This window comes from Argentina silus, assembly GCF_951799395.1.
Source record: "Argentina silus genome assembly, chromosome: 6".
In the NCBI taxonomy this organism is placed as follows: domain Eukaryota; kingdom Metazoa; phylum Chordata; class Actinopteri; order Argentiniformes; family Argentinidae; genus Argentina; species Argentina silus.
In genome coordinates this window covers 24369917-24514095 of record NC_139660.1, presented here as the reverse complement: position 1 = coordinate 24514095, position 144179 = coordinate 24369917, and the positions used below count along the sequence as shown (strand labels likewise).

At 41.4% G+C, this 144179-nt stretch overlaps 3 protein-coding genes across 3 annotated transcripts in view; all 3 read left to right on the top strand.

Annotated features, from left to right (window-relative positions):
* The window catches only part of LOC310805875 (calcium/calmodulin-dependent protein kinase type IV), a 39608-nt gene extending 4394 nt beyond the window's left edge, over positions 1 to 35214 (top strand). Inside the window, exons 2-11 of the mRNA XM_083671729.1 lie at positions 1987 to 2065; positions 2157 to 2219; positions 2591 to 2673; positions 7018 to 7090; positions 25708 to 25798; positions 28469 to 28543; positions 28744 to 28819; positions 29552 to 29678; positions 30952 to 31104; positions 33255 to 35214. Of these exons, the coding sequence (XP_083527855.1) occupies positions 1987 to 2065; positions 2157 to 2219; positions 2591 to 2673; positions 7018 to 7090; positions 25708 to 25798; positions 28469 to 28543; positions 28744 to 28819; positions 29552 to 29678; positions 30952 to 31104; positions 33255 to 33770 (1336 nt within the window). The 3' untranslated portion in view covers positions 33771 to 35214. The remainder of the gene's footprint in view (positions 1 to 1986; positions 2066 to 2156; positions 2220 to 2590; positions 2674 to 7017; positions 7091 to 25707; positions 25799 to 28468; positions 28544 to 28743; positions 28820 to 29551; positions 29679 to 30951; positions 31105 to 33254) is intronic.
* A 19406-nt stretch (positions 35215 to 54620) lies between these two features.
* On the top strand, positions 54621 to 58997 carry LOC310806492 (uncharacterized protein). Its single transcript, XM_083672601.1, has 5 exons — positions 54621 to 55056; positions 55768 to 55864; positions 57328 to 57481; positions 57596 to 57711; positions 57933 to 58997. Coding segments are annotated over exons 1-5 (693 nt in total). The 5' UTR covers positions 54621 to 54732; the 3' UTR covers positions 57935 to 58997.
* Positions 58998 to 66307: 7310 nt separating this feature from the next.
* wdr18 (WD repeat domain 18) lies at positions 66308 to 141566 on the top strand (the record flags this gene model as incomplete). Its single annotated transcript, XM_083672274.1, has 10 exons — positions 66308 to 66517; positions 67432 to 67542; positions 74886 to 75019; positions 88134 to 88275; positions 97349 to 97492; positions 101896 to 101960; positions 103157 to 103281; positions 123662 to 123828; positions 128859 to 128927; positions 140750 to 141566. The coding sequence occupies 10 exons, from the start codon at positions 66308 to 66310 to the stop codon at positions 140876 to 140878; spliced, it is 1296 nt and encodes a 431-aa protein (XP_083528400.1). The 3' UTR covers positions 140879 to 141566.
* Between the last annotated feature and the right edge of the window lie 2613 nt (positions 141567 to 144179).

Below are 144179 nucleotides of genomic sequence, written 5' to 3'. Positions count from 1 at the left end.
TAAAATCCAAATGCTTCTTCTTTCCAATACTTATGGAGGGTACTGTAGATTGTTTTTTATTTATACAGGTGAGATCTTAGTGAGACCCGAGCCTCATTTACCGAAGAGCCCTGTAAGATCAAGGTACATGGAGATAAAAGTAACATACAGACAGACAAAATCACACAATATTCCAAGGAAATAAAAGCAGAAATCTACAAAGGAATGAATGGGAAACAACAAGAATGATATAAACCCTTAATACATAAACACAACCTAGTTTAAAAAAAAATGTGGATAACAGAAAATAGCAATAGATGCTAGTTCATAGATGCTAGATTTTCAGTTAATAAATCTGCTGACAATCTCTTGAAATGGCCGAAAGTGACCAATGACTGAAGGCCATTCCAAGAAGATGGGACATGAACGCTAAAAGCCGTTCTCCCAGAAACTGTGGAAGCATAGGGTACAGTGGTAGTTTCTGAAGAAGTGCTTTATAAACAGAAGTAAGCCAGTGGTTGTGATATTTGTTTAGCCAGGGAAACCCAACCCACATTCTGGTATAGAGTACAATGATGAGTGGTATATCTGTCGCTAATTACAAACTGGAGTGCGCTGTGATATATAGCATCCAAGGATTTTAATGTGCTAGTGGGAGCATGCATGTATAGAATATCACCATAGTCCCCTGGCCTCCACCATTTCACAGCGTGCACAGTCGTTAAGGGTTTACTTTTCGAGGAGAGATGTCCTGGTTGCCAAGGAGATGTACGGCTATGAGAGTGGAGGCGAGAGGGCTGGGAGATGGATAGATTGTATTAGTAGGACAGCTGAAGATACAGCGAGAGACTCATTTCCCAAAGCAGGGCAGGGCCAATGCATCCACAGGGATACTACTGAGGGGTCAAAGTAGTCCCAGAGTAGGTGGCTGACATACTGTAGCTCCTTCATTACAGTGTGTGCTTTCACAGTGAACTACAAGTTTTATAATGAGCAGTTGACTAGGCCATTATATGCCATACACTTACAATGTACTATGGTCTATTATACCAGTTGTGACGGTGGCATTTAATATTAATTATGATGGGTTGTGAAGAGGAAGAGAATATTGATTATGGTGGATTGTACAGTACACATACATGGCACAGTTGATATATATATAAAATATTGATCATCCACAATAGGACTACTTCTGCAAAGGCTGTTTAGAGCAGGCATTTGAAAACACTTATATAAAAAAAAAAGGAAAAAAAAGCACAGCATTAGAGGCTAGCATTAGCATTAGAGGTGTGCATGCTTGTGTGTGTGTGTGTGTGTGTGTCTGTAAAACAGAGGTTCTCCTCTTCTACCAGTAGGCCTCCAGTAAATGACATTGAGCAAATAGAGAGCCATAATGTACAGAGGGAATGAGATCATAGCCTCAGCCATGAGCACTATGACCAACAACTTCTCCCAGGCAACCAGCAGCTCTGCTGCTGCTGCTTTATCTGCAGTAGTTCAACATAATTAAGATATATGTTTGGCCTGGGCATTATCTGTAGATTTAAAAGTAGATTTAAAAGCAGAGACTACACGAGACGGCCTAGTCACGTATCAGCAGATTAGTCATGGTTTCAGCACATACTTAGTGAATCCTCTGCCCTCGCGTAATGGTGTCAATTCTCCGAATACTGTATCTGACGGTTCACAATAGAAACTCGTCTTTCATTCGTTCAAGTGCGGACACCTTATTTTTACAAATTCTGCTTATAAATGGTTTATAGACGTGATTACACAGTTGTTCAACCATTAGATGAAGTACATGTCCTCTTAATACATGGTTCATATATGTATATGACTAATGTTAAATACATAAACACATATATAATGATTTACAAACTGTTCACTGACTAGTTAATACTATAAAAAATAAGCTTTTCATTAATGGTAGGAAAGTGTTACATATCAGGCTGTCAGTGTCACCACACAGAGAACCATGATCACATTAATTGAATTTGATTTATCCAGGGGGGCCACATCTGTGGTGTTTCGCTGTGAGGAGAAACAGACCCAGAAGCCGTATGCTGCTAAGGTCCTGAAGAAGACTGTGAGTAGTTCTGCCATTATGAAGTCCTGAGATACACTAACACCATCTTAGCATGTTGATGTGGTGCTAATGTTTGTTCTTTCCATCGCAGATCGACAAGAAAATAGTGCGAACTGAAATTGGAGTTCTGCTGCGCCTTTCCCACCCGCATATCGTAAGAGTTGACATTTTGGCAAACAAAGACATCTCTTTTATGGTTTTGGAAACACATACAATTTACATATAATGCACATAATTGCTTTGAAATGTTTGAATCCCTATAATGCTTATAAATGTTTATAAATGCTTGAATATTCATTTATTGATAGTATGTTTACCATCAAACACATTTTCACCTCAGAGGAGATTGTCCTTCCTAATGCACCTCTTAGGGCAATTTTATATAAAATCAACAAAACAACAACAGAAACAGAACAGAACCCATCTCCAAAATTATGACTTGTAGGATGCTAGTGCATTTGATATGTTTTTGACATTGGGAATGCTGGATCATAACCTTCCCTCCTACCTGTGGTTGGGTCTCAGATCCGATTGAAAGAGATCTTTGAGACAGAGACGGACATCGCCCTCATCTTGGAGCTGGTGACCGGAGGCGAACTCTTTGACAGGTCCTTACACCCCAAAATACACACCCACCAACACGACCTCACCACAACTGAACAGGTTTCACTCCAGCCGGGCAAAGGTGGAATCAATTCCTTCCTACAGTTCCCTGCTATCTTTTCCTTGCTTCATCATTAGCAACAATTTATGACACAGGTGTTATTGAGATGCAGAACTTAAAGGGAATAGAACAAAATAATTTGTAATGACCCCCTGCCCCGTTGCTAGGAGACAGATAAAAAGATAAAAGCACAGGCTTCACTTTATCTGTAGAACTTGTAAATATAGCTCAGTATTGCACTTAGTCTCTGGTGCTTCTCTGGATATCCGTTGTGGTTTACTATAGCACAGAATTACCGTCATTCTACAGTGGCGATAGAAAGTCTACACCCCCTTTCAAAATGTTCACCTTTTGTTGCCCCAGAGCCTGGAATCCAAACACATTAAATTAGGATTTGTAGTGACAACCTGATTAACAAAGTGTGTAATTGATTCATTTTCAAATGAGGGACCCTGTAAAGACAAGACACACAAAACATTTTTTTAAAGACCCCTCCAGAGGGGTGCTATTCTGAACTTTTCAGGTAAATCGACACTCGAATGAATATTCAAGACAGTGGGCGTAAGTGACCCCCCATCCGTGGTCAGTGGAACAATGGCCAACAGCGACAGAGCAGCTCCAACAGCGTCCTCCGTTATCCTGCCTGTTATTTCTTTTTTAATATACATTTCAGTATTGTGAGAATTTCGTAATTACAAATAGACTGCCATCTTACCGCCAAGTAACTAGAACGTTGATTTACCCCAAGCGCAAATCTTTTTCTCCTCACTGATGCTAAATCCATTGAAACTGCAGTCAGAACCATGGAAAAAAAAACATTGTGCCAAACAAGGCAGAAACAGGAAGGTTTGTTTTATGTGGGCCCAGCCCTGAAGTGTCTCACTAATAGGCTGCTATTTAGGAGGACATAGGAATATAAGGGCACGGGTACCCTTCTCCCAACTTTGTCATAAACATACTCTAACGCTCGCACAATACTCAACCCAAAACTGACGTGGCCAGTAGCACTATCAATTCTCAGAAATTCTAACCCAACCATAACTCAAACATTGTTGTTAAGTATTGGATCAGAAGGACGAGGAGGAGGATACGCATGGATGATAAACACAGAAGCCATTGTGTAAAGGCGCATAGCCTGAGGGTACAGTAGTGTCCAATGCTATCGACAAATAACTTATCTGGTACGCATCTATTCCTTGTCATTATTGCTTGACATTATTGTGTGCTTGTTTGCACTTGTTATCAAGCGTTATTGGCACTTCATTCCTAGTGTCCTAGTCAGGTGAATTTGTGGGCTGAGGACTTCGACCAATAACTGATAGCGACAACTACAGTGACAGCAAAATGAATGCTTAGGATGATTTGCACAATGTAAAGAGCTGTGTAGAAAGGATGGCCACATATTGTTCTCCTCTTCCCCCTGCTCTGCACACAGAGCGACAGACATGGGACAGATTAGTTTCATCATTGCTAAAATGTATTTTCTCTCACACAATGTTGTAGCAACATTACAGTGCCCATCCATAGGTATTGGAAAGAGGAAGCATTTTGTCTTCGTTTAGCTCTATACTCCAACAGTTTGGATTTAAAATCAACCAATTTCTATGAGGGTAAAGTAGATCCTCAGCTTTCACCATTTAGAAATTACAACCCTTTTTATACATAGTCCCCTTATTTCAGGGCACCACAAGTATTTGAAAGTTGGCTTGACAGGTGTTAATGGTTAGTCAGGTTAGTGCTGGCATAAGAGAGCTGACAATGTCTAGTATTGATTCTAGGCTTGGCATTTGCCTTTGGAGTGCTATTGGTGTCCGTCAACATGAGGACCAAAGAGACGTCAATGAAAGTCATGGGAGCCATTATGAGGCTGAAATATCAGAAAAAACTATCTGAAATATAGCCTTAGACTTACCAAAATCAACAGTTTGGAACATCATTCAAAAAGAAAGAAAGTACTGGTGAACTCAGTAATCGCAAACGGGCTGGTCATCTACTGCTCATCTACAGGATGACCGAAGAATGCTCGCCAAAATTAAGAAAAACCCCAAAACAACTGTCCCACAGATCAGGAACACTCCAGGAGGTATGTGGGAATGTGTCAGAGACTACCATCTGCAGAATACGTCACCAGCCTAACTACAGAGGTTTCACTACAAGGTGTAAACCATTAGTTATTCTGAAAAAGGATGGTCAGGTTACAATTCACTAAAAAGTACCTAAAAAGTGTGAAGACGTCTTGTTGACAGATAACACAAATATGATCATGTACCAGAGTGATTGCAAGAGGAAAGTTTGGGGAAAAAAGGATCTGCCCAAGTTTTACAGAATACCACATCATCTGTGAAACATGGTGGAGGGTTTGCTATGGTTTGGGAATGTATAGCTGCCACAAGAACTGGCTAACTTGTCCTAATTCATGATGACAGCAGCAGCAGAATGTATTCTGAAGTGTACAGAAACATCTTGTCTGCTTGTGTACAAGCAAATGCCTCCAAATTCATTGGATGGCGCTTTATCATACAATAAGATAATGACCCCAATTATACTGCCATAGCAACTAGCGAGTTTTTCTGGGCCAAAAAGTGAAAAGTTCTTGACAGGCCAAGTCAACCTTCAGTTTTAAATCCAATTTAACTTGCATTTAATTTCATATTCTTTCTTGATGATAAGATTTTAGGCAAAAATACCTCAAAACAAACAACAACTGAAGATGGCTGCAGAACAAATTTGGCAGAACATCACCAGAGAACCTACCCAGCGTCTATTGGGGTCAATGGATTGCAGACTTTAGGCAGTTATTGCATGCAAAGGATTATCAACCAAATACTAAACATGACTACTTTATTTGGACATTATATGATTTTTTCCAATACTTTTGGACCCTGAAATAGTCCTGTGTATAAAAAGATGTTCTCATTTCTAAATGGTGGAAACAATCTTAAAAAAGAAAGTATTGTATTAACACTGAAAATCTCTACTTTAACCATGTTGTAATTTTGGATTTCAAATCCAAACTGCTGGAGGATAGAGCTAGCCGAAGACAAATGCTTCCTCTTCTCAATTACTTATGGAGGGCACTGTATATCAATGTTTTCCTAATCAATATATTTCCTGTTACCCAATTGAAAATGCATTTTGACCACGTGAACATATAGTTCCTTTCACAAAATTTACTGTGCTGGAATTTACTGTGCTGTAACAAAATCACCTTAGCTAATTGTTAAAATATGGAACAGGCTATCTTACAGGCTAGCAACACACTGCAAACTTCTACTATTACAGCCTATTGCCTATAGAAGAGACAGAATCGAGGGAACAGGAGGAAACATCTACTGTACAGTACACTCAAGTTTTGAATGTGAGAAATAAAAGGAGGTAATTCTCTGCTACTATTGTAGAACTTTATTGCATGTTCTCTGATGTTTCACATTCCTGGAACTGTGACAACATTTTTAGGTTTATACTGTACCCTAAACATGAATATTATACATATTATAATTAGTCTGTATATACATATTAGGATTGCTCAACGATGCCTCCTGATGGTTGTTTTGCCGAGGTGAATTCATTTAAATGAAACGTGAAATAGTCAAGCTGACTCACTAGTGCCGTCGTGGTATGCCTGCAACATCGTCACACTGGCAGCCACATTTTAAACTCGGTCCTACTATAGGTATCGTGGATAAAAACAAATCATGCTGAGAGTATAACCTAGAAGATTGTTTGTGATATTTTGCTAGTTTGACAAGTTACCAGTAATTCAATTAATTTCTACTGAAACCCTGCATCACAATCAACTAACCCGAGTCCCTGTCGGCCCCCATTCCCAACAAACTCAACCTGGGAATTACCCAGTGTTGTAGTAGGTCCGGAGGGGGTAAAAAATTGTGGTTGGACCCATTCACACTGAACTTGACCCAGTTGTTACCTGGGATTTATCCAGGTCGGTGCTCCAGTGTGATTGGGATTTTTTTTAACTTTTCTCTGTATGAACTATCATGATTTATCATTCCATCATCAGATCGGTCAAGCAAACAGTTTTAGAGTAACAGCAGCCCACAACTTTTCTCATACCTTGCCCTTTAGATTTCAACCCTAGTTGACCCTCTGGGGACCCAAAGGGATGCACCTTTATGTTCCTGCCCAGTACTAACACACCTTATTCAACTTGCTTGATGATGGGCTGGAACAAAAACTTTTGGATTAAAGAACATCTTGTTTGTTATGTGTAGGTTGCTTGAACTCCATGTAGAATTTTGACTGTGTCTGCTTGTCCCTGCTCTGACAGGATCGTGGAGAGAGGCTACTACAGTGAGAGGGATGCGGCCCATGTCATCAAGCAGATTCTAGAGGCAGTGGCGGTAAGACATGATTGAATGGGCACTGATCAACTAATGAATAGACAGGTGCCTTTAGCAAAATGCCTTGGGAACTGGTATGAATTCTGAGATACAATATGTGTACAGCTTATCAAGCCTAGATGCCGAGATGTAATGCTTTTGTTTCCTGGATATTTTCTGGCTGATGCAAGTGAATTGCCTCTCACCCTCATGTTCAATGTGTTAGGAGGCAAGATGGCGCCGAGGAAGGCTGCCGTGTCTCAAGCTCCTCCTCACCTTTTTATTGTTTTATCTTATCTTGCTAGTTTATTTTTATATTTACGCCTAACTCTCGGTAACAGGCAAACGGCCAAAGCGAGCCCTATCATACGATATGATAGAGAAAAACTTCTGCGCATTAAATCGTCGGTGGAAAACACTTTTTCACCACCACCCGCAAACAATGGCAATCTACCCTGGCTACCTGCTGCTTCACCTGGACAATGGAGGAGACGGAGGAAGCGAGGCTCGCGGGCTGGAGTGCTGGTCAGGCTGAGGAAACGTGAGAACCGGCCTCCTCTCCCCAGTATTCTTCTGGCGAACGTCCAGTCACTGGACAACAAGCTGGATGAACTCCGGAGCAGGATGGCGTTTCAACGGGACATTAAGAACTGTAACGTTATGGTTTTCACGGAGACTTGGCTCGACCCTTCGGCCCCAGATTGCGCCATTGTTCCACACGGATTCTCCATTCACCGCCAGGACAGGACAATGACATCGGGGAAGAGCAAGGGGGGAGGTGTCTGCTTCATGGTGAATAACAAGTGGTGCTCAGACGTGGAGATACTTTCATCGGACTGTTCTCCCAATTTAGAGCACCTCATGATCGGATGTCGACCTTATTATTCGCCCAGGGAGTTTACATCGGTTGTGCTTACAGCTGTCTATATACCACCAGACGCTGATACCAACCAAGCGCTGCACGAGCTGTATGGAGTTATCGACAGGACGGAGACCTCACGGCCCGAGGCTGCTTTCATTGTGGCTGGGGATTTTAATAAAGCCAACTTGAGGAAAGTCCTGCCGAGATACCGCCAGCACATCAGCTTTCCTACGCGAGGCGCAAACACGCTCGACCATGTTTACTCTCCCTTCCGCGACGGATATAAGGCCCTCCTACGACCCCCATTCGGCAAATCAGACCACAGCTCAGTACTGCTTCTGCCTTCCTACAGGCAGATACTCAAACGTGACAGGCCGGTGACGCGGACCATTCAACGTTGGTCTGACCAATCAGACTCTGCATTACGGGACTGTTTCAGCACTACGGAGTGGGATGTGTTTAAGGACGACAATTTAAACACACACACGGACTCGGTGATTTGCTACATTGGCAAATGCATTGATGACGTCGTGCCGCGGATTACTGTACGGACATTTCCCAATCAGAAGCCCTGGGTTAATGGAGAAGTCCGAGCCAAACTTAAGGCACGGACTGCCGCCTACAACTCAGGTGATTTGGAGGAGTACAGCAATTCCAGGTATGCACTCAGGAAAGCTATTAACATTGCTAAGAGACAATACAAGGACAGAATGGAGTCCAACTTTGAGGGCTCCAACTCAAGGCACATGTGGACCGGACTCAGAACAATTACAGACTTTAAAGGGACTACGAGTGTGACTGAGGAAGTGTCTCCATCTCTTCCAGATGACCTTAACATCTACTTCGCACGTTTTGAGAGCTACTCTCCGGCTGAGGAAGTACAGATGGACCAGGACCCCTGCACACTAGCAATAACAAGGGCAGATGTGTGCAAATCCTTCAAAAGGATTAATCCACACAAGGCCCCTGGACCGGATGGCATACCTGGCCGGGCTCTCAGGGTGTGTGCAGATCAGCTGGCAGGTGTGTTTACAGACATTTTCAACCTGTCACTGCTCCAGTCGGTGGTCCCCACATGTCTCAAAAAGTCCACCATCATCCCCATCCCAAAGAAGTCAAAAACATCCTGCCTCAACGACTACCGACCAGTAGCACTCACTTCCATCGTCATGAAGTGCTTTGAGCGGTTAGTCAAATCATTCATCACCTCCTCCCTCCCTGACTCACTGGACCCCATGCAATTTGCATACAGGGCAAACAGGTCCACAGACGACGCCATCGCCCTCGCCCTCCACACTGCCCTCTCCCACCTGGACCAGAAGAACACATATGTGAGAATGCTGTTCATTGACTACAGTTCAGCATTCAATACCATTGTGCCCTCCAAGCTCGCTGTGAAGCTCAGGGACCTCGGGCTCAACACCACGCTTTGTGACTGGATCCTGAGCTTCCTGACGGGCAGACCCCAGGCAGTGCGGATAGGAGGCGCCACATCATCCACCCTGACTCTCAACACCGGCGCACCCCAGGGCTGCGTGCTCAGCCCTCTCCTCTACTCCCTGTTCACACATGACTGCGTGGCCACACACAGCTCCAACACCATCATCAAGTTTGCTGACGACACGACCGTCATCGGCCTGATCACCGACGGCGACGAGACGGCGTACAGAGAGGAGGTGAGAGCCCTGACATCTTGGTGCCAGGACAACAACCTCCAGCTCAACCTCAGCAAAACTAAGGAGCTGATTGTGGACTACAGGAAGCGGCAGGGAGCCGGGCACGCCCCTATCACCATCAACGGGACGGCAGTAGAGAGAGTCAGCAGCTTCAAGTTCCTCGGGGTCCACATCTGCGAGGACCTGACCTGGACTCACCACACCGACGCCATCACAAGGACGGCAAGACAGCGGCTCTTCTTCCTCCGCAGGCTGCGGAGGTTCAACATGGACTCCAGGATACTCTGCAACTTCTACAGGTGCACCATAGAGAGTATCCTGACTGGCTGCATCACCGCCTGGTACGGCAGTTGCTCCGCCCTCAACCGTAAGACATTACAGAGGGTGGTGAAAGCTGCCCAGCACATTACCAGGACGGAGCTGCCATCCATGGAGGACCTCTACACTCAGCGCTGCAGGAAGAAGACTAACCGGATTATTAAAGACCCTCATCACCCCAGCAACAAACTGTTTCAGCTGCTCCCGTCTGGCAGACGCTACCGCAGCATCCGGTCTCACACCACCAGACTCAGGGACAGTTTCATCCCACAGGCAATAAGACTGTTGAACTCCTGAGCTACTTAGCTCACCACAATGACACTTTTTAACTATGCCACTTTATAAAATGCCACTTTATACCAGTCGACATCTGGATAAAAACGTCTGTTTACATTTCACTTTTTACATTTTACATTTACATTTACATTTATTTAGTTTTGTATTTAGGTAACTATTGTTATTGTTGTTGTTTATTTTTATTTTTATTATTTACACTTCTTATTGCACTGTTGGAGGAGCCCAAGACTTAAGAATTTCATTGCCAGCGACTGCTCTGTAATTGTTGTGCATATGACAATAAAACCATCTTGAATCTTGTTTTCATTGCCAGGACAATGTCAGAAATGGCACTGGCCAAAAAATAGTAAAACATTTCAACTGTAGCTATAGTCTTCTTATGCACTGAGTAAAAGCATAAAAAACATAAGGAGAATTTGGACACGATATCCATGCACGGACAGTCTATTCTTACAAAATAATTGGAATTGCAATGATCATGACTATTTTCGCAAGAAAATGTAGGCTTCGGCCCTTCCATAGCTCTACAAGCTCCACAACTTTTTCGTAAATTTCATTGTTTCAAACCGAGAATTTGAATGTATTATGTACCTGTTCTTTATTTAGTATTCTATAGTTTGGTCCCAAATGCAATTTGGGAATTGCCATTGTTTACAACATCCTGGATTCTCATTGGTTATGGCTCATATATAGCCTCGGAGCACCTCTCAAACTGAAGTAGAGAGGAGCTGGGACCAAGAAATTCAGAATTTAAGGCATGTCAGAATTCAAATCGGATGTGATTATGTGTTCTCTTCATGTTGTTGACCAACTCACATGCAAGTCAAAACGTCAAGTTCACCACAGATGACCCACGTTTACAGTTGATATGTAAATTAGTGAGAACTCGGCTTGTGGCAAATTTATGGCTGAAATTGTGTAGCGTCTGCCTGGCTTTAAGGTGCAATATGTAACACTGAAGCTTTCTAAAAGCTTTCTAATGGTTGTAATACATATTATGAGACACTATAGAACTTTTTGGCTGCCGTCTCTAAACTTATTTTCAGACTCTGGGTCCTAGTGCTGGCTGGTTTCAAGTCTGTGATCAGGCTCTGGTTTGCTGCATATACCGTCCGTTTTTAGTATCAATGAAAGGAGACTCCTGTTTAGAGTCAAAGGAACCTTTTGTGTGTGAAGGATGTAACCGTCATCGAAGAGGCAGACATCTTCCACCTCACGGACGAGGTGAAAGTGAGTGTATTATTGCTCTCCAGGACCAGCTGAGACAGCATACCTCCTACAAATCAGCCCTTGCTGTAGGGGAGCTTTTCAGCCTGGGTGCCTTTACCATTACTAGACTAGTCCCCAAACTGGTGGTTGCAGGTAACCATTTCCCATTAACAAACAAAAGCATGACAATCTGTCTAACTACTTCCCTTCCCTTGGAAAGGCAAGATAGTTTGGATATTGGACGATAGTTATCTAGGTCGGAGGGGTCACCACCTTTATGGAAAGGGAGCACATGGGCTGCCTTCCAGACCTTGGGGATAACATCTGAGATAATAATAAGATAAAAAATATCTGTCAGTGATTCCGCAATCATGGGGACAGAGAGCTATAATAGGTCTGGGTCAAGCAGATCAGCCCCAGTGGATTTTTTAACATCAATCTCTGATTGAGCCAACTGGATCAGCCAACCACCAAACCAACATCTCTCAAACAAAAAGCCTGCAGAGATAAAATGCTGATTAAAAGCATCACTTATCTATTTTTTTTCAGTGATGAGGCCTGAGTTAGACAAAACTTGCTTAGGAACAGGGGAAGAGGAATTTCCATGCTAAAGAGCATTAATTGTTTTCCAAAATTGTGTAGGGTTACCAGCAGTATCTGAGATAGCACTTAGAAAGTAGCTTGATTTAGCTTTCTTAATTGAGAAAGTGCAGCTATTTCGTAGTTGTCTGAAAATCTGCCAATCAAGCTAGTGAGTCAGTTTTTCTGGCCTTGGCCCAGGCTTGGTTTCTCAACAAAAGATCAGAAAGTTCTGCCGAAAACCACATCACATGAATTGGTTGAAATTAATCAACATTTGCAATACGATATTACTTGCTACTACTCTGTTCAAGCATTGTATCCAGCACCTCAAACCTAATATCATAGTTTGTTACCCATAAACAGAGCAGGTAGTTACTATGATATAAAGTGGTATCAGAGCAGGAAAAAGCTATATTACCTGTTTCCATTTTCTTCTAGTCTTGTATCGTGTCTTAACCTCACAACTAAGACCCTGGTTACTCAGTCATTGGTAATACGTACCTAGTATCAGTATGCATGTATCCGCTGCATCCACTGCTACCGAATGTGTCTGATTACATGGAGCTTTTATGGATGATTTAATTTAATGATGTATTAATGTAATAACACATTAAGCTAATGACATTTCTTAGGCAATGGAAAATGCGACTAAACTAAATTTTGGGGGGTTTATGCCACACCAATGTATGTCACACCATGAATGTCAACCTGAAGATTAGTGTGAGCCTTTACTTGGACATACAAATGTATTGTAATCCCAGGTTACAGGCATACAGGCATACAGGCACACACACACACACACACACACACACACACACACAGACACACATACTCTGCACTGTATGTTTCTCTCAGAGTTAGAAATATGGGTCAAATGTTGTCAGTCTGAGTTAGAGGAAAGGCGGATGTGAGAGTGTGCGTGTGTAGTGTGCGTATCTGCGTATGTGCGTTTGGTGAGCTGCAAGTGTGAAATAATCCTCTCAGAGAGCCAGCAAAAATGTTTCCCTCCCGGTTTTAATCTTCTGACGAAGTGAGGCAGCAGCAGGGATGTGGGCTGGCTGTTACGTAACAATTCTGGCAAGTGCGTGCCTGTGACAATGAACGCTGGGGTGCAGGGCAATATGCACGCTTTGGTTTCTAAAGCATGCTTAAAACTGGCTGTGTGGGATACATTTATTCCACGTTTGCTCTTAAGATTTTAATCTAGACTGAGTGTTTGTGCATGTATTTATGTGCTGGGGGCGGGGGTGGTTGAGAGAAGGAGTTGAATTTTGTGTGTGTGTGTGTGGGTGGATGAGCAAGTTAGTTCACTCACATTATCGCTCTGATTCTTATCACTCATTGCCCCATCCCATAGCTCACCAAGACCTCCAAGCTGACATCTCTGACTGCTCAGTAGGCCATACACACTCCATAGGGATATAGTGCAGAGACAAGGTGAGACCAAAAGTCTCTGATTCATAATTTGGTTGAAAGGCAGAAAAGTCTACACCAGGGGTCCGTAGAGTGCCAGTTGCTTCTTTTTTAAACACTTCTCTCCGCATGCCAACAGCATTTGTACAAGACCATAATTCGCAATATAGCCTTAATTATAACACACTCAGACCAGTCAACTGAGGAGCAGCATAATGCCCGCTAGAAGACAGCAATATAAGCAGTTTTAAGAATCAAAAAATTTGAATTCAGTGACTTTGCTGTTGTCTGCGGACAAGGCTGCGGGACATTACAGACCTGCATAGGGTTTTCATAACGGCAAACGAACGGCACAGCTGCAAGGTTAGTCATGTGCCACACAGAACCACCTAGCATGACAATCTTGGGTTGCCAACGCCTGGTCTACACGGAAACCATGACATTTTCCTTAAGTCTTTTAATGTGTATCCTGAAAGCTTTGCGTGTGATTCATACTGCAGATCTGCAAAAGAAATCATCAAGATCAAGGTGAAAACCATTTTTCTGTACTGTATCACAGAGGCCTGATGCATGTTTTTTTTTGGTCATCTAGTTAAAAACAACATCTGTCCAAAGAGCCTTAGCACACAAACTTAATTAACACACAGCTCAACAAGGCTATAAGTCATAGCAGGCATACTTTGGGCTCCCCCGGTCAGTGCACCAGCAAAGCAGTGCCTAATGGAGGAAGATTCTCTGATGTATGAGCTCAAACACAGGGCCCTGGTGCATCTAAGGAGAGAGAGGTTCAAAATGTTTTTGATAGCGGCCAAGCAGGCGGTGAATATTTTTCAATTAGAACTAATAGCAGTCAAGACTGATGCATAGCACGGGAGGCTATAGCTAATGGGAGACTAACAAAATGCTTTTGGCATATAGTGGCTTCTGTAGCCTATCAAAAGTTGCTGGCTAGTTCCACAGGGGCTATACCCTACACAGTAAATCCATGAACACTTTATTGGAAAGCTGACCACCAACTATCTACAATGATATTTCCATATCTAGTCAATGACAAATGAAGCTAAATCAGCTGGACGTTTATGCAGTGGATTTGTCAGGAAATGTATACAGTCGCCATACGTTTACAACAAGTCAATCTCTGCTAGTTGAGAGAGTCATCCATTCGAGCTCGCATGTTTCTTTCCATGTCATGTTGGTAGGTAGGCTATGATAGAACGCTAGTTACAGATACTGATAAACTTTACATTATGTTTACTGCAAACCCTTACTATTAGCTGGTTTAGGCAGCTAGCGGTGGTATATCTCTCTGCTGTTTGACAGACGACGAGTCAATAGTGGATTTTGTGATCACTAGCTGGTACACTTTTATTTGATATTCCGAAATATTAAATCATGTTGCGGCAGGAGTCAGGCTGGGGTAAGTAAACTGAAGCTACGATCTGGCAGTGTGGCAAAGTCTGGACTGGGTCTTGATGATGGGAAGATGACAGACAACTGGTAACCTGACTCCCGCACACCTGAATCCACTTCTGACCATCAGGGAGAGAGCGACAGAGCAAGAGCAGGAGAGGAGGGGTACTGCAGACTAGATGGAAGTGGAGGGCGTGACAGCTACTTTTCTATCAAGTCTCATTCCCACTGAAACCCAAAATCCTGACTCCTGTCTTGCATGAAAATTCCTAACTTTATTCTGTAATCAATAGGTTGCATTATCAAAGTCGACTAGCACTTATTCATGCCAGATTGCGCTAAAAACATTTTCCCTGCTTCTCCGCACTGTGAGAGAATGCGTGATGGCGGTATGAGAGTAGATGGTATATTTGAAAAACAGGAGTTGGTCCCATTGCTTGGTCCTCGTTAAGATATTTAATAATAATGCTATAATAAACTTGATTTTGCCAATCTATCTGATAAGGCAAACCATTCTGTTTTAAAACATCCTTCACAGCTCTTGTCACCACCTTGTGGTAGCTTTTGGCAGCACTTCATACTTCACAACTCGTGTCTGTCGCAGCAGCAGTATTGAGGTAGACCACCAGTGCGATGACAGTATGAATCTTTTAAACACTGGCCTACTGTATGTTTTACAGAAATCCTGAATGTAACATTGAGGCAGCAAGCTATTAGCTCTATTTGAGTGTTTTGTGATCAATTAACAAGGATATTAGTGGACTGGTGCAAGTTAGATTGGAGTTGTGTGATCAGTTCAGTGTGTGTAGATCTCACTACTCTGCCCTGTGGCTCCATGATGATTGGATTACCCAGAATGGCCAAATACTGTAAGTGAAATTGAAACCCCCAGCCTTACTAGTTAGCTCAAGCAACTCTCGAGTGACTGGAAGAGGAACAGTGGAAGTGAGAGCCTGTGAGCTGCAGAAATAGGCCCATCTGTTGTCAAGTCTATTTTGAATCTGGGGCTGCTCATTTACAGTTGGAATTAATCCTGCCAAGCGATGCCGTGATTGAGTGGAATCCCTCAGGCCCCGCATGTAGTGATTCACTCTCTTTTAGCTACTTCACGCCCTCCATTTTACTTTCTCTGTTCTTCAAGATGTCAACACCTGTACAGTGTGTCATCCAGTTTAGACTAAAGCACACATGATGCAAAACCCTTCCGTACTTAGAGGTTGAATTGATTTGTTTATAGTTATATTACCCCATGGGCATTTTAGAAAAACTGACATTGTCTGTTGGTTGTAGCCATAGAAATAGAATGAGCAGAATGGACATAGTCCCTCAGACCATGGCAATTTGACTAGTACACCAAAGATGGCTGACATGGTTGTTATCATTAAGCGTCACAATAGCCTGTGTGATTATTTTTTTTTGATAGATGGATAGATAGATATAGAAACACATTGAAAAATGTGTAGATATAGATAGTTATAGAAACACATTGAAAACAATGTGGTTATTTTGTGGTTTATATCAAATGAAACAACTATTATCTCATGTAATGTGGTCAAGGGCAGTCAGCATAGATTTCCCACATCCACAAAGACTATTGGCCTCTCTACACATAAATTCAACCATATCTAATCAATGACACATGAGGATAAATCTGTTGGAAGTTTATGCAGTGGATCTGTCGAGGTATAGTCACCATATGTTTGCAACAATTTTAGCCAAATCTCTGCTTCGATAATTGAGATATATCAAACCACTTGGCCAGCTAGCATAATTTTTCCATGTCATGTTGGTAGGTACAGTAGATAGCTAGTTACAGTTACATGCCCTCCTTTCTCAGCCTGGAAAACACCTATTTACAGTTGAATGAGCATGCCTGCTGGACGTCCTGAGGATATCGCGCCTCGCCTGTTGTCAATTCCTTTGCTATTGTAATGTATATAGTATAGGCCAACAGACCTCTCCCATCAATGTCTCTGAAGGACAAGAACAGCAATATTTTCTTTAGGTTAGGCCTATGTGTACCAGTCTTCTATGTTGTCCTTGACACACATAGCGTGAGACGTATGGTTAAACTTCCATTAGTTTACTACAGTTTGTTTATTTTGTATGTTTCTTTGAAACTATTACATTGGTTAATTTGTTGATACTCTATCCACATTCTTCCAAAATGCATTAATGTGATGTTGTGCGTTAAATAAAGGTTCTGTTAAAACAGCACAACATCATCATGACCAGGTTATCACATAGCTCACCATTGATGTTTCATGTTCACAGGCATAGTTAACAACACGTACACTCGAGTCATCGGCATCAAGTATTGCACTATGCGTAAACTCCTCATGATTTTTAGTAGATGCATATTGGGTATTCTTAATGGACTTTAGGATCTGATATGATCGAGTGTCTGTCACACAGGGATGAGCAAATCATTATCAATCATTATTAATCATAAAATATGTTTTGGAGTCAGATACAACATAATGTTAACTTGTATTAGTTGAGACCGCTTTACCATGCCCATAACCTTGCTAAGTTTACTAAATAAATAAATGTATGTTCTTTATTCTAATTCCGTCCAGACCTTCTCTCTCTTTTTTAAGAATCCTTTGGTGTTTTACCACTTCTTCACATCTCTCTGCTGTTTGATAGACGACAAGTCTATGAAAAAATGTGTAGTTATCGCTGGTTGGTACAATTTTATTTAATATCACCCCAATATCAAATCATGTTGCCAATCATGATAGATAGCAGTTTGATTGAGCAGGGTTTTACATGTGTGGATGGCTGTCGTTCTCTCGTTTGCACCATAATATGACTCTAATATTTGAATGATAACGTAATAGGCTTTTTGCAGTTAGTGACGTCACAAAAAGGCTATCTCTGCACATTTGATTCTGGTCAAGATTATTTTGCAATGCACAGTGTTTTTTTTATTTAACCTTTATTTTAGCAGGGAGTCCCATTGAGACCAAGGTCGCTTTTACAAGGAAGCCCTGCATACATATATTATACAATTATATATCATACAAAATCATGCTATAATATACAAAATAAATCTGTAGATTGTTCCAGCAGTGAGGTGCACCAAAACTAAAAGTGGATTTACCCAACCTCAGGAGTTAACCAACCCTGAGAGCGGGTTTTGTAAGTTTTGTATAAAACTGTGATAAAGCGAAGGGCGCTATGATAAATGGCTTCCAAGTTTAAGAGTGGTGGCTGCTGCATTTTGGTAGATTATATCACCATAATCTAGCACTGGCATTAAGGTTGATTGTACAATCCACTTTCTGCTGTTCAGGGAAAGGCAAGAAGTCCACCTTAAATCTTAGCTTTTTAACAAGCTCCTCTGTATTTTTTCTAACCGTCAACTCTTTGTCTAACTAAATGCCCAGGTATTTATAAGCGTGGATACGTTCAATGTGGCCACCACCCAATGTACATATGCATAAATCATCAGATGATACATTTTTTCGTGATTTGGAAAATAACATATACAGTGGAGGAAATAATTATTTGATCCCCTGCTGATTTTGTTAGTTTGCCCGATTACAAAGACATGAGCGGTCTATAATTTTTATGGTACTTTTATTTTAACAAATAGAGACAGAATATCAACAAAGAAGTCCAGAAAAAACACATTATATAAAGTTATAAATTCATTTGCATTTGATCGAAGGAAATATGTAATTGATCCCCTACAAACCAGCAAGAATTCTGGCTCATACAGACTGGTTATATGCCCATGAGGCACACAGATTACTCCTGTCACTTTAAGAAAGTACTCCTAATCTCTGCTTGTTATGGGTATAAAAGACACCTGTCAATAGAATCAATCTCTTCCATTCCAACCTCTCCACCACCATGGGCAAGACCAAAGAACATTCAAAGGACATCAGGGTAAGAGTTGTAGACCTGCACAAGGCTGGAATGGGCTACAAGACCATCAGCAAGAAGCTTGGTGAGAAGGAGACAACTGTTGGTGCAATTATTAGAAAATGGAAGAAATACAAAATAACCATCAATCGCCCTCTGCCTGGAGCTCCATGCAAGATCTTGCCTCGTGGGGTAAGGATGATCATGAGAAGGGTGAGGGATCAGCCCAGAACTACACGGGAGGAGCTTGGTAATGATCTCAAGGCAGCTGGGACCACAGTCACCAAGAAAACCATTGGTAACACACTACACCGTAACGGATTGAAAACCTGCAGTGCCCGCAAGGTCCCCCTGCTCAACAAGGCACATGTACAGGCCCATCTGACGTTTGCCAATGAACACCTAAATGATTCAGAGAAGGCTTGGGAGGAGGTGATGTGGTCAGATGAGACCAAAATTGAACTCTTTGGCATAAATTCGACTCTTCGTGTTTGGAGGGAGAGAAATGCTGAATGCTACAATCCCAAGAACACCATCCCCACCGTCAAACACGGAGGTGGAAACATTATGCTTTGGGGTTGTTTCTCTGCTAAGGGTACAGGACAACTTCACTGCATTGAGGGGCCAATGGACGGGGCCATGTACCGTAAGATCTTGGACGAGAACCTCCTTCCCTCAGCCAGAGCACTGAGGATGGGTCGTGGATGGGTCTTCCAGCATGACAATGACCCAAAACATACGGCCAAGGCAACAAAGGAGTGGCTCAAGAAGAAGGACACTAAGGTCATGGAGTGGCCTAGCTAGTCTCTAGACCTTAATCCTATAGAACATTTGTGGAGGGAGCTGAAGCTTCGAGTTGCCAAGCAAAAGCCTTGAAACCTTCAGGATTTGGAGAGGATCTGTAAAGAGGAGTGGACCAAAATCCCTCCTGAGATGTGTGCAAACCTGGTGACCAAATACAAGAAACGTCTGACTTCTGTGCTTGCCAACAAGGGTTTCTCCACCAAGTACTAAGTCATGTTTTGCTTGGGGATCAAATACTTATTTCCTTCGATCAAATGCAAATTAATTTATAACTTTATATAATATGTTTTTCTGGACTTTTTTTGTTTATATTCTGTGTCTATTTGTTAAAATAAAAGTACCATAAAAATTATAGACCGCTCATTTCTTTGTAATCGGGCAAACTAACAAAATCAGCAGGGGATCAAATAATTATTTCCCCCACTGTACTTGGTTTTTCCAGCGTTAAATACCTATTATAGTTCAACAAATGCTTTCTGTAGGACAGTAAATGCAGACTGTAGCTCAGAAAGTGCCTGGTCATTCGTGGGGGCAAAAGCCTAGTTTGGGTTAGTCAATAGGCAGAATCTGAATCAGAATCAGAATTCTTTTATTTGGCCAAGTATATTTGCACATACAGGAAATTGACTTGGTGAGGTTGGTGCGTGGACATAAAAAAACAAATAGCAAATATTGACAAAATTTACAAAATAGCAAAGTATGAACAAAAATAACAAATTTACAAAAAAGAGCAGCAGAACAATACATCTTGTAGGCACAAGAGGCTGTGAAATGGCTGTGGGGCATGTACACTATAAATTAAATATTATAAATTACACTGTCAGTGCGTTGTTTGTGTGACAGGGTGGGGGGGGGTCAGAGAGAGGCAGGGCTTGGTTGTGAGCCCCACTGCCATGGGGAAGAAACTGTTCATGTGGCGCGATGTTTTAGTCTTGATTGACCGGAACCTTTTGCCGGATGGAAGTCTCTGGAAGAGGTGATGACCAGGATGGGAAGGATCAGCGATGATCTTTCTTGCTCTCTTACTGGTCCTGTAGTGGAACAGGTCCAGGAGAGGTGGCAGGTTGCAGCCGATGACCTTCTCGGCTGACCGAATGATCCGCTGCAATCTGCCTTTGTCCTTCGTAGTAGAGGCAGCAAACCAGACAGTGATTGATGAGCTGAGGATGGACTCAATGATGGCTGTGTAGAACTCAACCATCACTTTCGGCGGCATGTTGAATTTCTTCAGCTGCCGTAGGAAGAACATCCTCTGCTGGGCCTTCTTGATGGTGGAGGTGAGGTTCTCCACCCACCTGAGGTCCTTTGAAATTATTGTCCCCAGGAATCTGAATGACTCCACAATGTTAACTGGGGAGTCACACATGATGAGGGGGGCGGTTGGGGCTGGGCTTCTCCTGAAGTCTACTACCATCTCTACAGTTTTTAGGGCGTTCAGCTCCAAGTAGTTCTGGCTGCACCAGGAAGCCAGGCTGTCAACTTCCTCCCTGTAGGCAGCCTCATCACCGATTAATCCAATGAGGGTAGTGTCATCTGCGAACTTTAGGAGTTTGACAGAAGGGTGGCTAGAGGTGCAGCTGTTGGTGTAGAGGGAGAAGAGTAGAGGAGAGAGCACACAGCCTTGTGGGGCTCCGGTGCTGATGGTCTGGGGCTCCGAGACAAGCTTGCCCAGCCGTACCTGCTGCTTCCTGTCTGTCAGAAAGTCAGTGATCCACCTGCAGGGGGGCTCAGGCACGCTCAGCTGTGATAGCTTGTCCTGGAGGAGAGCTGAGGCGATAGTGTTAAATGCAGAGCTGAAGTCCACAAACAGGATCCTGGCATAGGTGCCGGGGGAGTCTAGGTGCTGTAGGATGAAGTGAAGTCCCATGTTGACTGCGTCGTCTACAGACCTGTTGGCTCTATAGGCAAACTGCAGTGGGTCAAGGAGGGGGTTGGTGATGGCCTTGAGGTGGGTGAGCACGAGGCGCTCAAAGGTCTTCATTACCACAGAGGTCAGGGCGACTGGTCTGTAGTCATTAAGGCCTGTGATCCTCTGCTTTTTGGGAACTGGGATGATGGTGGATGTTTTGAAGCAGGCAGGTACCATGCATTCAGCCAGTGAGGTGCTAAAGATGTCTGTAAACACTGGAGACAGCTGGTCTGCACAGTGCTTCAGTGTAGAGGGGGAGACAGCATCTGGTCCAGCTGCCTTGCAGGGGTTCTGTTTCTTTAACAGTTTGTTAACGTCTCTCTCCCGGATGGAGAAAGGTGTGACGGGGGGGAGGGGGCTGTAGAGGTTAGTGTGTCTGTCCAGGCTGGGAAGGAGAGGTGGGATAGCTGTGGGGGAGGGTTGGTTTTGTGGGTCAGAGTCAGGGCTGCTCCATTGTCTGTCGAATCTACAGTAGAAGTCGTTCAGGTCATTTGCATTGAGGTCTTCCATAGAGTGGGGGGATTTGGTTTTGCAGTCTGTGATCACTCGAAGGCCTTTCCAGACTGACGAGGAGTCGTTGGCTGCAAACTGTTGTTCTAGCTTCTTTGAGTACTGTCGTCTGGCCTCCTTAATCTCCTTGCCAAACTTGTACTTAGTTAGTCTGAACCTTTCCTTGTCTCCACTCCTGAGAGTCCTCTCCTTCTCCAAACGAAGCTGTTTGACTCTTGCTGTGAACCAGGGCTTGTCATTGTTGTAACTCACCCTGGTGCGTGTTGGAATACTGTCCTCACAGAAGCTGATGTATGACGTCACAGACTGTGTGTATTCGTCCAGGCTGTTAGAAGCAGTCCTAAAAATGTCCCAGTCTGTGGTGTCAAGGCAGTCACGCAGATGCTCCACTGCTTCTCTGCTACTCCAATTCTTTGATGTCCGCACAGCAGGTTTAGAAAGTTTTAGTTTCTGCCTGTATGCCGGGATCAGATGAATAAGAGCGTGGTCAGATAGTCCCAGAGCCGTGCGGGGAACTGCGTGATAAGCTCTGCTGATGGTGCTGTAACAGTGATCCAGAATCTTCTCCTCCCTGGTCGGGCATTTGATTAACTGTTTATATTTAGGGAGTTTGTGAGTCCCCAAGGACAATAACTGGGGAATACGTGTTTGCTCTCCTTCTCTTCACTCCTAATATTTGGTCGGCGAGTTGACGTTGAGCCACTTTCACATCAGCTTGCGGGGGGATGTAAACTCCAGCCAATATAAAAGAAGTGAATTCACGTGGAGAGTAAAACGGTCTGCAGGTGATGAAAAATGATTCTAGGTCAGGAGAAGTTTGCAAAATCACTTTCAGGTCGTTGCACCAGCATTGATTTATATAGAAACAGATCCCACCTCCTTTTGCCTTGCGAGTAGAAATCGGGTCGCGATCTGCCCGTAACAGCCGAAAGCCGGGCACATGCACATCAGAGTCCGGTGTCGATTCCATCAGCCACGATTCTGTGAAACACAAAACAGAAGAGAGGGAAAAGTCTCTATTTGTCCTGATAAGAAGACGCAATTCGTCCATTTTGTTGCACAGTGCGCGGACATTTGAGAGGAGTATCCCCGGTAGAGGCAAGCGTGATCCTCTCTCCCTGAAGCGCACTAAAAACCCTGCGCGTTTGCCACGGCACCGGCGCCTTCGTCACACTGCTTGGCCAAGGGCCAGAGCACCTTTGACCAGAATGTCCAGTAAATCCACGGATGAGGTGAGAAAGTTGGGACATAAATCAAATGGTGTTGAGTCCCTGATGTTAAGCATCTCGTCCCTTGTGAATGTAAACTTAGTGGAATCACAATTAACGGAATTAAAGACTAGAAACAAACAAAGAAGTGCGCACCAACACACCGTGGCAGCCGTATGAGGCGCCGTCTGGTTGAGTAAGTAGACCACATTCATAATTAAGTATCTCCTCTGTCATTATGGAGAAAACCTCTGACCATTTATTAATGAGTTACCAACAAGTAGTAAGTTGAAGTAAGTTGCTAGTGCTATGTGATTTACATCTTTCTTCCTTGTTTTGGTGGCCAGACCTTACCAACTGTTTGTACATGTTATACGGTACTTTGCATAAGTAATGGCACAGTGAAGCATGTTTTTCTTCTTTTGGCTCTATACTCCAAAAGTTTGGATTTTATACAATTACTATGAGGTTAAAGTATAGATTGTAAGCTTTTATTTTGGTATGTTGGTTTCACCATTCAGAAATGACAACACTTTGTATACATAGTCCCCCCTATTTCAGAGCACCACAGTAATGGGACAGATACATATAATGGCCAAATTAAGCACTCATGTTTAGTATTTGTGTCGACAGTCCTTTGCATGCAATAACTGCCTGAAGCCTGAAAACCTATTGACCCCACCAGACACTGGGTATCTTCTCTGGTGATGCTCTGCCAGGACATCTTGAATTGTTGTTTGTTTTGAGGTATTTTTGTCTCAGGAAATAAAACACAATGCATTTGCAAAGATGAATAAAGATGAATTAAATAATAATTCTAATAGTTTGGAGAAGAATAATAGTTCAAGGAGGAAGAAAGCAATTGTTGTCAATATTTACGGAATTTATCAGATTTTCAAGGCTTGAGTCCAACACACCCTCTTCAACAACGGCTCCTTCAAACTTCTTCCACCATACTCCAACCTTAAGTTCAAACCATGGTTAAAGTGTCAAGTGTCTTTAAGACTGGTGTTAAAGTTGAGCCAAAGCTCTTTATGCCTTTCTCCTGCCAGCAGGAGCATGGCCGTGTTTGAAATGCGCGCTGGTCCCAGCCGCAATCGTGGTTGGGTGAGTGGAAGTATCACCTCTCCTTCAGGATTGGCGGCAGTGAAATGCAGATAGTCCAGAAATAAAGATATCAAGCCTAAAATGTTCTCATGGGCATATGCACTTATGAAATTATACCAAAGTCTTTATTTTGTATTTTAGGAGGGAATTATATAAAACAATAAGTGATTACAATCTAAAGCATTATTGCAAGACTTGTAATAACACATTCAGGATAAAGATAAGTAAATTGAAATGACTACACTCAAAATACATTCACAGGTAATACATTGGCATTTCTAATGTGTTAAGAAATGATCAGTCAATCATGTGCACAGATGTGCATTTTGTCTGTGTTCTGTGTGTGTATGAGTGCCTTCTCTGAAAGTTCTTCTCTCACACCTTCTTTAGGATGTGGGGGTTGTGTGGCCATTTTTGCTCCTTCTGATGCAAAGCCAGGACTACATTGTTTAGGGTCTGTTAATGAGTCTGCTGATTGACCTGGATAAGAACAATTCAGAGATAGATGAAGATAAAACATGAAGATAAAAACAAAACTGGATATATTTCTTACCCTCGCCTCGTTGTGGATGATGCCACAAAAAAATGAAATGGGGGGGGGGGGCAGAAAACAGAATACTTCTGTTTATTTTACATTACCTTTACATTTTTGACATTTAGCAGACACTTTTATCCAAAGCGACTTACAACAAGTACATTTGTCTTAAGTAAGTGAATCATCTATACATCAGTCATCATTATTTGTATATATTAACAGTAGAGTTCTACAGGAGTGCGCTGTTTGCCGCACAGGACAAGTGGTTGTCAAGGATCACCCCAAGATTCTTGGCTATCTGGGAGGAGGTCACAGTGGAGTCCTCGACTGGGATGGAGAAGTCTTGGAGAGGGCAGGCTTTCCCAGGGAGGAAGAGCAGCTAAGTCTTGTTATGGTTGAGCTTGAGGTGGTGGGCTGACATCCAAGCAGAAATGTCTGCAAGACCTGAGTAAATTACAGGTCGGGACGATAAGACAGAGGAAGAGAGAGAGGTGAGGGAGAGGGTTTGCAGGTTGCCACGAGTGAATACAGTATGGGTAGAGTCTGACTGAGAGGGGATGGATTTGAGGGGAAGGGATACAAAATGTTGGTCAAAAACTGGAAGACGGGTAACAGTTAGGTTGGAGGTATGGGAGAATCTGGTGAAGACAAGGTTGAGCTGATTGCCTGCCTTATGAGTCGGAGGAGAGTGGGAAAGAATGTTAAAATAAAAACATGTCATATATATGTAGTTTATTTTGTTTTCCAAACTCAAATTGCCCATTTGAAGGGATATATTCAAGTTTGACACAAAAGCACCAATTGTTTTGTTATGTCAAAATGTTACCCTCTGTGTGTTTTTAGGGTAGACCAGTGGCATTTGTTAGATTAATGTGGCCTTGCATTAACATTTGTGTTCTATGTTTGTTCTATGTTTGTGTTACAGTACTTACATGAGAACGGGGTGGTACACCGTGACCTCAAACCTGAGAACCTCCTCTACGCTGATCTGTCATTGGATGCTCCCCTCAAGATAGGTAAATAAGTAAGGGATAATCTACAACAACTTGTGTTATTATAGGAAAATAATTAACAATGTGGTAAAAATGGCCCGAGGTATGAGTAGTAGCTATGTACAGTAATCTAGATAGCATGTAAGCTCTGCTTCAATGTTGAGTGCATTAGTTTGGAATGTGTGGGGTTATAGAAAAATGATTAACACCCTCTTGACCAATAAAAATTGAGTATTGAGATGATATAATACATAAATTATACACATACATAGACAAAGTCATGGTATAACTACACATGCACAATGGACACCTCTCTAGTGTATAACTACACATACACAACTGACACCTCTCTAGTGTATAACTACACATACACAACTGACACCTCTCTAGTGTATACCTACACATACAGTACACACCTGACACCTCTCTTGTGTCTAACTACACATACGATACACAACTGACACCTCTCTAGTGTATAACTACACATACGATACACAACTGACACCTCTCTAGTGTATAACTACACATACACAATGGACACCTCTCTAGTGTATAACTACACATACAATACACAACTGACACCTCTCTAGTGTATAACTACACATACAATACACAACTGACACATCTCTAGCCATATAAGTGGCTGCTGGCACTTTTGGCACTTCCTTATTAAGGTCATTGTTTGGTGTTGAGGTCAGTTCCATTTAAATTAAGTAAATTCTGGGGATCTTAGAAAAATAATGGCCAATTTTCAATCCATAAATTCAATTTCAGTTCATCCTCTTTACTAGGCTTATGGCAGTATCAGAATTTTCAATCTATGTGTATGCACAGAATGGCCATGAGCTGTATTGTGAGTATCAAGTTTTTGCACATTTTATTATTTTCACAAGCATGTTGACATATTTGCATTGTTTCCCCCCTCTGTAATACCTTATAGGTATATATAACCCCAAATCATGCACTGACCGCAGATTCTGGCAAAGATAGAAATGTAGTATAATACTCGTAACCAAGGCAAAGTTAAAAGCAATGTGATAGTGTAGTTTGCTGACTACATTACTACACTGTTCTCAGCTCACTGTCTCTCTTAGCCCGAGCAGACCTCACAACTGTACGCATGTGGGGTCCGAGGCTCCCCTATGTTGCCTGCCAAGGGGCCGACGTAATGACAACCTGATTCACACAGTGTGTAGTTGATTCCTATGCAAATCAGAGACCCTATAAAAGTAAAGATATTCATTCATTCCAAAATCATGAACGATCATGAACTATTATCCTTGCACTCAGATTGACTCAATTCAACTTATTGAGTGACTTGTTGAAGAAATGTTTGCATTTGAGTTCATTTTAGGTGTGTCATAGCAAAGTGGGTGAATGCTTGATCTTTTAATTTTTTATTAATTAGTAAAAATGTCAAAAATGAATAAATCATTTTGACATTATGGGGTATTTTGTAGATCAGTCACAAAAAACATAAATTAAACCGATTTTAAAGTCAGCTTGTAACACAACAAAATGTAGAAAAAGTCCTAGGGGGTGAATACTTACTGAAGGCACTAGCTAGCTAACAAGCCAGTTCAGTGGTTAGCTTTTGTTACCATGCCAATCAAATTTGGCCATGCACTTCTGAACTAGTAACAAACCTGCGTCCCTAGATTTAGGAACTGTTTCTAGGCGGAGGGTAGAAACCAATACAACCTGTCATGAAAAGAAGCTCCAGGACCAATGATTATTGTCATAATTCTTCCTGTCGGCTGTGCCTTGTGCCTTTGACCACAGCCATGCTCAAACCATGATAAAGCACATTTCTAATGAAAATTAGATGAGTGCCCCATTGACAATAATAGATTTGCTCCGCCTGTGCTCTTGTAAAGGGAGTTTCACTTGATCAGAGGCATGCATTGTACTCCATGCTACGTCCCCTTTTGAGGTTTAATGTTGATACGGGTCACAATCAAGAGGCAGCAGTACTTTGTCTAAAGTACCAACATTAGACCTATAGCATTAAGAAAATGGCTAACACTTTATGGTTCATTTAGATGATTTTTATTTTTTTATTATATAAAATATGTACAGTACATGTACTGTAAGAGGAGGGGAATTGGGGTCGTTTGTTGTTAGAGTAGCATCAGGTGTGAAAGCCTCATCCCAGTAGGTTAGTTGCATAGATTATGGTTAGTTTAAAGTATTATGATTAGTTGTACAGTAGGTCAGAGTTCACACTTGTGCGATGATGTCGCCATGGTACCGCAATGGCAATAGGGAGTCAGCTCGACTATTTTCCATGTTTTATTTCAGGTCATTCATCTTGGCAAAACAACCACTAGGAGGCATCATAGAGCAATTCTAATGGATGCTTACAATGTGTTATTGTGTGTTTACAAACATTGACGCATGATGAATTACCTGAAGAGCTTATGAATTGTTGTTTAAATTTACAGGGCTAGTTACATTTTGATCCACGTTGCCAAATATTACTACTCATTTATCTCAAGGACCACCATAGTTTTTCTACCACTCTCTCATTCACTGTCAATACAAGTTCTGATTTAACAGTAGCAGTCTAAAGTATGCCTAGTATGTATACAATAAGTAAAAAGAAAGTAGTTCTGTTTCGTAAGAGATGAGGCCAACTTATCAGGCCTCATCAACTCAAATGAGTGATGTTAAAACGTTCTCTGATTTTCCCAGCTGACTTTGGCCTCTCCAAGATAATTGATGAGCAAGTGACCATGAAGACGGTCTGTGGCACCCCTGGATACTGCGGTGAGTTATAACATTGAGAGAGAGTTGTTGTAGTAGGAGTAGCAGCAGCAATAGTGGTGGTAGTAGTCATCCATAAAAACAACTGATATTTCACAAGAGGAAGTTCACAAGAGAGTTTACTTCTTTGTTAAATTGCAAAGTGTGATTTATGTGTGTCAAATGTCTTAGAACTATCAGCCTGCTCCCATCTCTCCTTTCAGCTCCAGAAATTCTCCGTGGCAACGCCTATGGCCCTGAAGTGGACATGTGGTCTGTGGGAGTCATCCTTTATATCTTGTGAGTATCCTGTGAGACAAAACACACAGGAACCTGTCCCAAGGTCTGTACAATACTTACTCAGAGTGTGTAGCTTTGTCTATGATGTTCTTTCCTCACAGTATTCTGATTAATTTAATCTTATCTTAGATATCTCCTTTCCCCTTGTTGTATGGATTTCATTAAAACAAATGATAGGTAGATTGATGCATAGATTGATTGATTTTATTTTATTTAACCTTTATTTTGGCAGGGAGTCCCATTGAGACTAATTTACAACCATACATCATACAAAATTACAACATTATAAAACACAATCAGGAAAAACAATCAAATTTTTCAACAAAGAGGTCCTCGATCAAAATGTAAAATTCCCCGAGCAGCACCTAAACAACCAACCGTAATGTAATTGTTCCAGCAGTGAGGTGCACCAAAACTAAAAGTGGATGTACCCAATTCAGTAGATACCCGAGGAACCTCAAGAGTTATGAGTGATTGTTCACGGTGGTCAGGGGGGTGGATTGTTCAATGTGGTGATGGCGAAGGGCACAAAGCTTTTTCTATATTACACCTTCTTGCACCGGAGGGACCTCTATGCAGACAGATGGGAGTAGGATAAAATGTTGGTTGAGTGAGTGATCAGTCTTGTGCAATAGTGGTTGCCTTCACATGACTGCTCTAGTGTTGAGGTGTGCACTCAATGATGAGAGTGACAAACAAATAAACAGACAGAAATGTTGCCTCTCTCCTTAGGCTCTGTGGATTCGAACCATTCTTCGATCCAAGGGGGGACCAGTACATGTACAGCCGCATCCTCAACTGTGACTATGAGTTTGTGTCTCCCTGGTGGGATGAGGTCTCCCTCAATGCCAAGGATTTGGTGAGCTCTGTCTCTGCACATCAAACAAAGGATTTGATCATGGGGACAGTTTAATTTAAAGCTACTGTCAACAATATTTTCTGAATTTTCCAATAATGAAATATACCTCTTGTTACCCCTTGAATATGACTTAATACTTCATTGAGAGTAGAATAACTGTCTTACCTTATACTAACCATAACAACAAGGACCTATTAGTTCTTTATTTCTTAGTTGTTTAACAGATTTCAATTTCAGAAAAGGGAGCAAGCACAATAAAACAATTTGTTTTAAGTTTTAAAGTGTATCGAGTGTACAAATATGCAGCTTAGATGGATAGACATGAAAAGTATTAGAAATATTATTCTACATTTCAGTCTGATTATTAAATACATTAACATTAATGGATATAGGTTCCATAGGCAAGATCTTGGCTTAAGTCATTGGTGTTTTGGTTATGGAAAGGTGAGACAGTTAGGGTTTTATTTTTTATTTTTTATTATTATTTATTTTTTTATATACCTCAATGATATTTCTAAGTCATATTTGGTCATATTACAGTGAAAGTGACAGATTGTGGCTTTAATGAAAGTGCTGCTATTTAAACATGTTTGACCTGAAACCTATAAAGCACATTCAATTGAAGCCTAATGATGAAATAACTTGCACTTCTGTCTTTCCTAAAATTACAACCCTGCCACTATAAGACCTCAGTCAGACCTCAGCCAGCCAATGATTCTATCTTGCGTTGAACAGCATTAAACACAGTTGTAAACTAGTTGAGCTACAAAATATAAGCCTGTAGTTTTTCATTTTGTTAATCAGGTCTTATGTACAGTTTCCTAACTTTGCATTTAAATCAAGTTGTACTGAAATGATGATTATATGAAATTAACATATGAAAAACTTGCCAAGGACACAGCAATCACAATTATGCAGACTTAATTCTGTGTGTGAATTCTGTGCAAACCTCAGGTTTAGATGGAAAAACTATGCTAAGCTAGCTGACAGAAATAGCCCCACTAGTTTAACATAAGTTCTCATAAAAAAATAAATTAAAACCAATTTAAAAGCTAATTTATTTAATGAATAAAACAAATTTAAATTCAAACTAACTTAAACAGTTCACTTTTAGCATTTTACCATGTTTACCATCTCTTATATAGCTTGAAACCCCTGATGGAATCCACAATACAACACAATGTTTACACTGTGATGTAACAGGAGCTGTTCACCTCTGGCTTAGAGGATGTTCCATAAACAAATACTGCCATCCTCCCCTCCATCCCTCCAGGTCAGTAAGCTAATAGTGCAGGATCCTCACAAACGGCTGAGTGTGCAGGAGGCTCTGCAGCACCCCTGGGTGCTGGGCAAGGCCGCCCGCTTCTCACACATGGACACCACCCAGAGGAAGCTGCAGGAGTTCAACGCACGGCGCAAACTCAAGGTGAGGGAGGAGCCATGTGCTAAAGCCACTATGCCAGTGTAGAATACTGACAGAAGGTGTGTCACAAATGTTCTGTTCACACCGGAAGTTCTTGCATAACCCAGGGACTGTTAGCTGAAACTGTATGGCTGTGATTACACTAGGTATAACCATGCACCTTTTGTGATCCGAACATGATGATCAGATCACCATTTGATCGTGGTGTATTAGAAATCCAACAGTATGCCTCTTATCCGTCACATGTTCCCAAATTGTTTCCATTTTTTAATCTTCTCCCCTGCTTTATTTGATGGACTGTATGAGCTTTCAGTAGCCGATTGTATCTACACTAGAGATGTTCATAATTAACCATTAATCGCCAACTAGAACTTAAACCGGTTATGCTTATTGGTAGATTTTTTTGTGTAATTATATTGTCTGATTTGTAATTTCGTGGTTAGAGAAAACGTCGGTTTGATAAAAGATTTGACCTTGTGTAAGTGGATTTTACTCAATTCTAATTTCTACATAGTTTAAAACATTTTTAAGAACAGTTTACTCCCTGCCTACCTCTTTTTGACTTGCTACTTGCTTGCACATAATCCTCTCTGTCCTCTTTTGTCTATTATAATGTACATCCAACTCTCACTCCTCTTGCGTGTAAATCTGCCGGTCAGCCTTTTTATGAGACATTTGCAGACATAACTTCTTAAAATACATGAACACTTCTGTCCTAGCTAAGCCTCCTGGATTGGCAAAATGTTAAAATGTGTGTCGATATGTTTCTTTCCCCTTGAGAGGAATGAATGACTAGCCCAGTCATGCAGAAAAGTAATGTAGACAGTAATGTAGAGTGATGTAGACAAGCTTTGGATGCAGCTAAATATTAAGAGAGAGACTGTATGTACAAGATTCCACCTCAGCTTTAGCACTGAGTAGCACACAACAGTGTCATTGTGCATTTTGGAACTTTTTGTTGCATATTGTGTTACCAGGTAATGTGGGTTGGTTAGTCGAAAGCAAAAATAAACTGAATTTGAATCCCTACATCGACCAGAAGTCCATATGTGTCCAAGACTACCTACGGAGGTCAGTTCCAAGCATGTCTTTTGATTTGTCTACAAATATAAAAAAAAATATGGGCACAATCAGAATGTGGGCACATTCTGGATACAAACTGCATGTTAATACCCAGAATAACCATGGTCTATAGCCATGCGCGAAGCTAGGGGTTCAGTCTAGGGGGATGACAAACATTAAAAGTGTTTGTTTACAAACAATGGAGTAAAACAAGGGTTCAGTCAGGACACTCAGTTTAATCATGTTTAATGAAAATGGTAATAAATGTAAGTTTGGCTTAATTAAATGGCTCTGCTCTGTATAGCTCCCTGCCTGCAGTTTAGACAACATAAAATACAAAATAGCATAAGCAGAGAGCCCATAACTATCAAAACCCCCTGTGGGTAGGGCAATACAGAGTGACCGCGCGGGTGGAGGTTTGGGCGGTGGGTGGGACGACCAACAAGGGAACACTCATGGCCAGTGGTATTACATTGTTTAACCATGGTGGAGTGTTGCATACTCGGCTCTTTTAAGCCTGAGACATGTGATGATATTTTGCATACACGTGAATCAGCTGTCCGTCAGCTGCGCCATTCGACTTTAAGTGTCCCATCTGAAGTTATGTAAACTTGGCGTATTGGCTAATACTCAAATAAAATAGTTCCTTCACGCAAACTTGAGAGAACTTTATACTTTTTGACCCTGAAAAACTGTCGTTACTATGGCAGTGTGTTTTGGGTCATTTTCTTACTGTATGATGAAGCACCATCCAATGAATTTGGAGGCATTTGATTGTACTCGAGCAGACAATATGTTTCTGTACACTTCCGAACACATTCTGCTCATGCCGTCAGCAGTTATATCATCAATTTAGACAAATTAGCCAGTTATAGTGGCAGCAATACATGCCCAAAACACAACACCCCCTCCATGTTTCACAGATGAGGTGATTTGCTGTAAGTCTTGGGCAGATCTGGTAATGTCACAGAGAGCCTTGTGCCACGTGTGCTTGCTGACAGCAGTGTGTGTGTGTGTGTGTGTGTGTGTGTGTGCGTGCGCGTGTGTGTGTGCGCGCATGCGTTTCTTTGTATGTGTGTTTGACTCCCAAGGCTGCCATGAAAACTGTAGTGGCCACCAGCCGCATGCGCGAGGGCTCCAGGCGTCGCACAGACAGCTGTGAGATGCCTGGCTCCGACAAGACCTCCAGACAGAGCAGCATGCAGCAGGACCCCCTTCAGGATACCCCGGGCCAAGCTGACCAGGCCACAGGGACAGCCAAGGCCCAGGACCGGGAAGAGAAAGGGGCCCAGAGTATGTCCCACTGCCCACTGTCCCTGCTACCTCGCAGCCCCAAACTCTCCTCCACCACCCTTCCTCCACTCACAGGGTCTCCCATGCCCACCAGGCCCCCACTCAAGGCTGAGGGGCTGAGGCAGACCTCAGTCATCCCCAAGACAGCCGTGGTGCGGCCCAGGGTGCCCCAGAAGAGCTGCTCCTCGGTGGACCCCACTGCCAAGTGTGAAACCCCATCCCCAGTGCTGACCACACCCCCCGACCCAAAAAGCCTCAGTAATGGCTTCGCCATGGGGGGGGAGTCTGGTAGCAAGACTGCACAGTGTCAGTGAGTGGCAGGTACCAAAGATGAACGTTACTGTATACTCAAGCTCCTACTGTTCAAGATGGCTATTATAATGTTGTAGTGTGAGACAAAAATGGAAGAGGAAGACTCTCTTTGTTCAGATCTCTCCTCGTGTTGCTTTGATCTTGGGTGTTTTACACCCCTCGATATGTCTTGTTTCTCTTTGTGCAATATGAGACTCAAAACAAATCACAGAATGAGCTTTTACCTTTGGTCTCAACTTTGTTGCCAACTTGATATGCTACAACTTCTCTACTTTCCATTGCTTTTCAAGACAAGGCCTTTCCGAAAGGGATTTCTTTTCTTTATAAGGCAACTTGAAAAGACAACTTGGTTTCCTACTTTGTATTCTCTGCACCTTTCTACTATTAAATGTTGGAATCTAATGACTTCATATGCAACTTTATCAATACATATATATAATCCTCCCCTTCTTGGATAGCATTCATTTAGTAAAGGTATTGTATTTGTGAGCTTATATATATTAATGGAGTACTGAACGTTTATTTTGCAATAATTGTAATGGAGACCTAATGTTTGCACTGTATATATCATTTTATTCTACATAGATGACAAAAAGCATTCACTCTATGAACTGTTATAGTAAGTCAAATGCACTTTCCCTCTCTTGTATTTGTTTGGCCAGAGAAGCTTTCTGGAGGCCCATACCAATGTTCCCTTATTCACCTCTTATAAAACACCATATTCCTGGTAGTCACCATCTACATCCTCGCATCTGCTAGAACTACTGTCACCTTATTACCACACTTTCTACCTCTTTTTGTACAGGGGCTTCCAATCAGTTATAGCAAATTATGTAAGAAAATATTGATCAGGTAGAGCTGAGCCTTTGCTCAACCCATAATATTATTAGTGTTTGTAGATCGGTTTATTAAATAATCTACACATTTGCAGCCAAAAGGCTGAATTGCAGTAAACAAACAATACAATCAATATACAAATGCCAGGCTAAAAGCATAACCTTCATTTTCACTGGCAAAGGGCTTTTCTCAACGGAACTCAAGTAAGTGATTAAAGTATTCTATTTTGTGGGCATACATTCATCTACTATCACGCATAATCACTCTAACTCTATCATTGCCAAATAGTAACTCTTGTACATATTGCTGACGTGCTAACAAATGTATAAATCATTTATTTAAAATGATTATGATGTATAAAATATGAATATTTTGCTTTTTACTGCTTACTAATTATTTGGGGGAACACCCCTAATGTAATTGAGAGAAGTGTTTGCTTTGTAGTTCAAGTGTTTTCCAATTGTACCCTTTGCTTTTTTGGAAGATTACATATTTTAGACATATATTGAGAGATTTAACATTAGTTAAAGAGGGGGACTTTGTACAGTTGGAGGGTGTACAGTTTTTTTTTGATGTTTGATCATATCACAATAATCAAAATAAACCGAATTTGATTGTCTCTCATTCTACATTAATATTGAACACAGCATCTGTTACCGCTGTTAGGAATTATTGTGTTCAGGTGCGATGTGTGTGAAGTAAAAAGCTTCCATTTATTTAATACAATGTGTGCACAAGGGAGAGGTACAGCATACAGCAAAGTAGGGAGGATCTCTGAGGAGCAGAAGGCTGGCTTTTTAGCTAAACTACAAGCAGTTTTAAGCTAAACTACAAGCAGTGGAAAAGTACCAGAGACAGCACATCGAATGACCTCGCTCAGCCCCCCTCTTGCTCTCTGTCTTATCATATGGGCAGCATCCTGAGGTCAACATGTTTACCGTGCTGAGTATGGGAATGGCACCAGCAGCTTGGCCTAAGACGAAACAAATCCTTCTGCAGACTATAACTGATCTGACAACCGCAATACTAATGCATCATGTGACTCATTAATCAATCAATGACTATTCCCATAATTCCCTCATTTTCTATTGTGATTAAAATACCATTTTACGTCACATCAGGTAAGATTGTTTAACACTAGAAGCCCTTGGGTCCTCATTACTAATCAAATTACCCAGAGTGAGATCCGGACACATTCATTTGTTGACGTTAGTGTAACAGTGTAATCATTGAATTAGATCAATACCATGCAAAAATGCAATGGTTGTGTTTAGTCAGGACATATTGACGGACATAATTGGCACTACTGTACTGTCTCCCGGTGAATAAAAATAGCCTGTACAGGGTACCAGACTAGCCCTCCTACTAACGGGTTAAATCCTCTGCCTAAAGGGTCTAACCCTACTAGGATTCAAGAAGATAATCATAGGCTAGTGTCGAATAGACTCACTCTGCTGTTAACCGTCTACTTCCCACAGTTTTCCCACAGTTTCCCCGCTTAATACCAAGCCCTGTAAGTGACCTACAAATCAGAACTCAGCATATGAAAGCCCCAATGGTTAACAACAGCTCTATTCTTATATGAGTGCCAGTTGGTGTGGTTGCAGGAATCAGATTCATAGATGAGGACAATTCATCCAAAGGGGATATTTCAATAAAGAGGCTAGAATAACCATTCAGATCCTTTGGTGGAATATGCACAATGTAATCTATCTTTTTATGTTTAGCAAGGAGGATAACACACAATTTCAGGTGCTAAGTACTATACTAAGTATAAATCTAGGGTTGACAGCAGGATAATACAATATATCAATAAAGTGATTTAATGGAAAAAGAATAAAAATACAAAAGAAGATGAAAAGTAGTTACTGTAAAACTGAATACCAAGGGTTACAATTTCTCCCGTTCTCTCACCTCTCAACCACCCCCTCACCGCCACCCTCAGGGACTCCGATGGTTCCCGATCTCCAAGTAAAAGGAAAGAACAGATATAGAAAAAGTGCTTCTGGTCTATCACCACACCCTCAGCCAAGCGACTCCCGATCTAACTTTTACTTCCGAGTAAAAATAAATATTTAAGGAAAAAATTATTAAAATAGAAGATGCAAAGTAATTAAAGTAAACCCACGTGGTAAAAATAAATCAATAAAATTATCTAAATGAACTAAAATAAAATAAATAAAATATTTTCAAAGTAATCATAGTAATTAGAGTAAAATAAAGTATGCATATGAGTATTGTAATGCTACAGTAACAGAGTAAAATAGTTTAACAAAATATAACAAAAGTGTAATACTAAAGTGAGTAAAGTAAAATAAAAAGAAATCAAAGAAATTAAAGTGAAAGTAAATAGATTGGAGTAAAAGGAATTACCAAAGAGATAAAGGAAATAAAACCAAATACTGATAGACATTATAGTTCTTGAAGTAAAATAAGTCTCCCTCTGGCTGTCCCTAGTCTGTCTAACTTATAATAACTTTAGAGAGGCTCCGTACAGTATTGACAGTGGCCACTGCCGAAATACTTTTGAATCCTCTACCAGCCCGGCTGATTTCTCTGAAGCAGCACTGTACCCTCAGCCGAGGATCTACAATGGCCCACCTCCTAGTACAAGTGAAGTGGTCACTCAACCCCTAGCAATCCCCTCCACTGAATATAGGCAGCCAAAAGAGTGGTCGTGGAAACCCCAATTGGGCAAGACCTCTTGGTCTCTATAGGGATCCATCCTCCTCAGAGATCTGTGGAAAATTCCCATTAAAATACGCCTAACAACCAGTTTTGTATAATCCTGCCCCTTCATGAGCTCCTCTGAGCATAACTGTTTCACGTGAGCAAAGCTTCTAGGTTCCCTTGACATTTACAGTTCCTCCTTACCCCCCTCTGTGGCAGCAATGGTGACCAACGATTACACTATTATACAAACCTTTCATTTTCAGAGGGTATCTTTTGTGATAATATCACAATATTTGGCATGGAGGTAGATTTATAGACCTTGACAGGATTTACATATGGAGCCAACACAGATTTGTATGGAAGCTAGCCCGAGTTTTTTGTTGATACTGACTTTTGTGTCTCCTCTAACGTCCGACCGGAGCTAATGTTCAGCCTCGTACTGCAGGCCGGTGTTTAATACGAGTACACCAACATCGTAGTGGGGTATACGTCAATGCCGCTGCTGCAGCAGACACATGTTGTGAAGTGCTGCCGAAAACCACCACAATGGTTTGCCTTATCAGCTTGGCTTATCAGATAGATTGGCAAAATCAAGTTTCTTATAGCAGCTCATGAATTGCTGAGATGAAGAATGGAAATGGGTTTATATATCAGGTTAGGACCAAGCAATGGGACAACTCCTTTCTACTCTCATACCATCATCACACATTCTCTCACAGTGCAGAGAAACGGGGAATTTGTTAAATGAAGAACTTTCTAGGGGAGGAGTGGGATTGGATTGTGCTCATCATTTGAATTGTATCTCTCTAGTGGCTATATAAATTGTTACACTTTTGTTTGTTAATGGGAAATGATCATCATGAATGTCACACATATCAACAACTGTACAAGGCGACAGCGATTAGATGATACCTATATGAAAGTCCTTAATTTGTAGCCAACTATGATACATGATACTGTATGATGGACAGGGGAGAAAAATAACAATCAAATACAGACAGTAGGAAACTACAAATGACTCGTTTGATATGGGCATTAAACAGTGAAAATATAATTTGTTTTATTCTCATCATTGGACATGGCACATGTAAACATTTTTGATTGATTCATGAAAGCTCTCATTTCAATCATGTGAAATACGTTCAACGTGAACTCGCAGTGCCAGAGCAGAAAATTATTGACATGAACTGAACATTATATCGCTATGAGTTAATAATATACTATTTCATACATACCCTTTCACATGTCTGATATCATTTTATGAAGTGTCCATGAAGATATTTGTTCTAAATGAAGGTTTATCCAAGGACTTTCTCTGACCAGACAATAATTTGTCCTTTTCCAAATTGAAACAACAACTCATAAGCTACTCTTCACATAAGTCATCAGGCGGCAATGTTTGTAAACACACTACAACACACTTTAAGCATATCCATGATGCTCTTCAATGCCTCCTGGTGTTTGAATGACCTGAAATAAAATTCACTTGTGCCATCGCAGTTCTCCTGCGACATCATTACACTGGCAGCCAACTTGTAAACTCCGGCCTACTGTACATACATTCTCACTTCAAGTTAGCAGGCTCCTTAAACATGCTCCATTCAGGCAGTTGGGTTCCTCCTTACTACCTATCAAAGTTGGAAATGTTTGTGGAAATGGCCACTGTAAAACATAATTATGAAAGTGGGTCATGCTTCTTCCATGTTACTTCCATAAGTGTTAGACCAGCCCATTAGGTTACCCCCCAAAAAGTATAACTGTTATAGACGTTCAAAATCAAAGTGAACAAGGAGCCAACAGTTCAAACAATTTCTTTAAGTTTAAGTTTAAAAGGTTCATGGTTGAGAGACGGAAGCGTGACAGTACCGTCCCAGCAGTTGTGAGTCAACTTGATTTTTCCACACGTTTTATTTGAGGTATTTTACCTCTGCAAAACAACCACCAAGGGGCATCGCTGGGCAAATCTAATGAATGGCTTATTGTGAAACAGTAGCTCATATCTGCGCCTCCACTTGCCCTATTTGTGAACTGATATTAATTGTATATTTGAATTTAATTTGTATTATTGTAATTGTAATTCATTTTGGATGAATTATGTGAGGAGTAGCCTATGAGGTGTTGTTTCAATTTGGAAAAGGACAAATGATTGTCTGGTTGGGGAAATTTAAAATTAAGTCTTTGGATAAACCTTCAACCAAAAATCATGTCTTCATGGACACTTAATAAAATGATGTCAGACAGAATTTACATATGTGCAGGACTGTTGATTAGAAATGCTGAAAACTATGTAGAATTGTATGAAATGTGTAAGGGTTTGGTGTTGTAAGCAGACCCAGGTGCGGTGCAGAGAAAGGGAGGCAGACGAGTAGTTAGCGGTGCCAAACAAAAGGATCTTTACTTTGAAAGAGTAGACAAAACAGGAAACAAAAACACAGACTCAAGGCTCGAAACACAAGAGGAGATCAGTTTCAAAAATAGTACAGTGCCCCCCCCCCCCCCCCCGACGAACGGTGGTGCCTTGGGGTGGTGGCGACGGAAGTCAGTGATGAGGCCAGGGTCCAAGATGTTGGGCCGAGGCACCTAGGTCCTCTATTCCAGACCATAACCCTCCCAGTCCACTAGGAATTGGAGACCCGACCGACCCGGCCGCAGGCCAGGCCAGGATCTGGTGGACTGTGTAGGCGGGGTGACCTCTGGCGGGGTGACCTCTGACGAGGTGCGGCGGGGGAAGGGGTTGGGGAGGGGGGGAAAAGGACGATGATGGCAGGGAGGATGGGATGATGATAGCGGGGAGGATTGCCGGGAAAGGGCGTCGGGCTTCACGTTCGTTGTCCCCGGGCGTGAACTCAAAACGTGTGAAGAAGAGTGCCCACCTGGCCCACATCGTGGTCAGTGCACACGATGAATGGGTGAATGGCGCCCTCCAGCCAGTGTCTCCACTCCTCCAACGTGATGCCAGCAGCTCGTGGTACCCCAAGTCGTATTCCAATTTATTGCATTCCGCCGATGTGAGCCGTCGCAAGAAGAATGGACAGGGATGGGTCTTTTTATCCATGGGGAACCGCTGGGACAACACTGGCCCCACCGCAATGTCCGAGGCGTCAACCTCCACCAGAAAGGGCTGAAAGGAGTCAGGGTGCACCAGGACAGGTGCCGAGATGAAGCGCTTGAGGTTGGCGAAAGCGCTTTCCACCTCCGGGGACAAGGAGAAGGGAAAAGACCCCTTCCGGGTGAGGGTTGTCAGGGGACAGCAAGGGTACTAAAATTGAGAATAAAACATCTGTAAAAGGTAGCAAACCCCAGGAAGCGTTCCACCAGTTTGACTAAGGAGGGTTGGGGCCAGTCCAGCACAGTGCGGACCTTGGCGAGGTCCATTTGCAGATGTCCCTGGGAAACAATGAAGCCCAGGAAGGTGACAGTGCCCACGTGAAACTTGCATTTCTCCGCCTTTACGAAAAGCCGGTGTTCCAGGAGACGCTGGAGAACTAGTCGTACGTGTTGCTCATAATTGTGCATGATTTCATATTAGGGTTAGTTTGTAAAGCATTTATAAAGCATTAATAACTGGCTCCTTATTGCAAGCTGTCTGTTTGGCAAGCACCAAGTGAACATCTAAACTAATGAGCTATAACTGTTTGTAAATGGTTTATAATTGAATAGTAAACTGGTTATAAGTGATTTACTAACTAATTATTAACCATTTATGAACCCTTTACAAATGTGACCTTAATGTAAAGTGTTACCGATAAATAATTTACTGACTAACATGTGTGGGCTATTATCGAATGCTACTGACAACAAGATGTTTTTTGTGTATTTTTCAATACAGTAGATATAGCTGGAAGTCAAAATAAAAAAAAAGGCCTAATGAACTTACTGTTGCCATTCTGTCCTGCTCCTTGCACACACGCTTAACAAACTTAATATTAGCAGTAGGTTACTAGGCTAGGTGAGGCTATATAGCTACTTGCTTATTAATCTCGTTCCTAGACACTTCCGTCAAATAGTGCTCGCACACCCCATGCTTCTGATTCGGAGCCATGCCACACAGTTGTTCACATTCACTCCCAGTAAAGGTCTCCTCCCACTAATGCCTATAACTATAAAGATAACTATAACCATCAACCATAAATCGTTGGCAAGCATTCATGTAAGAATGTGCTATTGACACCTCACAATCAGCTCTCAATCTTTCTGTCATTCTGAGCATTATATTTTGGTAATTGCATGCTTTCCAAAGGTGATTACGTAGACTCTTAAGTATGTTTTTTCAATTATGTGTTTGTAGTCTGACTATAATTGCTAATAAAAAGCCAATTCATATAGCAATTTCATGGAAAAATAAAACCAAAACTCTTAAGAAATGCATCAATAGCCTAATCTATTGAATATAACTGTGAAGCAGATAAAGTGGACTGAAAATATACCCTTCACTACAATAAATAAACTATATACATTTTTAAATATTCAATTTAGCTATGCTGTGAAGGGATTTCAAGTGTCACCATAAATGTGTCTGTGCATCTACAGTCTCCCGGGCATAATGTCCAAACAAAGATCCTCGATTAATAAACCTTCAATAAGTGTTGGCTATTCTTATTCACACAGGTGTGCAAAAACTTTTAATTAAGAATATAGCCTAAATGCCAAGACTCTCTCTAGCTGTCATAGCCTAACTGAATTAGACCTGCATGTTCAGAAAGCAATACATGCCACATGAACCTGAGCGATTTGGTATAGACTTTCATAGTATATCAAATTCTAAATACTATTTTAACTCCATTCAAAATATATAATAATATACAGAAAATACCTTCCAGTCTAGCACTAGTCTACATTAGCTAGGTAAATAGGCCAGTGCACAGCTCCAAAGAAACATGAACGTACATGAATATTGCCATATGGACAATCAGCTATGTCACATCCGAAGTAATCTTGAATGAGGTGTGCATTGTAAATTTTGAAGGTAACTTTAAGAGCAAGAATTGCCTAGAACCAAACTAGGATTTAAAATAATAGCACTGATGCAAAAAGGAAATGCTGTGTGAAGTTGTCTGGGTAGGATGTACTGTTTTCCCAAAGGTACATATTGCCTCTCTCTTTCAAAACAAGTTCATCAGTTATTCAGTCAATAGGAAAATATTGTTAAAAAACAGGAAAGAACAGTTGGCACTAGTGTTATGGCTGTAACAGATGTTCACTCGCAGAAGACAAGTCCGACCTTTGTTGAATGCTGCACAAATACTGTACATTTGTGTGGCAGTAAGAACAATTTGGCAATCAACTAAAGAAGATAAACTAAACCATTAAGTAAATGAGGCTGGTAGTGTTTGCATTTGCAACATAGAATTTAGCATCAAATCAAGAGATGAAAGGGGAACAAATAATGCTGCTATATTTCTCCATTATACTAAGTGGTAAGTACATCTTCAATGACAACCTTAGTAGTATAATTCATTATTCATTTTACCCATATGAATATGTATCTCTTGTGAAACCCTGTGCAACTCATTTTATAAATTGTATAACACAACATGTATGGTTGAGAACTATAAAGGTACAATCCTTATTACATGTTTCAGTAAAATGGCCAGCCACTTGTTTTGGTATATGTTTTGTTATAAAGAGAGGTGGGGCTGGGGAAATGTGACCACACTAACATTTATAGACATAGCTCTGGATGCAAGGAGCACAAATATGTATGTGTTATTTATTTACAAACAATTAAGTAAAACATCCTTATATTTTGGGTTATGACAAGGTTAGACAGTACCGCAAGTTTTATTTTTCAAGAATCAATGGGTATATCAAGAACTGAAATTACCATTGAACTGCAGACCAAATCCCAGATTGTGCCTTTAAATTGTTTGAAAGATGCAGTCCACCTGAAAAGGATTGTTAGAGATTAGAATATGCATGCTCTAGTCATCTCTTTTGCATGACATAGCAAAAAAGTTATAAATCGTTGATGTAATGTACAGTAAATGCATTGAAAAATGCATTGAAACAGTAATTTTCTCCATGGAATATTCTTGATGTTGGACTATTGCAGGTCTGTGGTGGGGAGAGTTCAGATGCACATCAGTGAAGAGTTTATCATTGAAAGTGGGGGAAAATGCCACTCTGGACTGCTCTCTACTCACTTCTTCCAGGGTGGGCACTGTGAGCTGGTACAAGCTGAGTCCAGGACAGAGGCCTGAGCTGGTCCTGAGCTACCCCCTGACTAACACCTCCAATGTGGTATACAGCCAAGGCTTCCATCCTGGCAAGTTCTCTGTCCAGACCAGCCATTACTGTCCACCACACCAGCAGTTGCTAATCCATGGATCCCAAAAGAATGACACAGCCTTGTATTACTGTGGACATGCTGGACCTCGATGATGGATGGACCTTTACAAACAACTACTGACTTGGGAAGGTGCAGACTAGCGATCAGGTTTCTCTTTTTCAAACAGCATATTCATTTTTACACTCCTTTTTGTCTATCCGAAGCAAACATCCTACTATTAATCGTATTATATCCTATTATTGTTTTTGAACTATATGCATATGTATCTTACTATATGTATTGTAAGTTTTGATTGCCAATTAATAATAATATTACCATTACCACAAATAGACAAAATAATGTACTGTATTTGTGTAGGACTAAATAAAATTGTATGAAATAAAAAGAAATAAAGAAAGAAATAATAATAAAAATTCAGGCATCTGTTTCAGGCATAGTATTTTTTGTCAACAGTTTTTTCCTGTTTTTCTATCTTCCTGTTACTGTAACTGACCTATTTGTTTTAAGGCTGAGTGAGAAAGCATGCACATGGGGGCAACAAACGTGTGCCTTGGGAAAACACTTGTGTTCCCCCCAAATAATGGTGGGATTTAATCTAATATTTGTTTTAGAACATTGTTGCCAACTGGGATATCTTTTTAATCATATAAACAAATGGGATTTCTCATATGAATCATTGTGTGCTCACTGATGTCTTGATTTATTTCTCCTTTACCCCCCTTGGGTGCAATACAAACAAATAAAAGATAATCAAGTTTTAAGACTTCTGTAAGACAAAGTAACTTCATTTGAGAACTATCTGAGAAACTTGATAAACCACACTGTGAAACACAAACATTGGTGGCAACCAATTCCTTCAAAACCTTTCTTTTGCAGACCCTACATAAAGTACTGTAACACATTTTTATGATGGTTTTGAGACATGTTTTAGGATGTAGGAACACTCATCACGAGATTTTTTGAAACATGAAATGATATGTTGTTACGCCAATAAATAAAGAGTTTAGAAGCGCCTCTAAGAGATTCAAAACTTGAATCTAGAGGTCTTTGAGCACCTATACCATGGTGTTTCAAATCACTTAATGTGCAGAATTTAAACACCTATTTTTTGTGAGCTCTAAGACACTTTCCTCTGAGGTTTCCATGTATGAGGAGTCCCTGCTCTACAAGGGTGTTTTGATACACTCCAATCTCTAATAGGGTGAGATGATAAACTCCACATCAGGAGTACAAAGGCTGGGCAGAAATGTATAAGAAGTTTATAAACTGTGGGAACAATCATGTTTTTCACTGAGTTACATTTCATTGCCAGCACTTTTCTATGCCAACAGGAAGCATTGAAAGGTATGGACACACCTCACACCCATATATATACAGTGGCCTCCGTAAGTATTGGGAAGAAGAGTCTTCTTTTAGTTCTATACTCCAAAGTCTAGAATCAATACTAGACATTGACAGCTCTTTTATGCCTGCACAAATGATGTGACCGAAAACACCTGATTAATCAGAAACACCTGTTATGCCAATTTTCCAATACTTTTAGTGCCCTGAAATAGAGGGACTATGTATAAAAAGGGTTTACATTTCTAAATGGTGAGCCCATACTGAAAAAAACCCAATTTAATTAAAGCTGAGAATCTCTAGTTTGACAGATATTACCAGAGTGATTGCAAGTGGAAAGAGAGAAAAGGATCTGCCAAAGATTTACAGCATACCACATCATCTGTGAAACATGGTGGAGGAGGTGTTAATGTTAGGGCATTTATTGTTGCTACTAGAACTGGCTAACTTGTCTTAATTAATTATATAACTGCTGCCACAGCGGCATAATGTATTATGAAGTGTACAGAAACATCTTGTCTGCTCAATTTCCTGATGATAAGATTTTAGGCAGAAATACCTAAAAACAAATAACAAATGAAGATGGCTGCAATGCAGGCCCTGGGGAAGAGAGGTGTGTGTAGTGTAGCAGGAAGCATCAATGTCTTCTTGTACCCAGGATGTTCAAGCCAAATGTTTACACACTGTATGTAGGTATGATGTGCCTAGTTATTTAACTTAACAATCCTAAACTTTAACAATCCTAAAACAGCTCTCATTTTCTAATAACTGCCTTGTAAATAATAAGTAGTGGGACATGTGTGTTGTAGCTTTTCATTACATTTCCACAGTTGCAAAATGTTTGGTAACCACTGGCTTAGAGAAAATAGTAGTCATTCTCTGTTTCACTTTAAGAACACAGTTTTACTAAATTGCTTTCAGTTCTAACATTAGTATAACTTTGAATTACATGTTTGGATATTTGACAGATATATCTGAAGATACATTTTATTTTAAGTTTTGAGGAGTAGTACCAGCTGGCACCGACGCCTCTACGTGGATGCAGCAGCCGCACTACTCGGTCACGGCTTTTCACTGTCCTGGCGCCCCGCTGGTGGAACGTGCTTCCCACTGCTGTCATGACTGCAGAGTCACTACCAATCTTCCGTCATAGATTGAAGACCCACCTCTTCAGGCTACATCTTAACGGTCCCTCCTAAAGACCTCTTCATCCCCACTTTTTCCTTCTTCTAGCATTGTGACTGCCAATGGCCCCTGATCCGAGCATTGATTACTTTTTCTTATGATGACTGATGGATAGATGATTCACTTATTCAATTATTCTTATTCAATTATTGTTGCTTGAATGCAAAACCAGCCAGGTGTGATAAATAGCCTATGACAAGAACTAGGCCTATATCAAAATGTAAGGAGTGGGACATAGAGCACAAGTTAACCCCACTGGGCACAGACAATGCACACAACACGATTGCTGCACCAAGAGCACTGCTCTTTGTATCTTTGCCATCTTTGAGCATCTGCCCTGGACCGTGACAGTGATCAAAAGTTTAATTATCACAATATATCTCTGATTGTTCCAATTTGTTTTATGTTGGACTAAAACTGTGAATTTCAAACTTTTCCGAGAGATTTTCAATGTACTATATTCTTATTTTTTCATACATTTGACTCCTATTCGTTACTCTGTATTTTGTATATTTCATACAATTGCAGGATTTTTGTCTTTGCTAATAAATTATTTAATGTACAATTGGACTTGGAATGGCTTCTCTTCAATGCACATAATGTGTTAAAAGTACTCTGATACTATAAGCTATAGTTTACTCAAGAACAAGATTATTTAAGACAGAGAATGTCCTAAAACAGAGAATGTCCTAATCGGGTTCTGATATGGTCCTGATAAGGTCCCTATAGTGACATCCTAGGGACATTACATTAAGGTCCCTATAGTGGTTTAGGACATTGGCAAAAGGACATCCCTATGACATCCCTAGGACGCAGTTTGTAGAGTTGTAGACCCACCTCAGGATCACTTGGGACAACATTGGGACGTCCTCAGGACCAAATTTAACAACCCCAAGACATTATAGGGACTTTATCAGTATCATACTGGAACCATATCAGGACAGCTTGGTAAATTGCTATAACTTGTCAATTAAGTGCACACATTTTGATAAAGTGTGACATGTACAACATTGATTTAAATTGATTCAATTATTATTATTACTATTGATTAAATAACCCAGCCTATGTAGAAATACACTACAAATAAAAAATATCAAATAGGGATGAAATTGGGCAGGTGTCATTTGTAAGTACTTATTCACAACAAATAAAATATTTTCTTGGTTAGTTTTTGATCTTGAACGGATCTCCGGATGACAACTGTCACGCCTGAGGTTGCTGTCTGGTGACTCTGGCTATTCGGGTCAGTGCCTCCCAATCTACCCTGAATCGTCACACCTGTGTGTTCTGTCCCCTGTTTGTATATCTAGCCTGTGTGTTCCCCATGCCTTTGTCCGAGATTCTCCCTGTCTGTAGTAAGTACCCTTTCTGTCTGTACCGTAAGTCCCAGTGATTCCCGTTCTACGTATTATTCCACTTGTTAAAGTGTGTACCTTATTTAACGGAGCTTGTTTTCTCCACCCTTGTTTTGCCGTTTGGTCCCAGTGTTTGTTTGTACCCCACTCCCCACTTTTGTATATTAAAACCCCTGTTTTAGAAGACTTTACGCTGTTGTCTGAGTATCTCTCCACACTTGGGTCCACCATGATGGTCCGAGATTCTGTTAGGGTGGGTGGTAGTGCGGTGGACCCAAGTGTGACAGACAACTAGACGGATGCCAGTTTGTACTCACCTGATTGGTCATCGCGCCAAGAAGTTTGCACTCATTTAAATTATATTCAGCCAGATTCAACATTTTCCTCACGCCGCCCAACCTACTTTGCTTGTGCACAATCCCGCCATGCACTGCACCTCGGCTCGCATGCCTCCCATAGAAAATGAATAAAGGCAATATACACTCACTGGCCACTTTATTAGGTACACCTGTTCAACTGCTCGTTAACGCAAATATCTAATCAGTCAATCACATGGCAGCAACTCGATGCATTTAGGCATGTAGACATGCTGAAGTTCAAACTGAGCATCAGAATGGGGAAGAAAGGTGATTTAAGTGACTTGGTTGTTCAGTGGGGGATATTTTCTTGGCACACTTTGGACCTCTTAGTAACAATTGAGCATCATTTAAACGCCACAGTCTACCTGGGTATTGTTGCTGACCATGTCCATCCCTTTATGACCACAGTGTACCCATCTTCTGATGGCTACTTTGAGCAGGATAACGCGCCATGTCACAAAGCTCAAATCATCTCAAACTGGTTTCTTGAACATGACAATGAGTTCACTGTACTCCAATGGCCTCCACAGTCACCAGATCTCAATCCAATAGAGCACCTTTGGGATGTGGTGGAATGGGAAATTCGCATCATGGATGTGCAGCTGACAAATCTGCAGCAACTGCGTGATGCTGTCATGTCAATATGGACCAAAATCTCAGAGGAATGTTTCCAGCACCTTGTTGAATCTAACCACAAAGAATTAAGGCAGTTCTGAAGGCAAAAGGGGGTCCAACCCGGTACTAACAAGGTGTACCTAATAAAGTGGCCAGTGAGTGTATATCACCATGCGAAACCGGATCAGGTGGATTTGTCCCATTACAGTTACAGCAGACGTTTTAGCAGCTATATATCAAGTTAGAGAGAGATCAATATGATGTATTATACATCTGTATCAGGCTATAACCTCAATGTTGAGCTGAAAATGGAGGTTAAAAATGACTTATGTAGCTTGTCAAATCTCCTTAAGCTCAATCAATGTGGCTAGCTTGTCAGCTGAAATGATAATTTACAAATGTTTGACTTAACTTTATTCAGTATAATAACATTAGTCCACAGTGAACTACTCATAGGTAACAGCTTATCAGACAGGAACATGTCTAAACCTACATTTTGAATGTGATAAAGTAAAAGCAATTTTAGAACTAACTGCAACTTTTCCAACTGGTGCGTCACAGTCACGTAACCATGTCATTCAACAATGACAGGGTTGAGCAAAGATTTTAGAGTTGAATGGAGATAGTCAACTGAGATTCATTTGGGAATCATTTCTCCATGAAGACACGTTAGTCCCTAAATTCTGTAAACAAATTAAAACAAATCCACAGACGTTAGATCCGCAAATGCAAATTTGAAACTAACGTGTTGTATTGAAATGATTGGATACCTACAAAGCATGCTTTTATTTATAACTTTGATGTTGACAAACATGACAAAAATGTTTGTCACTGCTTTAGATTTTTATTCACACATGTAAGAACATTTATTCACAAATCGAATGGCTTTGTGCCTGAATTTGCTTTTCCAAAATGTTCTGGACATTTCTGGGCCTCTACCACTTGCTGTGGGTGTGTAATCTGTAACTTCTGTGTGTGTGGCTCATTAGCTACAGGTCTACTGCCTGGGAGCCGCAAGCATTTCTCGACCTAAGAAACAGAAGCCTTCATGTGCAAATACGTTTGTAACATGTATTCAGATTTACCTAGTAAATTTCAGACCTCGTAAACATCCTGTTTGACATTACAGCCTTATTTTGGGAATGATTTGTTTGAAACTTCGGGTTTAGCAAATGCGAATGTCTGCTGCCTGGCTTATTTCCATGTTCATGTTTCCACGAACATTTCCAAACTAAATAACCACTGCATTTTAACCAGACAGGTCCTTTGCTAGTTTCAAGTTCATGTTTGTTGCTGGACAAAAGATGAACATGATTGACAGATTCATTATTTCAGTTAAAAGTAGTTTGCATTGGAGGAGGAAGACACTATTTCTGAATTGTCATTGCAATTCCCATTGTAGTGAAAAGAGGGTGCAATCCTGCATATGACTTTTACACGTTAATTACTGCCATTAAAATAAATGCCATAATGCTTTTAAAATGAATGCCATGATGCACATTTTACCCAGTTTGACCCTTGCAATGTACATTTGTTTTATTTTCGCTGAGCGTAGGCATGTATGTTATTGACAACATGCAACATTTAATGGAGAAGGACACGCCAACAGATGCTGATTAGTGCCCAATTCTGCACTTAGCCAAGAGGTTTTCAAAGAGGATCAGCTGCAGCAAGGCACTTTGCTGATATTGATCAACAATCAAAACTGAGGTTATTTTTTGCAGCAGATGATTTGTAGATCAGTGATTCTGTACAGCGCCTTTTTCATACCAACCCTCAAACATGCAGGCTGTCTCGCAGGGATCTGTGTTCTCTGAGCTCCTATAGTATAACTCTGGCCACCTAATTCCAGTGATTGTAAATGTATTTCTTCAAAATAAGGTTAAACTTAATTTAGCATTTAAACATGGTAAAAAGTGATCAAGAAACCACAAACAATATGCTAATTGCAAAGAAGGGTTTGTAATTGTTCTAATATCCTAATTACCCTGATGAATTAGTATTGCCCTTGTCTCCCGGCAAGTGGCCCTGTACAGGAGCCCCAGACTAGCCCTCCATCTAACGGGTTTGATCTTCAGCCTAAAGCGTCTTACCTTAATAGGATCTCTGAAAATACCTTAGGCTAGTGAATAGATTCACCCTGCTGTTAACTGTCTACATCCTATAGTTTCCCCTGCTTCCTTTTTCAGCTATCATCCATAAGTGACCGACAATGAAACATAGCTTAAAAGCCCCTATAGTTAACAACAGCTCTATTCTAATATGAGTGCCAGTTGGTGTGGTCACAGAACTTTAGGGCAATTTATCCAAAGGAGATAAAAAAAAGGGGGCTAGACTAACCATTTAATCAAACTTTTTACCATTAACAAGGACGATAATTCAACTTTAGGTGACAGTTTAATTCCTAACTATCCTTCTAATAAGAACTACAATATTTATTTTTCTTTATGCATGTTCGGACTTTATTTAAGCTTAAAGCATTACAGCATGGCAATTCAATAAAAAAATAAAATAATGAATAAATAAAACTTTACCCCTATCCCTACTTTAACTGACTTAATATAAATTTAGAGAGGCCCCATCCAGCATCGACATTGGCCACTGCCGAATACTCTTGGTTCCTCTATCAGCTCAGCTCGATGACTCCAGAGTAGCACCATGACTTCGACGACTCTCACTTCCCCTTCCAAGTGAAGCGATCACTTAACCTCCAGCAAACCTCTTGCCACAATCCCGACTACTAACAGCTGTGGGCGATGCCAAGTGCAGATAGAGCCAGGGCTAAGTCTTAAGGTAGCTAAAAGGGAGCCTACTCCGATGCTAGCAGCCTCCAGGCTGGGGGATTCCATTCCGAATTTTCTACAGAGAGAACCCCGACTGGGCTAGACCTCCTGGTCCTTGGGTTCATATGCACATCCTCTTTGGGGTCTAATGGAATGCCCACTGAGATGCCCTTGTCATCCCATTTTATACCTATCCCCGGCCTGACCTCCTCCTGGAGTCCCTTTAACCTATCAGACTTCTTTCTCCTTCCTCACACCATAATTGGGCACACACCCTTATTCTGGAAAGTACCTTAGGAGGATGTACACATAAAATGTGCATGTACTTTCCAGCTAAACATGCTTTCCAACTGCTTTCCATCTGCTTCCGGCCTTGTCAGGTTCCTCTTTCTCTCTCTCCCTTTCAAACTTGATTATATTTCAACATCAATCATTAAACATGTTAAACACCTTTCAACATTAATCAACCTTGAATCATTATGTTAGTTACACCTGATGTCATTTCATTAGTTACATTTGTATAGTTATATTTGATGTTATATCCAGCTGCGGTAGATCCAGCTCATTGAAAATGAACGATAACCCCCTCATCCCACAGACCTTCCATCTTAGAGGGCCCCTGGTCATCAGTGGACACCTCAGTAGGCTCATCCCGTTCCCTATTACGAGGCAAATGCAATGAAAAAAGCGTGTGGAAACAGCCGTTTAATGATAGATTTGAGAAACACATTTCTTCAATGGTGGCCGCATGGCATTCCTGTGCAGGTGACAATGGTCATTTTTCAAAACGACAAAGATATTTAAACACCTGATTATTTGTTTGGTGTGCTCTATGGCCTCGGCTACAGACCTCATCGAAATGACACTTCGATCTTAGGGTGCAGATATCACGTCTTCCCAAATGGTCTAGCGGATAGGAATCTCGTCCTGGTATCTATACCAGATAGCTAAGGACCATTCTTCCCCCGTGCATCTCCTTCCCTTGTCTCCTCTCTATGTCTCTTGATTTTACTAGCTATGGGATCAAGAATGAGACCTTCTGGGATCAAGAATGAGACCCTCTCCTTGCCCTGGTGTTGCTTCGGTTTTGTGCAAAGGTGTTTTCTCCATACCGGAGTAACTAGCCCCGGTGGCGGTGTCATCCTATCCACCCTATACTGCCGCGATCATTCCTATGTCGTATCCCACCTCTGGGCCGCAATGAGATCCACCCAGGTGGCGTTGCAGGTCGGGGGAGGGCCATATTTTCAACACCCTAGAATAATGGAGAGTACAACTATGTCCCAACTATTTTTCAATCATTTGAATTCATCACTTCTAGAACGCAGATCAGGTGAGTTTGAGTCAAAAGCGATTGTAACAAGTCCGTGACACAGAGGCGGAGTCAAGGTAATGTTTTCTGGGAGTATCCCGTTTATTTTCATAAAATGTTCGTAATAATTCCACTGTTCGTAATAATTCCACTGTTCGTAATAATTTCAATGTTCGTAACCACGCCACTCGGCGACTTTCCAGTCGCCCTCCTTCTCTCTCGAACGCCGAGGCACACACATCTTAAACCATCTAGTCAACGAGGCTTCATTTGCAACAGGTGTGCAACGGAGCCTCGCCGACGTCACCCTGGCTACGGTCCTGTAGCTCCCTCTACAGGCCGAACGCTGCATGTCCCCCCACAGCGATATCTTCGCAAATGTTGATGGCTCATTACTGGTGCCATACAGCTCAAAGTGCACTATCTGAACTGCATTGGACACATACAGTATAATGGACTGTACAGACATATGTTTCAATAATTTCAATGCATCTCTGGTACCACTCTTAGAATGCACACAATGTCTTAGCAAATGTTGATGGCTCTTTACTGGTGCCATATAGGTCAAAGTACCTTATCTGCACTGTATAATACACATATAATGGACTGTACAGAAACATTATATCAGTTAATCTCTGGTACCACTCTACTGGCCACCACTTTTAGAATATGGATCAGGTGAGTTTGAATCTAAAGTGATGTCTTAGCAAATGTTGATGGCTCTTTACAGCTCAAATTGCCCTATCTGTACTGCATAGAACACATAATGGCTTAGAAATAATGGCTTGTGCTTTTATGTTGCGAAAATTGCGAAAAGTGAAATCGGTAGTATTAATGGAGCCTGATGGAGCTTTTTGAAGCTCAGAGAACAGATCTCGAAGGGACACAGTCACAGACCTTTACACGCTGTGCGTGGTGCAGGGCAGATGTTCAAAGGGTAGTAGTCTGCTGCAGCAGTCATGTGGTCATTTGTCTTCTCGGCCTAGGTCTTGTCATAGCTTGTCAAGAGATTTGACAGTTAGTTTCTATAGTACAGTAATTCAATAGATATATGGGGGACTTATTATTCCCATTAAAATGTTGTTATTGTTGTTGTTGTACTGTATGTAGCACTCAGATGAGAAGATCCATGCATCCCATCCCCATTGTGTACAGTAGCTTGTCATGTTTAATAACAATGGATATAGGGGAGTAGGTACAAGTGAAAACATTTTGTGTTCATTTATTTCATTTAACTTTATTACACCAGGTCCAGAGCTACAGAGACTTTTATAACACCTGGCAGAATTGTTATTGGCTGAGAAGATGCTAATAAAAAGATCTGATGCAGATTATTTTGTGTTTCCTCCCCTTTATATGACACCTACAACCCAATTTAGAGCTTTAATTAGGGCTAAATTTGACTCTTTGAATCTTCAATTAATTTGTGATTAATCACAGCAAACCATACGATTAACTTGATACATTTTTGTCATGGTTTGACAGCTCTACTTTTTACACTGTGTATAAAGCTTTTGCTGTTTGGGGGAGTTGAGACAGTCTGTGCCATGGCTTCTCTTTTGGGCCCTGGCATCAGGTCAGGAAACACTGAGTCACTGCAGTACTCACTCTTGTGAAAGTGTTTAAAGTAAGAAATAGCTACAGAACCAAACAGACTACATGAACTCTCCCTGCATAGCTCTGCCGTCAAGGCCAGCTGTATGTGAAGTTGGGAGGACTGCCAGGTTGCTCTCCTGGACTGAGAAATGGAAACAGAAACACAAACAGACACACACACCCTTTCAGGGAAAACCCAGCATCATACTTAAGCACTTTGGAATTTTGACTTTCGTTTTTCCTCAAAGTTTCTTGTGTGAGGAAAACACGAGGTGGGTGTGTTGAAACGGCTTCCATTGTTCTTCATTTCGTATCTGATGTTGTGATTTCCTCTTATTATCCTGCCCTGAGGGGGGAAAGTGATTAAGGGAGGGAGGGGTGGAGTGTGTGTGTTACCCTCCTTGCTTTACCACAGGACAAGGCCACACCCTTTCCCGCCCAGCCCAGGCAGAATTTTAGGGGAAGTCCATCCTTCAAAACTGGCTCAGTAGTGCACACTCTGTGAGGAACTCACACAGGATAACAGGATACTCCGGATACTAACAGCATAATCACCTACCCAAAAACGGATTTAACATTTTATGAACATCACCACCTCTACTGTCTATTACCTTTTGCAATGGCCAGCTCGAAGTCTTCCCAGACCACCCGCAACATCGTCATTGCCTGCCTGGCCCTGTGGTCTGTCATTTCCCTCATCATCATTGTGGTGTGGGCCACCTCCCCAGACATGAAGAGTGCAAGCCAGTGCCGGACGGAGCTGCAGTCCCAGACAGAGAAACTCAAAGCAGACAAGGTGGTGTGGGACAAGAACAAGGTGGCCTTGGAGAAGATAGTGAATGAGGGCAGGGAGAACCAGACCCAGCAGCGCAGGGAGATAGATGCGCTGCTCAAGCACCTGGGCCAGATAAATGTGACCCGGGATGAGTGTCGTCAGGAAAATGTGAGTGTTTTGCTTCACCTCCACTGCCTTCCCTCGCTCTTGCAGCCCTGAGGTTAGCTGATTCCCTCCATCCCTCAGGCAGCCACAGCTATCCCCCTCTCCCTCTCATCCTCCTGCTTATCATTTTCCTTAGACCTAACATCAGATTTGTTTCTTCACAATTGAGTTCAAAATGAGAACCCTAATCTAAGTTATACCTATAACTTTATGAAGCCATGCATGTGATATTTTTTGAGAATCATGATTATAAGGGAAAGGTGATTGTGAAGTAAATTCATTCAAAGATATGTGTGCTGGATATCTTACCTTTACATAATATCAATGAACATTATCCATTTAACATGGATTACGCAAATGCTTTGCAAATGGAGTGATCAAAAATATTCAAAGTAGTCCTGCTTGGAGTGGGTGGGAGGTCAAGTTGAAGCCTTCCTGGAAACAGAGGCACTGATAGGGCACACTATGTTCTTTAAGCACAAAGGTTATTCTCTGGTGAGGTTATTACTTGAACCCATGTTTCTTTTTTGATAGCAGAGTAGATGCATTCTTCTGTGCAGTTTCGCCAGATGAAAGGAATGTTTTTATAAGCATTCTCATAGTCGAGTCTATGGCTGGCACATGGCCTGTTTTCACTCACAATTTCAAATATGTGATAGAAGGACTCCTTGGCATGACTGTACCGCTTACAATTATCTCATTGTCTTTGTACAGGTTATTCTGGGTGGAAACATTACAGTCCTGGAAAAAGAGATTGAGATGCATAAAGAAATTGACGCAAACCTCACTTCAGAAATTAAGCTACAGCAAGGTAGGAAAATTGATGTCACGGTGGCCGGGTATGGGATTTTGACTCTGCTACTGCTTACCATGAAAGGAGCACTCTCTCAGCCAAGATATTCTTAGCAGCATTTTCCCCAGTAACCATAGAAACCTCTGAGTCAGAGTAAATAAATACATATGATGGTTGGTTATTGCTCTTTAAAATGAGTTTACATCTGAGGCTGTTGGGTGACTAATTATGATTTAAGTGAAAGTTCTATCACAGTGAATTGCTTTATTTTTCATCTATCACAAACTTCTAATAGTGTGGCTCTGGCTGTTTTCAAAACGTTTGTTTAAGCATCGCAACATGCTCCTAAAATACATAGCCACACATACAGGCATAGGCTACACGTTACCAAGAGACTAATGCATAAGTAACATTTATACTCTTGCAGACATATACAGCATGTATATTTCTTTTCAATCTTTACTGTACAGTATAAGGTCCTTGTTACAATAATGATGACTCAATCAGTGAGCAGCTGAATAGAGGGAAAGGTCATTATTTTTAACTGACAAGATTTCCTGACTTGGAACAACCAAATGAAATGATAAGTTCTTGAGCAAAGGCCATATGAAAATGAATGTGTAAAGGGGGAGGAGTCTGTTTGGATAAACATCAGGCACTTAATAAATGTATCACTTTAGTTGACTGGGAGAGCCCTGTCAAAAACAGGATAGCTAGCAACTTCTGCTGCATGGTAAATATGACCAACATTTGGAAAAACAGTGCTAATGTGAGTGAAAATGCTCAGCTGCCAGCCAATTCCCAAAATAGTTTAAAGAGACGTCATGGAGTAAAGTCCTGTACACATGCTGATAAGCCATCCAAGGGCAAGACCTTACCTTATAAGCTAATGGCAAAATATGGAAAAAAAAGATTTTATCCTCCTTCATTGAATTAACTCAAAATAATGATTATGACCACAGTAACAGCGACAAAGTAGGTCTACAACACATCTCAACCAAATGAAAAAGTTGTTCCTCTTTGCAGTTGTGCAGCTACATCTCTTTTCCCCTAGGGGTGTAGTGCTATTTTTTGGGGGGGAGACGAACCATTAACTGTTTGACTGTGCATTATACTGTAGACTGTCATTTAAAAACTATTAATTAGAATTGTTCACAGAAATATTTACACAAGCTCTGCTCATTGTGCATAAAATAAGTGCTACAGGCTTGCCTTTCCTTTCCTCTCCTTGGGTCCTTTCCTTTCCTTTCCTTTCACACACTCCCCTCCCCTGTGCCCAATATTCATCAAACGATCCCTAGCCACGCATGATACGCCTCATCCAGTGCTACTGACTTTGCGCTTGGACCTGGAGGCCTATGAGTGTGGTTTACAATAATAAAAAATGTGTTGCATTGATAATGCTATTTAGTCCGGAGCTAAGCTTAGTTTATGTCCGGGAAACTGCCCCTGAATGTTTTTTTGTCTGAATATGATTTCAGAGCACATTGATTCCCTGCAGGGGAACCTGACACAGGCCAATCATCAGTGGGAGTCCTGCGTGGCTTTGCAGTCGGTTGCTAAGAGCCAGCAGCTAGCAGCAGAGAACCAGACCAAGACCTGCGAGTCCAGCAAGCTGTATCTACAGAAACAGCTGTGAGTACCACTAGGTGACACTGAGCTGATACTGACTGACTATTGGTATTAATCAGCTAAACAAGCCTGATTGGTTTATGTCTTTGTTTCTTGCATCACGGTCATGGTTTACAGGCAGCAGTGCAAAAAGGACCAACCTGCCTATGAGGCGGCTCCTGTTGGATCTGCTGGGCCCCGGAGTAGTATGCTGGCCCTGGCTGTGGTCTGCACTAGCCTGCATATGATAACATGTGAGTAATAGCATAGGGAACTAGTACTAGAGTCATTATTCAATGCACTGAAAGTGTATGTAAACAGCTGTATGTGAGAGAGTTAATGTAGTAGGAGGAGTAGATCATAACAATAGACATTCAGTATTATGTTGCTTAGTTTATTTGATTCAATATTGTACCAATTTGTATTTCATGCAAGACTCAGTGTCATTTATATTAACATTCCACACGTTTTTCAGGAACATAATGCAGACAGTGGGGTCAACGGATACAAACTCAAGTGGAACACTGTTCTCCAGGACAAAACGCTAATGCAGTCAAGGCCTGGACTAGAAGAACACCATTTCGTATGGAGGATATCACTGCTGTAAAATACTACACATTATGGAAACAGTCAAGGATGCTAGTTTCTTTAAAAAAAATAGTTGTACAATATACATTTTTATGAATTATGAAATCAAAGGGTGTTTGAACATGGACAAGTGTTATCAGTTGTTTGTTATTGCTTTCCTAATTGTTTTCAGTTTCATTAAATGTTACCACTCATTTGCAATATAGTAATATCATTATAATTATTGGGTTTAATTTTCAAAATGTTTGAATATTTCAAGAAGACACACCTTCATTGTCTGGGTTGAATATTTCCTGTATTTATTTTTGTGAGAGTTTGAATGTACAGCCTATGGACAACTCTTATTACCGCAAAGCTCTAAAACTTTTACACTTTTTTTTATTTTTATTTTTACGAATTCTAAGTTTTAACAGCGCATCCAAGAAAAACCTTTACACGCTCTATGCAAAAGATTCACAAAGCAATGTTTGTTAGAAACAATACAATAAAGTGCGTCCAATTCTTTGTCTGATGTATTCTACTCTATTTTACCAAGTTGATTGAGAAGACATTCATACAAGTTTTTCTACCAGGGGAATGTTCCAGTGGAGAGGAGAGGGGCTCATGGGTTAGCCACGATAGTACGAAAAGTCAGTTATGTATTTCAGTGAATACCCTGGGCGCACATTGCAGTTGCCTGACCTGACACCTAGATATGTGTTTAAAGGGATAGTGTAAGAAATGCTGGACGTTAATTCAAACAAGCAACTTATCACAGTGAGAATGATGTCCTCACCTTTGAAAGGATGTCATTCACACCTTCCCGCTAATGTTATGAGAGGAGCGGGAAGGATTAACGTTATCGCTGTTTGAAAGGCAAATCTGACATCTATGTTGTATGAATAGCTGATATTTTGCTGTCAAAACCAAACTTGCATAGCCTATTGTAAGAAAATAAAGTACAGTGACAACTTCTGTGTTTAAGGAATCTTTTATTTGGTGTAATCAGGCAGGAGAGCAAGTCCATACTCTGGGTCCAGCTATGTGGTCTGAACTAAGAACTGAGTTTTTCCCCCAGCCCTTGTAGTGTTTTAACCCTTTGATCTATCCACCAGTCTGCAGCAGTATAGAATCTAGATCATACATCTAGATATTTATGTTATACTAACCTGTATGTTAATTGATTGATAGTTCTTGTCACACCTAACTTGATCACTCACCACCACTGGGTGTGGTTTAACCCAGTTCCAAATGGTCTGATAAGCTTGTTTCCCAACTGTCTAAATCTTACACTACTTTGCGCACCATTGGCATTTTCCTCCTGGGTTTGATCAGATAATTACTCAATTGGAAGCAACAAGCATGGGCTCCCTGTCAAGTCCGTATAAAGAACTTGTTGAAGACGTGAATTACTGTCTGTAGGTGAATTATGGCGAGAGTGGCCAGCTTTACAGCCTACAAGGCTACCCATAATTAGTGAATTATTTATTTCAAGAAGGCCCTTGTGGATTTTGCACCTTTACAGTTATTTATTTTCAGTCTTTGAGGAATTGACGACACCATTCTTAAAAACTGTTATCTACCTAATGCTATTTTCATGGTTTGCAAACACGTAATATAACATACAGTTAAGTGTTATTATGAAATACAAGCCTATTCAATTAATTAAAACACAAATCACATGAATCAAAATCCAATCATGAAACACATGAGAAATATATTGAGACTTGGTAAGACTGCAACAAGAATACCACACACCATGCAGACATAGTGAGGCATAAACACATGTGAACACTGTGAATATGTGGTGGAGAAGGAACATCTCCCAGCAAGGATGGTTCTTCAGAAACTACACAGTAGTAAAGAACCCTCGCTGATGTACCAACAACCATAAATAGTTATTTGTGTGGCAACCCATGAGAAAGAACCCTTTTTCTTTAAGAGTGTAGGTGTCAGTCAGATAGAGACATGCCCTCAAGTGTGCCACTGTCTGTGTCAAGTAGAGGTGCTCTGTTCCCTCTGGGCTGGAAGATCAGAGACAGCAGTCTCTATTTCTTCACACCTCCCTGATTATGCTGGTGGCAGATTTCTAAAAAAGCGCCTTGCTGATTCCTCTGCTAAAATATGGAGAAGCTGTGAGGACAACTTCCTGGATGCAACACATTGCTTCTATGCCCATTGCAGTCTTGACAGAATTGAATCTGATGCACTCCTACCTGCTGCCCATGTTAGGAGATGTGGAGTGCTGCGGCTGTGAGGTGACTAACCTTCTCTGCATATTCACTGTTGAAGACGTGGAGGATCCCAATGGAGACCAGACTCTCTACCTTCGTAGCAACAGAGAGCAGTCCATTAGCCTGTATTAGCTTAACACATCTCATCATCTTCACAGCTATTGCCCCTGCAGTTTGTCTAATTTTGTCAACCCGTGTACCTGAGAGCGCGTCTTCACAAGTGAGTCCTGAATAATTGTATGCAGAATCAGAATCAGGCATCCAGAATCACGCATCTCAAATCAGGATAGGAGTGCCAGGTAAGGTAAACTCCCATTCTGACCATCTGGCCTTTAAGGAGGACCTTGAGTGGGAGGAGTGGGGCGAGGGCTCTTGGCACTGTGTCGATATCCCCCATACCAGGGCCATCTTCCACACCAGCTGTAATACTGAGATAGAGAGGTAGAAAGATGACCACAGGTCATTCAAACAATGCTACTCACAACTCATGACGAGAACCACATGACAGGACAAAGAAAAAAAGCAAGCTATTCTCCGACCTCTGCTTTTATATCATTTTACAACCATAGTATTTAAATTAAGAGCTGTTGTCAAGGACACCCAACCACCATTCATCTTATCACTCCTATACTGATGGCATCACAGCTCTGACACTCCTGAAGACATTTCACAGAGCTCACAGCCATTTGGTCTTCTCAGGGGATGGGGCTCTCAATGTAGGGGACAGAATAGCTCCCCCTTCACTGCTCTGTTGGCTGGATGATCTGTTCTGGTGAATGGATCTCTGCTATGTGAGAAACCCCTTCATCTTACTCTGCACACTGTGGTCCTCTTCTCTGACACTTGAGCTCCAGTTTCACCAATCATGTTGGATGATGAGAATTGTGTTGGATGACTGAGCTCCTGGAAGTCTGTCACTATGCTTTCTACAACATCAGTGATAGTATTAGTAGGCAAGGAGCCTTCTCCAGCATGCTAGAGGCTGAATTACATATCAGTAAAAATCTTACAGAGTCAAAGTTGCCATCACGGATTGTGATCCATTGCCTGAAAACAATATTGTAAGATTTGTAAGTGATTGTTCATCTTTGTGTACTGTCAATCAATCTAGTTTCAAATATGATCCTATTGCCTAGAGGGATTGATGGTACCAAAGAAGAGAGAGCATACTTCACAGTTAGATTCTGCAGGAAGTTAATAATCAGTGAATGATGGGACTTCTGATCTCCATCACTGCTGGAACTCTGATTTTCAGTTCCCATCGTGTTGCTGATATTCCTCTTAATTAAATACTGTCGCCGATACGGTCCTTCCCCGACCTGAACACCATGCCAAAGGGTACCGTACCAGGCCAAGTAAAGGCAGACAGGGGGAAAAGAGGTCCAAAGACCAGGAGATGGCGGCAAAAGCTACAAGCGAATCAAAGCCTGTTAACAAGCGTAAGACAAGACCACCGCAACAGCTCAAGGAGATGACTCGACCAGGAGGCCTTATCCTGGAACCAAAGCCTGAGTCTACTTACTATCGACCAGAACCCATACTTAAGAGGCGTAGTAGCGTGGCCCCTCAAGCTACTCAAACCACCACCAGTAAAAAGAAGGTGAGGATCAATGTCCCACGGAGACCCGAAGGAGGCAGAGGTGCTTCTACAAAAAGGATGAGATCACCACCGCCGGAAGAGGCCTCAACCGACGACACTCCACACATAGTGTAATTGTCTCACCTGTTGTGAGCCTCCAGAGCTACCACCCGGTTGGAAAGTGGTGGACCAAGCGACCGACGCACAAACCGAAGGATCCATACCTGAGCCAATATACCAAGCTATGGCTGCATTTGACCAGTTATTTCCAAACCCTCTGGGACTCTCCATGGCTGCAGAGGTCCCAGGTTCCAGGTCTATCCACAACCTATTCCCTGCAGAACCAAGAGGTGAGCAACAGGATGAGCAACAGGATGTTCCAATGCCAACCCTTGATCCAGAAACAGGGGATATGCTACTAAGCATCCTACCTTAATCCGTAGACATGGCCGATGAGGTCGACATCCTTGACCTCTAAGACGAGATGACCCAACCGCAACTGGAGATGCCAGAACTGGACGAGGAGGTGATGGAGCTGATTGCTAAGTCGCTACCCCTTGACCCATGATTGATAAGTTGATTCAGATACATATAACCAGCATGATATAACCAATAACCAATGCAAAATATGAGTGTATAAGCCCCATGTAATGATAACACATGTAATCAATGAAATGTACCAAGTATAAATGAATATTGATGATTGATTTATGTAAACTTACTCAGGGATGATTACTGATGTATGTAATTCATGATATTAAGTTTTATTAATGCCTAAAGAGGAAATGGTGTGCGGATCATATGGAGTGAAGTACGTAAAGCATACACAAAAAAAGATTTACTAATATATCTTTAATCAGTAATAGGATGATAAGAATGATTAAGTGCAAAGATATGAAGTATTGATTTACTGTTTTGATGTATTGTTATATTTTTAATTGTTTTACTGTTTTTATTTGATTGTTTTAATATTGTGAGTTGAGGGACAGAGCACTTCCTTAAAAGCACTTCCTTAAAAGCGACTTAGCTTAGCAACTTAGCTGAGCCACGTAGTTTAGCAACTCACTTTCCTGTGGAGTCCTGCAGAGAGTCCTGCAGAGAGTTCTGCAGAGATAACTGGTGCAGAGCACGGTGTCCTTAATCAAGTTCAGACAGGAAGTTCAATCAAGTTCAGGAAAACCCTGCATGGAAAATACCACATGGAAAGTACCAAGGGTTCTAGTACACAATTGTCATCATGACTGCAGTACAATGCAGAGCTGCGAAAAAACCCACTCACTTGGAAGGGAAAGCGAGAGTCACGCCTCTCGGCCGAGAGCCACGATTGCCAATCCCTTGACACTGCCAGGGCTGACAGAGGAGCTGGTGCCGTTTGACGGGACGCCATTGGGTCCTCTCCAAACTCAATAATTCCAGTAAGAACAGACAGAGTAGGGAAAGTGGTAGGATTTCTATTCTTTTCTACGTTTTACAATCTTTTAATTACTGTCTGTAACCTTTTAGATATTTTTGCTATGATGTAACGCTTTAAGTCTAAATAAAGATCTAACCTGCAATTAAAGCAACAGCTTTATTACATTTTATTTAGAATATTTTGGTCACTTAAGATATTATACCCTCCTTGCTACGTAATATTTTAAACTTACAGCGCATTATAGGATCTGAATGGTTATTCTAGCCTCTGAGATGTCTATCATTCAGGTAGACATCTAAATATCTCCTTTGGGTAAAAGTATAATTGCCGGGAGACAATACCGGTCACAGAGTTTGAATACATAAGCTGCACACAGGCTACAAGCTACAGTATATTGTTCTAGAAATACCACATAGCAATCCACATCATTATATTTAATGATCACACAAATGGGATGAGATGAATAATACCAAGCCATGACAAACTAACCATCTCATTTACAGCTTAAGAGGGCAGGGGGTCTTCCATAAGACAGGAAGGTCTGGAGACTCGGACCGGCTGCTATGATCATAAACAGAGGAGAGTGATAGATAAATCAAAGCAACCAGAGTAGTAGGATCTGACCCTACTCACTGTCTCATTCTAGGGGCTCCAATTTGGATGTGCAAACTCTGGTTGAATAATCACAGTTTTCTCAAACACATTGTTAAAGACCAGATACAATAACAAAATTATGCTGCAGAGTATTCTGATTTGTATTTTTTGCTCTGCTCAACTGAAGCTTGTGTTGGCAGAGTGGAGACACTGGCTGGAGGGTGCCATGCACCCGTTCATTTTGTGGAATGACCACAAAAACCTGGCATACATTCAGGGGGCCAAGCGGCTCAACTCACGCCAGGCGGGCACTCTTCTTCACACGTTTCGAGTTCACCATCTCCTACCGCTTGACATTGAAGAATGTCAAGCCAGACGCCCTTTCCTGGCAATTCGACCGCGTCGGCGTGGAGAAACGTCCAGAGCCCATCCTTCCCAGCGCCCTAATTGCGGCCCCGGACTCTTGGGGAATCGACGCTGTGGTGAGAGCATCCCTGCGGCGCGAACCCAACCCCGGCAGGGGATAGGCAGTATGTGCCCAAGGCAACAAGACCACAGCAGCTCCAGTGGGGCATGCATCGACCCTCACCAGCCACCCCGGCGCCACTAGGACCTTGGAGTCTCTCAGGAGGAGGTTCTGATGGCCCACAGCAGAAAAGGACACATGAGCTTTTGTTGCCACCTGAACGGTGTGCGCGCGGAACAAAAGCTCCCGCCAACCCCCTGCTGGGCTCCTCCGGCCCCTACTCATTCCCAAGCGTCCCTGGTCCCACATCTCCACGCCCCCGGTTGGTTCACGGTCCATGTACCTTGGGACAATTCCATATCTAATAATAATATTAATAATACATTTATTTTGTATAACACATTTCTCAGTACTCAAAGACACTACATTCCATAGAGAGAAGAATAGATAAATAAAAAGTTACAAATTGCTAAAGATTAAAAGCAAGTTTAAACATATTTTTTAAATAAATGTTTTCGTCTGTATTTATGGATTGTAAATTAGGTGTAATTTAGCTAATATTAATTTGTATCGAGCTAGCTTTATGTAATGTCAGGGCCTAGCACAGACATTTTGGGGGGCAGGGGCTCAAGCAAAAAAAAGGGCAGTCACCCCACCGACATGCACTATTCCCACCCGATGTTGCCGCACCGCCGCCATCCATAATCACACACTATGTTCATAACACATTATTCCATGAAGAAACCACAGATTTGATGTAGTAATGCAAGTCAGTCAGTGTAAGTAATGCAGTCAGTCAGTTGTTTAGACCAATTCAGTCACATCAGATCAGTGGTTTCTTTGAGAAAAAGTTAGGAAGGATGCAATTTAATGGCATTCAAACAGATCATACCTTTCCAGTATGTACACTTTCCTAAGTGTGGAATGGTTCATGCTCTACAGATTGTATCACCCTGTCTACAACAGAAACTCACACAGACATCACAGACCTTAGTCTTTAATCTTTATTCCAGGAACAGGAATAACAAAACATAAAACACATGCAATAAATAATTTAAATGAATAATTAAAATAAATAAAAAGGAATAAATAGGCCTATATAAAGAAAACATCTCTATAAGGTAATACATGTAAACCTAGCCATACAGCTAAAACACCTGTTTAAACAACATAACAAACATTAAAATGAATAAACATTACAAAGAAAAACTATGATAGGCCTAAATAATAGAAAAGGGGGTCACTAAATCACTAAACTACCAAAACTATGCAAAACGTAACTACCTGCTTCAGAAATGAATTGCATATTTGTAAGTTGTCCTGCATGACGGAGATAACGTCGTTTTAATGACAATTATTAGACTAGCTTGCTTGCTCGCGAGTCCCGAGGCTAGTAATGACGAAATTACAGCGTGAAGGTGGCAAGTCCTACTGACCTACTTCAAGTGTTGTTTAATCGTGGTTTCATAATTAAAACAGTGCCTACCTGAGTGATGTCATTCACCGTAACCGAACTGGGGCTGGGGATGCGGTGCTTTTCGTGACAAGTTGTATTCGGAATGTCGGAAGATGCGACGGTGATTGATTGATTGAAACAAAACCGTTTGGAAGGGGGGGGGGGGTACTTTTTAAAAGTCAAGTGGTATTTATCCAATTAAACATTAGGCAACCATGAGCGCTGTTAAACTCGATCATCGGTTCGATGCCTGCCTGGAGTATGTTTTTTAATGATCGAGTTTTGAATGAACAGATGCTTATGGCTCGTGCTTACTTACGTAGGGTGTGAGTGGCTATTATTAGAGCCAAGATGATTAGCATATTGTTTGTGGTTCCTTATCCCCTATTTACGATGCCCAAATTAAGTTGAATTTGGGCGCCCTTATTTTGAAGAAATCCTCATTTACATTGACCGGACGTGGGTGGGCGGAGTTCCACTATAGCTCCTCCCATCTCTGTGATGAGTCCCATCCAAAACACCCGCGCGCAACACACAAAGATGTCAGCGCCCATGGAAATTGTAGTTAGTGCCGATTCAGCTGGACAATTATGGAATTGCGCTGTATTCGAGCTCCAGTCGGGTACAAATCTCTTGTCTTACCGAGGTGGAAACACTTCTTTGAGGTCTCTCACCGTTTTAAATGGAGAGTACATTCTTGGAGCCCAGCTCGGGAAGAACTTCATCAACGTGTGGGAGATCCAGAGAAAGGTAGGCGACGTTAGCAGTTGTGTGCATCGAGAGGCCTCTGTCCGTATTAGCCTGAGCTGAGCATCGTTGGTTGGCTGGCATGCTTTCCTGCCAAAGCTAGTTGTATAGTAGCCGGATAGCATCCTCCTGGCTCGATGCAGTCCTATGGACAGGTAGAGTCGGAGACTTTTCCATGTATCGAAATAAAAATGACCCCGTCAAGACACAAGATAAAAAAATAAAATAAAATAAATCTTCTTTCACTGACTGTGGTTCGTCGTGTGTTGCCCCCGTTGACTGGCATCAAGCTAGTCTGGCAAAACATACATAAACGCACTTTTTAACTACCGGAGGGCAGTTGCGGACTGGCCATCTGGAGCACCGGCAGAATTCCAGGTGGGCCGGTCGATATGTCGTCTGCGGGGCCGGTGGTAAAGAAAGATATGGGTAAAATAAGAGTAAATGAGGACGCAGCCCACTGCTCCATCTCCCCCGGCGTGTCCTTCCTCCTTTCGCGCAGCCCAGCCTTTCAATACATGGCAAGGACTCCAACTATCTGTCCATAGCAGGACTGTCTGCATAGAGGAGATTGCTATCCGGCTATATAGCAAGGCTTTCATTCATTTGTAGTTAGTTTGCTAACTTATGTTGAAACATTACTCTACTTGCTAGAACATTCGTTTTATGACTCGAGTCAATTCATGATTTACCAGCTATAACGTGTATCTACTGTTTTGCCAGTAGAAAGAACATTTATAGCTAATATGGATACATATGGTATTGAATAATACATATATATATATATATATATATATATATATATATATATATATATATATATATATTTATTTAAGAGTTTAAACATGTTTCGAACAGTGAAATGTTACTCTGTCATATTCTGATTAAACTGACAATGCACCATTATTATTTTTCAGGATCAATTGCAGCAGAAAATCGTGTGCCCCGGGATTGTAACCTGCCTGACAGCTTCCCCCAATGGTCTGTACCTTGTAGCTGGCATTGCTGAGGCTGTCTACTTATGGGAGGTGAGAGAGAAACTACAAGCACACATCAAGCGACTTTCTACTCCATTCAAGATTTCAAGATTCTTTATTCGTCACGTGCATACAAGTATACAGTGAAATGCAAAAGTGACAGTGCCACAGAGTAGTGCAACAATAAGTTTTAAAATAGAATAAAATAAAATAGAAGTAATAAAAAATATAAACAGTATAAGCAGTATAAACAGCAGTGAAGCAATGTACGCAATGGAATGGCTATATACAATGGCAATGACAGGTTGACGGTACAAATAATTACAGTCGAAGATGAGTCTGCCATGGATAATTATGTTTGTGCATATGTGTTATGATGTCATTCAGTGTGTGAGTGACTTGAGGGGGGCACTGGTGGGGTCATCGTTGATGATCCTGATGGCATGGGGGAAGAAACTCTTAGTCTCTCTGTTCTTGCTGCATGACAGCGAAGGCGTTTGCCTGACCGCAGCAGCTGGAACAGTCCATTTTTCAGGGGTGAGGGTCCTTCATTACCCTGTAGGCTCTGATCCTACACCTCCTGGTGTACAGGACATGGAGAGGGGGGGTTGGCGCTCCCATGGTCTTTTCTGCCAGGCATACCACCCTTTGCAGAGCTCGCCTGTCCTGGGCCGTGCTGTTACCGTACCAGACGGTGATGTTGCCAGCCAGGATGCTCTCCACAGCTCCAGAGTAGAAGGTCTGAAGGATCCTCTGGGAGACTTTGAATTTCCTCAGCTGCCTGAGATGGAACAGGCGTTGCCTTGCCTTTCCCACCAGTCCCATCACTACTAGTGTGCCATTATAGGGCCTTATAGGGTGGCAGTTACAATAACGGTTTTAATTAGAGAGAGAGTGATAGACCCCCCCCCCCCCCCCCCCCCCCCCTTCACCATAGGTTTGTTGGTGCACATTAGCATGTTTTCAAGCTGTCTAAAGGAGAATATGGGCTTGATGTCATTGTTAAGATCAGGCACCTGATAAGCTAGGTTTATCAAACAAGTGTCCTGCAGACTCAGTGTTGATTCAAAGCATTACTAATTTCCCTTTTGTCATTTATGAGGCCAGAATATCAGAATTCAGAACCAGAGTTCTTTTTATTTGGCCAAGTATATTTGCACATACAGGAAATTGACTTGGTGACATCTGCTGGGGCAGTGCAGTGGCAGAGCTATGTTTCAGGGACTTAACCATTTTCCAGAATTTAGCTGGGTTTCCACCACTACTTTACAGAGAATCCAGGTAATAAGCTGATTTTGCTTTCCTGGTCATAACAATGCATCTATTCCTCAATTGTCTGAATGACTGCCATTCTTCAGCAGAGTCAGTATGTCTAGCTTTGGCCCAGGCAGTATTCCTTGTATGGATAGCCTCTGAAAGTTCATTCGTAAACCATGTTGTAACGAGTTCCATTGTACACAGAGGCAGAGGCAGTGGTGTGATGAGGGAATGGTCCCGTTTATTACGATTGTAAGTCTTTTAGAGTCTCTGGCTTTCCAGCCCTTCAAAAACCCTCGGCGACTTTTCAGTCGTCCTCCTCCCCAAAGCAGAGGCACACACATCTTAAACCATTTCGCAACAGGTGCGCAACGAAGCCTCGCTTTCGTAAACCCTGGCCACGGTCCTGTAGCTCCCTCTACAGGCTGAACGCTGCATGTCCCCCCACATACCCCCACCGCCCGACACAGGCCGGGGACACGACGGCCGACAACCTACCCCCCCCCCCCCCTGCACGGGAGAGGAAGTCTGCCACGACCATCTGCGCCCCCGGTCTGTGCACGACCGAAAAGTTGAAGGGCTGCAACGCGAGATACCATCGGGTGATCCTCGCGTTCACATCCTTCATGCGGTGGAGCCATTGGAGGGGAGCATGGTCAGAATAGAGGGTGAAAGCGCGACCCAGCAGGTAGTAGCGGAGGGCGCCGACCGCCCACTTGATGGCCAGGCACTCCTTCTCCACTGTGCTGTACCGGCCCTCCCTCTCCGATAGTTTGCGGCTCAGGTACAGCACCGGCCGGTCAGCCCCCTCCACCCGCTGGGTCAGCACTGCTCCCAGGCCTCTATCCGACACGTTCGTCTGTAGGGAGAAAGGAAGGTTAAAATCAGGCGCATACAGGACCGTCTCTCCACAAAGAGCGCCCTTAACCCATTTGTGCCGGATGCTGCGCGACGCAACATTCCGTCTACCGCCGGTTGCTGCGTTTCGCAACTTTGAATCTACCGCCAGTTGCTGCGTGGCGCAGCATTTTTGATTTGTCGTACTTTTCATGAGTGCAGCATATAATGCACTGTCATTGGTTCAAATACATATGAGGTGGGTCTTGTTGATTTTTTAAAACCACATGAGCACCCAAATGTCGTGTGGTTCGCCGAAAATCAATCAGACATACACGTGCGTTTAAAAAATCTACGATAAACGCACGTGTATGTCTGATTGATTAACGTGATTTTCGCGAACCACAAGACATTTGGGTGCTCACGTGGTTTTAAAAAATTATATGCTGATATAGCATTATATGCTGCACTCATGAAAATTACGACAAATCAAAAATGCTGCGCCACGCAGCAAATGGCGGTAGATTCAAATGTGCGCAACGCAGCAACCGGCGGTAGATGTCGCGCGGCATTCGGCACAAATGGGTTAAGGGCCTCGAATGACCCCTGGCACTGGCTCGACCATTGGACCGGATCAGGGGCACCCTTCCGGGTGAGGTCCGTCAAGGGACTGGCTAGCTCTGAGAAACCCGGCACGAACTGCCGGTAATAGCCAGCGAGCCCCAGGAACGCCCTCACCTCCTTCTTAGTCCTGGGCCGTGGAGAGGCGGCGATGGCAGCAGTCTTTTCAACCTGCGGCCGCACCTCCCCTCGACCCAAGTGGTACCCCAGATACCGGATCTCCCTCCGCCCGATCACGCACTTCTTCGGGTTGGCCGTCAGCCCCGCCTGCCTCAGGGACCGCAGAACAGCAGCCACACTCTGCACATGCTGCGCCCAGGTGTCACTGTGAATGACAATGTCATCCAGGTAGGCCGCAGCATAGGCATGGCCGCAGAATGCGGTCCATGAGGCGCTGAGAAGTGGCTGGGGCTCCGAACAACCCGAAAGGGAGCACCGTGAACTGGTATAGCCCGAGCGGAGTGGAGAATGCAGTCTTCTCCCGGGATATCGACGAGAGTGGAATCTGCCAGTATCCCTTCGTGCAATCCAATGTTGTGAAATATTTGGCCGTGCCAAGCCGGTCCAAGAGCTCGTCAACCCGGGGCATCGGGTAGGCATCGAATTTGGAGACCGCATTAATCCTTCTATAATCCACACAGAACCGTATAGCCCCATCCGGCTTGTTGACAAGCACGATGGGGCTACACCAGTCACTGCGGGACTCCTCGACCACACCCAGCTCCAGCATGGCTTCTAATTCCCTGCACACAATGTCTCGTTTGTGTACTGGTAACCTATAGGGACGCGTGCGCACCGTTAAACCCGGCTGTGTTTCTATATGGTGGTCGATAAGTGTAGTCCGACCGGGCAGGGGAGAGAACACGTCGGCCAACTTAGCTTGCAAATCTGCAACGTCCGTGGCCTGGCTAGCAGAGAGATGGTTATCAATACCGACCGGAGTGCTAACTTTTGATTTTGGGACTTCCGGTCCGAACTCATCTCTCTCTGGAATTATTGTAGCCAGAGCAACAGTGATCACGTCGTTCCATTTTTTAAGGAGATTTACGTGATACACCTGCAAGCTATCCCCCCGGTCCGAGCGTACTACCTCATAATCCACGTCCCCCATGCGACGTGTGACCACAAACGGCCCTTGCCACTTCGAGTAATTTCGTGCTGGAGGTGGGTAACAGTATGAGCACCTTGTCTCCCGTGAAATAACCCTTCCTCCCAATTTTCTTTAAGAAGGTCTAGGACAGCCCGGGGCTTACGCCCGTAGAATAGTTCAAACGGGGAAAACCCGGTGGAAGCTTGGGGGATTTCCTGTACCGCAAACAGCAGGGGATCTAGCCATTTAGGCCAATTCCGACTATCCTCGTGTACAAACTTCCGGATCATTGATTTCAAGGTCCGATTGAACCTCTCACAAAGGCCATCAGTGGCCGGGTGGTAAACACTGGTTCGAACCGCCTTGATGTTCAACAACCCTTACAGTTCTTTGAGGGTGCGTGACATAAAATTAGTGCCCTGGTCGGTGAGAATCTCTTTCCTTGCCAATAAAATCGAACCATTATACGGTTTAGTGTTTTATCATAACCTAAATGGCCCGCCATGGGGTTGAAATGAGCCGCCTTGAAGACCATTTCCCGGCGGCTACGGGGAACCAACAACTGGGTTACTTCCTCCTGACTATGTGAGTCACGACTTACTCTGTATAACCTGTCGCTGATAATCGCAAAATAGGGGTGGGCGCGCACTGTGTCTGGCCGTACCAAAGTACCATCAATTGCTATCACTTGGTCATAGGCCGATCGTAGGGTCTCGTCACGAGACTGCTCGAGGGGGAAGTCACTCGGCAGTGTCACGAGGCGCCGCCTCAGCACAGAGCACATTACACTCCTGCATGTCCCCCCACACATGTATTTTATCTATCCTTTATCCTTAGATTTTTAGTTGGAGCATGTTTGTCAGCAACAGAGTTGGTATATTAGGTTGGTTACCTATTAACTGCATTCGGGTCACGTATGTGGGTTGCGTCAGCGTCAATTATGCGTGCACTTTCAATTTATGGCAACTTCTTGTGAAGTAAATACAGTAGCCTTAAGGATTCCATGCAACAACCTGTTTGGATAATGCCCTGTTTTATATTTGAATAATCTGATGCTGTGCATGTTGTGTATTTTGTAGAATTGCATTCGTGCCCATTAATTTAGTAATTTCCCAGGAAAAGTGAAGTGTTTTGCAGAAAGAACCCTGCCGACAATTCAATGTATTATTATCATAGATTTTTTTACATCAAAATATCTTTAATTGGAGTGTATATCGCAGCCAATCATGCAATTAACTCTAATTTGTGAAAAGCCTAATTTGTGGGATAGTTTGACAACCATAACTATTACTTGGACTACCTGTTTGTCCATCACTGCACTCCTAGCAGTGATGGACAAACATTGTTACTTAACACACTGTGTTAAGTAACAATGCATGGAACATAATAAACAGAGAAGGTTCTACCTTTAATTTGTCCAACATCAACACAAATTTGTCTTATCCGGCTGAAAACATTTTCTGTTTTCATACTTTCAGACCCCCAAGGCTTCACCTATTGTGAGGATGACATTATCGGTCTTGCTGCGGGTTTTTTTCAGTAGGTGTTAACAGGAGGAAAGGTTTGCACACTACCTGTGTGATGGCGAACATGCATAAAGATGTCGTCTCTACCGTTTGACGTCATACAACGCTACGACCACGGCCATCATTCTGCCACACATTTCCCAAAGTGCATTGTTTGCTAATTTGCTCTCTGTTTTTCCATTCCGTTTCAGTAGGCTACAATATTACCAGTACTTGCTCCTGCACATAGTACACATTTTGTTTTGGAAAAATTCTGTGTGTGGAAGGCTAATGGCAGCGATGGTAAGCCACGAATGACGTCATGCCATCGTTGTGCACGTTCACTGTAGAGCATTTAATAATAATATCAGTTTCCACACAAAGGTTTGGCAGAGACTTTTGGCTATATTTTGTTAATAGCTAAGCATATCTAATATTGATAATCTGACTCCAATGTAATTATCACTGTGTGCAAAGAATTGTTGAGTCTGTGCAGATTTAGTGCCAGGAAGGTAAAATAGAATGAATCACATGAGGCTGTATATACTGTATACTTATACAACTATTACAAGGCGAATACATCGAGAAATGTTACATTCTAGTAGAGAGAGAGAGAGAGATGACCACAGGTTATTCAAAACAATGCTACTCACAACATGATGAGAACCTCACAACAGGACACAGGAAAGAGAGAGAATGTATCCCTTTGCCCCTGTTATATAGGCTTACGTATTTAAATTAGGAGCTGTTTTACAAGGAGACCAATCGGAATTCAGTTTGACACTTCAGAGAGCTCATAGCCATTTGTTATACTGGTGGAAGGACAACTGAAGAAGATATTGGCAGAATTGAAATTCTCCCACTTCATCACCATTAGAATTGATTTCTTGCCATCTGTGTTTCACACACCAATAAGTTGGTCTTTCTGCTTTCCTAAAGTGAAAGTGGGTATTCTACATTGATGATAGGCTACTGCTCTGGTCAATTAAACCATTTTTTAATATACAGTGGCTTCGGAAAGTATTCAGACCCCTTCACTATGACACTCTTAAAATTCTCAAATGCAAAAATGTCATCAAGTCACTCAGTAAGTTGAGTCCATCTTAATGCAAGGATAATGGTTAATGTGATTTTGGAATTGATATCTTTTGTTTTTATAGGGTCTCTGATTTGCATAACAATTGCATACTGTGTGGATCAGGTTGTCATTACAAACTCAGCAAATGGAGACAAACAAAACTGCTCAGGAATGCTACCCTGAGGCCTGGGGAGACTTACAAAAATCTACAAAGTTGAATGGTGGACAGGAAAAAGCACAGTCGATGGGACAACATAATCTCAATCACTCTACAAAATAGGTCTATAACCAAAATAATCCCTTAATGGATCTGTCACATCCATAATTGGGTTTGCAACAATGAATTCAAGTGATGGCAAAGAAAAGTGACAGTAAAGAAAGTGGTTGTAAATGTGTGTTTTTGTGTTTACTACAAAGCATTATGTTTAGTGCAAATCCAGCACATGCATTGCAGTTTTTGCACCATCCCTTGTGTGAAGAATAGTGGTAGCTGCATCATGTTATGGGTATGTTTGTCACTGGCAGGGACTGGAGAGTTTGTCAGGATCAAGAGAAAATTATGGCATTTGCTGAGCTGGTAGTGACATCCTATTCCACACAGTGTGTAATTGATTCCTATGCAAACCAGAGACTAAAAACAAAAGATATTCATTCCGAAATCACATTAACTATTATTCTTGCACTCAGATGGACTCAATTCATTTTGTTGAGTGAGTTGTTGTAGATATTTTTGCGCTTCAGCTAATTGTCATAGCAAAGGGTCTGAATACTTATGTACATGAAGTATTTCTCTTTTTCCATTTTAATACATTTGCAAAAATGTCTAAACGTGTTTTCGCTTTGTCATTTTGGGGTATTGTGTGTGGATTGATGGCAAAATCTTTTTTTTTTTTTTTAAATCAATTTTACAGGTCTGAATACTTTCCAAAGCCACTAAGTTATGCACTATAATTTCCTCCATAAAGCAACATAATTTTCATGTTCATATCATTGTTACTAATTGCAGGTCCCCACTGGGAATTTGCTAGCCATCCTGAGTCGGCACTACCAAGACCTGACCTGCCTGTGCTTCACTGATGACAGCAGCCATTTTATCTCTGGAGGCAAAGACAATCTGGCTCTGATCTGGAGTCTAGCCAGGTACAAACCACTTACAAAAACCCACAGTATATATTTGGTAACAGTTTATCTAACCTCCGCCTTGTATGGTCTCTATCAGTGTGATTTAGGAAATGATGGATACAATACAATTCATGGCAGTTTATGAAAGGCTAGATCAGTTTTCTTGGGACCAGTCTCAAAACAAAATGCAAATAGGGATGTCAGGGTTTTTACATAATTGCCACACCGTGATTGAGATCCAACCGCAGTACCCTGCATAAGTAATGGGACAGTGGGGCATTCCAAAAGTTTGGAATTTAAATCAACAGGTGTTTCTGGTAAGTCAGGTGTGTTCCGTCACATAATAATTGTGCAGGCATAAGAACGGCAATGTCTAGTATTGATTCTAGGCTTTGACCACCTCATCTATTGAAACATGGTACAGGGGATGTGAAGTTTGGGCATGTATAGCTGCCACTAGAACTGGCTCACTTGTCTTTATTGATAATTGTAACTGCTGACAGCAGCAGCAGAATGAATTCTGAAGTGTGTAGAAACATATTGTCTGCTCGAGTGCAAGCCTGACTATCTGACTAACTGACTATCCTTGGAACTAGTGGTTTGCACCTTGCAGTGAACTGTCTGTTTGGCTGGTGACACATTCATGCCTACCTCCTGATTCATGCCTACCTCCTTCTTTTTTTTTTTTCTTAATTATGGTGAGCATTCTACAATTATACACTGTAGAAGTCTTCCTTGGCCTACCAGCCAGTTTGCAATTGCTGAGCTCACCAGTGCTCTTTCTTTCTTTTTTTAATGATACAAACTGTAGATTTTGGCTGTCTTTTTGATTTGATTTTTCTGATATTTCAGCCTCATAATGGCTTCCTTGACTTCCATTGACGTCTCTTCGGTCCTCATGTTGACAGACACCAATTGCAGACTCCAAAGGCAAATACAAAGCCTGGAATCAATACTAGACATTGACAACTCTCTTATGCCTGCACAAGTTATGTGACAGAACACACCTGACGAGCCAATTTTCCAATACTTTTGGTGCCCTGAAATAGGGGGACTATTGTATAGAAATGGTTGTAATTTGTAAATGGTGAAACCAATCTGAAAAAAGAAAGAATTGACTTGAAGCTGAGTATAGAGCTAAAAGAAGCCAAAATCCTTCTTCTTTCTAATATTTACGGAGGGCACTGTATATAAAATGAAAGTGGTGGGGTTGAGCTCACACAAAAATGGAATTTCTGTAGCATTCTACAACAAAAAACCTGCCTAATTATTGTAAATAAATAGAGGGAAACCATGAACCATGATCCGTTAACAAAAAACACAAATATAATTTACTATCCACACCTCTTGATTTTGTCTGTAGGGTTAGGGTTAGCGGAATGTTAGTGCCAAAATTCTGTAAACAAATGAAAACAAATTCACATAATTTGATCCGGAAATGCAGATTTGACAGTTCTAAGGCTGAAATGTTGTATTGAAATTCATTGGATACCTAGCATACAAAACAATTTATTTATGTAAAAAGGTTTGTGTGTGGATCGTAGATCTTTGTTTTTTGTTTCCTGATCATGGTATAGATAGTTGCCATAGTTACGAGGAGGGACCGCTGGCAAACTGCTGCCGCGCCTCCCCGTTTTTACCACTTTTATCACTATTTTGGATGCTTCAAATCGATCCATTAAGTTTGTTTGTCACGAATGTTGGACTTGGAGTCCCTCTGCTCAATTCGGCTCGATTCGTCACTCTGCGACACCAAAACATCGGTTTCTGCCTGTCTGCTGCTACTGCCTCGTCGCGCGTTAGCCGGAGGCTAGCTTCGCCGGTACGGTATTGCTGTCACCGCGGAGGACGCCGCCTCCCTGCTACACCTCTACCCGACCGTGTTCACCTGCCGGCCGGCTAGCCCGCCACTAGGCCCCGGCGCCGTGCAGCTGGCTTCCCCGTCTCCAGTGAAGCTCACCATCACCTGGACCACCCACCACTGGACTACATCGCTGCCGATCTCACACCATGTGGATTTTTAATTTGTTTCTCTGGATTGCGCTCTGTCTGACTCTCACGAGCGCATCTCTGCCGCTCCAGTACTCGGTAATGGAGTTGTTACGTCTCCGGACCTTCTCAAGGATCCCCCCTCCTCAGCTTGCATCCCACCACTACATCCTCAAACGACCAAGGTACATCCACCGTGGCTCTGGACGGAACTTTCAGTACACCCAACACAACAGCAACGTAAATATCCGCTCCTTCTGGTCCACTGGGCCCCGCCCCCCTCCTCACACTGCCCGTTCTGCCAGTCCTGTCAATCACAGTGTACTGTCCCCCCTGCTTAAAGCAACCTCCTACACTCCACTCACCTGTCTGAAACTCTGTTTATTGAACACCAGATCTCTCAGTAACAAGGCTCTTCTGATCACTGACTTTATTGTTGACCACAACCTGGACATTCTCTGCCTCACTGAAACCTGGCAACAGCCAAATGATTTCTCCCATCTTAATGAGGCCGTCCCACCAGGATATTCTTTTATTAGTAAACCCCGTGTTACTGGGAGAGGGGGTGGCCTCGCTCTTCTTCACCGTGAGAACATCAAAGTCACTGCCGTCACAGTCCCCCATCACTCCTCTTTTGAATGTCTAGCTGTAAAACTCACAGGCCCCAAACCCACCTTCATTGTTACAATCTACAGACCACCAAAACCCTCTGCTGTTTTCCTCAACGAATTCTCATCACTACTTACAGCCGTATGTGCAATGTCCCCCACTGTGATCCTCCTCGGTGATTTCAACATCCACGTTGACAACCCATCCTGTACCTTTGCTAACGACTTCACATCACTCCTGGACTGTCTTGGTATCACACAACACGTCAACCTCCCAACCCATAACAAAGGTCACATACTGGATTTAATCTGCTGTACTGACATCACTCCCACCAACCTTGATGTCACTGATTTCCCCATCTCCGACCACAAAGCTGTACTTTTTGACATTCACACCCAACTACACAAAGTCAAGGAACAACGGACCATCTCCTTCAGAAACATCAAACATATCAACACCACAGACCTCTCCACCCTGATCAGCTCCTACCCCAACCCTCCCCCAGCATCCTCCTCAGCTGACCTGGTGACTCACTATAACAATTGCCTTTCCTCTTCCCTCACCACCCTGGCTCCCCTGAAAACCCGTTCAGTCTCATTCATTCACACTGCTCCCTGGTTCACCCCTGAACTTCGCCAGCTCAAAACCACTGGCCGTCGACTGGAGCGACTCTACAAAAAGACTGGACTCACTGTACACAGCCAAATGTACTCAGACCACCTCCATCACTACAAGAATGCCCTCACCACTGCCAAATCCTCATACTATTCCAACCTCATCAACACTGGTTCAGGTAACAACAGAGTCCTCTTCTCAACAGTAAGTCACTTATTTCAGCCTCCTAAAACCCTCCCTCCAGACATTTCCACCAATCAGTGCACTGCCTTTCTGGACTTCTTCAGCTCTAAGATCAACACTATTCACCAACAACTGGCCTCATCTTGCACCTCAAACGATCCGCCCTGGATGATCACCACTGGCCAACCTTTCATCAGCTCCCTCTCTGACTTCACCCCAGTATCAGAACACACCGTCACAGAACTCATCCACAAAGCCAAATCCACCACCTGTCAGCTCGACCCTCTTCCCACCTCCCTTGTCAAAGCATGTCTGCCGTCCATCTCCCCCATGATCACCAACATAATTAACTCATCCCTCTCTACTGGTACTGTACCCCCCACTCTCAAACTGGCTGCCATTACACCCATCCTAAAAAAACCCGGTGCTGACCCAGCCGACCTCAACCATTATCGGCCCATCTCCAACCTCCCCTTCATCTCCAAAACACTTGAAAGGGTGGTCGCCGCACAACTACAGTCCCACCTTGACACAAACAATCTCCACGACCCCTTCCAATCTGGCTTCCGTCCAAAACATAGCACTGAAACAGCCCTAGTCAAAATCACCAACGACCTCCTCCGTGCAGCTGACTCCGGACTACTCACCATTCTCATCCTCCTCGATCTCAGCGCAGCTTTCGATACCATCTCCCACCCTCTGCTCCTGGACCGCATGGCTGGCATTGGGATCACTGGTGCTGCACTGTCCTGGTTCACGTCATACCTCACTGACCGCCAACAATTCGTTCAGCTAAGCAACCACAAGTCTGGGTGTTCGGGTGTTTCATTGGGTGTCCCCCAGGGGTCAGTCTTGGGTCCACTCCTGTTCACCATTTACCTCCTCCCCCTGGGCACACTCCTCCGTCACCATGGGGTCCATTTTCACTGCTACGCTGATGACACACAGGTCTACATCTCCTCCAAACCCACTGCCGCCATCCCTCCCACTTCCCTCATCACCTGCCTGGAAGACATTCGGAGCTGGATGAGCAGGAACTTCCTGAAACTTAACGGTGACAAAACTGAGGCACTGCTCATCGGCTCCAAATCCACCCTCACCAAATCACTACACACCCCAGCTCCACCCATCATCATCGATGGATCCCCCGTACCCTTCTCCCCCCAAGTCAAGAGCCTCGGTGTCATCTTGGACAACACCTTGTCATTTACTTCCCATATTCAGAACACCACCCGGACTGCATTCTTCCACCTCCGCAACATCTCCAGACTCCACCCATCACTGACCCAATCCAGCACTGAAATCCTGGTCAACTCACTTGTCACACCACGCATTGACTACTGTAATGCCCTCCTTACCGGACTCCCCACCAAACTTATCAACAGACTGCAGATCATTCAGAACTCGGCCGCCCGGATCATCACCCGCACTAAATCATCTGACCACATCACCCCTGTCCTCATCCAACTTCACTGGCTCCCGGTACATTACCGCATCCAGTACAAAAACCTTCTCCTCACCTACAAATCCCTCCACAATCTAGCCCCCACTTACCTCCGTGACCTCCTCCATGAATACACTCCCTCCCGCTCCCTTCGCTCAACCTCTGCTGGACTGCTAACCATCCCCACGTCATGCTTCAGCACCATGGGTGCCCGAGCCTTCAGCTGCTCAGCACCCAAGCTCTGGAATTCTCTCCCCCCACACATAAGACAGTCCGACTCCATCACAACATTCAAGTCCCAACTCAAAACCCACCTGTTCAAACTGGCATACTTTCTATAAATTGGACACTCTGCACTTCACTTGTTTTTATCTAAATGTGTTGTTTGTTTTGTTTTTAATGATTGATGTCATGCTTTTGCTTTTACTTCTCTTCTGTAAGGTGACCTTGGGTGACCTGAAAGGCGCCTCCAAATAAAATGCATTATTATTATTATTATTATTATGGTACACATTTGCGAGTTGTACTCTTTTTATTTACAATAACATCAGAAGTAATCTATCTCCATACCTAACCTTTTCATGTTATGAAAAACAAATGGGCCAAAATAAATGTTTTGGATTGTGTGTTTGAGATTGTTTTTATTCTGTTTTTCCATTTATAGCCCATTTATATTATTATTTTAATAAGAAAAGACTTCATGACAAAACGGCACTATGTATACAAATGTTTTATAGGTGCATCCCTAAAAATTAGTGCTTGTGACATCCTAAAGAAAGAATATTGTGATATTCATGATATGTTCAGATCCATATTAAAGCACAAATCCAAAGTGGTATATACCTGTGGAGGTGAGGCATACCTTTGTGTGGACAGACAGGATTCTAAGTACCTGACAATGACCATCTCATGTTGTCATGATGTTAGTTTTCTGTTGTTTAGTCTATGATGGTCCATTCCAAATTCACTGATGTTTCTGCTGGGATTGAATGACAGTAAAGTAACCTTACTCTTCTTATCCAGTAGGTGGCGATGTCAGACTTCCATTGCTAGTTCAGGTTAACCTGAATGTTGGATGGACATTTACAGTATGTGATTTAAGAAGTAGGCTAGTACCCTGAAATAGAATTGTTAAGATTTAACAGTATATGGACGACAACTGTGCCTGTCCTCTCTTAATATGTATTAATTTAAGTTTTCCAAAGCCACAAAGTTCTCTTTTTCATAAAGCATGTTATGTTGCCAGTAAAGCTGTCGCTGTACGACTATCAGACAGCCTTTCTTTTACATGCTTGATCTGTGCCAACTCTTCATTGCAATGATGAAACAATAGATGTGTCACATCAATAGCCTAACCCTAACCCTAATATCTTCACGTTAGAAGGCTTGAAATAAATGGCGTTAACAGTGTGGAGTCACCCAATGTTGAGTTTGAAATGGAACATGAAAAAAAACATTCCACAGCACACAGTACAGCTTTGGAGAGCCATATTGTCCTCTGGTGCTATTTGTATGGGCCAACAATCTTTTAAGCAACACAGACAGAAACCAAACAAATCGACTCCAATAATTAGAATTAACTGCCAGTGCTCAGTCAAACCCTAGAGGTGGTCTGGATTTTGATATATTCCATGGATTTTTATGGATTTATTCCTGAATATGTTAATGTCTTTGTTCCAATGTTCTTGTAAGATGGTAGGCATATTTCATCTGCCCTTTGTCAGCGCTTCATTGGTGTCAGTTCTGTACTGTCAGTTTGGCACAAATATCATGTCCTGCTTCACTTAACTTAAAGGCTGCAGGGGCCAGTGGTACTCTCAGGTGTGAAATGGACCCGAATGTTAAACAAGTTCCTCACCACTCATGTTTGTTTGATGTGGATGAGACAAGTTGGTCCACCTCTCTTAAAGGACACAGTGTACTTGAGTAATAATACATGGCCACAAGCTGGGAAAGTACATAATACTGCCCTCAGATGGAAATGAAGGAGATGCAGCAACATTACACTTTAATGAAACATTGAGCGGATGGGTGGTTGTGCTTGCATCTTTTATTCTACCTCCATATCGATCTGCAGCACAGCCTCTCAGCCATGCAATTCTGACAGTTTCACACCCCAATATCCTGATAGTTTCACAAAAAAGAGTAGCACTCTTTTGTCCAAAATGTCTAAACAAAAAGCAAGACTCACTGTGCACTGTGTTCACACTGCTTTGTATCTGGGTTTTGGAGCCTTAGTCCTGGCAGTCCTGGCAGTCCAACTGAGCTTTGATTGATTGATTACAAAGTCAATGATGAAATTGTTTGTTTTTAGCACCAGAGCATAGAGAATTAACAAAGGAGTACAACAAACCACATGGTGAACAAAATTGACTTAACCAACATGTGAACTTAAAAGATGGAACTCGCAGTGCATCTCCTCTCAATTGATGCTTTTGTGTTTTGGTCTGCAACTGGAGACTGTGGTCCCCCACAAACCAAATGCTAACTAAACACAGGAAATATCTACACTCAGGTTTTGAATGTGAGAAATAAAAACAGGGAATTCCATCTGAGAATTGTAGAACTTTACTGTACGTTCTCTGCGTCAGTCATTGAACCGTGACAGCATTTTAAGGAAGGTATGGCAATGTAAAATCTCAAGGTCTATATCAGTTAAAAAGAAAAGTATCTTAGCATGTACACCAGAAATAATACCTAAAAAAAAAAAAAAAATATATATATATATATATATATATATATATATATATATATAATATATAGTACCTTGCCAAGAGTGTGCAAAGCTGGCATCAAAGCAAAAGGTGGCTACTTTGAAGAATCAAAAATTTGTTTGTTTAACACTTTTTCGTTTACTACATAATTCCCTATGTGTTCCTTCATAGTTTTGATGTCTTCAATATTAATGTACAATGTAGAAAATAATAAAAATAAAGAAAAACCATTGAATGAGAAGGTGTGTCCAAACTTTTGACTATATATATAGTCTCCATTTACCATGAAGGCCTAAAATTACCATGTAAAAAACAGCCATTTGGAAGTTGGGTAATATCACTAGTGCCGTGAAACATTAGCTATCTTGCTGGCTAGCAAGTTCCTTATGTCTGTGATAAATTGTGATAAATTGTGAATTGTAATCGCTATAACGCGAAAGGAGGATGATCTCACATGAGAAGATATACAGTGCCTTCGGAAAGTCATCAACAAATCATCAACAAGTCATCAACAAATCACTCTAAGTTGAATTGAGTCCATCTTAATGCAAGGATAATTGTTCATATAATTTTGGAATTAATGTATTTGTTTTTATAGGGTCTCTGATTTGCTCATGAATCAATTACACTCCCCCATCAACCATACAGTATATCACTATAAAACTTACTTCTGGCTAGCTTGGGGAACATCTTGCTCCAGTCACACTGGATTTTAGGTTTTAATCTGTGAATAGAAATGCGTCAAAAGTGAGATTTGTTTACACAGGTCTGTTTGCTACAGTTGTCATAGAGAACAACTACCAGTCCGCTAAATCTTGAATTTCGTTAAAACATGGAACAAATAAATTAATGTAATGTAGTCTTGTTTTGTTCACACATTTTTTTTATCATAATGCCATTGCCTATTTGGGAGGAGCGCACAGGCATACAAAAAAATGCACCACTGGTTTTAGACAAGCTCTGCTGTATCCCCCTCCCGTTCTCTCTCTCTCTCTCCCGCTCTCTTGCTTGACTGTGTGAGCGAGTCCTCTCTCCCTCCCCCCCCCATTGTAACTATACCTCAACTGCTCTGCTTTGATTGTTAATCTGAAATGATCAAGCAAATGTTTGCGAACGTCTGTTATTGTGATGAGTACAACCTTCAAAAAACTATTTTACACACATGCTGCTGAAGTAGCCGTGTTTGATCCATACCTCAGTGAGAGTCAAAATCAGTGTTCAGTAATACTCTGACTATAACTGGCTATCTACTGGCTATACAAAACTCAAAATATGTTTAGGGGCGTAAGCGACTGAAAATGATGGAGCAAGTCACACATGAGCTACTGTTTCACAACAAGCCCATCCATTAGAATTACTCAACGATGCCCCCTGGTTGTTGTATTGCCTATCCCTCAAGCATGAACCTTTTCAACTCTGACCTACTGTATACTCTGGGTAGGAATTCGCGCCAAAACGAAGAAACCGCAAACTTCACCAAATGCACCCAAGAGGCTCATTCGTATCATATAAACAAATGCAATTTCACAATATTTTACCATACAAATTTGTCCAATTTGTCTTTTTCCGGTTCGTCTTTTTCCAGTTTATTCACAGACATATTAAAAGTATTTTTTTAAATGAAAATCTCCCCCTCCGCAAAACTGACGAACAGCAAAACCAGTATAAAGACCAACATACAACTTTTTAATGATCTTAAAAAAACAAACAAGTAATGTGTACTGATAGTGCCAACAATTAAAACCTTTAAAAAATATATTTTCGATTTTGAGGTTTACATGTGCTAAAACAAGTGTACTAGGTTGCTAGTAACTTAGCTGGCTGGCTGTCACTCTGAAAGCTACGGCTAAATTGCTCGTTTGCTGGTTTAAATGTTAGGAATTACAGGCAAAATATACTTTGGCAGTATGATTATTTTTCAATAAGCAAGGCAATCGGCATATTTTCGTCTTTGACTTGCATTGATTAGGCTGGTGTAGTTTGCCGCATTCCACATGGTTCAATCGCTCTAATGCACTGATCTCACATTACCAGTCCAGGGTCATTGGCAGGGCTGGAGTGCTGATGAAGCTGAGACGCTGTGGAAACAAACCTCTGCTCCCCAGCATTCTGCTAGCAAATGTCCAGACACTAGACAACAAGCTAAGAGCAAGGATTGCCTTCCAGAGAGAAACAAGAGACTGTAACATCATTTGTTTGACTGAAACCTGGCTTACGGAAAATACAGCAGAACTTTCTGGACAAAGCAAAGGAGATGGGGTGTGTTTTATGATCAATAACACTTGGTGCAAACCAGAGAGTGTTCATACCCTTAAGACTTTCTGCTCCCCAGACTTAGAATACTTAGCGCTGCTGTGTCGCTTTTACTGGCTGCCTCGTGAATTCACTGCCGTTATAGCAATAGCGGTGTACATTAGACCATTAGCAAACACAAGTACAGCGCTCAGCGAACTTTATGACTGAAACAAGCAATTCCCAAACTTTACCAACACATCGATGTAAACACGCGTGCCAGAAGTATTCTCGATCACCGCTACACCCCCTTCCGCCATGCCTACAAACCCCTCCTCCGACCTCCGTTTGGCAAATCAGACCACTCCTCCATCCTGCTTCTGCCCGCCTACAGACACAGGCTGAAACTCGCTCCACCCACCGTGAGAACGATCCAGGTTTGATCCAAGGAGACAGAGGTTGTTCTCCAAGATTACCTAGACGACGTGGACCGGGAAATCTACCGTAAGATGAATGACGACATACATGGGTACACGCAAGGAGTCATGGGATTCATACAACACGGAATACAGGAAGTTGTCCCCACAAAGACTGTCCAACTGTTTCCAAATCAGATATCGTGGATTAATAGCACAGTCAGAGCTGCACTCACCGTGAGAGATACAGCCTTCAAATCCGGTGACATCACCTATGACAAGAAAGCCCGCTACGACCTCCGCAGAGTGATCAAGGCAGCCAAACGGGAATCCAGCAATAAGATAGAGTTACAACTATGCAGCATGTGGCAAGGGCTACACACCATTTCAGACTTCAAAGGGAGACCTGGCTGCGTAGCTAGTGTAGCTAGCTCTCTCCCGGACGAGCTGAATAGCTTCTACGCCTGCTTCGAGAACTCCAACGCCACCCCACCAGAGAGTACACACACCGCGGACAGCACTGCCAGTGCTCTGGTCATCACCGAAGCAGACGTGCGCAGGCAGTTAGGGCGCGTCAACATCTGCGAAGCGACCGGACCAGATGGCATCCCAGGCCGGGTGATCAAAGTGTGCGCAGTGCAACTGGCTGGTGTGTTCACTGACATATTCAACCTCTCCCTCTCCACAGGAATAGTCCCCTCCTGCTTCAAGTCATCCACCATTGTCCCAGTGTCGAAGAAGAACAAGGTAGTATGCCGAAACGACTGCCGCCCTGTTGCTCTCACTCCCATCGTGAGCAAATGCTTTGAGAGGCATGTCAAGGCCCAGATCTGCGTCCTGAGTCCTCTCCTCTACTCCCTGTACACCCACGACTGCATGGCCACTCATGGCTCCAACTCTGTGATCAAATTCGCTGATGACACCACAGTGATTGGCCTGATCACAGACGGTGATGAGACGGCCTACAGAAGAGAGGTTGACCGCCTGGCCGAGGACAGCCAGGAGAACAACCTCTCTCTCAACACCGACAAGACCAAGGAGCTGATGGTGGACTTCAGGAAGAAAGGCTGGGAACAGGACCCTATCACCATCAACGGGTTCACAGTAGAGAGGGTCAACAGCTTTAAGTTCCTTGGCGTCCATATCTCTGACGACCTCACCTGGGACGAGCACACCAATCAGGTGGTGAAAAAGGCACAGCAGCGCCTCTTTCACCTCAGGTGGCTGAGGAAGGTTGGCATGGGGCCCAAGATCCTGCGGACCTTCTACAGGAGCACTACTGAGAGCATCCTGATGGGATGCATCACTGCCTGGCACGGCAACTGCACCACCCTCAACCGCAAGGCGCTGCAGAAGGTGGTGCGGACAGCTGAGCGCATCAGTGGATGTGAGTTTCCCTCCATCCAGGACATATACAACAAAAGATGTGTCAGCAAAGCCCGGAGGATCATCCGGGACCCCAGCCACCCCAACCATAGCCTGTTTGAACTGATGCTGTCCAAAAGACGGAGCCTCCTCCGGAGCCTCAGGGCCAAAACACAGAGGCTAACCAACAGCTACTTCCCCCTGGCCATCAGGCTCATGAACAAGCCTACCTCAAACTCTTGACTTTACCCCCAGCACACCCACAGAATGGACTTCACTAGCACACAGTCACTTTAAACAAACACCTCTTACACCGTCAGCACAGTGCAATAAGAATGACATTCCACTGACCCACTTTACTTTTTTTACTTACTATTTATACTCTATATTAAATTGTGTCATGTCTATTGTCTGTGTCCAACAATTGTCACTGTCCAACTGTCTCACTTATCTTGTACTATGTCACTTATTGTCTTGTCCTTATTTCATTGCACTACTGCGTATTTGCGTATTTGTATTTTTGTATTTTGTATGCTGCATTGTCATGGAACCAAGCCCAAGAATTGTACTCCCTGCACTTGTGTATGAGACATAACAATAAACTTGAAACTATACCCAACCCCCAACCTGGAGGACCAGCATGCTGTCGGTGTCGGCCCTTGACACCAATCCAGTATGGTAAACCTGCTAGGAGCCAAAAAACCCACCGGCTCTCAGGGTCTTTAAGCTCAACACACTAGACTATGATCACTTTTGATGAAAGAAAGTTCTCAAAGTCAGAAGTTTGAGAGAGCCTACCGTCTGCACCATGTGAGACAGTTCACAGACATCAAAGTTCTCAGTGAGGATAAAACTGAGCTGGCCAAGATCAATCTATCATGGAGCAAAAGGTAGCAGGAAGAAGTGGGAGAAACTCACTGTTGTCCCAGTGGGAATGAAGAGGAGTAAGAAAGTAAGCACCCTGAACGACTTTGAACTGGTGAAAAAGGGCTAAATTGGCTCCCAAAAACATATTTAAAGTCTTTTAGTGAATGAATTTCCACAGAAAGCCCTTGGCTGCATCTTCCTCGTCCTTCCCCCTTTTTATGTGCACATGCCATTGCTGCAGTGTGTTCCTGCATTGGGGGTGTTTGTCGCAGATGTTGCTTCAGACATGCGATCCTGCCAGGGATCGCCTCTCGCCACAGAGCTCCCCGCTCAGCTCAACAACAGAGACTTTCTATCCTAACATATTCCCTGTCTTATCCCTCTGTCTATTCCAATTCATCCACTTATACCTCTTTTTCTCTTCCTCCTTCTCTTCTCTCCCCTTTCTTCGCCTGTGCTGCTCTGGCAGGTTGCTGTCTTGACTGAGCCAGAAGCAGTGAAAGTCCAGAGCCCTGTGTGGTCAGGCGGCTGTAATTGATTTTTCGGCCCAAATGCTTTCTGAATCCCTTTTAGAATCCAGCAAGGACATAACTTTTCACCACATGCAAAACTGAGATTGTTGATGATTAAATGTTCACATATGAAACTATGTTTTGGGAGTCTTTAAATCTTGTCCAAATGTTCTCTTTGTGTTTCAGTGTGGTGCAGCTGGACCCATCACACACCCCTGAGCCCTGCCATGTTCTGTCCCGCCACTCTCTCCCCATAACAGACATCCACTGCGGCCTAATGGGACCCCAGGCGCGAGTAGCCACCGCATCCCTGGACCAGACAGTCAAGGTAGGCTTGCCCAAAGACAAGACCGAAGAAGCACATGCCTGTTAAATTGTGTGGTTGAGTCACTGTGGCGGGAAGTTTGATTGTGGGTTGATGATTTTGCCTTGACTTTGCTCTAAGTTGATATCACCATCTTTCATGTGTATTTTCATGTCAGTAAACACATTTTTGTTCAAGGACATGAACAAAAATACTTTTTTCATTCCCCGAAAGCACACGTTGTTCTTTAGGTCTTAAGTTTGAAAGACATGCGTAGTCACAATGCACATTTATCTCCTTTTCCCCTATCTTTTTTGTTATTCACAATTGACTGACATCTCATCACACTGATTCAAGGTGCGCTGTATCTTTTTTTTGGATGTATCAATGTTTTCAGTGTCAGTGCATGAAGTAATATCATACGTTTTTATCAATGATTTTTGTTGGGAGGTAGGATTTTCTTAAATTTCTCAATTAGTTTTAGCAAACATCTTTGATATACTCTCAAGGCTCCAATTTGTTCTGCTAAAAGATGTGCTGTGCACCACTAAGTTTAGTTGTCTTGGACGCTATTTGGGTAATTTCGTTCAGCTTTAGAGTTTTAGTCGGCGCAGAGGCGGAAGGCAGGTCTCCGGCAATAATAATAAGAATGTGAGATCAAGATGTCCATGATTGCCAATCATGATTTTACTGTAAATGTTTCAATGGATAGTTTTTATTTTATTTTTTTGACAAATAAGATTACCATACTTCACTTTTTTTTTTCTTTTCTTTTTTTTTATAACTTTTTTAACCACAAGCTGATTTCAGAACCTAACCACTCAACAAGCCTATACTGGCGTGCCAAATATAACCTGCCAACCTACCTGTGTCCAAGCGCTGTAATGGTTTAATGAACCTGTCAAGACATTTCTTGTGTTTCAGTTGCATCAACTAAATACAGTACCCTCAATAATTTGTGGGACCGTGAATAATTTTTTTCTTCTTTTGGCTCTATACTCCAAAAGTTTGTTTTTGAAATTAAACAACTACTAAGAAAATAGATTTGTACGGGTAGGGGTAGGGTATTTGTACATATTGGTTTCACTATTTCGAAAAAACTACACTTTTTATATATGCTGATCATCCAGTGTGTGGCGGGTAGACTTGCATAGGCCAATTGTTTGCTAGTTTATATTGTTCTCCCTTCCCAATATTACCATGGGATTGAAGACGTGGTATTTGACAACTTTCGGGATCATTCTAACGACCATCTTTTTAGTTCATGGGGAAAGGCTCTCCAGCGTATGTAGTAGGTATGCATATTTTCATTATTAATTGGCAAATATAAATTTGGGAGTGCTGTTGATCAAGAGAATGGGGGTTGAAGGCTGAGAGGAGCTGTTGTACTTCAGGCAAGGAGCGTTGGACTCCAGTGTAGACGTGTTCACAGGTCCAAAAAAGTGGGCCAATAGATTTCCTATCCAAACAGACCTGTTCTTCTTTTTAAATAAAGAGACCCGAACCCAAACAGACCCGTGGACAGTGAGACCCGAACTCTAACAGAGTGAACAACTTGACCAGAAACCTAATTGGTCCAGTTCTATCCCTGACCCAATTAGTAGCCTACAGTTTGAGGAACAGACTTTCTCTCTCTCCTAATAACATGAGCCTAGCAGGTCTGTTTGTGCCTGTCAGGAGGCTAATCATTTTAAGATGGCCTATTCTGCTTTGGCCTACCTCAGTAATGAAGGCCTCCATGAAAGAGGCTTCATGAATCTATGAACAAATATACTGAAATATGCACATGGTCAAGAGTGTGCCAGAGCGCTCTCCAATGCTTGGAGAGGCACTTCATACACACCCAGAAAGATGGAGTGAATGATTGAATGTGGAATGACGAACACTACTGTGTGAAAACAAAATATTATGATGTGATTGTTTTGAAATGGGTGATGTTAGGATGTGGGACTTTTTTTAAATGTATTTTTATTTTCATCCAATACAACCAACTGTGGTTAGAGACTATTTCTATTAACTGGAACTTCAGTCAGAGGAGCCAGAAGCCGTCATATTTTTCAGTGGAAGGTCATTTGCTTGCAAACATATCAACCAGTCAGAATATTGAACCGAAAGTGTTTAGAATAAAAACCAACATGAATATTAATTAATAAATACCTTGAAGATCTGCAATCCCCTATTGGATCATAAGCATGGTTCTATTTATTACTGACTTGGCTTGCTAACATGCTTTAACTAGAACTAGCTTTAACTGCTTTAACTAACATGCTTTAACTAGCTGGCTAAAAATGATTGGTAGTGGAGGAGGTTTAGTGACAGTTCCGTCTTTGAGATTTCGTCAAGTACGATAAATAAGCTTTTGGTGACCATGAGTTGTACAATATGAATAGTATCAAAAATGATTTATTCAGTTTCCTGATTAAGACTTTTATGAACATTTATGAAGTTGGTTTATTTCTATAGCTTCAACAGTGTAAGAGCAGTGGGGTTCTAAGAACTGCAAAGAGTCTGGGGGTAGTTCAGTGGACTGGGAGACTAAGTAACTACTAAGTAACCTTAAGTTATACCTAACTAACCCAACAGTAAATATAATTTATGTACTAAAGTTGTTGAAGAAAGAGAAAATGAGAGACGGAAAAACAGTAAAAAGGTGGATGGATGGATAGATGGTGCAGAGGAGTGACTGCAGTTTCTCTTTTTGCAGCTGTTGCACAAGATATGTTAACATAGTGAGAAACCTTTGAGATATCTTCAAGTAAGACCAATGCAAAGCAAGCTTACAGTGATCATTTAAACCCAATGGAATGCTCAGTGTTAAAAGCTTCATTCAAAGTTTAAAGTTTGAGCCAGACTACACATTGCACTCTTTAATTGGTGTGCCAAGAGTGTTCTTGGTGTGCCATCTTAAAACATGAGAGGAGTAGTGTATTCAACCTAGGCCTACTGTAAGTACATTTAAGCTTACTAACCCAACCGTAAACATAATTTATATACTTAAGTTGTTGAACAAAGAGATGGTGAGAGATAAGACTGGGAAAACGCACAGACTGCGGCATGCGGTTGCATGTCTGCAATTTTGATTCAGTCTGAATGTTCGGGGTGTAAACACAACCAGTGCATTATTTTTGCATTGTATTGCTCTAATTCAATGATTACAATGTTACACTAACGTCAACAAATGGACGTCTCCGGGCATCACTCTAGGTACTTAGGTTAGTAATGATGGCCCGAGGCTTCTAGTGTTAATGGAGTGTGTTAATATTGATTTGTAACAGCATGCCGTCTTGCTGCTAGCTGACTTTTCTCCATAAATATAGAAATACAATTTGTATTCCCTGAAAAACGATGGGCACCGCTCAGTGAGGTGCAATGACCACTTTGCCTAAATGTCCTTTTATTTATTGTTTTTTGTTTTTGTGTACAGATGATGTAATGAATTATATCCAATACAACTGATGTGTATTGTATTCATAGTACTACAGTGTCTTAAAACTCTTGAGTGGTCCACAATGTGATTTGTAAATCTGTATTATTATGGAGTTACACTTAAATAAAAAAACTTAAACTTTTAACAAAAGACAACTAGAAACTTTGGTCATAACAGGGACGGACAGCAGTGGTAATCTCATCTTATATATCCCCTACAAATATTTTTTATTAAGCCTAGTTTAGCCTTCTAAATTATGTATATTCCCTAAAACATTGAATGCCAGATGTTGCCAGCATACATCGATTGCTTCTAATCTCTGTGCCAATTGTTACCTTACAATTATCATGAAATGCAACCATGAATGTCTTTCACAGGGTATAAAATGGAATTATCAAAATGCATACACACTCACTAAAAAACATTTGGAGAGTCTTTACCAGTTCTTCAATCCATAGTAATATTGGGAGGGGAGAATTATAGACCCAGCATTCAGGCCTATATAAGCCAAATGGTTGAACATGGTAACTACAGGCTGAATGGGAATACAGTTCCCATTTCAATTTGAATTGAATTTCCTAATTAATTTTCACTGTAAAATGAGGAACTTCCGAGGATAGTTCTCAGACCAAATATGGCATCCTCCTGTCCTGACCATCCAATCATAGGCTAGCTTGTTCACTTTGACTGTTTGTGTGTGTGTCTTTCTGGCAAAAGTTCTGCAGGGAAAGAGAGATGAGGGAGAAATACAAATGAATTTCTTCTAAAATTAAAGAAAGGGAGCAGAAAAGAGAGCGAGAGAGCTAGCTATATTTGCAATATTATTTTGTTGTATTGTTTTGTTCTTCTTAGTTTACATTTCACTTACTGTGCTAATGCAGTTAAATTATCCTACCAGTCAGTCACAGAGGAATAGTGTTTGTTAGCTAGCAGGTTAGGCGATCCAACTGCAACACTTCCGATTCAAGGTAAGCTTTTGGATTTATTAATTTATTGACACCGGGACCCGCCGATGTAATTGCTTGCTATTTCTGTGATTCTAAACATTGATTAGAATTATAGGTTATGCACCTTAGTTCTCAGTTTCTTAATGATCGTTATGGTGACAATGGTGTATGATGTGTAGTGGTTATTGGAGAGGTTTTTGCGCCTGATTTTACAGACAGCTGTTGTGCACTGAAGTTCCCAGGCAAAGGGAAAAGGTGAGAAAAGTGCATAGATGAGAGAATAAATGTGTGTGCGGGGGATCTGATCAGCTAGATCCATGCAAGAGAGTACAAGGCGGTGTTACCTGTCACCTTGTTAACTCCAATCTATCTCTCCTCCTGTGCACCTGCATTATAAACGTTCATGTGTGCCCTGTGTAATTAATAGGACAGTGAAGCATTTTTTTCTTCTTTTGGGTCTACACTCCAAGTGTTTAGATTTTAAATGTTATGCAGGTTTGACGGGTGTTTCTGGTGTGTTCCATCACATCATTTGTGCAGGCATAAGAGAGCTGTCAATGTGTATTGAGTCTAGGCTTTGGATTTGCCTTTGGAGTTTGCTATTGGTGTCTGTCAACATGAGGACCAAAGAGGTGTCAATGAAAGTCAAGGAAGCTATTATTAGTTTGACAAATCTGAACAAACTATCTTCACTGTTTCTTCAATCCAAAAATTCTTCACTGTCCCATTACATATGCAGGGCATTGTGTGTGTGTGTGTGTGTGTGTGTGTGTGTGTGTACATATATACAGTGGCTTCGGAAAGTATTCAGACCCCTTCACTTTTTCCAGATTTTGTTGTCCTATACACTCAATTTAAAATTGATTGAATGTATTTTTTTTGCCATCACTCTACACACAATACCCCAAAATGACAGGGGGTAAAAAGCAAAAACATGTTTTTACTCGTCAACAGGTCACTCAATAAGTTGAATTGAGTCCATCTTAATGCAAGGATAATAATTCATGTGATTTTTGAATTCATGTCTTTGTTTTTATAGGGTCTCTGATTTGCATAGGAATCAATTACACACGGTGTGGATCAAGTTGTCATTACAAACTGAGCAAATGGAGAGGAACAAAAATATTCAGGAATGCTACCCTGAGGCCTGGGGAGACTTAAAAAAATCTACAAATTGAATGGGGGAGAGGAAAAAGCACAGTCGATGGGTCAACATCATCTTAGTCACTGTAGAAAATTGGTATATAACCAAGTGGCCAAAAATAATCCCTTAATGGAAAATAATCTCACTCATATCCATAATTGTAATAAATGAATTTAAGTGATACAGCAAAGAAAGTGGTTGGAAATGTGTTTATTTGGATTTACTACAAAGCATTAAGTTTGGTGCAAATCTAGCACATGCAATGCAGTTTCAGCACCATCTCTCATGTGAAGAATAGTGGTAGCTGCATCATGTTATGGATATGTTTATCACTGGCAGGGACTGGGGAGTTTGTCAGGATCAAGAGGAAATGCAATTTGCTGAATTGGTAGTGGCGTCCTAATGCAGTAATTGCAAAACAGAGACTATGTACCTGAGCTCAATTTCGAGTGTCATAGCAAAGGGTCTGAATACTTATGTAAACATGATATTTCAGTTTTTTATTTTTAATAAATTAGCAAACATTTCTAAAAACCTGTTTTGGCTTTGTCATTATAGGGTATTGTGTGTAGATTGATGAGGGGGGGAAAAAATCAATTTTAGAATAAGTAACATAACAGAATGTGGAAAAAGTTAAGGAGTCTGAATACTTTCTGAATACATTGTATTCCTCCGAAAATGCACCGATACAGCACCAAAGATGTGTGTTAGCCTCACATTCTGAAATGATAGAAAATCAATTCAATATATAATATATATATATATATATATATATATATATATATATATATATATATATATATATATATATATGAAAATATATATTCATGGCTTTTTATGAATGATTAAACGTGTTTATTGGTGTTTGCTGTTACTGGAGTGCCTACTGTGGCTGAATTTAGCAAAAATAACGTTAGCTCTTTGGACTGTCAATTAGCACACTTGCTAACTAAAAGGATGTTGACTGAACAAGAGAGTTGTTCGGCACACAGTAATATATTATTTACTAATCATTTATTTCACCAGTTAACATGGTTAGCTTGTATCCACAAATTTCAGAGTCAGACGTTCTAGCAAACGTCAACCATATCAGCATGCACAACGCAGGTTTGTTTACTCTCGTGAGTAAACTTTGATAAAGTTTGTCTTGGGGAGGGTTGGAATAAACCATTATTCGAAATTACAGTGGTTGGCAACCAGAAAGTGCAGGGGGTATTCTCACGGTATGTTTTAAGAAAGCTTTTCATTGTGCATTTTTGTATGTATTTGTAAATTAAATATAACTGAGCATATAAAAATAGTTCCGTGGATGATCAAACTGTCACAACAAGATAGATTGAACAGCATATCCCTGATATCAATATGCAGTGCACTGAACATTTGAAATTTGCATTTGGCATAGTAAGTAACAACAAAATACATATTTGCACTATTCATCAATCGAGATCATTTCAGATCATTATTTTGCATAACCAGCATTATGCTGAGCATATGTTTGCCATTATATCTGTGAATTTGCCCCCCCCCCCCCCATAAATCGGCATCTGTATGGGGTCCAAAACTCCAGTGTCAGTCGGGCTCTAGTAATTTTTATTGACATTATATAATGCTTTGAGCTTTGCTCTATTTACATACAGTATTATATTACTTTATTGTGAAGCACTTGTGTACAATTTGGGATGGGACGTCATTTATAAATATGGATGACCTAGAATAACAATAAACAATGAATGACAACAGAAACAATGCTTTTCTCCATTGATTTTATTTTGTAAAATGGTAAATGAAAGATCTGTACAGTATTAAATGCTTTCAGGCATGGGGGGTGTCCCCCCGTGCCCACTGGCGAAGCAGTATATTTGGGTCTTAAAATGTGCTTATCTCACTGGAATTAACTGTCTATGACCATTGATAGTCTTGACCATTCACCCATGCTTTAAGAATCAATAAAAACACACATAAAAACTATTAACATTATTTTCAAAGAATACCATCCACAATACTAAACAAACAATGAATATAGAAGTACAAATGTAATTTGATTCCTAATGTTCACCAAAAAGAGCTGGTTCAAAGATTCAGCTTGAACTACCCATCACTTGGGCTGGTCTGTCTGAACCTCCCAGGTCAATGGCAGCTGGCTGGCGAATTTCATGAATGAACCTGTAACCCTCATCCCTTGAGCCCACCCTCAATATTTTCATCCCCCTCATGCATAATCATGCTATGGTATTGCTGTAGTATTTTTCACTTCCAATTCCATTTGACATAATGCAAATAATAAAATACTAGTGTTCATTTATGCATTTCATATTTTTTAGGCTACGCAGCTTGGGCAAAATTGGAAAGGCCCATCTGAAAATGGTATATTTGGTTATTGTTGTTTGTCACCTTTATTTAAGCAGACATTGGCAGCAGAAAACTGGAATGAGTGACGGCCAAGGAAGTGCAGGCGCAGGTTGCTATTGTAGTGGAGATACTAAGGAGTGACTAAGAGAGAGGGACTTGTAAATGAATGCATAGCCTACCTATGACCATTCCCCCATTTCTTGATTTAGCCTAAAATAGTGGATCGATGCGTATGCGAAACAGTCTGTATTGTTCTGTAATGGGCTATCATGCAAATACAGTAGGCTAAATGAATCCAAATGAATCAAATCTGTGTCTGGAGTGGAAAACCCTAATCAAATGTTTGTTCTTTATTATAGCCATAACAATCAAATGCATCGCCTTGTGTTGCCAGAAACAATGTGAGAACAGTTGCAGATCAAGTGTAAAATTCAAACTGTGTTATTGCAATATGTCTCAAGGAAATGTCTTTCACAAATCATGCTTCCAACCTTCATAAGGCAACCAACACACGTACAATATTGATACAGTCTCATATAAGAATTGAATTGCACTTATTTTTGTAAAGCGTCTTTGGGTCTTATATAGCCTATATAGCCTCCCTTTCCATGTATTATTATTATTATTATTATTATTAGGGGTCTAAGCAGCGATGCTGTTTTCTATTAAAATTGTCCTCCTGCATCCGACAGTGTATAATAGAGTATAATAATAAAAATAGGGGCTGAGACAAATATAATCAATGTGCAAAAAAAATTCTCATGAATTCCTGTTAATTCCAGTGCAGCGTTTCTACCTTGAAAATTTCTGTAATTTTGCAACCCCATCCTCAGCAGTTTTTTTTCTTCCTCTGCAAGCCATAATAATCTGTTGGCTTGGGGTTCAATGAATGGCCATCAAGATCTTGGCAAAAAAAATAGTAACTGTCATAGCCACTAAATTATTTGATCTATCTAAGTCATTAAGTTGAAGTTGGAACAGAAATGTGCAGACTAAGATGTATTTTAGTGCCCTGCACTTTGAAACGGCCCACTCTTCTAAAACAGACAGGGTCAGTTGAACAGCCCTTCAGTGTGTGCTCAAATGTTAGTATTCTTGTGCTCCCTCTTTCTCTCCCTCTCTCTCCCCCCTTGTTTTGAAGAGCATGAACCCTTTGAATGCTATCACGGTATTTTGTGTGATTATATTGTGATTAAGTTAAAACAAGAATCGCTTTTTCTCTGTCTCTAGCTGTGGGAGTTGTCTTCAGGCGAGATGCTCTTATCTGTCCTCTTTGACATCGGCATCATGTCGGTGACCCTTGACCCCTGTGAGTACTTCCTCTTCTGTGGCGGCAGCGACGGTATGATCTTCCAGGTTTCCCTGTGCAGCCAGGTAAGTCATTTACCCCTGAACTTCCACTGATAAACGTCCCAGTGACTTTGATTCACAAACTGGGTTGCATGTAATGGCACATCAGTAAAGCAAAGCCTTCCAACTTTGATGTGTGTTTTGTTTCATGATTTTCAGCCTCTCTGATGTCACATGGAGGTGGTTTTACCATAGATAATCTAACCATTATAGACAGTCTGGAGGGTAGGCAAGCTCAGCTGGGTGACAGAAATAAGGGAAAGCAGATATACAGAGGGTCCGATAGGCCACTGTCTGGCTATGCAGCAAGGGCAAGCAACGTAACAGAGAGATTTGAGCTGACAGACAATTCTGTCTGTAAAACCATAGCCCAGCTTCACCTGCTGGTGTATTAGTAAATATACCTACTGTTTGTTATGGCCTTGTCTTTTTATTTTGATGTCTGACAGGAACATATTAGTAGTTTGAATCAAATGGGTTCAATTAATTTGAAGGTTATAGAAAGAATACAAGAACTGCATATAGTGTCATCAAACCAGGAGCAACCTATTGTTTATCATGTTACTTTATTCAATTTCCACAAGTTAATTCACAACGCAAGGCACATTTCCCCCCCATGTAGAAGCAACTGACAAAACGTAAATGTACAGATCAAAACATTCAGAACATTATTCACAGAGATATTTGGGAAAATAATGGCAGATATAGCTAGGAGCAATTCTCAATAAAATGTTTTGAAAGGTTGTCTGACTCAGTCGCAAAAAAGCTGGTAAAGAGGGTTCGGTGGGTTATATTTCACTCTGGGCGCAGAATTTACAAACAGGCTAGCCATGTTACACTTCTGAGCTCTATGGCTGCAGTAGGTCAGTGTTTTAATATGTGAATCTATCAGCGATTGCAGAGCATGGTTACCACGACAGTGGAAGTGAGTCTATTTGCTTTTTTTGGAGGTATTACATCTTTGCAAAACAACCACCAGTCATCTTTGAGCAATTCTTATGGGATAGGCTTAATGTAACTCAATGACACACGCATTGAAGTTGTTAATATTGTGTTAGAGGGAAGATCTCAGCATACTGTGTCAGATAACTATATTATTATATAACAAAATGATATGTACATAATGTGATTATAGGCCTAATCAAAGCAATTGTAAATTGCAAGGTCGGCTACTACAGAACCGATGGAAATGTCTAAATTAAGATTACATGTATGTGCAATTTAATCTTTGGTTTTCAGGATTGGAATCTTGCTGTTTTCGGGGTTGGTATTGAGAAAGGGAATCCTGCCATCATGGGTGTAGCATCCCCTAGGCTTCCCCAAAAGCAAATTGAAATACATTTACTAAAATGATATAATTACTCCTGTGATTATAATCTTTTTCCAAAAAGATTTGCTCACCAAACTTCACGCAGTTAGGGTGACTGGTGGCTTTAATTTAGGTATATGATCTTATAGATCAATTGGATAATGAAGGTAATTGGAGAGAAACACACTTTAAAAGCCCTGGATTTGAAGAATTGGAAATAAAACACTGAAGAATAGAGGGTTGAGAATAAGACATACATTTATTCCCAAGTACAACTTCAAACGGTTATGGACATGACAAAGCGAACTCAACACGAGTGGTCACATTACCAATCAACACAAGTTAACATTACGTTATATCTGACTCCAAAATATATTTCATGGTTAATAACGATTGATAATGCTTTGTCTGTCACACAGGGATCACACAGTCTGTCACACAGGGATGAGCAATCAAACATATCGGATCCTAGATTCATTAAGGATAGCCAAAATGCTATTTTACCATGCCGTTAAGTTCTTCAGAATGTCCGCCAGGCATGCTCATTCAACTGTAAATAGGTAGAGAGGGGAGCATTGATCACCATTCATTTACATTTATGGCATTTAGCAGATGCCTTTATCCAAAGCGACTTACAACAAATACATTTGTTTAAGTAAGTGAATCATCTATCCATCAGTCATCATAAGATGACGTAATCAATGCTCAGACCAGGGGCCATAGGCAGTCACAATGCTAGAAGAAGGATATATGTATATTTTTTTTATTAACAGGAGAGAAACTTGTACAGGGGGGTAGTGGGGGTGAAGTGGTCTTTAGGAGGGACCGTTAAGATGTAGCCTGAAGAGATGGGTCTTCAATCTACAGTGGAAGATTGGTAGTGACACTTGGAAGATCAAACAATCACTGTCTGTCTAAATCCGTCTACAGGTTTAGGAGTAGAAATACCATTGTTCCTTTTTTGTTTAAATAAAGGGACAATTCATTTTCAATTAACGTAGGTATTCTGGCTTCCCCCGAGCTCTCATAGTATAACGCTGTGTCATTATGCTACTTGTCCTTGTCCTCTTGTTCTGTTCTCTAGATTACAGATAATCTAATTCATTCTTTCCTTGTTGTGATTGAGAACAGAAATTGTTTTTCCTGAGAGTAAGCATGATTGCTTTGGGCCAACTGGCCTTTCATCAAGCAAGTACAGATGCAGACATTTTATCTGGCAAACACTTTGCTGACGCTCCTGTGGCATTAAATGAACAACTCGGGTCTTTTGCGCGAAATTTGAAACTGCTATTTACCATCCTATAGCTATTTACCATGAGGGAGTTCCCCAGTGCTTGAACCCTAGAAGCTCCGGGCCCTCATTACTAACCAAAGTACCCAGAGTAACACATTTTGTGTTTTAAAGAGCTTACATATTGAATATAATATATTGACTGATATATCTGGTGTAACTGTACCTAGCCTACTACTACTAAAACAAAACAAAAACTGGTCAAATGTGAAGCATACACATATATATGTGTCACAAGTCCACAGACAAATCCGTCGGCTCTTATGCTCCACCATGCAGACCACATTCAAAACAAATATTGATGTTGTCTCCTGGCTTATAACAAGCAATCCAGTTATGCACAAAAAGTGTTGCAATTGTCTGTAATTGGGGGCGAATTTGTCCGCCTCCCTGCGTGTGGATATCTTACCCTTATCAATGAAAAGCTACGGTGAGGCTATGGACCATTTTAAGCCTTTTGGGAGCAAGTGTTAATCACGGCTGAGGACTGTACCTGTACCTAATAATCTGTACCTGATATTTTTTTGGGGTTGTGGTTGTTTTCGAACAAAGAAGGGGTTAGTTTTTTTTTGTTAACCACTATATTAGCTTGCCCTTTTATGTACGTCAGTATACTGTTATGTTTGGACCTTGCATTGAATCTACAAATAAGCATGGACTTCCTTAGTGACGACCACATTCCTTTCCTGTGTTATGGTGTTGCTTAAATATTTCCTGAACATTATGTCAAAGTTCTGACACCTCTGTCAGAGTCATGCCAGGATGCCTTTCCCTGCTCCTTTAATTGTGCTGTTTACCCGAATGGAGAGCGTTTTTCATGTCATAGACAGCTTAAATATGACTGTGCCCATGGATCATTGTTTAATAAAGGGGATTTCATAAGCTAGCTGAGCAGAAGTTCCTATTTTACAAATGTTTCAATGCATGGCATTAACTGCCATTGGGGAAACGATCTGAAAGTGTGCCGTTGTGCCATTTGCTTCCCCCCCTTGTTGTTAAAATTGTTCTGCAGGAGACAAGACTGAGCCCAGCATTGTCATATTTGGACAAAAAGTCCCAGTGACAGGCAGAAAGCAGAGAATTCCCTTCCCCACTGAGAGCCAGCAGCAGCCAGACGGTTCTTTCTCATGGTTTAGGTTTTGAAAAATAATCCTGCCTTTTTTTTGCTATAGAAAATACAGAATTTTCTCACTAAATGGCTCCGGACAGCCGTCATGGATTTAAGCACTTGAATATATCAGTTAAACAGGCTAATGTCAATTTTGTATGCATTTCTTCCATCAGTGTGTGGATTAGACAAATTACTGTTTTTCAATCCCTGTTAATTCAGTGGTATATTATGACATGACCTTACCCCCCGCCCCCCCTATTTCCTGCCCAGACTCAGATTGAAAAAAAAAACACACAGAAAATCAGGCATAATGAGTAAGTAAGGCTCTGGCCTGATCTCTCTCCCTTTCAAGTCCACTAGTCATTTTTAATTGAGGGCTTTCAAGGCAGGCAGTATAGACAGTGATGTAATGATTTGAGTCGGTCATAGTCCAGCTGTGTCAGTCCTCCCCACCCCTCTTCACTGCATGTCTGATGCACTCTCATCCTTGATAAATGCAATTAAATCAATCGATCAAACCCTTTAGGAGCTGGACAGGGCCAAAAACCTGCAACTTAATGGAGGAGAGGGAAGAACATGGGGTGTACCTGAGACGCAAACTAATCAGCTTTGGGAATGAAGAAAAGAACTGTCAGTGGCTAGGCTTTCTTAGTTACTGAACTTCTGAACCTCTGTTTTTTTTTTGTTTTGTTTTTTTCCTTTTTTCTTATCTCCAGAGTATAAGTCGGGATAAGACCTTTCAATCGGACAACGAAGGCAACCAAGTGTTCAAAGGCCACAGGTAGGCTTGCCTTTAAGGTTGTGTTTAGTCAATACTTAAGAATCAGTAGAATACCAATAATATCTTGTGTATATATAATATATTTGTATTATTTTGAAGGGCATATATCTGTGAATGTTATATTCAATATGTAAGTGGTTTTACTGTACATACTATATGTACTGTAAAAAACTCCAGCACCTTTTCATAAATTCTATTTTTCCATTCTATTTCATTTGAAGTTTGAACAAGATATAAGTAAGAACTGAATGCATACGTTAGCGCAGGAACTGCTTTTTTGTCAAATGTAAATGTACATTGTGACTGAAGGGGCAAATTAACTCTTGTCTGTTTACACTAAATAGGCTGTTTTCACTTGTGGTAGGCATCCCCATCTCTGTTTATTCACGTGTGGTTCCATACTTGAATACTTTAATACATATTTTAATTTCATAGATGATAACCTTGTAATGGAATAGAATTGTAAATACAGTATATGCAAACAAGTCTATGCACACAAGTAATTTTGTTGATTTTATTGCACACACTATTGTCCCCGCCTTTACACACACACACTGGAGCAGACGGTCCACATCACGCTAAATCAACTCAACTTGGAGAATTGGAGTAAATCGGGAACAAAGCTTCTTGCTCCATTAAGCATTAAAACGTCTTTTCCAAAGCTCTTCTAGATTAGCAATCTAGATGCACATATAACTGACCGCTTTTGTTGTGTCCCTTTGCAAATCTGAGCTTTGTTGACAAACATTGAATGACCGGAATTCTGACTGGGTATTTTTGGGTGCACTGAGACACCATAATCAGGAAGATAAATAAGATATTCTTTAATTTAAACATTACTTAGCAGGACTGATTTGGTAATATGCCCACTTATAGCCATCAGAGGAGGTATAGTTGGTACACAACTCGTTTTGGAATTTTTTGGTGCTTAATGGAGAAAGAAAGCTCAAAAGTAAGCACTTACAGACCATCCCGGTCAATTGTCAGTATGTGATATATCTAAAAAGTAATGTTAGTGTCACAATCCTGAACCTACCCTGTCATTCGGTTGACCTGTACTTACTCATAGAGAATGTTATGCATTTGTAACTCTTTTGTAACAAACAGAGTATTGTTATTTAATGGAAGCTGTGATGTGGGATTATCGATCAAATTAATTAAAATAATTTAATGAAGTTGTGCTTTTTCTCATCCAGAAACCTAGTGACGTGTCTGTCTGTGTCTATGGATGGCACGCTTCTCCTCTCTGGCTCCCATGATGAGACTGTGCGACTGTGGGACATCCAGAGCAAGCAGAGCATCCGCAGCATCAACCACAAAGGTGAGCTTGACCCTCCCACCACTCACCTCTCACGTCACTCCACAACCCTCTGTGGCCCAAACCCATCTTTCCTCTTACGTCACTCCAACTCTCTGGGGCCCAAACCCATCTTTCTAATTCAGCTGGTGGCAGCCAGCCTTGGGCATGGTTCCAATGAACTCAGTTTGTGCAAAGTTTCTACTTGTTCACCACAAACATAGCAGGGCATAGTTTGTGCTGTTTTGAGTTTGTAACTATCAGGGGAGCAATCCTGCAGAGAGATTTTGAAGCCGTCTATACCGTGTGGCCATGGGATAATTGCAGGGCATTGCAAGTGGCTAGTGCCAAAATGCATGTAACGCCAATGTTAAACTTCTGTATTCCATCTAGCCAAATAAGACTGTTTTGAACTGGATTATTTTATAAGTAGTCTTCTCCCCTGGGACTGCCTTTTCTTTTCATAGTCCACAAGCCATGTCAGAAGCATATTAGTTTTGTATTTTCATTTTTTTTTTCACCTAATTGGAGGCACGTCACAACAATACACGCATGTCCAAGGCAGGTGTGTTGGTGAGTTTGTGACCCAGATGCAGGTGAGACAAACAATGAAATGCGCCTCTACTTTAGCAATGCACTGCACCTTTGTGGTGCCACGGTCTCTTGTGTTTGGAGAGAAGGATGTGGACAAGCATGTGGCCAATTAAATTTACTAAAATATCTTAACTATATAAATCTTTTACATTTATTTTAAAACCTCCCTAATTTAGCACTCTTATTATGCCTGACCCCCCCGGGAGGGCACGGCTGATGTGGAGTTTGTGGTGAGGAGCAACAGCTACAAAAACCCTCTGCCACCAATCACAAATGGCAGTGGGCTGGAAGAGGCTGTGGTGACTTAACAAACAATTAGCAATTACGTGATGTTATTTTCACGAAACCCAGCAAATTTTGTTTCTCCAAGGAGAATGCACCAACCTTTATCCTCGCCAAGACATTCCCCCTGAATTCCTCATCATACATCACCTTGCCCCTAGGCTGTGTTAAACAACCCATCCATAGTTGTCCTTCTTCAAACTGCTGCCAAGGTCATGCCATATACGGATTGACACACATACCCTTACAAGTTTTTTCCTGGCTCAAAAAAGGGCGTAGGTGGGAGGCGGGGCATGCGGGCAGAGTCATGGTTGCTAAGAGGGTTCGGGGGCTTGAAATTAATGCTGGACCTGAATCAAGAACAATTTGATTGACATGAAGTTGGCTGCTATACACTCAAAACACGATAAGGTGATAGGATAATGATATGGTGGTCTTGGCTTGAAGCGGCATAAACTTCAAAGTGCAAGATTTGACTATTGTTCTGCTGTCTGTGGGGTTTTTTTGTGTCTTTTTAAGAGTACACTGCTCCATCACCAACTTGTAACTTTGCATGGTTAAACTACCTCAGGTAACGACTACCAAATTGAACAGAAGAGGCGAGAGAGGGCTTGATGACCTTGTTGTTAGGGGAACGCTGTAGGCAGCAGGAGTTTTGTGCATTACACAGTTGTTAATTAATTGAAATACCTGTTTGTTAGTTGTTGATGATTTCTCATAAAAATGTGCTTATTGATTTTGAGGGCATTTAATAATTTTTTGCCTTCATCATGGGCATTGAGGGCATTTTTTTGCCCCTGTTACATTACCACGCTGGGATATATGATTTATTCATTGACAGTTAGGAGTGGATCACAGACATGATTGTTGTTTGACCTGATTCAATTTAGCTAGCAATGATATTGTGATGTACCTGGATAGTTATAGCAGTGTAGCAAATGGAGTAAAAACAAATATAGCATGTATGTCTGCCATCTTGAAATTCCATGCAGAAGTGTTTGTGTCTGTGAAGATATGTTGTTTTGAGATAATAATTACATTGTAGAGATAATTATTGTAGAGATGCACTGATATGTACCAATCTGATACTAGCGAATGCTATTTACCAATCCGCTATATCATACGTTTTTGCGCTTCAGGGATGGAAAAGATTCTTGTTGCTTTTACAGATTTCACTAGAATAACATGTTTTCTATCAATTTCACTTAATTTTAAAGGCTAAAACAGAATGTATATATACTTTTCATGTTTTAAATTATGTCTTGTATTATAAGGTGGATAGAACTTTTAGTTCAAGATGACTTGCCATCTCCTTACTGCACCAACTGTAAACTCAATGCTAGCTAACTAACTTGCCGTCTTGCATTACAGTTTAGCACAAGTCAAGCTGACAAACTACTACTTGATTTTGCCAATCTATCTGATAAGGAAAAGCAAATCTGCAATTGCAAACCCTTCTCCCTAATTTTTATTTCAGTGATTATTTGGAGGGAACACCAATATATCCAGCACCGTCAGTAATGTATTCCAACATAAGGATGGATCTTCTCATCCTTCACAGCTCTTGTCACCGCCTTGGTGGCTTTCAGCAGCACTTCATACGTCGTCACAACTTGTGTCTGCAGCAGCAGCGGCCTCTTAAACCTTCTTGCGCAATCCTGAGGGATGGTTGAGAGAGGTGTTTTTTGCAACAAAAGGAGCAAAATCGGTAATTTCAAGTGTAAATCTCAACTAAACATGGTATATTAAGCATCATATAATATGTGCTGTTACGATCGGTGAATCGCTTCTTTAAGTTTGAAGCTAAGGGTCTCTTAATGTAGGACTTAGCCTATAGCTCAGGCTGTGATGATTTATTTGTCTTCATCTCAAGATTAAGGGAACCTACACACACACACACACACACACACACACACCACCATCATAGACAAACAGGTGATCTTGACTGGCATTCTAAAATCCTGTGCCGTAATTAACCAAATCCAGCCTCTGTTGCTATGGATCCAGGGTGAAGTTCTGATTGACACAGTATTTAGACTTCAAACGACCTCTCCTCCCATTGCTGTCTCTGCTGCTCCTCCTGCGTGGATGAAACTGCCAACTTCGTTAATCCTTAGTGGCGCTGTGAGCACAGTATTATTGGTCTGCTATGTGTATGATCATGGGAATTCATGCCTTCTGTCTAACATCCAGCTGCCGTCTTTGTCATGGCAATATTTGCTGCCCCCCCCCCCCCCCCCCCCCCTGCCAGTACTCCATTAGGCTGCATAGGTAAACTCCCCCTGTCACATCAAGGCCAGCCTTGAGGGCATGCAAATGGTGCGCTCACAGTGTGAAACATTAATAAAGCATCTATATTATATATACAATGAAGGTTGTTATTAATGTTATTTACACCTTCCTTCATGCATGTCGCGATGAATTCATTATGAATGCAACCTATTGTTACCACTGAGTCACCTTTCTTTCCAATATGTTATGATTACAACAGATCAGTGACACCAGTCCCTCAAAAGTTATCTTTTTGGGAACAGAGTCAACACTTTACTCTGCTGTTGTAAATGTCACTTTGCAGTTCTTAGGCACTGCTTCAACCCGTTGTGAAAGGTGAAGAATACAGCTAGCTTATGGCCAGACTCAAGACAGTGGCAACAGTGACAACATGATAACAGGTTGTTGGATTGTGCTCATCATTCAAATTGTATCTCTTAAGTCAGTGGTTCTCAACCTCCCTGGGGGGCGCGAGTAGGCTACAGGATGGGAGGAAAAAAAAAAAAAAAAAACACGAAAAATCACGGACTCACTGGCTATTAGTAGACCTACAAAGGAGATGCAACAGATTCCCCCTGTGTCGAAATGCAAGTGGTTGGACTATTATAACACACAAACAAATCAACCACACAGTTTAATTTCAAATCTACCAATACAGGGGGTAGTATTTTGAGCCTGTGACGCGACGACACGTAAGTGCTACTATATAAGCGTCCGCACACGCGTCGTAGCTCCATTCACTCTAGTCTAGTCTCTTGCCAAGTTCGCTTGTGCCAGATCTCGCTAGTCTATCTGTTATCAATCTCGATATCGATTTACTTAGGCCTATACTTCAAAACCCAAACAGTCTTTTTAAAGACTAACCCCACAAAACAGTCTTTTTAAAGATTATCCCCATCTCAGCCCTAGCCAGTAATTTTTTAACTGCTAGGCGTGCACTTAGTTAACTAGCTAGCAACTTTTTCACCGTGTTGCAACACAACTATACGACCCACGCGACTAAGACACACACACACACACACACACACACTCACTCACAAAGGACTACAATTGTTAAGTCTTAAAATAAAATCTGCATTGCCTGCAAAATCGTTATTGTGTACTGTTGTATTAAAGATCGTGCCTAAGTCCCGACTGATTAGCCCCCGATACTAGTCTCTCAACATAGCCACGCACACATCGTTACTTCATAGCCTAAACTTTATTGAAACTTTATTTCATTCAGCGTCTGAGCACCTGTCAGCAATGAGAAAACAATTTGCGACATACTTTAAAGAGGATTATCGCTCTTTTGCGTGGGTTCGAGATCCATTTGTGTGCACAGCAAACGAGCTGTCAATTGATATGCAGAAACAGCTTATTGAGCTGAAGAGTGACAGTAGGCTGAAGGAACTCTTTACCTCCTGCCCTCTTTGTCATTCTGGGCAGCATTGATGCAGGAATACCCTCAACTCTGTGACGTCGCCTTGAAGATTCTCCTCCCTTTCGCGTCGACATATTTGTGAGAGGCAGGATTCTCAAAAATTACTGCACTCAAAACGAAATACCGCAATCGTGCACAAATCGAGGATGATTTGAGGCTATGTTTATCAGACATTGCGCCAAGAATTGAGGATCTTTGCAAGGCAAAGCAGGCTCAGGTCTCACATTAACATCGCCTACCTGCAAGCTTCTGTAAAAAATGCAGATGATATGCCTACTATTAGGCCTAGTAATAATAACAATAATAAAGCATAAATTCATATCAGAGGTCTGGTGCCAATTCCCATTTATAGCAATAGCCTAGTAATGATAATAGGCCTACTGATGATGATGATGATGATGATGATAATAATAATAATAAAAACAACAATAAAGCATGTAACCTCATATAATTATATAGCAATAGCCTAGTAATGATAATAGGCCCACCACTACTCATAATAATAATAATGCCTGCAAGCTCACATTAGAAGTCTGGTGCTACTGCCAATTATAACAATAGCCTAGTAATGATAATAGGCCTACCTACCGCTACTGATGATGATGATGATAATGATAATAATAATAATAGTGTGGGCCTAACAATAATAGCCTAGCCCTAGGGCTATCTATCTATCTATGCAAGGTGGTGTAGTGGGGGTGGCGCCGGGAGGAGTGGGGGCCCCAACTGCAATGAACCAGCTTTGGGGGGGCCCAGCTTGCAAAAGGTTGAGAACCCCTGTCTTAAGTGATTAGATAAATTGTCACACTTTTGTTTGTTAATGGGAAACGATTTTAACTTGTAAGTGTTGCTCAAGCGTGCACACACACACAAGAGCTGAATCAGAATGTGTAGCCTACAGATCATGAATGTCACACACATCAACAACTGTCCAAGGCTACAGCGATTATGACACCTATATGAAAGAACTTCATTTATAGCCAACTATGATACAAAGATACAAGATATGACGGACGGGCTAAAAAGAACAGTCAAATACAGACAGTAGGCAACTACAAATGACTCGTTGGATACGGCAGTAAAACAGTGAAAATATCATTTGTTTTATTCTCATCATTGCACATGGTATGTGCAAATTTTTTATTGATTCATGAAAGCTCTCATTTCAATCGTGAAATACGTTCAACGTGAACTTGTAGTGCCAGAACGGAAAATGATTGACACAAACTGTGTTCTTTGCTTTGTGAGCACACTGTCCATATAGCCTACTGCTGAAATGCGTGGAATTAACTGAGAAGCATTATATCGCTATGAGTTAATAATATGCAATTTCGCGGACACACATATTCTATGTATGACATCATTTTGTAAGGCATGATTTGTTCTAAATTAAGGTTTATCCAAGGACAATTTCAAATTTCTACTACCAGACAATAATTTGTCCTTTACCAATTGAAACAACTCATAAGCTCTTATACCTGCACAAATGATGTGATGGAACACACTTGACTAATCAGAACGCCTGTCAAGACAATTTTCAGCAATCACAGAATCAGGCTTTTCCAAATAATCTTTGACTGTGTTCGAAATAAGAGCTGAACTCCCCCAGGCATTCACACCAAACCAATGGACATATCGGTAGTACAATCATCCCAGTAGGAATTGGCTATTAGTTGTAAGAAAAGCCTGCTGTCTGCTGTCCACTATCACACCTCCTGCAGGTGAGCAAGTGCATGCTAGTGCCTTTTCTTTTCTTACTGTTATTGTTGTTTTGTGCCGTGGAGGTGCTTGCTGCAGGTCTGATCAGTTCTTACACATCTAGCCCATAGCTTGGACACCTTCTATGATTGTCCATTTGGCTAAAATGTATGTAGTCACTGTGTGTTTGGTAAGGGAGCATGCTTGGCTGTGACGTCACATCTTATCTGTGTATCCTCTGTGATTTCCTCTCAATAGATCTGAAATTGAAAGTCACAGGACAATGCCTGGCGTGATGATTGAAACCTCTCTAAAGTCTATTGAGGACTCTGGTTCTCAATGGGCAGGGTCAATTGGTTGATGGGATACAGATGTTATTTGGCTGCACTCTGTCACTGACAAGACATTGCATTTTGGGGGTTCATAGGACATTTCCCCACCCCAAAGTTTGATGTTATAGAGCTGTGTGATATCATCTACTGTGTTCATTGAGATTGCAATACGAACTTGACACATGTATAGTAGTATTTCAGCACTTCACGATTTTGGCTCTTAGCCTGGCAAAAGTGTGACTCAAAGTCTGTAGTACTCTGTGCCTGACTTCAGAGTCTGGGTAGGCCTTTGGATGCACAGTGAGTTGATAATAAAGGGGATGTGCCCTACACATGTGCCCTCTATCTTTTATCCTGTATTGTTGTAAATTGATTGGTGGATCTGCAGTGTGTTGATAGGGCGCAATTTATGGATGTGTGTTTGGCCTGTACCATTAGTGTAATTCCAGGAGTGGGAGCCAAGGCCCTGGGATCGATATCTGTAATTGAGTGGGAGGTAATTAGCTAGCCCTTATTACCACAACAAGGAATAAAAATACTCTTGATCACCCCATACACAAACTTCATTTTAAATACCCCAGTGCATAGACATTGTGAAATACAGGTACAGTACACCGTTCTAGCTCACCAACACGGCATCTGCCTTCTTTTTACTGAGGTGTCTTGCTGTGTCCTTCCTAGGCACAACATTGCCTTACTCCCACTGCTGCCCAGCATTATTCACGATGGTTTTTGTTATGCCTTTGGGATTGTAATAATGTGCTGATGGAACAGCAACCTTTTGGGTTTATTGGCCCATTCCCATATTATTGTTGGGGTGTTTCTTTCTCACTCGCTTGATTGCTGGTATGGTTCTGTTCTTTCTCTCTCTCTGATACTCTTCCTCTCCTTAATCTGTGTTGACATTCCTCCTGTCTTTCCAAAAATGTTTATGAATATTTTGACTCTTTCTCTAGCTGTATTCATGTCTGTCTATTCGTCTCTCTCTCTTCCCTCTCTCTATATGTTTTCTGTCTGTATTCCCTCCCCTCTCTTTCTATATCTGTATTTTTTTTGTATGCATTAAAACATCCAATGCAATTCATATCTATAGGCTACATTGAGGTTTTTCTTTAATTATTTTTATCTGGGGGTAGTGCAGAGGCTTTAGGGCCTACCTGTATGCATGTGAAATACACAAATACTCGCCAGTCGCTCAATGCTTTTGGGAACTTCAGCAGAAAAACAGCCACTGAGGAAAAAAGACAATGTCTGAGTTTAATTCAATAAGAGAAAAGCTTCAAAATGGAGAGTTGTAGATAAAAAAGGGAACTGTAGGCTACAGCGTGTTTTCTATATTTGTGGGTTCGGGGCTCAGATCACATACAGTTGCGGACTAGTTATATCAATTGCGGGTGGCCACGGGTGAACAAGCGGCAGACCCGTACATCACTAGTATAGATATGATTCTCCAAACTTGGACATGTAAACCACAGTTAATCATTTTAATCTAAGCTTTCATACTCATGAAGCATATCACATCTTAAAGTCTTAAAGCTTGTACAGCAAAAGGCCAAACCTGTTTAGGGACTTTTTGTAATACAATATTCACTCTACTACCTCATACATTAATGTTCTTTTCTGCTGAACATGATTACAAGGTACATCATGAACCAGCAAAATGTCTGACTGATGAATGCTACAACATGCAAAGCAGGACACTGCTTTTAATAACATCTATCTGTGATTGTCAATATGGCTATCGATATCAGTGACGCAACGCCACATCATTTCGAAAATTAGAATGTGTCCCATATTGTTTGTCAATCAGAGAATCAGTTATGCAAGATGCAAGACAGGCCCCAGAGGTTAGCCGATGGAATTGAATCTCAGGAGCCCAGAGAGAGTGTCTAAGTGCAACTTCTCAAAGTGACAGCCAGAAGACGAGCAGAGCGACTGAGTCATACAAACACGCTCAACTGAATCGTTTTTGGGTCTTAGCTCCCAGAGCAGACATACCAGGCAGAGTGGTCGAGTGTCAACCTGCCATTGAGGAGGGATTTAGTATGGCAAGCCATTTAACGGTTAAAGGTTGCTTTGTGCCCACATTTAGGGAGCAATAAATCAACACCCACATGTTCTCTTTTTTTCGTCTTAACCTCCCCTTGCGTGAAATGGCTCTGGCAACGATCATAGTGCACTGATTAGGAATTACGGCTTACCACACACTGTCGATTTAGCTGCTGAAGATTTAAAGCAGGAGCAAATTTGAATACATTGACATTGACACGGTGACCTTCCTGTGTCCCCGATAAACTGAGCTGACAGAGGTTGCCCTCATCTGCTCCACTACTGAAAGTGTTTTTAGTTTTTATACATAGTTCCCCTCTTTCATGGCACCAGAAGTATTGGGACAGATTAATATCACGTCCAAATAAAGCACTCATGTTTAGTATTTGGTCAACAATCCTTTGCATGCAATAACTGCCTGAAGTCTGTGACCCATTGACCCCACCAGATGCTGAGTATTTCTCTGGTGATGCTCAATCAGGCCATTAATACTTTTGGAGAGTATGGGTTCACCATTTAGAAAGTAAATGTTTTAAACAATCTGAAAAAATCCTATTGAATTAAAGCTGAGAATCTCTACTTTGACCACAGTGTTTTATTTCAAATCCAAACTGTTGGAGTATAGAGCTAAAAGAAGACAAAATGCTTCCTCTTTCTAATACTCATGGAGAGCACTGTATATTTATTATATTACTATTATCATCAATTAAATAAAATATAGATGAGCTTCCTTCCACAGATAAAAACAGGCCACAGAGCAGAGAGATACTATTCATTCATCCCTTGAAATTTAAGGGGAGTTTATTTGCAACTTAATTCACAATGTTCATTTACAGTGGGCCAGTGTTTAAAAGGTTCACACCGACATTGCAGTGGTGGTATACCTCAATGCCGCTGCCACAGCAGAGACAAGGTGTGAAGTGCTGCCGAAAGCCACCACAAGGTGGTGACGTTGTGGTTGAATAAGCGCAAGTCGGCTTTAATGAAGCAATAATGGTCCAACCATTTTGTGCTTCACCCTAGATTTGCCCTCAAAGTAGTAAATCGAAACTGACCATACAGTTATAAATGGCATACTTATTTCAATCATAATGGCTATCAGCAACATTTACAGAAAGACAATAACTTATTTGCATGATCAATGCATGGTTACATGTGAATAGAAGCCAGCATGCAACCAGCCTCCGAAGACGAGACATGTATCCTTCATCACACCTGTATGTCGAAATACAGGTTTACTGTACTCAAACCATAAGTATTGTTCATCAAAACCTACAGTTATAATATGGCTTTCCGTACCTGGGGAAAGATGCATCTTGGCTAGCTAGGGTGTGAGTGTCTGAGAATATGGTGATAAAGAATCATGGAGCCTTTCCTGGGCAAAGGCAGAAATGTACAACTTCTAAATATTTTCAGAAGGCTAGTTAACTGCCGCAGTACCCCGGAAACATTGTCGCACAAGCGTGAACCTTTTAAACTCTGACCTACTGTCCAATGTGCTCAGCCAGGATCATTTTATTTGGCCCATTATAAACAGTTTATCACTATCAAATGAATTGAATTGAAAACAATAGTGTAATTTTGGGGAAAAGGGCGAAAGACAAACTGTCAATGTGCAATAACATATGAATGGAAAACTAGTTGGTAGAACTGTAGGATAAGAGCGTGTGAATATGCAAGCGACTGCTCCCCCAGCTACGGCTTGAGTCCAGCCCCACTGCAATTGTCAATGCGCATATTTGACCGCGTCTTGCGGTTTGATTTGTACTTTTTGACTTTTTATTTTAATAAAACACATATGCTCAATTATATCCATGAATGTTATATTCAATATACAAAATGTGGTATTGTAATAAGTATTATGTCCTGACTAAACACAACCAATGCATTATTTTTGCGTGGTATTTGACTAATTCAATTATAACACTGTTATACTATGTATTCTGATGATTTTTCCCCGCAAATGTCTCGTTTGACATTATAGCCTTGTCTGAGTTTTGTTTGGGGATTTGTTTGAAACTTCGGGTTTAGCGAATGTTAGTGTCTATGCTGGATGGCTCATTTCCGTGTTCAGGTTTCCGCAAACATTTAAAAGCTAAATAACCACTGCATTTTCAACTGCACAAGTGCTTTGCTACTTTGAAAGTCATCTAACTAAGACATTCGCTGGATAAAAATGTGAACAAGATTGATTGATAGATTTATTGTTTTAGTTAGAAGTAGTTTGCATTGAGCAAGGGGAGGGAGAGAGGGAGTAGATGCTTCTGAATTATCATTGCAATTCCCATTGCAGTCAAAAGAGGGCAGGCACAATCCTGAAGTGAATGGACTAATAATTTGGCAGTGTATGGCTAGAGCAGCACAACATGACCCACCCTTTGAACGGTATTCTAGAACCCATCTGACCATGGGAACATGCATATTCCCTCAGTGAAAATCAGCTTGATGCATAGTTTGTAGATGAGACGTCTGAAACTGTTTTGATGCAAGGCACTGGATTCTCTCCAAAAATATTGCAGCATGGTCTGCAGTCCTGCATAGCTAAAACCCATCTTAGTCATCATGCCTGTTTCGAAAGGGTTTAAAGAGATAATGACTGTTTAATCGGTAGCTGTAATAAATATTTCATTCACGAACCCTGTTTTGATCCTGCACTTTCTAAAACGGAGTGTCTAGGGGCGACACTCGGTTTGTAAACAAGCATGTTGTTACTGTGGAACTTCAAACTGAATTTCGCCGTGGTGGCCAGAGGTGGCAGATTTCCAACAGACTGCTGCCCTGCTCATTTAAGTTTAATGGAAACCCATTGGGTAGTTTTCACTAACAAAACTGAAAGTATGGTTACTCTGCCAATGTCTCATGAGTGACTGAGTGAGCAAATGAATGTGTGCGTGTGAGTTACTGCAGTCAAATGGCATTGTGGGAGGGAGGGCATCCACCTTGTAAAACTCCCTTCAGGGTATGAAGATTTATCATTGTATGCGTACAAATCCTGTTCCTTATAGTCTGACACACAATTGTTTTTTTCTCTTTCTTGCCCTCAGCTGATCATGGTAATTGCTAGTGAATATTGGGGTATTGGCAAACAAGAGAAAGTGGGTGGTAGTTGAAAGAAAACCCTCTTTTATGACCAAGTGGTCAGAATAAATGCAGGGAATTGTCAGTCTGGCCCAAAATGATGACGACGGACTGCTGAAAAACCTCACTACGTACATCCGGGTAGTTCCTTTGTAATGTCCCATTACAAGCGATAATCTGATATGTTCTGATATGTTCCACTGGACCCAACATCTGGAAATATGTTGTCTAACCTAGCAACTTAAACTGTATATATTTTAAAATGGTGACAATAAGGGTTTTTAGTTCTTAAAATCTGCACAGGTTTCATGGGTTCCTGAGAGATACAGTTGTTCCCTTGGGGGCTTGGCCTCCTTGGAGTGAAGCTGTACTGACTGGATGTATGTTGAAACAGAGTAGCTTGATCAAAGCCTCAGTCAGATGAGGCAAGGCCTCACTGGCCAGTTTGATTACTGTATAAAGGTGAGGACAAGACCCTGATCCAATACTACTGGCTCTGGTGCTCCTCCCAGCTTTAACCAACTACACCCCATAGGATCTTTCTTTATCACTGCCTCTGGATGTTCTTTAAAAAATGCAGGGCCAGACAGCCATTTGTCCTTGTCTCATGTTCGATTACCTCTGAAAAGTACCATCCCAACACCTTTTTTGAGGGCTGAGTGATAAAAACCTGTGGCAAGACTCTTGTTTTACAATTGTCATGTTATGGAGTGTTAAGCAGCAATATATCAGAACATTTCAGTGGCATTTGAGCATTGTTTATGTTTTCTCTTCAAATATTTTTTTGCTTGCTACATACACTCATAATTGCTGTTTCAACTAAAAGAGACGGTCAGGGTTGTAAGGGATTCAGAAACTAAAGTATGAAAGAATTTAAGGAGTGGGATAAATCCTAGAGCACTTTTCTATTGGTTTCTTTATCTGCCCTCAGAAGATTAGCATTAGGAGAAGGCAGCTTGTGTACAATCTTCTTCAGCACGATCTCTGTATTCCACTCAAGAATGGGCTACTTTCTCCAGTGATGTTTACTTTCGCTATTGGATGCTAACTACAGTATGTTGGCCAGATAATTAGACCACTTGGGCACTGATGAGGGAGCCTTCTTATGTGTTTGTATTTGTTTATAGCTTTTTTTTCTTTTTTTTTGGTGACGCTTAGCCAATGACACCGTGGGTGGTGATTTTTCTTTTTTTCCAGAACAAAAAGTCAATGTTGGTTTTGTTGGACTTCTAAGGAAGTCTTCCCCTTTGACATTGGATGCAATGCAACAAGCTGCATCAGGGCAGTTCAATGATTCTGCTGTCCTCTCTGTGTTTCACTCTCCGTCTCCCTCACTAACCTTAGGACAGTAGAAAGAGTAGTCACACATTGATTGAGAACTTATGTTTTATCATGAAATGAAAATGGCACTCTTTATTCATACCAACTTTCTTTTGGATTTGTCTTCTCCTTCCACTGAGACATAATGTACAGTGCCCTCCATAAGTATTGGAAAGAGGAAGCATTTTGTCTTCTTTTAGCTCTGTTAGCTCTGTTTAGATTTGAAAGCAGACAATTACTATGGGTTCAAAGTAGAGATTCTCACCTTTTTAATTCATTGTTTGGTTTTTTTCAGATTGGGTTCACCATTTTGAAAGTATATCTACATTTCTTAAACAAAGTATAAACATCATATATTGTCCAAATAAAGAACTCATGTTTAGTATTTGAACCACAATCCTTGCAATAACTGCTTAAGGTCTGCAACCCATTGACCCCACCAGACACTGGGTATATTCACTGGTGATGTTTTGCCATGCCTGTACTGCAGCCATGTTTAGTTGTTTATTTTAAGGTGTTTTTGCCTAAAATGTTGTCATTAGGAAATGAAATGCATGTTCAATTGGATTTAACTCTGAAGATCGACTTGGTCAGTCAAGAACTTTCCGGTTTTTGTCCCTGAAAAACTCCCTAGTTGCTATGGCAGTATGTTTGGGTTATTGTCTTACTGTATGATGAATGAATTTGGAGGCATTTGCTTGTACTCGAGCAGACAAGATGTTTCTGTAGACTTCAGAATACATTCTGCTGCTGTCAGCAGTAACATCAATTAAGACAGCATGACAGCTTACTTTCACTGATCACAGTATATGAGAAGGGCTGATCTGCTATACTCTCCCTCACTGTCCCTCATTCTAGCCCTCCCCCCTTCCTGCTCCCATTATCCCTTAACACCGTCCTCAGATTTATTCTTGTCATTGCACATGGCATGTAAACATTTTTGATTGAAATGAGAGCTTTCTTGAATCAATCATGTGAAATACGTTCAACATGAACTCACCGTGCCAGAGCTAAAAAAAAATGAACTGTGCTCTTTGCTTTGTGAGCGTCCATACAGCCAACTGCTGAAATGCTCAGTATCAACTGAGAAACATTATATTGCTATGAGTTCATTAATATGCAATTTTGTGGACACACTGCCACATATGTTCCATGTCTGACATAATTTTGTGAGTCCATGAAGACATGATTTGTTCTAAATTAAGGTTTATCCAAGGATTCTTTTTTTTTTTTTTTTTTATAAATGTTTTAATATATTTTCTATATTGAAGACATCAAAACTATGAAGGAACACATATGGAATTATGTAGTAAACAAAAAAGTGTATGTAAACAAACCAGAATATGTTTTATATTTTAGATTCTTCAAAGTAGCCACCTTTTGCTTTGATGACAGCTTTGCACACTCTTGGCATTCTCTCAATCAGCTTCATGAGGTAGTCACCTGGAATGGTTTTCCAACAGTCTTGAAGGAGTTCCCAGAGGTGCTGAGCACTTGTTGGCTGCTTTGCCTTCACTCTGCGATCCAACTCATCCCAAACCATCTCAATTGGGTTTAGGTCGGGTGATTGTGGAGGACAGGTCATCTGACGCAGCACTCCATCACTCTCTTTCTTGGTCAAATAGCTCAAATAATCTGGGGTCATTGTCCTGTTGAAAAACAAATGATGGTCCCACTAAGCGCAAACCAGATGGGATGGCATGTCGCTGCAGAACCAACAGTGTCACCAGCAAAGCACCCCCACACCATCACACCTCCTCCTCCATGCTTCACAGTGGGAACCACACATGTAGAAACCATCCGCTCACCTTTTCTGCGTCTCACAAAGATACAGTGGGTGGAACCAAAAGTCTCAAATTTGGACTCATCAGACCAAAGTACAGATTTCCACTGGTCTAATGTCCATTCCTTGTGTTTCTTGGCCCAATCAATTCTCTTCTTGTTGTTCTTCCTCAGTAGTGGCTTCTTTGCAGCAATTCAACCATGAAGGCCCGATTCACGCAGTCTCCTCTGAACAGTTGATGTTGAGATGCGTCTGCTACTTGAACTCATTGATGTGCATTTATGTGGGTTCTGATCTGAGATGCTGTTAATTTGTGGTTTTTGAGGCTGGTAACTCTAATGAACTTATCCTCTGCATGAGAGCCAGTTTCATCATAGCGTTTGATGATTTTCGCGACGACTTGAGGATACATTCAAAGTTCTTGAAATTTTCCGGATTGACTGACATTCATGTCTTAAAGTAATGATGGACTGTCGTTTCTCTTTACTTAGTTGAGTGGTTCTTGACAATATGGATTAGAACAGTAGTCGAATAGGGCTATTCACTGTATAGAACTGTGTACCCAACCCTACCTCTGCACAACACAACTGATGGTCTCAAACACATTAAGAAGGCAAGAAATTCCACGAATTAACTCTTGACAAGGCACACCTGTTAATTGAAAACCATTCCACCTCATGAATCTGATTGAGAGAATGCCAGAAGTGTGCAAAGCTGTCATCAAAGCAAAAGGTGGCTACTTTGAAGAATCTAAAGAATCAAAAATATAAAACATTCTGGTTTGTTTAACCCTTTTTTGTTTACTACATAATTCAATTTTTAAAGAAAAACCATTGAATGAGAAGGTGTGTCCAAACTTTTGACTGGTACTGTGTGTATATATATATATATATATATATATATATATATATATATATATATATATATATATATATATATATATATATATATATATATTACAAACACACACACAGTATGTGTGTATATATATATACTCACAGAACACTACACTACTACTGGGTATGGCCTCCCTTTGCTCTCAGAACAGCTTCAATTCTTCGTGGCATTGATTCCACAAGATGTTGGAAACATTCCTTTGAGATTCTGGTCTATGATGACATGATTGCATCACGCAATTCCTGCTGATTTTTCAGGTGCACTTTCAAGCTGTGAATCTCCCGTTCTACCACATCTCAAAGGTCTTCTATTGGATTCAGATCCGGTGCCTCGGAAGGCCACTGAATAACACTGAACTCATTGTCATGTTCATGAAACCAGTTTGAGACAACTTTTGCTTTGTGACATGGTGCATTATCATGCTGGAAATGGCCATTAGAAGATGTGTAAATTGTGGCGATGAAGGGATGCACATGGTCAGCAACAATACTCAAATAGGCTGTGGCATTCAAGCGATGATTGGAGGCACCGGCGCCTCTATGTGGATACAGCAGCAGTAGATTGAAGACCAATATCTTCAGGCTACATCGTAACTGTCCCTCCTAAAGACCTCTTCATCCCCACTACCCCCCTGTGCAAGTTTCTCCTGTAAAGACATTTTAAAAATTGTGACTGCCAATAGCCCCTGGTCCTAGCATAGATACATTTTTCTTATGATGACTGATGGATAGATGATTCACTTACTTCGTCATATGTATTTGTTGTATGTTGCTTTGGATAAAGGCATCTGCGAAATGCCATAAATGTAAAAAATAGCTAAAAACTGCCACCCCAATTCATAGTAGAAGACGATGAACTGAGAGAAGTCATTCAAATTGCATCGGGGAGACACCTGTCAATCTGCCCTCGAGAGGAACCATCGTGTCAAGAATACACACTTTGTATGAAGGCGAGAGGGCACGGAGGATGAACATGCTAGATCAAGCAAAGGACGTCGCTCTCACAGGGGACCATTGGACTTCTGTGAACAATGACAACTACTTGGGCGTCACAGTGCACTTCACTTATAAAGAATGGAATCTGCAATCGTTTCCACTAACTGTGAGTAAAGCAGAAGAGCAACTATGCTGAGGCATGTGCTGATCATTTTCTGGATGTCTCAAAAGAATGGAAAATCAAGGAAAAGTTAACCACACTTGGCACTGACAGTGCTCGTAACATGGTTCCAGCCGCGAGACTACTTCCATTTGAACCCCTGCCCTGCACGGCCCACAGTCTGCAAAGATCGGTCACTGTTTCCCTTCACGACAGTGGATTCTAAAGTGTTCTGGCCAAATGTTGCAAAATTGTCAGGCACTTTAAGCATAGTCCATCAAACGCTCAGCAATAAAGAGAACAGCAAGTTGCACTTGGACAGAAGCAAGAATCACTCATTCAGGACGTTACAACAAGATGGAATTCTACCCTAGAGATGGTCAAGCGAATCCAGCAAAACAAATCTCCACCGACCACTACCCTGGCTCAGCAAAACTGCAAGGTTGCCATGTTGACTGCACAGGAGCTTGCCGAACTGCAAAAGCTGGAGGAACTACTTGAACCTTGCAGGTAAGTTAATATTTTTTTCTCTTCTCTGTCTGTGTGTCTTCCATGTGTGTCCTGTTTTTTCTCTCTCTTCCTCTGTGTCGTGTGTATGTGTGCTGGGTGCTCTCCCTCTCTCCAACTGTGTCGTCTTTGTGTGTGTTGTAGCTCTCTCCCCATGTGTGTCTCTCTGTCCCCTTGTGCATATGTGTGTTCTCGCTCCCCCGTATCTTCTGTGTTTGTGCGTGCATGTGTATCATATGGACAGGAAGGTACTGAGTGTCTTTCTTTGTGTAATTGATTAACAATTTACTGACATGTTTAAAACATCTTGTGCTTTCCATTGCAGATATGTGACTGAACTGTTGGGGGCAGAGCAGTATGTCTCCTGTTCAGTGGTGTTGCCAGCCTTGTGCCACTTGTTCAGAGTTATGGAACCCTCAGACGATGATCCAATCTACATAGTGAGGTTCAAGACAGTGTTTGCCACAGACCTAGCTAAATGGAAGGACAGCACCAACCTCACATGGCTGAAGATCGCTACTGTACTTTACCCCAGGTTTAAGGACCTAACATGTCTTCCCAAAGCTGAAAGGAGTGAGGTGTGGGCTTCAGTAAGCAACCTGGTGATGGGGGAGAGAGGCATGCACAACAACCATCTGCAGGGACAACAGAGAAACAGCCTCCAAAGAAGAGGAGGATGTCCGTCTTCTTGCTGGGTTCTTCAGATATGGATACAGATGAAGGGGAAGAGTCCATAGAAAAATGTGTGGACCACTACAATGCAGGGCTCAAAATGGACATGGAGGGCTGTCTACTATAGTGGTGGTCAAAGAGAGAAGGAGCACATGCCAGGTTGGCACGCAAGTACCCGTCAACCCCTGCAATCACAGTGACTTGTGAGAGGTTGTTCTCACTCTCAGGCCACACCATCCAAAAGAAGAGAGCTGCGTTGTCCCCTGATAATACAAACAGACTGGTCTGTCTCAGTAACTGGCTGAATGCAAAGGAGGACTAAGCCGAATTGTTATTGTTGTTGTTCTATGGAGCGAAAAAGAGCACACTCAGCAGAATCTTTCCTTGTTCTTTTTTCATATTTGCATGGACTATTGTGGACCTTTTTGAAATTCAACTGGCAGACATGGAACACATTTTTTGTTGTTAATTATCATTTATATTTGTGCATATGAGAAATGATTGCCTTCTAAGCTGATATCTAATTTTAATGGCCTTGATGGTTTTGAAATTCAACTGGCACTTTAAAGGGGATTTATAAAATCCTAAAAGCTCGTTTTAGGATTTTTTTTTAATATATATACTTCACAAACTTTTTGTAAAGACCCCAGGGAACAGTTTTAAATAGCCAAAAAAGAGTAAAATGTGTCCCCCTTAACATATAGGCCTGGGTTTTGTTATTATTTCTGTTAGTGCATATAAGAAATGGCTTTTAAGCTGACAGTCAATTTTGATGGCCTTCTTTTGAGTTGATTCTCTGTGATTTTACATTTAGATATCTATTATTACAAGCTTCAGTCTTAAGAAGAAAAAAGCGATTAATCGTGATTAATCACAGCAAATTGTGCAATTAATTACTCTTTTTTTTAATCCATCGACAGCGCTTATATTAATAGGGGTTTGTCTACATCATCCTCTACCTCCAAATATAACGAGATGTCGATCATTTATCATCAGTTGGGCTCGACTGTGATTGTAAAAGTTGCATAAGAAAAAAAAGTTGGCTTAAGAAAAGAGCTTCCTTCGAACTGTGGAACCATTTTATACAAGGCTGCATGATGACACATCAGGGTTAGTTATTAATGTGTGTAACCTGTCTGTAAGGTCACTATTTGGCAAGTATCAGCAACTATACAATATTCAAACTCATGAGTTGTAACATCAAATAAACAACAGTTTATAACTGTTATATACCACTTAAAATCCTTTATAAAGGGCACATTAAAGTAAAGGGTTACCTAACAACTCTAATTTATGCTGGGCATTTTCCCTTCTCTTTTGGTAGTGCCAAAAAGCGCCTGGCAACATGGGAGCACAGTGGTCCAATGATTTGTGATCATGGTCCACTCTGAGCCAAGATGGCTGTCTCACCCCAGACAGGTTGATATAGGTCTGTCAGGGCCTTTATCAAATAAGATTCCTTCCATAAGTCTCTGGGCAGGCAGACAACACACTGATGCGCCCTGCAAAGAAACCTAAAAAAAAACTCCAACCGCCAACACCCCAGGAAAGATGTTTCTTTCCTAGCAGACAGATGGTCAATTCCGATGATTTGATGCCCACTTGTGGAAGACTGACAGTAATGGGCAAATAAATGATTGGCCGTCAAGTTCAAAAGTTGAAGAGCACTAAAGCCTCATGTAAGTGTTAGCTTTGTAAAAAATAAAACTGAATGGCAACCCCTTAGAAAAGCTTTGTGGTGGTCATTAATAAGGCTAGATAAGGGGTTATGGGAGACCAGAGATTACTAGTCCTCAATTTCCCCCTCTCTTATTGATCTTCACTCCCTTTAGGCAGGTATAGGGATTAAAGTGTAAAGATGTAGGTCACATTTCTGGATGCACGTAAGGGAAAACTGCACAGCTTGTTTGAATTTTCAAAAGTGTTTTGACAGCACAATCAAATCTTGCGAGGTAGGATCTGTTCCTAGGAGAGTCTTGGTGCGTTTTCTCTGTTTAACACTGCAAGAGAAGAACAAAAGAGTGTTCCCCAAGTATTTTAACAGGGAATGAATGTGGCGTTTTTCTACGTGTTTTCTCAACCTTGGCATCTTTGACTCTGTTCAAAGTCTTGTATAAAACTTAGCCAAGTGGATGTGGCATATAAAAAAATAATTCTTCCCCATTTAGATGATTACATGAGCCCTGAGGGTGTTGAGATATTTCCCTTTATCTCCCTTTTCTTTTCCACTATACTTCTTTCGTTCTCCCACTTCCCATCCCTATTTCTATGCCCCTCCATTCTTCACATTTCCCCCCTTTTCTCTCTAATACCCTTTTTTTTTACATTCTCACAATGTTTCACTCTCCCACTTTCTCTTTCTCTCTCTCTCTCTCTCTCTCTCTTATCCTCTCACTCTCTTAGGTCCGGTCACGAATGCCTTCATCATACCGGCGCCTGCGAACATGTTCCTGCCAGACAGCCGCCCGGGCATCCCCCTGCCACGCTTCAGCCGCCATCTGAACCCCTCGGAGCAAGGCGAGGGCGGGGAGACTGGAGGGGTGTGTCTGCGTCTGGCACCACATACACAGGTCAGTCACCACTTTGGGACATCCCTTAAAACGATCCCCTAAACCTAACCCCTACTCTAAACCCTGAACCTGACACTGACACTATAGTGAAATATTGCATGTCAATAGAGTTGTGGTTGAGTCTACAAATGCAATGCCCGAACCATCAATAAACTGTCTACATAGTATTGGGGACTATGCAAATATAGTGGAGCCAGACTTTCCAGTAAGGTCACTGAGTTATGATTAGATTTAGTCATATGATGCAGAGTTCAATACATGGCCTTCGAGCAACTCGGGTGTTTGCTTTGATTTAGCACTCTAGCCAGATAGTAATGAAAGGCGACAAAGGGACATGACTTTGTAGGGTATTTGGCAAGCACATGGTCAATCACCGGTACCTCAATGATGAGCAAGGCCAAACATTTCTTTTACGCACATTGTCTTTGACTCTTGACCTACTTTTAACGCTTAACTCTCCTACTCATGCAGTCTACATGAATGTCTGTGATATTGTTTGGAGACAGCTGTTTGTTGTGCACCATTAATCTTAGCGGTGTCAAAATCAATTACACAGGGGCTAAATTAAATGGTGATGCAGAGGTCTTTGAATTACCTACCACCTGCTCACTCAGGGTATACACCTTTTTAATTACCACTCTGCCATGTTATTCTATCTCTCTCTCTCTGAGGTAATTTATTTCCATAATGGCTAATCTCTGTGCTGCTGGGAATATAACTCGCACTCAAGAAATGAGCTTTTTCCCTTGTGCTCTGAAAGCCAAAGAAACACAGCAGACTAATAAGAAATCTTTTTTTTTTTTTTGAACACAATATTCCCTGTCGTGACCCAGGGGCATGGCCCCAACATCACACAGCGCATGATGGTGATGTAGTACACTGCATTCAAGTAACGGTTATTTGCTTTCCTGTGCACGTTTTAGCATTTGTGGTTGGGCCTGTGGGCGCTGTAAGTGTGTATATACAGGCATATGAGTATGAGTGTGTGTTACTCTGCTAGAAAAAAATAAATCAGCCACACTTACTTCTCCACAGCCGGCCCTTAGATAATCCAGAGGCCATTCTCATCCAGGCCCATCAGTAAGCCCGTTATTGGGTTGGCTGCCTGGGGTGACAGGCCAAGGGAAGTCTTAAGAGATATTGAGCCATACATGCTGGCGGGCTGGCACTCCCCAGTGAGGTTCCAGATGTAGAGGGTGGTTATTTGTGACCCATTTAACTGTGCGCGTGCATGGTCATGTGAGCATGAAGGGGTTTGACCTGTGTCCTTCTCCTATTGATTCCAACCTTCCATGTGTGCACTGTACGAGTATGAGTGATTAAGGTAGACCCTCACACATTTCCCCCCATTATTTTGTATGTGCATGTGTGCCACTAACTAAAAGTGTGTTGGTGTGCATGTATCTACATGTGTGAACATTGGTAATAGAGGCTGACCGATATTATCGGCCAATATTGGCCTTGTACAGAAATATCTGTATGAGCGCATATTCTTCAGATAATGCACAGGTTAAGCATAAGCAGCTTGGCTGTGTATTCCAATCAACCTTGTCGGCATGGACTGCACGATGTAGGTTTGTTTACTCTTGTGAAGAGAGTGGAATTTACCCCTTTGAAAGTTAGTCTTGGGGAGGGCTGGAACAAACCGTATTTGAGGGTATTTGGTTTCACCATTCAGAAATTACAATTAAATTTTTTAGACATAGTGCCCCTATTTTAGACCACTCAAGTGATCGGACAGATTAATATGATGTCCAAATTAAACACTCATGTTTAGTATTTGGTCGACAATCCTTTGCATGCAGTAACTGCCGGAAGTCTACGGCCCATTCACACAAAAGACGCTGGGTTTTCTCTGGTGATGCTCTGCCAGGCCTCTACTGCAGCCATCTTCAGTTGTTGTCTTTTTGCCTCAAATCTTATCAGGAAATTAAATGCATGTTCAATTGGATTTAAATCTGAAGATTGACTTGGCCAGTCAAGACCTTTCCACATGTTGGCCCTGAAAAACTCCCTAGACTCTTTAGTACAGCTGGTGACGTAATTCTTTGATTTCAAATTGAAACTTTTGGCGTATAGAGCCAAAAGAAGAACAAAATGCTTCACTGTCCTATAACTTAGGCAAGGCACTGTATGTGTATGTAACTATGGGCCGGTTTCACCGACAGGGTTTAAATTAAGCCAGGAGTAGCCGTTATTGGGGCAGTTTCACAGGCAAGGATTAAGCCTGGTCCTCGACTAAATCACATTTTCAATGTAAAATCTCCATTGAAGATGCTTTTTAGTCTAGGATTAGGCTTAGTCTGTGTCTGGGAAATCGGCCCAATATGTACTAGTTAATCTAGAACATTTAAATAGTTTTCATGAACGTGACTTAAATTTGGCTTAGTTAGTCGGAGACCATGGAGTCCTGGAGTAAGTTAAGTAAGCCTAAATGAGAACACCTGGGTTAAGCCTCATTAGCTTAAGTATGAGCCCATGCTGTTGATCATAAAAACCCGGTATGGAATGGAAAACACCATTACTCGTGTGAATCTGAGACAAAACAATGGCAGAGGCAAACATAATTTTTTCAAAAAACTTGAAACAATCCAGTTATTGAAAGTAAAAAGCATAAAACTGCTACTGAGCAAAAGAAAGAGAGTGGTTGGGCTGCAATTTGCAATGAATTCAATGCAAATGAAAATGTAACCACAAGAACAGTACAACAACTTCAGTTTGGAAGATAACTTCATTATTATCAGTATTTCACATTTCTCATTCATATTTTTGTGACATCACTTATATTGAATGATATCTGCCTTTATAGACCTGGAACTTAAACTGGCTTTAAAAAGAGAGAATGCAGAGATCAGAAGAGAGCGATTTGATAGTAGTGGTGAACCACCAAAAAAAGACAAGACTGATGAATTGAGCTGTCTGGAATAATAGAGCACCAGCAACCTCTGGATGGTATACCAGACGATGACCATTTGGACATTTCAGATGAAGAACTGAGCACAAATGGTAAAAATACCAAAGGAAGTAAATTGGTTACTTCCTTTGGTAAATACGCTCACCGAGGACTTTATTAGGAACACTATACTAATACTGGGTAGGGCCTCCCTTTGCTCTCAAAACAGCCTCAATTTTTCATGGCATTGATTCCACAAGATTGTCAGTTTCAAAGGAATGTTTCCAACATCTTGTCGAATTAGTGCCACAATGAATTGAGGCTGTTTTGAGAGCAAAGGGAGGCGCTACCCAGTATTAGTATAGTGGTCCCTAATAAAGTGTTCAGTGAGTGTACATCAATTAAATAGTGTAGCGTTGATAAATAGAGTTCATAACCACCAGCTCTACATCTATTAAATTACATTCCTGAGCCACAGCACTGCTGGTTTTCATTCTATACTTCAAAATTCAATTGCCCATTACTCACATAATTACACAATTGTTCTCAATTCAATCACGTCCTTATGTTAAAGTGTTGTCTTAGTTTGAGTATAGTTTTGAGTAGTATTTCAGTATTGGCCATTATCAACAGATTTTCACACAACATTTCCTGGCGAAGTGAAGTTGTAAATTAACTCTGTACACAGCTAAATCTTGTAATAGAATATAATTGTATATACAGTCTATACACACAAGTCATTTGTTGATTTTATAACACACAATATTGCCCTCCAATAATGCCCTCATCCTTTCAATGGGCTATGTGCCTTTACTCACACACATGGGAGCAGACGGGCCATATCACACGTTTTGGCAATGGTTATAACATAATTATAGAATGCTTCCAGATTTTTTTTATGAATTCTGAGATTTTTTATTTCAACGGCCACATGTAAAACACAATAATTGAGGAACTGTCAGGGAAGAAGGGGGATGTGGCTATCACAGCGGCAAAGTGATTTCAATTATAAATGTCACATGCTAAAACATGCGTGAGCATGTTGGGAGTAGGGGGTACATGAGTAGGCAATGATCAACATTAGCCTCCATGTCTAAACGGTCCTTAAGGAGCTTACACTGAGCGTGTCTTACCTGAATGGAATGTGTAGTGTGTGTGTGAAGTCATACATACTTGTGCGCAACAGTTATGTATTAGGGTACTTAATGATTGCAATATCAGGCTGTATGCTACTGTAGAAATAGGTCTCACAAAAAAAAAAAAAATAGAGAGATCAGAACCCGAACGGACCAGTGGACAATCAGACCCGAACCTGAATGGACTAGTGAACAACAAGACCCGAAACCTGATCGGTCCAATTCTAGTGCTGACCCGATTAGACCCAAGTGATAAAAAAAAAAAGAGTCTAATTTAGTTAGTATAGACCTTATTGATGTTTTGGGGAATAGACTTTCTCCCTTTCGTAATAACGTGCCCCGATGAGGTAGCCTGCCGGTAGGCTTATCATTTTAATTTAACCTAACCCTTTAATTTAACCTAATCATTATTATGATAACGCACCTGTAAAGTTGGAGTGAATGATTGAATGTGACATCATGAACATGACTGTGAAAACAAAATATTATGATGTGATGATTTTGAAATGTGTCATGTTATAATGCGGGATATGTTCTGTCATTTTGGGAATCGGGACAAATAGCCAAAATGTGAGAGGTGTTCACCCTACTCCATCTCACATTACGTTGCTCTCTCTCTTGCTATGATAAACTCTATATGCCCACTATATGCATTGCTCTCGTGATCAGAGCTGTTTATCGGGTCCACTCGGGTAAGTCAGCTCTAGTATCATTTACCTGAGAGCCATGGAAATCAAACAATACCCGGACCCAAAGGGCTAGTTGAATTTTTGGACCTGTACCCACTTGGGTCTCGGGTTTTCGGGTTTGGGTGGACCTGTGAAGACCTCTGCTGTTGATGAGGATCCAAACAGATGCTTGCACACACACACACACACACACAGAGCCTTTTTTTTTTTTTTACTTTTAAGATGAATGACTGAATACACAGACAATATCACACACACACATGCTTACACACAAAGCTAATTGTTTGCCCATTTTGTTTTCTTGTTCATTAGGCCCAAGAGGAGACCTACTTAGAGAAAGCTAACCAGTTCTATTCCCTCATGAGTGCCGTAACAGACAAGGTGAGTGGGCTGAAATTTAAATTGGTGAAATTACGCAGCACAGCACCCCCCAAGATGTTATTTAAACATACTTTCAGCAGTTTTTTGTGCATTGGTCAAGATGTTGATGGATTCCTTGTTAAGGTTAAAGAGCAAGTCGTTATGTTAACAGTGTTTAAAAGTTATCTATGTGTGGGTCAATGTTTTATACAAGTTCCTGCCATCATGACCTCTGGCCTCCCCACAGTGCTTCTTGTACTTTCTTCTTCAACCATTCCACAGACCATGTTTTACAATGTCATGTAAAATATGTTGTGACTATACCTTATCAATAATCAAAATGGTTCAAATTTGAATTACTCAATTAATTCATCTGTAATTAACCAAATGTATCTGTATATACCTGGAGGCACCACTAAGGACATTTTTGATCTATAACAGAGCATAACAGCTTCCTTAAGTTCCCTCTGAATTGTTATTACATTTGGCATTTAGCAGATGCCTTTATTAACTTAAGATACATTAAAATATCAGTCTCATTAATCTATCTGAGGAGAACTTGATGTCTTCATGAGAGCAACTATACACAATTATGCCTGCATAATAAATTACACACATCAATGAAGCATGCGTTAGTTCAGGCAGGACACTAAGTCGAACGGTGCAGCCGGTGCCGGACAGCTTATCTCACATATGCAAAACATCATAACATGTTCCAGGACAAGGCTTAAAGCAGCTGTTATGCAACACTCCATCATGGTTTGAACAGTGTGAAACAGTTGTAGACCATATATAAGATGGCAGTTCCATGTGAAGGTTTGGCTAAGACATTTGGTAATAGTTTGCTAATTGCAATGCATAACTAATATTAATAATCTGACTATATAAGTAAGTATAAATAATGTAATTATCAGTATGTGCAAAGAATTGTTGAGTGTGCTGATTTAGTGCAAGAATTAATCACATTAGGCATTAATGTACTGCAATGTAATGTACTGTACATGGACAACAGGCCATTCTTACAATGCTACTCACAGCTCATGACAAGAACCACACACCAGAACAAAGAAAAATAATATGTCCCTTTCCCTCTGTTATGTAGACTATATAGAAGTATTTAAATTTGGAGCTGTTTGTAAGGAGACGAATCAGAATTCAATTTGACACCACATAGAAAGCTCATAGCCATTTGTTCCATTGGGGGAAGAGTCAACTGAATAGGAGCAGTATTGATGTTTTCCCCCTTCACAGTGTGTATTATGAGAATAATAATTGTTGGTCATCCCACATACCGCCCCAGCCTCCACCCACTCGGTTGCTCTGTATTTAGCCTACCTACGGGGGGGTTTCATAGTTCCCTGCCATATTTTATGTCGTTAAACTTCAGGCAGGGAGCTATACAGAGCTATGCTGGAATTTACAATGTGAAGATCTCCCAAAGTACAGTACATATTTTTGGAACCAGGTCCCATACTTCAAATCCTGATATCCTTGCCAACACATTCCTTATTTAAACATGTCCACCGTGCAGTTTCACAGATTTTATTTATTGATATACCCAACACTTTATTAGGAACACCTGTACACCTTCTCATTCATGCAATTATCTAATCAGCCAATTGTGTGGCAGAAGCATAATGCATAAAATCCTGCAGATATGGGCCAGCAGCTTCAGGTAATGTTCACATCAACCATCAGAATGGGGAAAAATTCTCAGTGAATTTGACCGTGGCATGATTGCTGGTGCCAGACGGGCTGGTTTGAGTATTTCTAAAACTGCTGATCTCCTGGGGTTTTCACGGACAACAGTCTCTGGAGTTTAGAGAATGGTACAGTAAAGAAAAAACATCCAGTGGGTGGCAGTTATGCAGATGGAAACACCTTGTTGATGAGAGAGGTCAACGGATAATGGCCAGACTGGTTCGAGCTGACAGAAAGGCTACGGTAACTCAGATAACCACTCTGTACAATTGTGGTGAGCAGAAAAGCATCTCAGAATGCACAACGTGTCGAAACAATCAAATCAATGCCACGAAGAATTGAGGCTGTTTTGAGAGCAAAGGGAGGCCCTACCCAATATTAGTATAGTGTTCCTAATAAAGTGTTCTGTGTGAGTGTATTTATCCACTACTTTACCCCACTGATGTGTGGTTAGTGCTCTGAGCTAGTTTGGGTATATCAATGAGTAGACCACATTGATAATTAAGTCTCCTGAGTAGTCTTCTATCCTGTGTACTTATGGAGAAAACCTCTGACCATATACAGTGCCTTGGGAAAGTATTCAGACCCCTTCACTTTTTCCACATTTTGTTGTGTTATAGACTCAATTTAAAATGGATTAAATTAAAATAATTTGCCATCAATCCACGCACAATACCCCAGAATGACAAACCGAAAACAGGTTTTTAGAAATGTCAGTAAATTTATTAAAATTGAAATACAGAAATACCTCATGTACATAAGTATTCCAGACCCTTTGCTATGACACTCTTACAATTAGCTAAAATGCAAAAATGTCATCAACAAATCACTCAATAAGTTCAATTGAGTCCATCTTAATGCAAGGATAATTGTTCATGTAATTTTGGAATTAATATCTTTTGTTTTTATAGCGTCTCTGATTTGCATAGGAATCAAATACACACTGTCAATGAGTTATCAACATTTATGAATGGGTTATAACAGTCACCTATCCTTTCCTGAACAAGGAGTGGGAACCATGCATCATATAGTTTGAAAACTAGACCTTTTTGCAATATTTAGATAGCATTAATATGCACATTCACAAGCTGGTACATACCCCTTTAACTCATTAATTGTTAATGCTAAAGCACCAATATAGCATCATCAGAAAATACATAACAAACTCAAAATAGTATGCAATAACTTTGGAGGTTTTTTATATTGGAGGGATAAAACACTCAACCAAGAGGAAGTCCAAAAGTTTACCCAGTTCAAAGTCATTCACGAGATCCAGCTCAACTCAAAAAAGCATCCAAATGTCCTCCAAATCTAGAATCCCCAAAAGTAGGTAAACTCAAACGGCAATTCCCAAAAAAGGTAAATCCCAAAAAATGAAATGAAATTATAATTCCATATGAGGTAGGAGAGTCAATCAGCAATTTAAAAACTAAATTTGCTGCGCTCACCAGTATTGAAGATCAGAGAATGTTCTTATGTGAGAAGGTCAGTAATTGCTTTTAACCAGGCAAGTAATTCCATGGAAAAAATAAACGCTATACACTTCTGAACTAATTACTTTGCAGCAAACAAACACATATTCTCCCTTTGTTCTCGCACCGTGGCCATTTTGCTCTGCTCCATTTACCTTTTATTCCTGTTCACCTGTCTTTTTATTTAAAGAGACAGGTACAATTTAGCACAATCTACAGGATACCACTAGGTGGGGGACAAATCACTATACCGATAAATGTGTTCCCATTCCATTTATTTTCACATAGAAATACACATTGATTCACATTTCACATAGTAATACATGAATCTTTTTTTATACAATTTTACGTGTGTGGTGACCTTACAGGGTAACCAATATTTCTAACTGATGAAATGTGACCTTAATGTAAAATGTAACACTGTTTACCATTTATGAATGAGTTACAAATATTTGTAACTGAGGATAATTAATGTGCACCTACAGTAAAAATAGTCAAAGTAAAGTAGCCTCACCTTTCATAAGCAATTATGAACGGTAATGAATGTGCATAGGGGACATTAAGTAAAAATAGATAAATAGATACTTTATTGATTCCTGAGGGGAAATTAAGGCGTCACAGATATGAGCTGTGACAATAGAATAAAATAGACATCTGAAACATTGTATACAGTAAGAACAGTCCAGTATAATTTAACATCCCCCAGCCTGACTCTGATCACCCCGATCGAGCCAGCCGGAGGAGGAATTATACAGTCTTATTGCGGCAGGCAGAAAAGATCTCCTATAGCGCTCTTTAGTGCAACGTGGTTGTAATAATATGTTGCCAAAGAGCTTCTCTGCTCTGCCACAGTGTCATGTAGGGGATGGGAGGGATTGTCCATGATGGCCAAGAGTTTGGTCCTCATCCTCCTATTGGCCACCTCCTCCACAATGTCCAGTCTGACACCGAGGACAGAACCAGCTTCCTTTATAAGCTTGTTCAGCCTCTTTGTGTCACCTTCCTTGATGCTGCCCCCCCAGCATACCACCACGTACAGCACTGCGCTGGCCACCACTGACTGGTAGAACATGAGTCCTGCACATGCCAAAGGACCTGAGCCTCCTCAGGAAATAAAGCCGGCTCTGGCCACTTTTGTACAGGACATGTATTACCAATACAGTCTAGTTTATTAGGTGCACCCCCAGGTACTTGTAGCTCTGAACCACCTCCACGTCCTCTCCCTGGATGGAAACAGGAGACAGGGGGACCCTAGTCCTCCTAAAGTCCACCACCATCTCCTTTGTCTTGCTGATGTTAAGTAGCAGGTGGTTCTACTCACACCACTCAACAAAACTGTCCACCAGTCCTCTGTACTCGGTCTCCTGGCCTCCATTGATCGCAGAATCGTCCGAAAACTTCTGCAGATGAAAAGTATCTGTGTTGTGCCTGAAGTCGGAGGTATAGAGGGTGAAGAGGAAAGGAGCCAGAACCGTCCCCTAGGGGGCACCAGTGCTGCTTACCACCCAGTCCGACACACATCCCTGCAGCCATACAAACTGTGGCCTGTTGGTCAGGTAGTTTGTAATCCAGGAAACAATGGGGAAGTCCACCTGCATCCTCAGCAGCTTATCCACAAGTAGTAAGGGCTGTATGGTGTTAAATGCATTGGAGAAATCAAAGAACATGACCCTCACAGTGCTGCCAGGCTTATCTAAATGGGAGTGAGCTCTGTGTAGCAGTTGGATGATGGCATCGTTCACACCAATGTCTGCCTGGTAGGCAAACTACAGGGGGTCCAAGGATGTCTTCACCAGGGGCCTCGTGCTACCACCAGTTTTTCCATGGTCTTCATGATGTGGAATGTCGAGGCTACCGGTCAATAGTCATTTAGAACACTGGGGTTTCTTTTCTTTGGTACCGGTACCAGGCAAGATGTTTTCCACATTGATGGGACCTTTTCCAAACAGAGGTACTGAAGTACTCCACACACAGCTGGTCCACGCAGACTTTGAGCACTCTCTGACTCATACCATCAGGGCCCACAGCGTTCCTGGTGCAGAGTTTCCCCAGCTCTCTCTTCTGAGCCGTACTGATAAAGACACTGGAGCGGGGGGTGGTGGGGGGTCGTTGGCTGTGGCGGTGGTATCGGGGGCAGAATGATGGGCGCTAAAGAGTTGTGAAGTGAGGAAATGGTGGGGCTGGAGGAGGAGGAGAATGGAGGGGAGGTGTGAATGAAGTCACAGGGGCTGGAGGGGGTACTGGATTGGACAAAGGGGTAGGTGAGAGGTGTGAATGGGTCCAGACGGGGCAGGGGGAGGGGAGGGGGCCTGGTCCGGTAGCTGAGCAGGGCTGGAGGGAGGAGAAGGACGACGGAGTGGAGAGTCGTTGGTGGAACTGGGGGGAGGGAGACAATGAGCCCCCCCGCCCCCGAGTCAAACCTGTTGAAGAACTGGTTCAACTCATTGGCCCTGTCCAGATCTCCAGCTACTTGCGGGTCGTTAGCCTGCTTGTAGCCGGTGATCTTCCTCACGCTGCTCCACACCTCTCTTGTGTTGTTATCCTGCAGGCTGTCCTCCATCTTTCACCTGTAGGTGTCCCTGCTCTCCTTCAGCTTCTCCTTGAGCTTCCTCTGCACCTGCTTCAGTTCTTCCTTGTCACCAGACCTGAAGGCTCTCTTCTTGTCGTTGAGGAGGGCCATCAGGTCACTTGTAATGCAAGGCTTGTTGGTAGTAGGTATAGTGTTCTCCACACAGAAGTTAATGTAGTCCGACATGCAATGTGAAAGACCATCAATGTCCTCCCCATGTGACTCACAGAGAACTTCCCAGTCTGTTGTCTCAACACTCATCAGCCTCCTGTGTCCATCTCCTCACAGTCCTAGTGGTCACAGAGGCTCATACATGGGCTTGAGGTGGACTAGGTTGTGGTTCGATCTGCCCGGGGGGGGGGGGGGGGGGGGGTGCTGTAGAGATGTAGGCGGCCTTCACATTAGCATGTAACAGGTCCAGTGTTTTGTTCTCCCTAGTGGGGCACTTCACAAACTGGGAGAACGTTGCCAGTGTTTTTGTCAGGGTGACATGGTTAAAATCCCCGAAGATTGCAATGAATGCACTGGGGTGCTATTTCTGTCGTCTCGCGATAACAGCGCGCGTCTCACACACTGCCTCCGCGTCAGTAGAGGGGGGGATATATGCGACCACAAGAATAACAATAACATGTGGCAAATAATATGGGCAAAGTCCTACGACCAAATGATCCAACATTGCGTGATTTACAATAAGTAGTCAAACAAATAATTCCCATCAACTCTTCATTCATGCTTGTCTATACTGTAGTAATGACAGAGATGGCATTCACTTCTATGTGAAATAATGCAAAATTATTTGCAATTGTTGCATAGTGGTTGCACAGTTGGGAAATTGCATTTGCTAGTTTTAGACTGGATTTGTGTAATTATAGGTGTAATTACTCTTAGTTAATGTACTCTATATATGCCTCTATTCTACAATTACCACCATGACTACCATCATCCGATATGGTTGAAACAGAGACCCTCCTCTTATTGATTAATTTATGGTATGGCAAGAACTCATTGGATAACAGCAATAGCATTAATGTTAGTAACACATTACTCATTAATTATTGCTGGTAACGCATTAATAAATGGTTTCCGGTGTTACACTTTACATTAAGGTCACTGGTCAGTTGGAAATATTGGTAACCCATTAATAAATGCTGGTAACTGGTTAACATTGTGACATTTCATCAGTTATACATGTTGGTACCTCTTACAGTCATAGCCAAAAATATTGGCACCCCTGCACTTCTTTCAGATAATGCACCACTTCTCCCAGAAAATTGTTGAAATTACAAATGCTTTGGTATTCACATGTTTATTCATTTTGTTTGCATTAGAACAACACAAAAAAAGCAGAGAAAAAAAGTCAAATCTGATATCATTCCACATAGAACTCCAAAAATGGACTGGACAAAACAATTGTCTACTCATTGATATACCCAAACCAGCTCAGATCACAGAAGTGGTAAGTAGTGGATTGATATATCAACAAATAAAATATGTGAACCTGCATGGTGGACATGTTTAAATGGGGAAATTGTTGACAAGGACATCAGGATTTCAAGGGCCATGGTTAAAAAAAAAAAAAAAAACATGGTAACAGCTGTACTGTACTTTGGGAGATCTGCAATTTGTACTGTATGTAAAGATGTGTTGAATCTGTTTAGTGTCAGCCGAATCATCCGCACAATTCAGGAAATAACTTTCCCAACTGTGCAACCGCTGTGCAAACATTGCAAATAATTTTGCATGATTTCACATCATGGTTAGTTTTTAAAGCATCTATAAGTGCATTTATAAAGCATTAATAACTGGCTCCTGATTGCAAGCTCCCTATTTGGCAAGCAACAAGTGAATATCAAACAATCTAAACTAATGAGTTATAACTGTTTGTAAATAGTTTATAATTGAATAATAAACTGGTTATAAGTGATTTATTAACAAATTATAAACCCTTTACAAATGTAACCTTAATGTAAAGTGTTACCACTACCTCTTTAGAGACAATGTTTGTGAGCTGTTTGAATGCATTTTGTGCAGCAGCAAGTTTTTATTTTTTATTTAATTTTCTCAAAATTCAAGGGAGAACTATCCTTCTCTTCCTCAATGGACCAGCCTCCATCCATCATTGGCTTAAGACGCAAAATGCAAGGGTTGGGCTGCTAAAGTGCTGAAGGGGACAGTGCAAGGCTAATGAAGAGTATTTGCATAATTAGTCCAATGTCTTGTTCAGGTGCATGATTGCTTTGGGGACACACGTGTTTTTTTGCTCTGGTGGTTTTCACCCTGGGGTATCTAAACCTATGACCTGGGGGAGTTAGAATTCAGGTTGGAGGGGGTAGGAATTCCAGCACAATCCTGTCTGCCTTCTGCAGGACTCTAGCCAGGGAGAGGGATTACAGCTGCTGTTGCTGCCTGATGATTTTCCCACATGACCTGACAATCTTCCCTATCCGTTTGCTCTGTGCCACTTTCACATTCCCGTACCAGCAGGTCAGGCAATAACTCTGGATGCTTTCTATAAAAATATTGTATATATCTATTGTGAAAAGTATATATCTATTGATGCGATCAACATTTAAAACGTTTTTTAAAGGTATTTCATTATCTGATTCCCCATAAATTACATCTGGTCAATATAGCTGCGAGCAGCAATGAAACAGGATTCAAGCCATGTACGCATCATTATCAAGGTTATCAAACTGCATCAAGGTCAAAAGGCTCAAAGCAATAAAGTAGGAAACGTAGAGACAGTTGTTTTTTTGTAAGAGTAATGGTTAATGAAGAGAGCAATAAGGTAGGAAATGTAGAGCTAGTTGGTAAGGGTTAACTGACACTGATCCTCAAAGGTTAAGGCAATTTCAAACTTGTTTAACACCTCTTGTTAATTCAATATTCTCAGAGAAGTAACCATTATTCAGATTTTCCGAAGTTGGAAAAAGTCCAGGCAAATGACTTCTAGATGTATTTTATCGAAGACTTTCTCAAAATCTGTTATAAAAATATACCTAGTTTCCCCGCAGGATAGTAGTGTTCTATTGTTTCTAGTAATTGTTGAATATTATCTCCAATATATTGTTGTGGGTGTACTATTATGGGGTGTGTCCATCTCATGTTTATGTATGCAATTGTTCATGTGTACCTTTCCCTATCCAGTGTGTGCTCAGTACCCTGTTTGACATATGAATGGCTTGCGTCTTGCTCTACATTGCGGTGGATACTATCCTGTAGTGTTGGAGCTGCCAGCCTTGTTGTATTGTGGTACACATCTTTATTATCAGTAAACCGGAGATAAACAACGGTTGTCGTGCATATCCTTCGCCTCCTGTAAGTATTCTTATATCAAGACCAGAATCCTGAAAAAGATCAGATCCTGATAGCTATTGAATAAAGTTACCTTGCTAGGCTACAGTATAAGAGAATAATAACTCATCATCATCGTCATAACCCAAAGCACGACAATATCTTCCTTGTAGGAATCCTGTATGATCGTGATGAATAATGTCCGGGACAAACTTTTTGATTCGAAGAGCAATACCTTTTGCCAATATGTTTGCATTGCAACATTGGAGAGTGAGGGGCCTCCAATTATTTAAAAAGAAAAAAAGTTATTTGTACTGTCCTCCCAGTTCCTGCTTCAGTAGGTGAGAAATCAGTCCCTCTGCTTGTGTGTCGGACAGTTTGCCATTTATACATGAGTAATTAAAGCATGCTAATAGTGGATATTTGATTAAATCATAACATATTTGGTATACCTCTATTGGAATGCCATCAAGGCCTGGTGTTTTTCCTGTCTAAAAGGAGTCGATTGCTGACTGGAGTTCATCCTCTATGATTAGGCCTTCACAAGATTGATTTTTGTCACAGATGTTTTACAGGTTTTAAGGAAAAAATGTTTTCACAAAACTCAAGTTGTCACAAAAATCAGTGAAGTTGGAGGAACTTATATAAACATATATAATATAAATTTAGAAATATATATTTTTTTTTTATAAACTCCTTTTGTTTTACTTCTAAATTGTTCAGTACTTTTATAGAGCATTTATCAACACAGTTAATTTGTTATGTTCGTTTTTCTATTTTTTGTTCTAAATATTTACTCTTTTGTCCAACGTTTTTCTGGGAAGAAAATGTAATTCAGTGGCCTCTAAACGTACATTTAAAGGTGTCCCATACATAAGTGGGTCCACTGAACCTATATTATACAAGACACTGTTAGTACCACTCTATGGTTTCAATCCTTCCAAAACATGTTAATGTTTGGAAGAAAATACTTGTAGATTCAATTATATACAGACTTCTGATCATATACAAGTTGAACAGATACAGTAACATTGGCAATTAAGTATGTGAAAATTAATATAAAGGTACACAATTGAAACACTTGCTCCTACTACCTAGACACATATGTAGACCAAACTAACTTTTCAGATAAAACTTCCCTAGGAGGGTACGTAGTACATAGCTATATAAATTACCTGGATCATAGTCTTAAGTCTGCGAGCTTTGTACTCTGCCTCCAATTCGACAATGAGAGCACTGGGATCAGGCATAATATTACTGACATTAATAGGTAATTGCTTTTGATTAATACTTTACACATAAATTAGAGATAAAACCAGGAACATTTGCAGAACTCGTACCCAATTCTTGGTTACAGGAGGTTCTGGGTTTTGGATCCTCCTTCCTCTGCTTTGTGTCTGGGTCCACCAGCACTCATGCATGAGCTGTGATTATGGTGGTAGTTGAGCACCATAGATATCTTGTCTAGGTTAACTAATATAATTGATACTGAATGTAATGGAGCCAGCTGATAAGCCTGCTTACACCACGCAATCAACGACAAGTATGACTAGATAAATAGCAAAACATAGCAATAGTAATAGTTACTAGTTACAAGTTAGGGAAATAGTTAGGTATGTTCCGGCTAGATTTAGATGTACAGTATAACCAGCTAGCTAGTTATCCAACTTTTCAGGTACACTATTTTACAATCTATAATGGTAGCTAGAACAATATAAAATGCATTTTAGCTTCATTAAACCCCTAAACATCCGTTAAATACACTATTGCTTGTTTTTCATGTTGTAAAAGTAACATTGTGCAAAAAGACAACGTGACACAACCGGAAGCGAGTCATCTTTGACCCTGTGAATTGCCTGACACCGGTAGCAAAGTAGAGAACAGACAAGCTGACTTTCTCTCAGGGAAAGGTGCATTTTTCCCTAATCATGAAACATGAACCATCCCTTTAACAGGACAATACTCTTCTAATCTATGTTACGTAGTTGTGGCTGAATTAAAGCTTACTGTCACCCTAAATGTCATGAGTTCTTGTTTTCCTCTTGGCCATTGCGTGAATGTTGTGTGCAGTAATGCATGCGCGCAATTGTTTGCTAGGAAGTAAAGGTTGCTTTGGATTTTCCACAGAGGGATTTGTTAGCCAACCAGACAAGGAGGTCACCAGAGGCACCTTATCCCTGGGCTCAGTGAGCCGCTGTCGACTCCACCACTCATACACGTACACATGAGTCACAAGTGCCCCTAAAGTGGATTAGCCTCACTCTGTCCAAAACAGAGAGACGAGTGGCCTCACTCAGTTCTCTCCCACAAGCGAGCCCAAAGCCTCACCAGCGCGTCCACATCACAGCATAAGGGAGCAAAGACGTAAATAAACTTCCAACACAGGCAAAGAGTTCTCTCTCCCCTCTATGGCTCTCTTTAATCTGTGATTAGATGTGCAGTGCTGTCATCCAACGGGTGCCTGCGCTGCAGAATTGGCCACAATGAAAAATGTCAATATTTGCTTGCTGAGATTAGTAAGGGTTTTCAAACTAGATTTGGTGTCCTCACCAACCCCCACCCACTTGCAATAAATTCCCCCGTTCATTTACTTGAGCCTTTTGACTTGAAACACATTGCCATAAATATTAGAAGGTTCTCATCCTTTTGATGATGTTGAAAGAGAAAATTGTCTGAGAATTGTAGGCCTATGCAATCTATAGGTGGTCAGTTGAAATGTTAAGTTATATCCAACCTTTGTGTGTCTCCTCCATCCCCCTCCCTCTCTCTCTGTCTCTTTCTTTCTATCTCTCTCTCTCCCCCCTCAGAGTGTATTTGGTGATGGGGAGAACACCAAGGTGCGTGTGTCAGAGCTGGAAGAGGAGGTGAGGACGCTGAAGAAGGTCAACAAGGATCTCTACGACTTCTCCACACAGCTCCTCACAAAGCCCAGCTAGAGCAGACCTCCCATGCCCACCCTCCACCAGGCTCACCAACCCCAAGAGCTGGGCCACTTACCTGGGGTGCGAGTCATTAAGCAGGACGTTATTGAACAGTCGTACAGTATATTTACAAAGTTGATTACATTTTTGATAAAGGATCTTAATTTTAAAGGCAACGTGAAGAAAAGGGGCTGTGATTTGTGCGATATAGGTTGTGTGAGACACAGCCACAACCGCAGTCCAGTGTGGCTAGACTTACTGTCCAAATTGGACAGACTGTCCAATATCGACATCAGTTAATGATATCTAGTTTGTTGTTCACTTGACTGTCTCCTTTGTAAACCTGCTAACCCACTCAAATTTCCCCAACATGCTTTTTCGGCTTTCTGTTTTCTCTCTCGACTGTGACACGCTCACCAATGCTGAAGCATTCAACCAGCTAATAGATTCGATGGATTTGAGCAATAAGATCCTGCTGTGCACCAAGGTGTGTTGAGCTTAACATTGGGTGTGCAGCGACATACCCCAGAGTTGACCCCAATTAACTTCCTGTTGCAGAGGTCAAGCCACTGAGATGGATCTTTTAAGGAATCATGATCACAGATTAAGAGTTGAAGGGTTAACAGAGTGCAGTGTTTTCATTGTTTGGGTTGGGGGAGGATTTCTCGTTTTGTTCTGTAATAAAGACAAATGATTGACTGGATGTGTACTTTATTTCTTTCATGTGTGTTTTATCTTCACTGTAATAACAATGTTTGTACTAGTTGGAGACCATTACAAGTAACTACGGTAACACATTAAGGTCACATTTGGAAACAGTTTAATATTAAATGATCAACCATTTATAAAGAGTTATAAGTCATTTGTTTAGATTGATCGATATTCACTTGTTGCTTGCCAAATAGGGAGCTTGCAATCAGGAACCAGTTATTACATTTTTTATAAATGCTTAGAAAACTAACCCTGATGTGAAATAATGCTATATTATTTGCAATTGTTGCATAGTGGTTACACAGTTGGGAAATTGTATTTGCTAGTTTTTACACCAGATGTGTGTACTTATGGGTGTAATTACTCTTAGTTTATGTACTCTATCTATCTTTGCCTCTATCTAACAATTACCACCATGACTACTCTCATCAGATATGGTCCAAACTAAGACCCTCCACTTATTGATTAATTTCTGGTATGGCAAGATCTCATTGGACAACAGCAAAAGCAGACCGGTTCTCCAAGTCTCTCTGGGTACACTTTTATAATAATTGAAAACATTTTGAAAGTTTATTAATTAAACACCATTAACTCGCCTTGACTACTGCAACGCACTCTTGGCCGGTCTCCCCACCTCCACCATCAGGCCTCTGCAGCTCATCCAGAACGCTGCCGCCCGTCTGATGTTCAATCTCCCCAAATTCTCCTATGTCACTCCCCTCCTCCGCACCCTTCACTTGCTCCCGGTAGCAGCTCGCATCAGATTCAAGACCCTGGTGCTCGCCTACCAGGCGGCAAAGGGAAGAGCCCCTCCCTATTTGCAAGCAATGGTCAGCCCCCAAACCCCTGCCCGATCACTCCAGTCTTCCTCTACGTGGATGCAGCAGCCACACTACTCGGTCACGGCTTTTCACTGTCCTGGTGCCCCGCTGGTAGAATGAGCTCCCCTCTGCTGTCATGACTGCAGTCACTACCAATCTTCCGCCGTAGATTGAAGACCCATCTCTTCAGGCTACATCTTAACGGTCCCTCCTAACGATCTCTTCACCCCCACTACCCCCCTGTACAAGTTTATCTCCTGTTAATAATAGAAAATAAATAATAAATAAAAATCCTTCTTCTAGCATTGTGACTGCCTATGGCCCCTGGTCTGAGCATTGATTATCTTATGACTGATGGATAGATGATTCACTTACTTAAACAAATGTATTTGTTGTAAGTCGCTTGGATAAAGGCGTCTGCTAAATGCCATAAATGTAAATGTAAACCACAACAATAATATTTCATGATAATTGTCTAATACCGTAATAATGTCTGTATAAAATGTCTCTCTAGTCCAATGAGTGCCCTATGCTGTCTAAATGGTACAATGGTATAATGAAAGAGACATAATGCACAGTGCTAAGAATCATAGTCTGAAGCAATGATGGTCAAGGTCTGTAGGTTTGGATTCAATGGCTGCTACTGGGACACAACATACAGGTCACTCTGTCTGTTACAGCAGGTTATCTGGTTACAATTCAGCATGACTGGTATTTAAACAGTTTATAGGGCAAAAATAACTCCTATTTTGAAGGACTTTCAAAAAACATCACAAACCAGGAAGTGGGTTTGACAACCCACGTCCTGTGTTGCTCTTGTGTTGCTATCTTTACTCAGTATTCGGTAGGCTATGGCCAGCTGCTGCCTCGAAAAAAAAGAGAAAGATGTAAATCACAGAGCTAGCAACTTACTTCAAAGATGATGCTACTAACTAGCTGCACAAGCTGGCTAGCTGTATTCTCGTTTTGATACTGTCATGAGTAGCTAACGTATGGCTACTTAGCTAGGTTCACACCAGTCTGGCTTTCTCTTAAGCTTGAAACAACTTGTAGTTTAAACTGATAGTACACAGTTTGCTATATGCTGTGGGGGCCCACTATTGTTGCTCACTAGCTAGCTAAAATCAATGCAAAATGAGGCTAGGTAGTAGCTAGTTAGCTGTATCACCTGTAGCAAGCCTGTAAGTTGAAGCCAATGTGAAACACACGTGAAACTTTTTATTTATTTATCTATTTTAATTCTGCAGCAGGCCGGTAGCCTTGCTGCAGTTTGTTATTGGGTTATGTTTTGTTAAAAAAAAAAAAATTGTATAGGAATCAATTACACACTGTGTGGATCAGGTTGTCATTACAAACTGCTCAAGGACAAAACTGTTCAAGAATGCGAACCTGAGGCCTGGGGAGACTTACAAAAATCTACAAAGTTGAATGGTGGAGAGGAAAAAGCACAGTCGATGGGATATCATCTCAGTCACTCTACAAAATTGGTCTATAACCAAGTGGCCAAAAATAATCCCTTAATGGAAAATAATCTATCTCATATCCATAATTGTGTTTGCAACAATGAATTCAAGTGATACAGCAAATAAAGTGGCTGGAAATGTGTTTATTCGCTTTTACTACAAAGCTTGGTGCAAATCCAGCACAATCAATGCAGTTTCTGCACCATCTCTCCTGTGAAGAATAGTGGTAGCTGCATCAAGTTATGGGTAAGTTTGTCTGATCATCCACTGAATTAGTTATAATACATTCACAAAAACATACAAAAATGCAACTGTAACTGT

Coding starts and splice junctions, on each gene's coding strand:
- LOC310806492 (XM_083672601.1), top strand. CDS start 54,733: ATGGCCAGCTCGAAGTCTTCCCAGACCACCCGCAACATCGTCATTGCC. Junction 55,865..57,327: donor AGAAATTAAGCTACAGCAAG/GTAGGAAAATTG, acceptor ATATGATTTCAG/AGCACATTGATTCCCTGCAG. Junction 57,482..57,595: donor CTGTATCTACAGAAACAGCT/GTGAGTACCACT, acceptor CATGGTTTACAG/GCAGCAGTGCAAAAAGGACC.